The sequence below is a fragment of the Musca autumnalis genome, unplaced genomic scaffold, assembly GCF_047663935.1.
Source record: "Musca autumnalis isolate F117 unplaced genomic scaffold, ASM4766393v1 scaffold_5, whole genome shotgun sequence".
Taxonomy (NCBI): domain Eukaryota; kingdom Metazoa; phylum Arthropoda; class Insecta; order Diptera; family Muscidae; genus Musca; species Musca autumnalis.
Genome location: NW_027412088.1, coordinates 21,072,081 through 21,202,796, shown reverse-complemented (window position 1 = coordinate 21,202,796; position 130,716 = coordinate 21,072,081). Strand labels below are relative to the sequence as shown.

At 39.0% G+C, this 130,716-nt stretch overlaps 2 protein-coding genes across 2 annotated transcripts in view; both read left to right on the top strand.

Moving 5' to 3' along the window:
• The first annotated feature begins 9,043 nt into the window (after positions 1-9,043).
• LOC141406221 (uncharacterized) lies at positions 9,044-121,172 on the top strand. Its single transcript, XM_073991421.1, has 4 exons — positions 9,044-9,980; positions 109,422-109,610; positions 109,683-110,331; positions 120,875-121,172. Exons 1-4 carry the CDS (start codon positions 9,044-9,046, stop codon positions 121,170-121,172), a joined length of 2,073 nt encoding a protein of 690 aa, XP_073847522.1.
• A 6,214-nt stretch (positions 121,173-127,386) lies between these two features.
• Positions 127,387-130,716, top strand: part of LOC141406220 (uncharacterized) — a 4,491-nt gene continuing 1,161 nt past the window's right edge. Inside the window, exons 1-2 of the mRNA XM_073991420.1 lie at positions 127,387-127,477; positions 127,535-128,135. Coding sequence (XP_073847521.1) covers positions 127,387-127,477; positions 127,535-128,135 — 692 coding nt within the window. The remainder of the gene's footprint in view (positions 127,478-127,534; positions 128,136-130,716) is intronic.

Sequence of the window (130,716 nt, the reverse complement as noted above, 5' to 3'; positions counted from 1 at the left end):
TGTAACGCATTGAAATGATGTCCGTCATGTCCATCGAAACTTAAAGGTCGCAATTTTGAAAGAATCGTCACCAAAATTTTGGGGGTTGATGGGGGTCCTGAAGGGGAAGAAGCCTATTGATTTTGGTGATGGTCGGATAATGTTAAGGGGTTGGAATGGACAAAAAACTTATTGGGAGAAAAAATGAACGTCTTATTACAAAGCGAATATCGCTGCTCCTATAAGGGGTGTATATAGCAAAACCTGACAGTGAAAGTAGAATATATCACCTTTACAACGATGTACAGTAGGTTGTCGTAGGTGCTCAAACAAATGTGATATCGCAATAGTCACTAACCCAACCCAACTTTTCATTTTTACGATCTTAGTTGTAATGATGAATATCACAGCTTCGGTTGGGGGCCTTCCAAAAGCAAAGGCTGGCTATGAAAGAAGTTTGGCGTAGATGGTCAAACAACGAAGATATCGCAATAGTCCGTAATGCATCTAATTTTTCCAGTTTTTTTGTAATGAAGCTACAGGTCGGATCGTCACAAAATTTTAGTGGCTAATGGGGGTCCCAAAGAGGAAGAAGCATACTGAGTTTGGTGATAGTCGGATAATATTCCCTAAAATAAATGTTTACCTGTGAAAAACGTATGCACAGGGCTAGTGGTGTAGGTTATCACATAGTCGATCCCGTTCCGACTATAGCTCACATGTTTCCGAAGTATAATGGCCTTCCTGAGATAATGGGTCAAATCTCAGGAAAAATTGTGTGTGGCAGTTAACCGAAGGACGGGATCGAATGTCCATATTTCAAGCGGATACATGACTGGATGAAAAAATATGATGTGCAAAGTTTGGACCAATCAGAAATTTCCTGCGAGAGTTATCTTGCGGATGTGCCATTTTAGTTGGTGCCGTTAGGGTTTCTTGGACCACTATCTCAGGAAGTATGGATTTTCCCCAGAAAAAATTGTACTGTCCTAAAAAATCAAGGCGATCCGATAGGAGCCCTTATAGTTCACTTATTCCGAATATTGTGTGGGAGATTCCAGAAAAATTGGACCGATATAGTCCATATTTGACCCTAACTATATCAGGAAGGAATAATACAATGTACATAATTTTGACCAAATCTATCGCTCCCTTCGAGAGTTATCGTTGACACCATTTCACAAAAAAATGTTGAACTTTTGTGGGGGAGGTACCCGAAGGCATGGACCTATATGGCCCATCTTCGAACTTAAACTAAGTTTGGTCAAAATATTACGAAGTGCAAAATTTGGTTTAAATCGGTTGACCTGTTCGAGAGTTATCTAGCGCATCAACCAGATGACTAAATCGACTCCAAATTATTTCGATGAGATACATTTTGCCAGTATGAAAGTGTATATCACAAAAGTTGTCAAATATTTCATATTCCATTTCAAAAAAATGTTAATTTTTTTTCGCGTTACATCAAAAATTTTTGGTACACAGGTTAAGAAACAAATTCCCAGTACAAATCCGCTTGCAAGCCAGTTTTTTGTTGATGCGGGCAAAAGTTTTGGCGGTTTTATTTTCGTTTTAAAGAAAAAAATATTATAAAAACGCTAATTATTTTACCGCAAAACTTCACGGCGAATCAAATGAGACTAAAAGCATACAGATTGGTATTATATGTAGTTTCGATGTCACAGCCAAAATAAACACATATTTTGGTTAAAAAAAGAATTTTGTTTGAAAAAATATTGTAGTATAAAATTTGGGAAAAATCTATAGGAATACTTCCTTCATTTTGCTTAAATCTCTCATTAAAATATACGGATTTTGCTTTATAGACATTCATATAAAAGCTTTCCTATTGAGGAAGATAATTGGGTTGCTGAGGATATATCGACGCCTCCAAACAATAGTATGCTAAGTCGACTTAGCATGTTTTCAAGTTCTTTACATTTTTATATTTAACGTCCTTTAACTTAAATTCTGTCAAATTTTGGTAATGATCGGACAATCCGAACAGAAGTTATAAACAAATATTTACTTAGCATAGTACTGAAGGTCAAAGAAATTTCCAAACTTTTAGAGCTTGCCCTGCAAAACTCGCTTTTCAGAATTAGCAAACTATTATTTGGAGGTGTCGAACGTTCTTTAACTTAAATTCTGTCTAATTTTGGTAATGATCGGTAAATCCGAACAGAAGTTATAAACAAATATTGACTTAGCATAGTACTGAAGTTAAAAAAAATTTCCAAACTTTGAGAGCTTCTCCTGCAAAACTCACTTTTTAGACTTAGCATACTATTATTTGGAGGTGTCGATATCTCAAGGCTTCTGAAATGGAAATAGAGGTCTCATAACCCATATTAATTTATATGCATTTTAAAATACTTGTAAATCGCGTAATTAGCTAAATCATTTTGTCCGCATGTGATTTTCATGTAAGACCCTATCTTTTAAATTGTATATATTTTTCGAAATTTAATTTGGAGGCTAAGATGTAGCATCAGCTGCATCTTAGCACTAAAAACCCTATAAAATATAGCTAATTGGCGCAAAGTGTAGCTCCCTTATCTTTGAAATTTTCAAATCTCTGTTTCCGCTAAAACGAAGATGCGCGATATTTTCAAAAACATTTTTAGGTGATCTTTCTACTTTGGAATTTCTCGTAACTCGCGTTTTAGTAGATGGATTTTTACGGGGAATGATTTATTGGATCCGGAACGTAAAAAAACTAAAATGTGCAACCAAGTACGAAGAATTCGAATGACAATTGTAAAAATTAGGCCCGAAAAATATGATTTTTAGAAAAATGTTCGCACAAAATTTCCGTTTTTGGATGCAGATTTCTATGGAGCTGTGTAGACTACATTCACGGCACATATATCAACTACCTCAGAATCGCGAGTTCTACAATCCTATATATGATTTTTTGAAAAACCTGTTTGTAGAGTGAAATTAGAAGAAAATTTCAAAAAACACTGTAAATCTGGCTTCGAAATGTCAGCATCATTTAATGACAGAAGCAGTTCAAATTTTGAAAAGTAATACATTAGTGAGATGGTATTTATTTAGTTTGCTTCTACTTTTACTTTGACAGGAAAATCGAGTGAAGTGTGGTTTACTCACAAATCGAGAGACAACAAAAAAAGACATGTTGGCTTCAGCCCATTTTTACATATTTTTTAACATAAATATTGCCACAGCTTCCACGCAAATTATCTTTTAAGGCCAATATTTTTTGCCACGTCCAAAAACATTTCATTTTATCCAAAAATATTTAATTTGTATAATATAAAATCACAAGTCGCGCGTTCTAAAAGGGTAAACCTTGGCTTTAACTATGTTGAATTTTCAAAAATATTGGTGATATACACTTTCATACGGGCAAAATGTGCCTCATCGAATAATGGTTCAAACAATTTGGAGTTGATTTAGTCATGTCCGTCCGTCTGTCTGTCTGTGTGGGTAGCTGGAGCGCACGATAACTCTCACTCTCAACCGATTTGGTCCAAAATTTGACTTTCGTAATATTTTGTCCAAACATATTTTAAGTTCCAAGATGGGTTATATCGGTCCACTCCTTCCTTTATCTCCCCCACAAAACTTGATAAATGATCGGAAAAATTGTGCTCACGATATCTCCGAAAGATGTAAAAACCCCTATGGCACCGCAAGTAGTGGCTGGAGAGCACGATAACTCTTGAACGGGGCAAACAATTTGGTCCAAACTTTAGATTTCCTACTATTTTGTCCAAATTTTGTTTAACTTTTAAAAAGGTTCATGTAGGACCTCTCTTTAGGGTACCTCCCATGCTAAAGTTCAACATTTGTATCTAAGTGCAGTTTAGGGTCTGTTCGAAGATTCTTTGGATATGTAAACCGATGCTGTTCGTTATGGTCCTGTTTACAGCGAAATTATGTTTTCCGTGGACAAGTCCGTGCTTCTTAGCATGGCTGAAATGGCTAATGGGCGCAATATCTATCCAAAAGATATGACTCCCGAAATAAAGTCTACTTTCATAATGGACTATGTCGGTCCATTCTTTCAAGTCCTCCTCCGCAACACTATTTAGCTTTAATTCTAATCCACATTTTTGTCGGTAAGTTCAAATGTCTCAAAAGAACCACAAAATTCTGCGAAGACCTTAATTATATTCGATCTATCCGTAGATTAAATTCTCGATTCACGTTGGCTGAGGGTATATCTCAGTCGGAAAAGCCGACTGATTCCTTTTTACTTGTTATTCATAATGTTTCGTTTTAATGAATTGCGCTACAGGTATATAGCGAGCGGCTGCTGTAGTGATGATGTCCCGGAAAGGTATCCCAAATATCCAAGGATCTGGTCCAGGCAGAGGTTATGAAGTCGAGTGGTCTATTTACGGAGACTATGAAGTGGAGTTGGTCAGAACCAAAGGAAATGACGGGTTGCCAGGATACATCATATATCAGCTCTGGTGCAAGAACACTTCAAGTAGAACAATACTGAAATAATTTTGTCGAAATATCGGCATACTATTAAGTTATAGCTCCGCAAACATAGAAAATTTTTCGTAGATAACTTGTGTTGAAATTTATATAAAAAGGACCACATGTTCGAGGAACTGAATTTAAACAAGTTCTTGGAAATATTAAAACTTTTTAATTGGGAACTAAGGAGTGAACAATAGGCTTACTTCTTGTGATGAAACAAGTTTACATAAAATGTTTATACACAAAGTACCGCTATGTTGATTGAATCAGACTGATTGAATGGACTGTATCTAAAAATTGCAGCTACGGTCATTTGATACATGAAACAGACAACCCTTTCGAATAAAATTATGCAAAAACAGTCGGCTTTGCCGACAGAGAAATACCCTCAGGCTATGTAAATTAAATATTAATCTACGGACAGATCGAATATATTTCGGGTCTTTTCAGAATTTTGTGGCCATTTTGTACCTTTGAACTTGCCGACGATAATGTGGAATAGTATTAAAGTTTTGCGGAGGGGCTACTTAAAGGAATAGACGATAAACCAAGTGGATCTGATTTTGAGAGTCATATCTTTATACCCTCAGCATTTTGGCTAAAGAGGGTATTTACACTTTGATACGACCAAAAATGTGCCTCATCGAAATAATGGTTTTAGACCCCAAGTATGTTTGTACAATATCCATTTCAGACAATTTTGAGTAGATCTAGCAATGTCCGTCCGTCTGTCTGTCTGTCCGTCTGTATGTCCGTCTGTCTGGCTGGTGCGCACGATAACTCTCGAACGGATCAACCGATTCGGTTCAAATTTTGGGTATCGAAATATTTTGTCCAGATTCGATTTAAGTTTGAAGATGGGCCATATAGGTCCACTCCTTCAGGTACCTCCCCCACAAATGTTCAAACATTTTCGCACTATTTGTGCGGACGATAACTCTTGTAGGGAATAACCGATTTGGTCCATACTTTGCACATCGTGTAATTTCTACCAAACTTAGATGAGGTTCCAATATGAACTCAATCGGTCCACCCCTTCGCGAACCTCCCACTCGGAAAAGTTCAGTTTAGGAACTGGTCTCGAATCGCTTTGATTTTTGTTTACGAAAGTTGTATTCGCTGTCCTCTATACGACGCTGTAAGTTTCATTAGGGGCAAGTCCATACTTCCTGAGAAAATAGCCTGAAAGTTACAAAAAACCCTATGACACCGTGTGTAGTGGTTGGAGCACAAGATAACTCTGGAACGGATATGCCGATTTCGTCCAAAACTTGGTTTTCGTAATATTTTGTCCAAACTTAGTTCAAGTTCAAAGATGGATTATATCGGTCCACACCTTCAGGTACCTCCCCCACAAAAGTTCGAAAATGTTCGGAAAATTTGTGCGTACGATAACTCTTGAAGGGAATAACCGATTTGGTCCATACTTTGCACATTATGAAACTTCTACCAGACTTAGATGAGGTTCCAATATGTACTCAATCGGTAAACTCCTTCGAGTACCTCTCACACAAAATTTCGGAAAAGTTCAGTTTAGGATCTGCTCTCAAATCGCCTTGGTTTTTGTTGTAACATCTTGTATTCACTGTCCCCTATACGAAGGTACAAGTTTCCTCAGGGGCAAGTCCATACTTCCTGAAAAAATAGCCTGAAAGTTGAAAAATAAACCCTATGACACCATGTTTATGGGTGGAAGCGCAAGATAATTCTCGAACGGAAATGCCGATTCCGGCCAACATTTGGCCTTCGTAATATTGTTTCCAAACCTACCATGGTCTATGTCGGTCCATTCCTGTAAGTACCTTTTCCGCAAAATTTTTGAACTTTAAACCTAATCACCATTTTTGTCGCTTCATACGAACAAAATTTTGAAACCCCTAAATACATAAGGGGGTTTCTGAGTGAAATCGGACACTTTTTCAAGATGAGGTTTTTGATTTCCTTTTTGGGTTTTGTTGTTTTATTTAGGAATTTATCTTAAACATCTTAAAAAGTGCTTAATTTGTCTATTTTGAAAATGGATTAGCAATAAGTGTACCAGCCGGACAATAAGCTTAATAAATTGTTAATAAAATAACTACGGTTTGGGAATTACATGAATGGGCATCCGAGCAAATAATATACCAATTATTAAAGTAGGACTTTCCCAAGAAGATGTTTATTTAAATACGAAAGTGGAGTTGCATTTGAGATATGAAGTGGCTAAACTTGTCGCGGGCACAAAAAAACGCCACTCAATAATGCCCACTAATGCTGGTACACTAATTACAAAACCGTTCTTAAAATCGCAAATTGAAGGAGTTTTTAAGATGTTCAAGATAAATTTCTAAATAAAACAACAAAACCAATGCACAGTGGATCCACCCATTGGCCAAAAATAAAAAAATTAATGTCAAAATTTTGGTACAACATCTGGCAACTCTGACAGCTATGACATGGACATTTTTAAATATACATTAGTTTTTGTTTGGTTCGAACGCGATATTATTAAGAATAGCTTCAAAACACAGAACATGTGACTAATATTTTTTGTTGTGAGTACAACCTATATTTTAAGTGCAAGTAAATATATTGAAAATATCGCGAAACTAATACGTATAGCAAATTATAGTGGATTTTGAAGGAGGAGGTAATAGCTTAGTTTTCATTAAAAAATAGTGTTTTAGCGTGTTGTGGAATTCCAGTTAGCTGCATATTTTCTTAGCGTATTTTGTAATGCCAACTCGATCCTATATTTAAATTTGACCTAAGGTTTTAGTCATGATGCGCACCAGTGCCCACCTCGGGAATAATTTTCCAAAGTAGGTCATGGGTTTAAGAGTATTCAGTATTAAAATCAGCTGCAATCTAGTGCCAGACTATCAACGGTGGGTCGCTGACTAAAGCTGCCATATAATAGGGTTTCTACGGATATATTCGAGTATAACTCTGTTATCTGACCACGTACATTAACATAATTGGCATCAGTGGCAAGATGAAGAAATCTTCTTCCAAATAAGTCTTACGTTGGTGGTAAGTGCCTTCCAGGAAGAACGCTATATGATCTATATTAAACATTTTGCAAATTTTCAGACAAAAATATTGATTTTTTTAATCCGCTAAATCTTTCACACGGGTATTGGACAATTTTATAGAATTGTTTTTAATGGTGTCAGGTAGATTTTAGTCAACGCACCAATGTGCTATCTTTACACATAACAGATGTCGGCCATAAATAGAAAGGGTCGGTAATAAAATAGTGTATGTTTCTTATCACCCGCAACGCAGTGTGTGCGTGGTGTGCATGATGTATTTATGTACACAGCGTACATTACTAAATGTATTGTCTGTGTGTGTTAGTTTTAAGAGTTGTAAATATTTTGTAGAATAGTAAATAAAATTTGAGTTTCTTTCGAACCATCGAAGAAGATACATCACCCGCGTGTTTTCGTTCTTGGGTTTTTCCTTAGGTTTTCTTGGGCTGCATTGTAGTGATGAGGCTAGGAGTCGCCTCATCATTTGGTGACCCCAAAGTGATTGTTATATGTTTAGTAAAAACACGTAATAGATCCGCTATTTAAGTGACGTGGTAGGCTCGCAGTTCCAAAGGAGAACGTTGTGTAGTTTATACGTGTAGTGCAGTGCTGTAGAAAAAAGTGACTGTGTTAGGTTATTAAAAGACGCATACTCGAAGCAAAGAGTATGTTAGGTCAATTTTAATAACAAATAAAAAAAAAAAATAATAAAGTGACAAAAAATATAGCTCGCGAAAATGAATTTCGAAGAATTCATCCAACATCAAAGGATGTTGGGCGAGTATATAGTGTCCATTGATTTACAAATATACAAAATTGCTCAAACAAGTGTAGCCAAGGAAATTAGGGAAAAGTGTTCCAAAATAGTTAGTTCTTTCGCGGAAGCAAGAACGGACTTTTTAGGTAACGAAAGGGAGCTCCGACGTATGGAAAAAGTACCATACGATCATTGCATATTCGCTGTGGGAGTGCAATATGCCGTTAAAAGCATAGAGGAAAACATGGAAGCTATGGGTTTGTTTGTGCCTATAGAAGTGCCACGTTTACATAATGTAGATTTTATAGCTGAGGTGAACAGCTTAAGTTCATCGGAACAGTGTGGAAAGAAATCCGGACTGCTCCAAACAGGACCGCCAAATATTAGGGAAACAATTAATTTAGTAGATGCTTCTTTTGATTTTTGGGGGGAGATTAGAAAAGCTCTTTTCTCAAGAACAAAAGACTTCGAAAAGAGTTATCAGTCATTATTGTCACATTACGTGCGATATTTGGAGGTAATAGGGATAGAGGGTGACTACACAAGTCATTACCATTATCTGCAAATTTGTTACCAAATAGTAAGAAGTGGGAACATTTTAAGAGTAGCACCAAAAAAGGTGAACATAAATTATGAGGCACAGTTCTCAGGTAGTTTAGGGCCTACACAGGAAGTTGTTAGGAGCTCGAAAACTGAGAATGAAAAGGCGTGCGTGGATGTTTCGCGAAAATTAAAAAGTGAAACAAATCGATTACGAGAAGAAAATGAGCAATTTAAGTCCAAATTGGATCAACAAATCAAGGACTGCCGACTTGCTGAAGAAAAGGCTCGCATGTATGAGTCACAGGTCACTGACGTTACCGTCAAATACAATGCTGCTTATGCTGAAAAGGAAAAGGCTGTGGAAAATCTTTGTGAAGTGCAGAAAGAATCGGAGTGTCTACGACAACAATTGGACGAAGCTCGTAAATATTTAAACGCTGAATCCATGATCCGTACGGATTTGCAAAACCGCATTCAGAGACTACGCGAAGAACTCACGTTTAAGGAGCAAAGTCATTTGCGAGAAATTGATGAAATACATTCTCGCCACCAAGCTGAAATCAGTGCAGTGTTACAACAGTTGCGTGAACAACACGAAGAACAAATGCGCAAACTTGAAATGATGTACCCACAAGAGATTAATAGTCTTCAAGCAGAAGCCAATCATAGCTTGAATAGTCGCATTAATGAGTTGGAAGCTACAAATGCTGCATTGAATACCCGTAATCGTGATTTGGAGGAATTGATCCAACAGGAACGGACATGCCATGCTGCTGAGGTAGTAAATCTGGAAGATGAATTGCGACGTCTACGAAATGGAATGGCACAACAACAACTACAAGAAGAAAGTGCTATGTACAACAAATTACTGTGTGACGTAGAAGATATGAGTCAACCCAGCAGGGAGAAAGATCACATCGAAATTTCCCAAAGTGATTTTGAAGAAATGGTACTGAAGAAAGGTACTAAAGAAGTACATATCGGTGGTGTCCAATTTAAAACTAATGCCAATGACAAAGAGAATGACGTCAATTTCCATCGCTCAGGCACCATTGAGGGTGATATCAACAAATTGAGAGTTAGTGCAACAGATGAACCTCCGATCCACATGGTTATGAAGTCACAAGAAATACAAGGTGGCGCTAGCAAAAAGGCATCGATGTTTAATGCCAATGAAGAAGTTACCGGTTATCGCACAACCAGAGCTGACGCTAGCAATGTTTCAGGTTATCCTCTACGAAGAAAATGGATTTACCACGTAATTAAGCAATGGAAAAGAAGTCCCCGTCCGAGCTGGTTGCTGAAGGTGTTGGGTGCCATCACCTAGAATTAAGTTATAATAATTGTTGCATTCATATAATTAGTTTTAGAATATAAGTAATGCCTTCAGCAGTTACAAAATTAAATGTAATTGCAATATTACTAAAAAAAAATTTAGTTTGTAAAAGATAAGATACTAATACATACAATTGTTAAAAGATTAGGATCTTTTCACGGCGGGGAGTATGGACAATTTTATAGAATTGTTTTTAATGGTGTCAGGTAGATTTTAGTCAACGCACCAATGTGCTATCTTTACACATAACAGATGTCGGCCATAAATAGAAAGGGTCGGTAATAAAATAGTGTATGTTTCTTATCACCCGCAACGCAGTGTGTGCGTGGTGTGCATGATGTATTTATGTACACAGCGTACATTACTAAATGTATTGTCTGTGTGTGTTAGTTTTAAGAGTTGTAAATATTTTGTAGAATAGTAAATAAAATTTGAGTTTCTTTCGAACCATCGAAGAAGATACATCACCCGCGTGTTTTCGTTCTTGGGTTTTTCCTTAGGTTTTCTTGGGCTGCATTGTAGTGATGAGGCTAGGAGTCGCCTCATCAGGTATAAAGGAAAAATTGTATTGATAAATTTTAAAAAATTCAGAAGAAATAGTAATTGTCCGAATCCCATTACCACATAGGACTTAAAATTTTTGTAATTGAACGTAGTTTAATACAAAAATAATTAAAGAAAATCGAAGGGGTCGAACATCTTTAAAAATGGATTTTAAATATTAAATCGCAAAAAAAACATCCAAGCCCACTGTGCAATTTTTTTTTTTGCTATTTTTTATTAAATAGCTGATAAAACAACAAAACATACAAAAAATATATTTTCAAATTGGACCAATATTAAAGAATTTGACTTTTTCAAGGTGCAATATCTCTGGAACCGTTAGTCAAAAAAAAATCTGAAAATATACTAAAATGTTTTGCTAATGAGCAGCATCACCATAGCAAAAATTGAAGGAAATCAAAAACCTCATCTTGAAAAAGTGTCCGATTTCACTCAGAAACCCCCATAAGTTTTTTGTGAAAAAAAGTGTTTCAATTTGCACAGGCTGAGGGTATATCTCTGTTGGCAAAGCCGACTGATACTTTTTTACTTGTTCTCATGAAAATCTCTCCTGACGTGTCTGGGTGGGGGAAGCCTATCCCTTCAATAGTGACAGGAATGCTCAATGCAATAACACCCAAGGAGGTACTGCGTGCGTACATACATATATAGACATTTAACTTATCACATATGTCATCGACGATAGAACCCGACGCCAAGACCGTACAATCATCTGCATACATACATTACGGTCTCTATGCCGTATGAAGAGTGTGGGATTTCAGAAAGGTAGAGGTTAAACAGTTCCGGAGGGAACTCCCTGTTCCACTCTAGGGGTTTTCGACTTCTTGTTTCAAAATTCCACAAACGACCGGTGTGCACACATATAGTTGATTATCCAACCTTTCAAACACGGTTGGAGGGTGGTCTTCTCTATTTTCTCGAATAGTTTGGCATGGTTCACGGTATCGAAGGTTCATTCCTCTAGTGATATGTGTGGATATGGCGTGTAATGCTGTTGTAGTACTATGCATTTTCCAGAATCCATGATGATATTGGAAAACAGTTTCTCATGAGGAGGAGTAGTGCATCAGAATCTTTGCTACTACCTACAGGAGGGAATCGGCCTGTACGATTCACCTCTGCTAGCGTTCTTGCCTGGCTTCAGTAGTGGTACCACTCTGCCAACTTTGCAGGCTTCTGGTACAATAGCACGCTAGTTAACACTCGCCTCCGGGTCCATCAATCGAGATTCCATGTCTGCCTATCACTCTCGGGGTGCTATATAAACAACCGGTTACAAGACACGCGCACCTCTTTAACAGAATTCGAGAGTGCTTCAACCGTTGCCCACAATTCACTGGTCCAACCACTTTTTCTGCTTTTTTTCGGCTACTAGCCTGTTGACTTCAAGAGTATGTAATCCAACTCTTGGGTCTTCAGGTTTTGTACGACGAAGCTCCTCACGCTCATTTGCTTGTCCCGTCGCCCCTGTTGAGAAATTTGGTCTGATTTCGGATATTCGGACACAATGAGCAAGCGGTTGCTGTAGTGATAATGCCCCGAAAAGTTCTCTCAGCTACCCGAGGATCTCAGGAAATATGTATCACTCTGAAAAGGCGAATCGTAAATTCTCTGAACCCTCCGCTTTCCCATGGTTCAGAAAAGTACGCCGTTCAGAGGTTATGAAGTCGGTTGACCGAACCAAGTAAAATGACGGGTTACAGATCTGGTGCAGCAATGGTCATATCTGGCGAATTGTGGCAATCTTCTCTTATCCCCGTAGTAGCGTCGTGCTGCAAAACGTGGTGCTATCAATTTGCTTAGCCAGCGCTGTACCCCTCTGGTCATTGCCTAGGACGGAATGCCATAGCTCACAATGGGCATTGAAGTCACCTAGCGCCAGATGGTTTCTGCCCTCTAAGAGTAAACTAATATCGGACATATAGCCTGGGACACTGCTATTCGTCTGCGATATTTAATCAAGAAGCAGCTCTACCTCGGCAGTAACGCTCTTTACTGTTACCCCCATACATTTCGTGTACGGTTCACTAGTGGCAAGCTCAAGCGAGATAGGTCTGTAATGGACAGACTGGTGTATTGGCAAGCCAAGTCCTCCTCCTCCGCTTCTTGAGCGATAATTCAAACAAGCTACGGGCGACCATGAAGTTTTTCCGACTCATATAATCGACAATTTCGCTGACCTTATTGCGGAGACAGTTTAGGACGCGCAGCTGTCTTCCTGACAGCCACTTCACTCGGAGACCATGAAGTCCATTGTGATCGTCCTGACTATTGTTCGTTATGATGTTGTTGGAGGTTGTGTATGTTGATTGAGTTGATGGATGGTAAAGATGATACTGTCGTTGTAAAGACTGGATTGAGTGATGCTGTGTGGGTGGTTGACATGATGACATATGTGGCTACAGATGGTGATATGGAGCTATTGAGGGATGAGATGGTTGGATAGTTAGGAGAGCAGAGGGAGTGAGGGGTAGTGAAAAACAAGAGGGAAGGATGAAGAGAACAAATAAGTAGAGAGAAAGTATTTGGTAGTTTATAGGAAAGAGAAAGTTAGTCTAGAGAAAGATTTCTAGATTATTCAAGTCTATACTGACCCTCCCATAGCCATTTAAGGCTCTTACAAAATGTAACCAGAATGTAGTGTCAATAGAGGAGAAGTAAGAAAGAGAGTCAATCACATATACACCAAATAGTCTATGCCCTTTGACCATCAGTCTAGGGCATCGACAAAGAAGGTGCTCGATTGTCTCCGTTTCCTCTTCATCCTCACATAGCATACAATACTCAATGTAGTTTTCATCCCACTTACAAGTCATGGATCTAATGCTACAGTGGCAAGTTATAACCCCCGTAGCAACTCTGATTTCTGGCTTGCGCAGTGAGAGAAGGGACGCCGTTCTACGCCCTGAGATTGCCGGCCAGATTGACTTCGATACCTTACAACCAGGTATTTCCTGCCAATTTCTTACGGTTTTTTCTGTGTAGAACTGGCTGAGTTTGCTGAGGAAGAGGGTGGCTTGACATAGTCCTCTACCCTGAGGTAGGACTGAGAGCCTCGCCTTGCTAGTTCATCAACAATCTCATTCCCCTCAACATTGCAGAGTCCTGGTACCCAACAAAGGTTGACGCGTACGTTGCATGTTTTTAAGATGGATCTACACTTTTGAACAATCCTAGATTTAATAGTATAAGACCCTACCGCCTTAAGGGCAGCCTGACTATCCACATATACTGTGACTGTCCTGCCTGCGTTGTCCGTCAATCCTACCACTAATTCTAGGGCTTTCATTACTGCAAAGACCTCCGCCTGAAAAACACTGCAATTTGTACTAAGCTTAAACGAGCGTTTGATATTTAGCTCTTCGCAGTACACCCCCGCTCCAGTACCTTCACGCATCTTCGAACTATCAGTAAATATGGGAAGGCTATCGGGTAGTGGTCTGCCCTGCTCCCATTCACTCCGTCAGGGATTATTACATTCGCTACATCAAAGTCCAGTAAAGGCGAAATGTAGTCAGTTTCATTTCTCCCGTTGCTTAATCCGATCTGACTGCTTAACTTTTGTAAAATGCTAGCGTGTCCAGACCCCGAAGAACGCCAAAAGTTGAGATCCTTGAGCCTCAGGGTACTACGGGATGCTAGATATTGAACAGAGATATCAAGGGGTTGAATGTTCAATACCGCATTCAGTGCTGCCTGAGGGGTGCTCTTTACTGCTCCAGTGATAAGAAGTGAAGAAGATCTCTGCACAGAAGATAGCCTGGAAAAATTGGACCTATTGCTCAGGGCCTGCCACCAAACAAGACAACCATAGGTCAGAATGGGGCAGACAACTGTCTTATACAGCCAGTCTACCACATGAGGTCTCAGACCCCAACTTTTTTCTATGGAGTTCTTACATATTGTTGTGGATACTACAGGCGTCTCTAATTACGTCAACGACGTTAGAGGCAGTTTGGGAAATATTCTGGCGCAGCAAGCAGCAAAATACCCATCGCGATTAAGGCCCGGGGACCCCCCATACGCTCTGGCCCCTGGTCGAACATTCCTGCCAGTCAATCCGGTGCATAGTACCGCGCGCTGTGGGATTGATCCTCCATGGGGGGTGCCTCTGGTGATTGGCTTCCTCACAAAACTCTCACCAATATATAAAATTCGTTAGGATAGAGGAAACACCCATGTGTTCTAGAGCCAAGTAAATGGAATCGAATTTCACATTATTACATCAAGAAAGGCAGCTAAGGCATGATTTGAATACTCCATGTTCTTCTCTAACTTCATATAAAATTCAATCAACTGGAATTCAGCAAAAGTGTTCCTCTTCAATTACAAATTACAAAAACACCATTTGCGTTGGTTTTGGCAACTTTAGGGTCATTATCAAAAGGCAGACATGGACTTCCCCAATAAATTATATTAATTCTACAACGAACGCACCTTTGTTTGGTTGATGACGATAGGATTTCGGAGCTGGTATCTCGAGTGATATATCCAATCAGGACGATACGATACCCAATCAGGACGACACGAACCTTAAACTACAGTTGGGCGAACATTTTTGAAATTTTGTGGTGGAGCTATCGGAAGCCTCTGAAATCTTAACTTTTAAGGCTAATAAACATCCCACCTGATATCAATTACAAGCATTTACCACCCAAAACATTTTTAAATCAAAACCCGAATCTCTATCCTTCGTATCAGCCACAAAAAACTTGTAATCTTAAGGTGTCATTAAAGCACAGACACACCGAAAATTGGATGCCGTCCCCCACCCAAAATATTGGTGGGAGGATTCTAACATTATTACAAGGTTAAATAAAACAAAACAGACAAACAAAAATAAAAAATAATCACAAAACAAACAAAATCTTATGATGGTTTTAAAGTTTTATTTCAGCAAAGGTTGGTTGGTTGGTCGACAACTACAAACATTAGCCAAACAGTGACAGGGGTCGGGCAGGCAGGCGGGTTTTGATAAGATTTTTTCCAAGCGATAAAAGAACATTTTGTTGTATTTAGTTAAGGGGTCGGGGGGAGGGTTATGGCTGGCAAAGGAAATGTTTATATGAATTACACATGCCACAGTTACAACCACAACAACAAATACAAGCAAAACATGAGAGGGCCCGGCCCGGTCACACTTACAAAACGAGCAAAATGTAAATAGCTTTTCTTAATTTTAAGGCTTATTAATAATGCAACAGCATCAATTCAATGAATTTTTGACTTTTCTGCTGACTTTGAATACGTGCTGAAGCATTACCTGATGAGCTTTACCGTGAGTGTATGTGTGTGTGTGTGGAAAGTTGCTAACACAGCTCCGAACTATAACTCCATGCATACGTTGTATGCTGGCTTGTTTTTTCTCGTTCTCCATTTCATTTGATATCATTCACTTTCGGTATGAACCGTGAGCTGGCAGGGGGATGGAGAGAACACCAATGGTCTGAATGATAGCCATGCAAAAAAGGACTTCTTTGCTCGATATTCTTTTTCTCTTCACACAACAACACATCCACACAGATAGAGGAGATGGGCAGCCGAACGATTGGCATATCTGTTGCCTGTTTAAATTTGCACGTAAATGTGTAGAGGGAGGGGGGCGAAATGAAAGTAGACAACCCTTACGTGCGACAAATTTACGACTTTAAATGCGGACAGGAAAAGTGCTTACCGCAATTTGTCTGGGCATTTATGAGTTTCTCATGTGAATTACATTTTATAAGAATACACACACACATGGTAACGTGTGTGTGTTTGTTTATCCATGTTAACATTTATTCACATATGCTGCTTATATTGTCTGTCCGTCTGTCTGTCTGCCTGACAGTGTGTGGTTGGTATCACCACAATTTGTGTTTTTATATTAACAGCTTAAAAATGCACAACTACTTCGAAGCTAAGTGAAGTGGAGTAGAGTCGAGTGGATGTTGATGGCTAAGATCAGCATCAAAAAGTTAAGAAATCAAGTATTTTGTAAAGGATACTTTTCAATTGAGTCACATTGTAAGTCTGTCACGAGGTAAAGAAATACTCTATGTTCAAATATTAACATTCGTATATGGCCATCATTTACTCAACTTAACGGATGTTGCCAGAAAACAATTAGGCTACAAGTATTTCCAAACAAAACTTGGAGTTTTAAGAATTGAAGTGGGTTTAAGGGATATAAAGGAGGACACCTTGTGGACAATAAACTTGGGTTTTTGGGATATTTTAGAGGACACCTTGAGGACAATAAACGTGATTTTTTTGAAAGAATTTTAAGAGGCCACCTTGAGGACAATAAACGTGGATTTTTCTAAGATTTTTAAGAGGACACCTTGAGGACAATATACGCGGATTTTTTAAAGATTTTTAAGAGAACAGTTTGAGGACAGTATACGTTGATTTTTTAAAGATTTTTAAGAGGACACCTTGAGAACAATAAACGTGAATTTTTTAAAGACACCTTAAGGACAATAGACGTGGATTTTTTTGAAGATTTTTAGGAGGTAACCTTGAGGACAAAATACGTGGATTTTTTAAAGATTTTTAAGATTTTTAAGAGGACATCTTGAGGACAATAAACGTTTAATTTTTAAAGATTTTTAAGAGGACACCTTGAGGACAATAAACATAGAATTTTTTTGAAAAGTTTTAAGAGGACACCTTCAAGACAATAAACGGATTTTTAAAGATTTTTAAGAGGACACCTTGCGGACAATAAACGTGCATTTTTTAAAGATTTTTAAAAGGACGCCTTGAGGACAATAAACGTGGATTTTTTAAAGATTTTTAAAAGGACGACTTGAGGACAATAAACGTTGATTTTTAAGATTTTTAAGAGGACCCAAACAAGACAATACGCGTTGATTTTTTAAAGTTGTTTAAAAGGACGCCTTGAGGACAATATACGTGGATTTTTTAAAGATTTTTAAAAGGACGCCTTGAGGACAATAGACGTTGATTTTTTAAAGATTTTTAAGAGGACACGTTGAGGAAATGAACTTGGGTATTTAAAAAATTTTTTAGGGTACACCTTGAGGACAATAGAAGTGAATTTTTTATAGATTTTTAGGAGGACACTTTGAGGACAATAATCGTGGATTTTTTTTAAGATTTTTAGGAGGACACCTTGAGGAAATGAGGTTGGATTTTTTAAAGATTTATAAGGGGACACCTTGAGGACAGTAAACGTTGATTTTTAAAGATTTTTTAAAGAACACCTTGAGAACGTTGATTTTTTAAAGATTTTTAAGAGGACACCTTGAGGACAATAATAGTTATTTGTTTAAAGATTTTTAAAAGGACACCTTACGGACAAAAACTGTTTTAATAGAGATTTTTGGGAGGACCCCCTGTGGACAATAAACGCAGATTTTTTAAAGATTTTTAGGAGGACCCAAACAAGACAATAAACATGGGTTTTTTTAAAGATTTTTATGTGGAGCCAAAGACGACAATAAACGTGGATTTTTTAAAGATTTTTAGATGAACCCATTGAGGATAATAAACCTGGATTTTTCAAAGATTATAGGTGGTCACATCGAGGACAATAAGCGTATATTTTTTTAAGATTTTTAGGTGGACACATCGAGGACAATAAGCATGTATTTTTTAAAGATTTTTAGGTGAACCCATTGAGGTCAATAAACGTGGATTTTCAAAAGATTTTTAGGTGGACACATTAAGGACAATAAACGTATATATTTCAAAGATTTTTAGGTGGGCCTATTGAGGAAAATAAACGTGGATTTTCAAAAGATTTTTAGGTGGACCAATTGAGGACAATAAACGTGAATTTGAAAAAAATGGTGGACCCAAAGAAGAAAATAAACGTGGATTTAAAAAAAATGGATGAAACAAATTGGAAAATAAACATGGAATTAAAAAAATGGATGTCCTAAGGAGGAAAATAAACGTGGATTAAAAAAAATTTGGAGGACCCGAAGAGAGCAATAATCGAGGATTTTCAATAGAGTTTTAGGTGGACCCACTGACGAAAATAAACAATGATAACAATACAATAAATAAATAAAGACTTTTAAGAGGACACCTTGAGGACAATAAGCTTTATTTTCTTACAATTTTTTAATAGGACACAAAGACCTGAACCTGGATTTTCATAGATTTTGGGATGTCCCAAAGAAGACAATAAACGTGGGTTTTTTTAAAAATTTTTTCGAGGAACGAAAGAGGACAATAAACGTGGATTTTTTAAAGATTTTTGGAAGGTCCCAAAGAGGACAATACACGTGGATTTTTTAAAGATTTTTAGAGAGCCCAAAGAGGAAAATGGTCGTGGGTTTTTAAAGATTTTTAAGAGGGGCTAGAGATGACAAAAATCGCGGCTTTTTATAGAATTTTAAGAGAACGTAGAGATGACAAAAATCGCGGATTTTTAAAGATTTTTAAGAAGGCCTAAACAGGATATTATTTGTCGATCTTAAAAGATATGAAGAGGGCCTATAGTGGACAATATATCTGGATCTTTAAAACATTTTTAGAGGACCCAAAGATGACATAGACGAGGATTTTTTTAATGATTATTGAAGGATCCAAACAGATCAATAAACGTGGATTTTTTTAAAGAGTTTTAGAAGGACCCGCAGAAAACAATAAATTTGGATTTTTAATATTATTAAGAGGACCCAAAGAAGGCAATAAACGTGGATTCTTAAAGATTTTTGGCCTCAATAGCACTACGAGGGCGGTTCGGAAACTTCTTAGCCTATCAATGAAAGAGAATATTTAGTTTTTCAAAAATATTTTTATTTTTCAATATAATCTCCTGAAACTTCACTGTACTTAGTCCAACGCTTTTCTAGCAATTCTATCCCTTGATTAAAATAGTTTTCCTCAAGGTCTTCAAAATAGTGGTTTACAACTGTAATTGCATCTTCATTTGAGGTAAAACGCTTGCCAGCAAGGAATTTTTTTAGATTTGGGAACAAGTAAAAGTCACTGGGAGCTAAATCAGGAGAATAAGGTGGGTGGTCAAGCAACTCGTACTTTAATTCGTTGATTTTAGCCATTGTTAAAACACTCTTGTGCGCTGGTGCGTTGTCTTGATGATAAATTATTTTTTTGTGTTGTAAGCCAGGACGTTTTTCTCGAATTTGTACATTTAATTGACCCGAAAGGTTGCAACAGTACTCTGAATTTATTGTTTTACCCTTTTGCAGATAGTCAATCAATAAAATACCTTTGAAGTCCCAAAAAACCGTTGCCATAACCTTACCAGCCGATTGAATTGTTTTCGCCTTCTTTGGGGCACTTCCCCCAGCTTCAGTCCATTGTTTGGATTGTTCTTTTGTCTCTAGAGTATAGTGGTGGATCCATGTCTCATCAACAGTTATGAAACGACGCTTAAAATCCATTTTATTTCGCTTAAAACAATCCAAACAAGCTTGAGAAATGTTCATTCTTATGCGTTTTTGATCGACTGTTAACAAATGCGGCACCCATCTTGCAGAAAGCTTTTTCATCTGTAGTTATTCATGCAACATTAAATGGACTCGATCATTTGAGATGCCCATGATATTAGCAATTTCACGCACTTTTATTCGTCGATCATTTAATACCATATTCAATGCTTGTACGACCACGTTTAAATTCAGCAACCCAATTTTTTAATGTTGCATATGAAGGAGCACTTCCACTTAACACATTCACCATATCATTATGAATTTCTTGTCCCGATAAACCTTTTTTATGTAAATATTTAATCACAACACGCATTTCTAATTTTTCCATTGTAAAAAAATTGCGGATGTATCTGTTTTGAACACCTGTTTCTATATGAAGGAGTTGCCAGATCGAAACAAAATTTAACGTGTGTTCATAACGGAGATGGAAGATTCCAAAACACTTAACTTTTTTCTGTTTATACCGCGCTTTTTGTGCTAGGCTAAGAAGTTTCCGAACTGACCTCGTATGTTTCCCCTAAAAACGATTTCCCCCTCACATCTTCCAAGAAGATTTTTTCATATGAGTGCTGTCCCACTTCATTTGCAGCACATACGGCCTTATTCCAATGGTGTGCTAAGAAGCTAGAAAATGCGGCTAGTTTTTTATCCACCTTGTGATACAATGGGACGTATGACTGTTATCGATACTTATACGCCACAATTAGAATAAGATTTATGTTTACTCTTGATGTATAGATTGATCCTTACAATAAGCGTTTGTTTATCATTTACACAAAGCTAACATTATTGTCTGTAATATTAATCGTTAACTTACCATGTCTGCGTCTTAACGGGATTTTGTTATTTGTAAGCGGTTTTGTTTACTTGACGCACAATACAAAAGGAAAGAATAAACATATATGTTCTATGGAATTTTTGAGTAAAGGTTTGCGTATTGTCTTCACCTTAATGTATATTAGTGAGTTCCAGCAGTTAATAGGAGGGAGGAGGGATAAAGGCGAGACTAGCATTCATTTGATAACCTGCCTGCCCCAACTACAATTTAAAATGTAATGCATATAAATTACGGAATGAAAGGAGAATACCTCTGTAAGAAGCCCTATTTGTTGCCAACACATAGGGAGACTTCTCTCATATCATATTGGCTCAACTATACGGGACCTTCTTTTTATAACCGAGGCCGAAAGGCATTTCGTAAAACACTACTTGTGCAGAAGTTTTACATGGCTGAAATACTCACGTAAATGTGGCCTACATTAAGCTGAGGGTTATTTTTGGCACCATTGCACCGATGTGGCATTATTTGACTGTTTTGAGAAGAGCCTTTGATCGTCTATAAAAAATGGTTTTCCCTAAGAAGACCATTTGTAGAAGGCCTTTTGAGAAGACCATTCTTGATTCTATTAGAAGATCGTTGGGCTTTTATGAGAAGTCTATTTGATTTCCTATGAGATGACCATTTCCTATGAAGAACATTTGGAACATGAGAATATCATCTATAAGAATATCATTAGGACTCCTATGAGAAGACCAACTTCGGCTTTTACGAGAGGACTATTCGGGATTCTGAGGGAAGACTATTCGGGCTTCTATGAGAAAACCATTCGGGCAGCTATGAGATGGTCATTTGCCTTTCTATGAGAATATAAATGACGTTGATATTAGAAGATAATTGGGGCTGATTTGCGAACACAATTTGGGTTTCTTTGAGAAGATTAATTGAGCTTGTATGAAGAGACCATTTGGACTTCTATGAGAGGACTATTTTACTTTCTATGGTACGACAAAGAAGACCATTTGGTCATTTATGAGATTATTATTTGGGCTTCCGTGAGAAGAACGTCTGGCTTTTTATTAGAAAATCATTAATGCTTCTACGAGAAGATGATTCGGGTCTCTTTGAGAAAACCATTTGGGCTTCTGTGAGAAGACCATTCGACTTATATAAAAAGACTATTCGGACTTCTGCGAGAAGACATTTCCTTTTTATGTGAAGACAATACGAGCTTTTATGAGAAGATGATTTATGTTTCTTTGAGAAGATTTTTTGGACCTCTATGAGAAAACAATTCCGATTTTTATGATAAAACCCATTGGGTATCTATGAGAAGAACATTTGGTTTCCTATGAGATGACCATTTGACCTTTTAGGTGAAGACCATTTGGGACTTCTTTGAGAAGACTATTTGGGTTTTCTATGAGAACGCCTTTTAGGTATTCATGAGAAGATAATTTGGGCTTCCATGATAAGAAGACCGTCTGGGTTTTTGTGAGAAGATCATTGACGCTTCTATAAGAAGAAGAATTGGGTTCCTTTGAGAAGATAATTTAGGATTCTGTGAGAAAACCATTTGGGCTTCTATGAGAATACCTTTGGGACTTCTATGAGAAGACCATTCGGGCTTCTATTAGCCTTTTTTATGAGAAGACCATACGAGCTTCTATGAGAAGACAATTCCGGTCGTGTAGTCTCCTTTGGGAATACAAATTTGTCTTCCATGAGAAGTACACTGCTGATAAGGTGTATGCATCAGCTAGATAGCATCATCTGGCAGGAAGAAGATTGGAACCTGAGCATCCTGTGCTCTGTCCGCAAGAAAGGGGATAAGACTGTATGATCTAACTATAGTGGCATAAGTCTTCTCCCTATTACCTACAAGATAGTGTCAGGGATAATGTGCGAACGACTAAAGCCTATGGTCAATGAAATAATTGGGCCATACCAATGCGGCTTTAGACCTGGCAAATCCACCAGTGACCAGATATTTACCCTGCGGCAAATTCTGGAGAAGACCCAAGCGATGCAGATCGACACTTACCACCTTTTTGTTGATTACAAAGCAGTCTTTGACAGCCCCCTATGTTCTAAGGTATTCCAAGCCATGTCTGAATTTGGTATCCCTGTTAAGTTAATAGTGTCGTCGCGCAATGCGTCCATAGATATCGGGCCAACTTTTGACGTTGGTTCCTATAATTTTGAGGTAGTAAGTGACTTCGTCTACCTTGCCACCGCCGTAAACACAACCAACAACAGCAGTTGTGAAATACGAAGAAGAATTGTATTGGCCAACAGATGCTACTTTGGCTTAAGTAAGCACTTTAAAAACAAACCCACAACTCGTCAAACAAAAATAACGATTAACAAAACACTCATACTACCCGTGCTGATGTATGGTTCAGAAGCCTGGGTACCTGTGCAAGCAGACATGGCAGTGCTTGGTGTGTTTAAGAGAAAAATTCTTCGAAAGATCTATGGACCAATCTGCATTGACGGTGAATATCGACGTCGTATGAACAACGAGCTGTATCTGCTATACAACGACATCAGTATAGATAAACGTATCAAGATGCAACGATTGCGTTGGCTAGGACATATAATAAGAATGAGCGATGATGAACTCGCTAAAAAGGCGTATAAATTCGGGCCGCATGGCAGTGCACGCAGAATTGGCAGGCAAAAGAATAGATGACGCAAACAAGTGGATGAAGAGATGACAAGGCGCGGTATTCCAGAAAGCGAAGCACTAAACAGAGAGAGAGAGAGGTGGAGATCTTTTCTTAGTTCGGTTTATGAAACAAATGTTCTGTAATGGGCCAGCTAAGTAAGTAAGTATTTGACCTTCTTTAATCTTAAGATACCCAAAGCTGTTATACGATACAAACCTTCTTGCAACATGATGTACTTTTAAAAGAAATTTTATGATTTGCAAAATGTCGGCCAAATCGGATACTTAATTCATAAGTTATCTTGCTCATCACTTATTTTTATTGAAAATATGGATTTGAACACGAAAAAATTGCACCATCTTCATAGGGGCCTGCTGCAAAAAAGAAATTCCAAACTGAAGATCCAGCTTAAGGACATGTGTATGATGTCCTTAAACTGGATGTTCAGATGGACCGATATGATAGATTTCGAACTGAATTATTTTCGTAGAGCACTTCTACCTTCTAACTCGCTTCCTTAAATGAACGTTTTGGCCTCAATATTCCTTCGAAATGGCTGAAATTTGGTATTTAGACTTTGTTGGGGGTACTCAAACTTCCCCTTTAAATTTGTCCGTATAGGTCCAAGCCTTCATAAAGCCCCCATGGAAAGGTACCTCCCGATTTTCCGTATTTTGAAGGTTGTGGCTTTAATATTCCACCAAAATGGCTGAAATTTGGTATTTACTCGTAGTCTTCAATGTGATATAAAAGTGTTCGCCAGAATTTTTTTCTGTACAGGTTCACGACTAAAATTCATCGGTATAGGCCCACGTTTCGATATAGCCCCCTTAGAACGGTTCCTCCCGATTTTCGTAATACTGAAGATTGTGAAGTCAATAAATATCCCACAGAACTGGCTGAAATTCGTTATTTAGCCTTCCAAGAGTTATAAAATATTCCAGAAGAGTATTATCAGTATAGGTCCACATCTTCCTATATCCCCATAAAAGCGTACTTCATGATTTGCGGTATTTTTTAAGTTTTAGCCACATTCTCTTACCGAAATATAAGAAATTTGGTATTTAGTCTTCTTTGAATCTAAAAACTTTCCGTCAGAAATTTGTAGGTATAGATCGATGTTTTGAAATAGCCCCCATAGAAGGGTGCCTCACATTGTTTTACCGAAATTGCTGAAATTTAGTATTAAGTCTTCTTCATACAGGGAAACTAATTATTCCATTTTACTTCAATACAACTTGTGGTGGAGGGCATAACAAGTTCGGCCCGGCCGAACTTAACGCCGTTCTTACATGTTTTTTTTTAGAGTTAACCGAAGAAATGATCCATCTTCGAACTTGATTTAAGTTTGAAAAAAATATTACAAGATGAAAAGCATGGTTCATATGAAAAGCATGGTTCATACAGACATGGGACACGGCCAAAACGGCTCCAAATTTTTTGAAACGTATTTCGTCCCTTTTTTTGGGTTTGATTCAAGAAGTCCTCAACCAAATAATTTATAAAAATACAGCATTATACCCTACAATATCCTTCTTAAAGGGTTCTAAAAATTTCCCCAATTAAAGCAGAAAAAGTCCTTCTTTGAAGCAATTCTTAAAATCCCCACGATTATAGCTCAGAAAAAAACAGCCACCCTAATTTGCAACTACAAATATACGTAGAAATGGTTGTATGAGTAGCAGCGTAAAGTCGTAAATGCAAATGTAAACATGTGTTCACACGTGAACAACTACAACTACATTCAGTAATGTTGTTGTTTTCAGTGGTTGTCATTTACCTAGATTCTCTTCGGCGAATCTTCACAATACAGGCTTGCAAATAAATACAAAAAATGCCAACGAACAATAAGAAAAGGTATAACAGACAGCCTACAACGACGACTACGATGACTACTAACTCTGACAAACACAATCACATTTACATGCAAAGCCATCAGAATACAGGATAAAGATGCCAGAATAAACGTAACCACCACTTAAAGAAGAAGTCAAATGTATGTAAATATCCTACTCTCATGAATGAATGAATGTTACATGTGTATGTGATTGTTTTTTTTTTTTTTTTGGGGGGGTGGTGGTGGTGGTGGTGGATGAAGAAAGATGTAAACGATTTGGGGGGTATAGAGGATGGAGAAGAGGATTATAACCTAAAGAGGTTGTAAGTGTATCGTCGTCGTTTGGTCATTAAATTAATATTTTATTTCAATAAAACGTGAGTAGAGTTTATGAATATCTTATTTGTCCGCAAACAAGCCAACATACACAACCATACATACACAAATAAGTGTAAGTGTATAACACACGAACATGTTTACGTGTGAGTGTGTACATTGGCAATGCCAAACTGAAATTTGCATTTTTTTCAAAGTGAATTGAATTGAATCGAGTTCAAAGGTGTATCACACGAATGTTAAGGCAAAACAGACTATCCGACTGGCTGGATAGTCAGTGGCTGTGTGTATGCCTGTATGGGGTAGAAAATCAAAAGGATATTTCTTTACAGAAATACACACACACCCACAAACAGGCACACATTTATGGTTCAACAAACATTTTATGTTGTTGTAAAATTATATTGGTGTTGTATATGTGGCATAGACATGAATAACTTAAATGAAACATAATACTTTTTTATTTATACTGCACACCGTCGCACACACACACAAACCCCCGACCATAACTGGGAAACATATTCAGCCACTCAAATAGCTATGCATGCACCACATTCACTTTATTGTAATAAATTACATTATTGATTGCCACTAAACATATTGAATGTTATTAGAATAATAACCACTTACGGCTATTATCGTAGCTCAATGTACACGTGTGTGTATACACACACACCTACACTTACATTATACAAATTGTTATAGATTTGTGTATTCATAGATTTATATTTGATGTGTATGTGTGTATGTATGTTATTTATAATCTATGTAAAGAAATACTTTCTGAGAATAATGTGTATAGGTACGCATTAGGATTTTATGCAGAGAAAGAGGGAGAGTGGGGGAGAAGGAAATGATGTTCGGTCTACCTGGTATTATGAAGAATTGGTTATGACCTAAAAATTGGCCACAAATAAATCGATCAATGAAAGGTCAAAGGGTTGAATATATGGCAAAAAATATAGCACACTTCTATGGTCCAACTAAGCATGCTACAGAAACAGGAATAGGCTTTCAGAGAATAAATTGTTTGGAAGAAAAACAATAATTATTAATTAGTAGAATTAACAAAAAAGCTATCCCTTTTATTAGTAATGAAATCGAAACATATTATTAAATATAAACCATCCATCTATTACACACACTTTTAACTAAACATTTATAAACCAAAAATTTCCCATATTATATGCAAATTCATCTGTAGTAGCAACAACTTTGTATTCTGCCATACAAACATATATTTATCCTGTGTCCTGTATCTCTGTACATTCTAATTCTTGCTAATTTGTAAACACTCCAAATATGTGTAGCAATTCATTTTGTAATGCCCTATATTATGGCAGATTTAATAATAAGTAGCCATCGGCTTTTTACCCTTAATTTATGCAATATGATTTTAGTCCAACTGAAAATGGTGTGTGCAGAAATGTGTTGAATTTGCTTTGATAGGTTCCACCGAAAACCCCTAACTCTCTCAACTATATTCCGGAGATATTATCCATCCAATTATAATAACAATGATATGCACATTTAAGCAGCAGCAACAGCAGAAGGTTTTAAAATTGCTGCATTGGGATGTAATGAAGAAGATGTGGGTGAAATACATAGAGTGGATAGAACATTTTCATTTGAAGAAAAAGAGAAAGATTGAAGACAGGTATTTCATAGCCAGAAAACTCCCAAGAGATCTTTAGGAGATAGGACACTTGTAGAATGTCTTCATAGATAGCTGTATAAACAGTCGTTAAAACATAGAAAACCTTCAAGGACATATCAAAGATCTATAAATATAATATCTTCTAAGGACCTTCTATAAATAGAAGAACTCCCAACTATATTTGTATACCCTCTTTAGCAATTGAACTTTTTTCTCAAAAATGATTTCCTGTAGCGGGAATGAAGAACTTTTTGCCTATTGATGACTGAAACAAGTAAACAGGTATCAGTCGGCTTTGCCGACAGCCTATGTGAATTGAAACTTTCATCTACAGAAAGATCGAATGTGTTTAGGATCTTTTCAGCATTTTGAGGCCCACTTGCAACATTTGAATTAACAGACAAAAATGTGGATTAGGATTAAAGTTCAAAAATGTTGCGGAGGAGGTACTTAAAGGAAAGGAGCGACATAGCCCATTATGGAAGTTGATCTAATTTTGGGAGTCATATCTTTTCGATAGATATCACCCCCACTTGTCATTTCAGTTGGTCATCGTATAACATTTGGACCACTATGCCAGGTAGCATGAACTTGCCTACGGAAAACATAATATCGCTGTAAACAGGACCACAACGAATAGCATCAGTATACATTTCCAAAGGATCTTCGAACAGACCCTAAACTGCACTTAAACAAAAATGTTGAGCTTTTGCAGGGAAGGTATCTTAAGGAGAGGACCAATATGGGCCATTTTCGGAAGTTAAACTAAATTTGGACAAAATATTAGTTTGGACCAAGTTGGTTACCCCTTTCAAGAAAGTGTATCTTGCACACCATTTTAGTGACATGTTTTAAATCTTCGAACTGAAACTAAGTTTGGATAAAATATGTCGAAGGCCAAATTTCCGACCTATTTTCGGTCTATTTTCTCAGGAAATATTAACTTGCCCCTAAAAAAAACTTGTACCATCGTAAAGGGCGTCAGTGAATGCAAGTCGTTTCAACAAAAATCAAAGTGATTCGAGAGCAGGTCTTAAAGTAAACTTCTCCGAAATTTTGTGTGGGTGGTACCCGAAGGAGTGGTCCGTATTCGAACATATCTATGTGATATATTAGTATGTGTAAAGAATGGATCGAATCGGTCACTCCCTTCAAGAGTTATCGTGCGCTCCAATTTAGAGTCGAGCAATGTAGCAATGTACGTCCGTCTGTGTGTCTGTCTGTTGCGCACGATAACTCTCGAACGGATGAACAGATTTGCTCCAAAATGTGGCTTTCGCAATATTTTGTCCAAACTTAGATTAAGTTCGAAGATGGGTTATATCGGTCCACTCCTTCCGGTACCTCCACCACAAAAGTTCGGAAATGCTCTGAAAATTTGTGCGCACGAAGGGAGTAACAGATGTGGTCCATACTTTGCACATCGTGAAATTTCTACCAGACTTAGATGAGGTTCCAATATGGACTCAATCAGTCCACCCCTTCGGGTACCTCCCACACAAAATTTCGGAAAAGTTTAGTTTAGGACCTGTTGACGAATCGCTTTAATTTTTTTGTAGCAACATGTATTCACTGCCCCCCATGTAACGGTATAAGTTTCATCAGGGGCTAGTCCACGCCTCCTGAGAAAATAGCCTGAAAGGCGCAAAAAACCCCTTTGACACCGTGTGTAGTGGTTGAAGCGCTAGATAACTTTCGATAGGATCTGCCGATTCGGTCCAAAAATTGTCCTTCGCAATATTTTGTCCAAACTTAGTTTAAGTTCGAAGATAAGCAATATCCGTCCACTCCTTACCTCCCCCACAAATGTTAAAAAATGTTCGGATAAACTGTGCGCACGATAACTCTTGATGGGAGTGACCGATTTGGTCCATACTTTACACATCCTAAAATATCTACCAGATATATATCAGGTTCGAATATGGACTATATTTGTCCACTCCTTCGGGTACCTCCCACACAAAATTTTGGATAAATTCACTTTAAGACCTGCTCTTGAATCACTTTGATTTTTGTTGAAGCATCTTGCATTATTTGCCTCAATTACGACAGTAAAAGTTTTTTCAGTGGCTGTAGAGCTCGAACCGAATACGTCCACACTTTGAATATCATCATATTTCTTCGAATATTAGATGAAATTCGAAGGTCCACTGCTTCCGGTACCTCTCCCACAAAAGTTCGAAAATATTCGGTAAAATGGTAAGCGCAATATTTCACAAACGTAACAACCGTAGCAACTCAGATCGTTTTGAAATTTGTTCCAAAAAGTTCTTCTTGCGAGCCCTGTTACGACGGCGCAATTTTTTTAGGGGCATGTCCGATTTGGTCCAAACGTTGCACATCGTATTATTTCTTACAGCCTCGAATTATGTGATTATAGGTCCACTGCTTCCGGTACCTCTCCCACAAAAGTTCGAAAATATTCGGTAAAATGGTAAGCGCAATATTTCACAAACGTAGCAACCGTAGCAACTCAGATCGTTTTGAAATTTGTTCCAAAAAGTTCTTCTTGCGAGCCCTGTTACGACGGCGCAATTTTTTTAGGGGCACGTCCGATTTGGTCCAAACGTTGCACATCGTATTATTTCTTACAGCCTCGAATTATGTCCGAATATCGACTACATCGGACCACTCTTTCGGATATTTCTAACACAAACTTTGGAAAAACTGCAGTTTAAGAACTCCTCTGGAATCGTTTATAAAATTTTGTCAACATGTTTTGTATGCAGCCCTCGTAAAAACGGTACAATTTTTTTATGGGCGCAAGAGAAGTTCCTGAGAAGTTGACCAAAAAAAATCAAAAACAAAAAAATCCTATACAAGTCAGAAGTGTTGTGTTTGCTTCTTTTCTTTAGGTCCGAGTCTGAGGGTGTACATCTGTCTGCACAGCTGACTGATACTTCTCTTAACGGTCTTCTTTGAATGAAACGTCTCCAAAAGGTATTCTTTTGATAGAAGAACGCATTAAGGTCGCCTATATATAGAGGACCTCCTCAAGGTTTTTTATAAAGAGAAAACCTCTTAACGATCTTCTATGTATAGAAGACTTCTTAATCTATAGAGAAGACCTCCAAAAGAGCGAAGGTCTCCTATAGATCATCTATAGACAGAGGACCTCCAAAACGTTTTCTATATATATCACCTCCTCAAGGTCTTCTATTGTTTGAAGGCATACTAATGATCTTCTATGGATAGGATACCTAATAAGGCTTTTATAGAGAGAAGACATTTTAATTATCTTATATACATAGATTACTTCATCAAGGGTCTTCATTCATATAAGTCTTTCGTATATATAATAACTTTCTATCATCAAAAAGAACCCATAAGGTCTTCTATTGATAGAAGATCACATAAAAGGCGTATTTATATAGAGGATCTCCTCTATGTCTTCTGCAGTCAAATGAGCTCCTAAATGTGTACTGTAGAAAGAAGACATTTTAAAGGTCTTCTATGGAGACAACGTAAAGTTCTTCTATTGATAGAAGAACATAAAAGTCGTCTATATACAGAGGACCTTTTCAATGTATTTTTCATTCAGAAGATCTAATAAGAGTGTTCTATAGAAAGAAGACCTCAGAAAGGTTTCCAAAGAGAGAAGACCTCCAAAAGGTCTTCTATAGAGAGAAGTCTTATTAATGATTGGAGATCTCCTAAAGGTATTCTATAGATAGACCTTTTTAAAATACCTGCTAAAGGTTTTCTATAGATATCTATACATATAAAAGAGTTTGGTGATGAGTGAGTGACTGAGTGACTGACAGATCATCGCCCAGACGAAACGACTGAAGCTAGAAGCTTGAAATTTTGAGTGTGGGTTGCTGTTGGTGTGTAGGGGTGAGATAAGGCTGGGTTTTTGGAAATTCGAACTGGAAGGGTACGAAAAGTACTAAAAGGTACTAAATATGGTACCCTTTGTATTAGCCAAACGGGAAGAGCTAATTTGGAATGAGGTTCACTGATGGAGAATTAGAAAGGTGTACCAAAGGGTTTTTGGAAATTCGAACTATAAGTGTACGAAAAGTACTAAAAGTTACTACATTTAGTTCCATTTGGTATTACGTGAACGGATAGAGCTAAAATCTTGAAATTTGGAATGAACATCAAGGTTTAGAAGATGAGTTGATATAAGGAGGTGGTTTTGAAAATGTGTACTCATGTGTACGAATAGTACTAAATGGTACTAAATTTGGTACAATTTGAATTTGGGCGAACCGAAGAAGTTGGAATTCTGAAATTTGGAATTACAATTACTGTTGGAGTGTAGGTTTGGGATATGGAGGTAGTTTTCGAAATTTGTACATATGGGTACGAAAGGTACTAAATAGTACCAAATAAGGTACAATTTGGATTTGGTGGAACGGATGGAGCTGGAATCCTGAAATTTAGAATTAGGATTACTAACGGAGTGTAGGAATTAAAAAACCTGTTGAATTGTAGGAATGCGGTAGTTTTGGAAATTTTTGGTTATGGGTGCAAAAAGTACTAAATGGTACCAAATTTGGTACAATTTGGATTTGAGCGAACGCTTAGAGCTGCAATCTTGAAATTTGGAATTGAGATTACTGTTGGAGTTTGTTTTGGAAATTCGTACTTATGTTTACAAAAAGTACTAAATTTGGTACAATTAGGATTTGGTAGTCTTAGGGATACGAAGATGGTTCAATGCATGGTACAATTTTGTATTGGACTAACGAATAGACCTGGATTCGTGAGATTTAGAATTAAGATGACTGTTGTTATTTGGTAATAACGTCAGATTTAGGAAATATGTACCATAAATATACGAATTGTACTATATGGTACAGGATTTGGTACAATTTGTTATTGTGTAAAGGGAATTTTGATATATTAGGAGGAGGTTCGTATTTATATGTAAAGTACTAAATACTACTATAAATGGTTTTGGGGGAACAGACAGACAATTAAAATATCTCAACAATTATGGCTGGCTCTTGATGTGTAGGGGTGAGGAAAATTGGACTTATGTGGTACAAATAGTACTTACATGAAAATAAATATCAATTAAAAAAGGTATTAGTACAAAAATTTTTCCATGTTCACCGTTCTATATTATATATTTTTTATTTGTTTTGTATATCCCTTCCGCATACGACGTAGCGGGTACTTTGCTAGTAAGATTATAAAAGTCGTCTTTATACAGAGTAACTTTTCAAAGTATTTTACATTCAGAATATCTCCTAAAGATCTTCAATTGATAGAAGAGCATAAAAGCCGTCTATATACAGAGGACCTTCTAAAGGTCTTCTATAGTCAGGTTTTTCTATAGGTGGAAACCTTCATAGTCTTCCTAATAGTATTTAATATGTAGAAGACCTCCAAAAGGTTTTCTATAGACAGAAAATCTCCAAACAGTCAGATAACAAACAATCACTGAAAGCTCCATCAATCTTACCAATCTATTTAGTCCTTGTAATATATGTAAAAAAGCTATTTATATCCTAAGCCATTAGGATACAGTCAGAAGTGTTTAATATCGAAGCAATTTTTTGGACACCAATTATACGTTCCTGACAAATTGGGGTCGATTTAGCCTTGTCCACGCCTTTATATAGCCCCCATAGAACAGTAGCTCCCGATTTTCGTAATTCTAAAGGTTGTGACGTCAATATCCCACCGAAGTGACTGAATTTTGTTATTTAGTCTTCCAGGGGGTTATAAAGTATCCCTGAAAAGAATTATTAGTATATGTCCATGTCTTCCTTCATCACCCATAGAAGCATACCTCTTAATTTTGTCATGTTTTAGGTTTTAGCGACATTATCTTACCGAAATTCGCAAATTTGTAGTTAGTCTTCTTTGAGTCTAAAAACATTCCGCATGAATTTGTCGGTATAAATCGACGAAATTTGGTAATTAGTCTTCTTCATAAACGAAAGGAAACTAATTGTTATATCGGTCCAGTCCTGTAATTAAGAACAGCTCTCAGATAACTTCGTTTGGTTTTTTTTTTTTTTTTTTTTTGAGAATGTTGTCTTTGTTTTTCCTATTTCGACGGTACAATTTTTTCGGGTGAAAGTCCATACTTCCTGCGAAAATGGTCCAGAAACACCTTCGGTTATCTTTCTCGCAAATGTTAAAAATTGTCCTCTAAGCGCGGTAATTTTTCGTGGACATATCCAGGCTCCCTGACATAATTAACCAAAAACTCGAAAGAATGCTACGCTGATCAACTAAAATGACTGGTTGGCAAATAACTATCGGAAGTAGGGGCAGACGTAGGTCCCACTTTTGTATGTCGAAATATTTCCCTCAAACTTAAATAAAGTACAGTCCTCCAAAAAATTATAAAGTTTTGCTTAAGTGACATGACCCAACAAGTAAAAAAGTATCAGTCGGCTTTGCCGACAGAGATATACCCTCAGCCTGTGCAAATTGAAACACTTTTTTCACAAAAAACTTATGTATTTAGGGGGTTTCAAAATTTTTATCGTATGAACCGACAAAAATGTTGATTAGGATTAAAGTTAAAAAATTTTGCGGAAAAGGTACTTAAAGGAATGGACTGGCATAGACCATGGGGTTGCCATAGGGGATTTTTACACCCTTCGGGCTGTTTTCTCAAGAAGTATGGAGTTGTCCCTGAAACAAATTTTACCATCGTAATTGAAGCAGCGAATGTAAGTTGCTTCAACAAAAATCAAAGTGATTCAATAGCAGGTCTTAAAGTGAACTTATCCAAAATTTTGTGTGGGAGGTACGGGATGGAGTGGACAAATATAGTTCATATTCGAACCTCTATATCTGGTAGATATTATGAGAATGTGCAAAGTATGTACCAAATCGGTCACTCCCATCAAGAGTTATCGTGCGCACAATTTTTCCGAATATTTGTGAACTTTTGTGGGGCAGGTACCTGAAGGAGTGGACCGATATGGCTTATCTACGAACCTAAACTAAGTTTGGAAACAAAATTACGAAGGCCAAATTTTGGCCGGAATCGGCATATCCGTTCGAGATTTATCTTGCGCTTCCAACCATAAACATGGTGTCATAGGGTTTGTTTTTCAACTTTCAGGCTATTTTTTTCAGGGAGTATGGACTGGCCCCTAAGGAAACATGAACCTTCGTATAGGGGACAGTGAATACAAGATGTTACAACAAAAACCAAGGCGATTCGAGAGCAGGTCCTAAACCGAACATTCCGAAATTTTGTGTGGGAGGTACCCGAAGGAGTGGACCGATTGAGTCCATATTGAAACCTCATCTAAGTTTGGTAGAAATTACACGATGTGCAAAGTATGGACCAAATCGGTTACTCCCTCCAAGAGTTATCGTACGCACAAATTTTCCGAACATTTTCGAACTTTTGTGGGGGAGGTACCGGAAGGAGTGGACCTATATAATCCATATTTGAACTTGAACTAAGTTTGGACAAAATACTACGGAATCCATATTTGAACTTGAACTAAGTTTGGACAAAATACTACGGAAGCCAAATTTTGGACCGAATCGGCAGATCCGTTCGACAGTTATCTTGCGCTCCAACCACCGCACACGGTATCATAGGGTATTTTCTCAGGAAGTATGGACACGCCCCTGACAAATCTTACAGCGTCGTATAGAGGACAGCGAATACAACTTGCGTAAACAAAAATCAAAGCGATTCGAGACCAGGTCCCAAACTGAACTTTTCCGAAATTTTGTGTGGGAGGTACCCGAAGGAGTGGACCGATTGAGTCCATATTGAAACCTCATCTAAGTTTGGTAGAAATTTCATAATGTGCAAAGTATGGACCAAATCGGTTACTCCCTCCAAGAGTTATCGTACGCACAAATTTTCCGAACATTTTCGAACTTTTGTGGGGGAGGTACCGGAAGGAGCGGACCGATATAATCCATATTTGAACTTGAACTAAGTTTGGACAAAATACTACGGAATCCATATTTGAACTAGAACTAAGTTTGGACAAAATACTACGGAAGCCAAATTTTGGACCGAATCGGCAGATCCGTTCGAGAGTTATCTTGCGCTCCAACCACCGCACACGGTATCATAGGGTATTTTCTCAGGAAGTATGGACACGCCCCTAACAAAACTTACAGCGTCGTATAGAGGACAGCGAATACAACTTGCGTAAACAAAAATCAAAGCGATTCGAGACCAGGTCCCAAACTGAACTTTTCCGAAATTTTGTGTGGGAGGTACCCGAAGGAGTGGACCGATTGAGTCCATATTGAAACCTCATCTAAGTTTGGTAGAAATTACACGATGTGCAAAGTATGGACCAAATCGGTTACTCCCTCCAAGAGTTATCGTACGCACAAATTTTCCGAACATTTTCGAACTTTTGTGGGGGAGGTACCGCAAGGAGTGGACCGATATAATCCATATTTGAACTTGAACCAAGTTTGGACAAAATACTACGGAAGTCAAATTTTGGACCGAATCGGCAGATCCGTTCGAGAGTTATCTTGCGCACCAACCAATGCACACGGTATCACAGGGTTTTTTGTAACTTTCAGGCTATTTTCTCAGGAAGTATGGACATGCCCCTAATAAAACTTACAGCGTCGTATAGAGGATAGCGAATACAACTTGTGTAAACAAAAATCAAAGCTATTCGAGACCAGGTCCTAAACTGAACTTTTCCTAAATTTTGTGTGGAAGGTACCCGAAGGAGTGGACCGATTGAGTCCATATTGAAACCTCATCTATGTTTGGTAGAAATTGCACGATGTGCAAAGTATGGACCAAATCGGTTATTCCCTACAAGAGTTATCGTGCGCACAAGTTTTGCGACAATTTTTGAACATTTGTGGGAGAGGTACCCTATATGGCCCAACTTCGAACTTAAATCGAATCTAGACAAAATATTTCGATACCCAACATTTGAACCGAATCGATTGATCCGTTCGAGAGTTATCGTGCGCACCAGCCAGCCAGACAGACAGACGGACGGACATTGCTAGATCTACTCAAAATTGTCTGAACCGGATATCGTACAAACATACTTGGGGTCTAAAACCATTATTTCGATGAGGCACATTTTTGGTCGTATCAAAGTGTAAATACCCTCTTTAGCCTAAAAACTGAGGGTATAATTATCCAATATTTAAGGTGACAACTCTATACACCTCTCCCACTCAAGTTTTAGTAGTCTTTTTTTCACTCTCCATTCTTCTATCGATAATGACCTCAATGCTCAAAAAAACCCCGCCCTAGTGTAGGACTATAGAAAATTCTTTACGTTCGAAGGTAAAGCTCGTAAAGCTCACACGGCTGTGCAAGATTAAATTAACTCACACGCGACCCTCAGTTAACCTACCCGCACAGAATTTCATTATTCTACTTTCATTATTCTAAAGGATGGTGGTCAAAGATTTCAAAAAAAGCTTAGTATTTAAAAACACAAAGTAAAATATCGGAGGGGTTTGTAATCTATACTACGTTGAACTCATGGGACAAATACATGTATCCGGACATCTAAGTACATTTTGGAATTTTTCGAGTATTTATTCACATATTTTTTGTGTTAACACCCTAATATTTAATTCCAATCAACCGGCAACCATTCGATGTTATTGAAATTGAATTAAATGATTTTCATTTTCTTTTGCAACGGTTTCGGCATGTCATTTTATCAAACACCATTTCGAAATTTGAATATTTTTCGAAACTTGTGGTCTGGTTGGCCAACTTGTGGCCGACACAAAAACTTGTAAAAGATGTTTAAATGTGAATGTGTGAATATTGTTGTTGTGTTGATGCTGTTGCCTTGCCACTGCTGTCGACGAGGTTGTTGTTATTCCAGTTACGCTCGATATGTGCAAATAGCATGAAAATCGAAAACAAATTTGCCAATACAATGAATAAATGATTCGTATAAATAATGACAGTGGGACAATGTTATGAAAAGGGAATAGTAGGTCTATTTTGTGATTTGTTAAAAATATGAAAAAAAACTTAACTGATTTTTTTCCCATGACTATGTTGATTTCAACATTTTATTTCCGAATAACGAGCAGACTCGTCATAATCCTGTCGCACCGTATTTATATTATAATACTTCTCAATTTATTCATTTGTTATCCATACGATAATAATGGTCGTTGACCACCCCATCCACCATCCATGGTTATGGAGCATTGACATTGGTTTAGTGTCGTTGAGGAAATTGTTATAATTGCAGAACTTCTCTTCGACACTAGAAAACATTTCCTCTCTGGCCTGCCTACACATCGTTTGTTGTGGAATATCAATGGTGCGGCAACAGAACACAAAACACATCCTGTTATGACTGACTGAAATGTAATGCAACTAATGAAGTGTGTAATCGCGTTGACAATGTTTGCTTTTGAGGAGAGTTAGTTGAATAAATGCATCCAAAAACTTTTGGTTGTACACATTATTTGATTTATTTTGTTGGCCGCAGTTAATTATCCTGGAAACCATGCCATAACAATAGTTGCAAATGGATATTGCTGTATGAGAATTTTTTTTTTTAATTTTTACTTTGAAAGTTCCAGTAAAGTAGAATTTTGTCATAACAACACAAAAAATGTAACACTGTATTGAGGCACATTACAAGAGTTTGCCCCTAAATTACCTTTAGAAGGTATAGAATATAGGATCTTTTCTATAAAATACCTTTTATAGGCGGTCCTTTCTCTATAGAATACCGTTGAAAAGTTTCATTCTATAAGAGACATTTAGGTATATATATAGAAGATCTTTAAGATATATTGGAGATCGGGAAATCTTAACTCATCTCATACAGCCACAGATTTTTATGAGAATTGTATAGAGACCACAAAGAACTGCAATTTTGTGCGGAGTTTATGAAAGAGTGTCACCAAATATTACAATATTTTGGGTCCTAGAACACGTATATTGTAATGATGATGCCGCTATTAAAATTCCTTTATTATCCCCGATTACAAATTGGCCCGCTTCTATAGACCCTTTCTGAAAGAAACGGTGCTTCTATAGACCCTTTCTAAGAGAAAGTATGCTTCTAAAGACCCTTTCTGAGAGAAAGGGTGCTTCTATAGACCCTTTCTGAGAGAAAGGGTGCTTCTATAGACTCTTTCTGAAAGACAGGATACTTCTATAGACCCTTTCTGAAAGACAGGATACATCTATAGACCCTTTCTGAGAGAAAGGGTGCTTCTATAGACCCTTTCTGAGAGAAAGGCTGCTTCTATAGACCCTTTCTGAGAGAAAGGCTGCTTCTATAGACCCTTTCTGAGAGAAAGGGTGCTTCTATAGACCCTTTCTGAGAGAAAGGGTGCTTCTATAGACCCTTTCTGAGAGAAAGGGTGCTTCTATAGACCCTTTCTGAGAGAAAAGGTGCTTCTATAGACCCTTTCTGAGAGAAAGGGTGCTTCTATAGACTCTTTCTGAAAGACAGGATACTTCTATAGACCCTTTCTGAAAGACAGGATACATCTATAGACCCTTTCTGAGAGAAAGGGTGCTTCTATAGACCCTTTCTGAGAGAAAGGCTGCTTCTATAGACCCTTTCTGAGAGAAAGGCTGCTTCTATAGACCCTTTCTGAGAGAAAGGGTGCTTCTATAGACCCTTTCTGAGAGAAAGGGTGCTTCTATAGACCCTTTCTGAGAGAAAGGGTGCTTCTATAGACCCTTTCTGAGAGAAGGGGTGCTTCTATAGACCCTTTCTGAGAGAAAGGGTGCTTCTATAGACCCTTTCTGAGAGAAAGGGTGCTTTTATAGACCCTTTCTGAGAGAAAGGGTGCTTCTATAGACCCTTTCTGAGAGAAAGGTTCCTTTTATAGACTCTTTCTGAAAGAAAGGGTCCTTTTATAGACTCTTTCTGAAAGAAAGGGTCCTTTTATAGACTCTTTCTGAGAGAAAGGGTCCTTTTATAGACTCTTTCTGAAAGAAAGGGTCCTTTTATAGACTCTTTCTGAAAGCAAGGGTCCTTTTATAGACTCTTTCTGAAAGAAAGGGTCCTTTTATAGACTCTTTCTGAAAGAAAGGGTCCTTTTATAGACTCTTTCTGAAAGAAAGGGTGCCTCTATAGACTCATTGCGTTGCAACCCCTTCCACAAAAAACTGTGATCCAGGCTATAGGGCGTATGGACCCTTTCTGAAAGACAGGGTACTTCAATAGACCCTTTCTGAAAGAAATTGTGCTTCTATAGAACATATTTGCGTTCCAAGAACAACAACAGCAATTGAGGCTCACGGCGTTATGATGCTTATAACGTACAGAGGAAGGATCAACACCAGAAGTAGAGGTTTCCTCTTGCTTGAGCCTGGCTGTAATGTCCGTATATGAAATGTATGGGGGTATCAGTCAGGTATTAAACTGCCTAGGTAGAGTTGCTTAACATTTATACCCCTTCAACAAAAAAGTGTGCTACAGGCTATAGAAGGTCATAACCGACTAGTATTAGGAGACTTTCCGGATCATAACGAGTTGTAGCATTCACTTCTAGGTATATCCCAAACTGAGCAAATTGATAGATCTACGTTTTGCAGGATCAAGGAGGGCGGCTATGCCAAAATTAGCGAAAAGTGCTATAATTCGCCAGATATTACCATCCTTTATCCTGACAAATGTCGTCAACTGGCATCCCGTCGTTTCTCTTGGTTCAGCCCATTTCCCTATCTTTGTCTCCATCGGCAGACAGTCCGACATGGGAAATTTAATTGGTCTATGTTGGGAGAGTTCTCCAACAGCCCAACCCTTCTGCTGTCTGGGTAGCAGAAAGGACGTTCCGGAACATCACCACAACTGCAGCCTGTCGCTATATACCTCACGGTGCTCTTGAATCAAATTTAAATGGAAGGTGCTTACACCAGGGAAGTTTTTGCGGATTCTGAAACTACAATGTTCATAGTTGAGAAAAAACCAAAAAAAAATCGCCGGAGCGCTTTTTAAATAAATCGCGATTCAAGTTGACATTTTTGGGTTGTTAAGGTTTTCACGATTTTGCTTAGAAACCGCAAGTCCGATCAAAATGAGACTGAATAAAATGTTGTAGCTATGAAAATTCTCTACAAGATTGTCCTTTACGGTATTTTCGTAGGTTTTACCATTTATATTGAAGTTCAAATTGGGACAATGCACTGACTGTGCGGCTTTTAATGAAAACCGCTTATACAGGGGAAATTTTTGTGAATTCGGAAACAGCAATGTTCATAGATGAGAAAAATCCAAAAACAAGAAAATATTGCTGCAGGGATTTTTAAATAAATCGAGGTCAAAATTCACATTTTTAGGTGTTTTTTAGGTTTTAACGATTTTGCTTGGAAACCCCAAGTCCAATCGAAATGGAGCTAAAGAAAATGTTGCTGTGAAAATTCTCTACAGGATTGAAGTTTATGATTTGTTCTCAGGCTGTACCATTTTTGAGATAAAGAAGCTCAGTTTACATTTTTAGGTTTTTTGTTAGGGTTTCCCGATTTTGCTTGAATACGGCAAGTCTTATCGGCTGTAACACCACTGCACACCATCTTCACACATATTAAATCCCATGGAAGATGGTGTGCAGTGCTGTTACAGTGCTGCTACTAACGGAACCCATGCTGATGATCGGCAACTGGACGCTTGTACGATTCACCTTTGATGGCATCCTTGCCTGGCTTCAGTAGCGGGACCACCCTGTCCATTTTTTAGACCACAGACACGATATGGTAACTATGGTGATATACTAAACCTCCGGCTAATCGAGCTGTTTCAGGATTGCCATTAAGATTCTGTCAGTACTCAACGCTTTGGGTGATTTAACGTTCCTTATGGTATTTGGTGGAAAGAGACGTAACGTCGCCAAACATCATATCTTCCTTGTTCTCTGGACAAGAGAGTGACTTAACTGTTGCCCACAATTCACTAATTCCGGCGCTACTGTTGCAATTCTTCAGTAAATCTAGCCACTTGTTCCGCTTTTGCTCGCCTATTAACTCCCATTGTCCGCCCCCTAACTCTGGAGGCACTGGGTTTTGGCTTATTTTAGCGTTCATCATGCGTATTTGTTAGTCCCATCGCCTCTGGTGGGAAATTTGGTTACAATTCGGATATTTGACTAGCAGGTATATAGCGACAGACTGCAGTTATGGTGATGTTCGGGAACGTCCTTTCTGCTACCCAGAAGGCAGTTGGTGATTGGTGAACTCTCCGAACATCGGCCAATTAAATTTCCCATGTCGGGCGGTCTGCCGATGGGGAGATAGGGAGATGGGTTGACCCAAGAGAAATGACAGGGTGCCAGTTGACGACATTTGTCATGATAAACGATGGTAATATCTGGCGAATTATAGCACTTTTCGCTAATTGTGGCATAGCCGTCCTCCTTGATCCTGCAAAACGTAGATCTATCAATTTGCTCAGTTTGGGATATGCCCGTCTGTTCATTACCTAGAAGTGAATGCCACAACTCGCTATGATCCGGAAAGTCTCCTAATACTAGTCGGTTATGACCTTCTATAGCCTGTAGCACACTTTTTTGTTGAAGGGGTATAAATGTTAAGCAACTCTACCTAGGCAGTTTTATATATCACCGATACATCCATACATTCCATATACGGACATTACAGACAGGCTCAAGCGAGATAAGTCTGTATTGAACAGACTGGTGCAACAGGAAACCTCTACTTCTGGTGTTGGTCATTCATCTGCAAGTTGTAAGCATTATAACGCTGTAAGCATCAGTTGTTTTTGTTGTTGCAACGCAAATATGTTCTATAGAAGCGCCCTTTCATTGACAAAGGGTCTATAGAAGCGCCCTTTCATTGACAAAGGGTCTATAGAAGCGCCCTTTTATTGACAAAGGGTCTATAGAAGCACCCTTTCTTTCAGAAAGATCTAAACAAGCACTCTTTCTCTCAGAAAGGGTCTATAGAAACACCCTTTTTCTCAGAAAGGTCTACAGTGCTGATACTAACGGAACCCATGCTGATGATCGACAATTGGACGCTGGTACGATTCACCTTTGATGGCATCCTTGCCTGGCTTCAGGAGCGGGACCCCCCTGTCCATTTTTTAGACCACAGGCACGATATGTTCTTTGTGCCGGATTGACCTGTAACCAATAACGTTTCGGCCAGCTGCTGGCAACCCAGAATGTGCCGCTACCACTTCTCCACACATATTTGTTGAGGACACAACCACAATAAGCACAGCGAATAGGACAGTGTTGGTGGCCTTCGACTTATATCAAAAGCTTCTGGTACTGTCAAGCTCTCCACTCTTTTTTCAAACATCGACAAGTTTGAAGCGATGGATAGTCGATTATATGTGTGGACGCCAGGCGTACGCGGAACAAAAACAGTAACAAAAGTTGAAACCCTTTAGAGTGAAACAGGGCGTTCCCAAAAGTGGGTGTTATTTCCTGTTAAACCTCTACCTTTTCTGAATTCTACCCCCTCCTGATGGAATTGTGAACGTTACCTATGCAGATTATTGTACATTCTTGGCGTCGAGTGCCTTCCCTAATGTCATTTGTGAAAACCTGCCCAGCAAAAATTCGGATCCATTAGTCATTACGTAACCCATTACCAAGTAATGTAAACAAGCTTCTTTTCCCATTACAAGAAATCTGAAAAGTAATGGGATACTTCTTAAAAAAATTACAAGGCAAACCCACTTACTTTGCTCCTCACTAAGTAATGAGGACGGTGGCACAGTGAATGTGTGTCCGACTATAAATCCTAGGGTTGTGTGTTCAACGCTCACTGTCGTGTTGCACATGTGCACTGCACATTTAAGTTCTTAAGCAACCCTTAATGTTCGTGTGCGTGGCGTAGTATGTAGTGTCTTTGGCTAGAAATCAGAGGGTTCGTGTGTTCAAGTCGCACAACGAGCGAAATAAAACAAAGTAAAATAAAAGTAAGAAGTGTGATGAAATTAAAAAAAAATCTACCTCAACTGTTCTAAAAATAGAATTTTTTTCAACTTACTTTTCAACTTCTAGTGGCCATAGAATAACTACAAACTTAGTGCGACATGCCCTTGTAAAAATAATGGGGAAGAAAGGGGGTTTGCGAGTAGTTACGGCTGCCAAAAATCCCTTACAAACCCATGATTTTGGGAGGACTTTTTTTGCTGGGTGAGCTTCTAGGTGATCGATCTTAGCACCTTTTTCCGTGCGTGTAATATACTAATACCCCACGCTAAGTTTGAAGCGATGGATAATCGATTATATGTGAGGACGCCAGCTGTACGCGGAATTCAGTAACAAAAAGTCGAAACCCTTTAGTGTGAAACAGGGCGTTCCGCAAAGTGGCTGTTATCTCCGGAACTGTCAAACCTCTACCTTTTTCCGAATTCTACACCCTCCAGATGGAATTGTAAACGTTACGTATGCAGATTATTGTACGTTCTTGGCGTCGAGTACCTTCCCTAATGTCATTTGTGAAAACCTGAGCTTCTAGGCGATCGATATTAGCACCTTTTTTCGCGCCTGTAATATACTAATATCTGACAGTCATTCTGTTCACTACATGGACTGCGGATATGAGCATTTGCTGAATGTCCTGGCCTATGGAAGCAGAAGTCTGGTCACTAACTACCCAAGGGCTGTTTTATGGCAGCGAGCAGACTAACCTCCCGCCAAGTTTGAAACGTTAGATAATCAATTATATGTTTGGACGCCAGTCGTAAGTGGAATTCCGTAAAACAAGGAGTTCCCCAAGGTGGGGTGATGTCTTGGGAAATGTTTAACCTCTACCTTTCCTGTATTCCACGCCCTCTATATGGCACTGAAATTGTTATGTATGCAAATGATTGTACGATCTTGGCGTCGAGTACCTTCCCTTATGATATTTCTGAACTCCTAATTCTAACTCCTATAAGATCGATTATAACAACGTTTTTCCGCGCGAGGAATAACAAATATGCGACACTAAATCTACAGTCACTGCGTTCACCAAATATATTGCGGATATAGAAGCAATGAGCTGAATGTCCTGGTCGCTGGTAACATAATTCCGACCACAATGTTACCCCGATATTCTAGGGTCACATTCGACAGTATATATTTTTAACTTATTATAGGAACAAGAACCTCATGTCCTTAGCCGGAAGCACATGGGACTCAGATAAATAAACGCAATAGGTCGGTCTGTGGAGACCTATGCGACGCTAGGCTTAAAACAAAAAAAAAACGCTTACAATCCCATACTCAGTGTCCAATGAAAACAGAAATTGCAATACGTGTTTTTTTATAAAATGTAACCAAAATGGAAATAACGCTAATGAGGATATTTAAAATATATTGCTATGACAATGATTCGAAAACAAAATTCTGTGGTAAAGGAAAAAAAAATTGAATAGTGACTCCATTTCCAAAGGACAAATGAAACTTTCCTCCTCATTTTTGCCTTGCTTTTTTTTGTAATTTTTCAATATGAAAAAATTGTTTGTGTGCGCATATTTAGCAAAGTCAAAAGTATTGAAGGGGTGGATGGAAGAATGTACATTCAAGTATTTGTTTTGCAAGAGAACGTGGACCTTATAACCAATGTCGGAGTTACAAATGTACGTAATGCGAAGTGGAAGTGTGTGGCGTTCCAAATGTTGATTGCAAGAAAAATAAAGTGGAAAAAATTTAATTTAAATTTGTTCATTCACACACATACACACCCACCTACCTGCACCAACATATCCCAGTAGGAAATTGAATCTGCTATGGCCATTTCATCAACGAAAAATTTCAAAATTGTCTTTAAACAAGACGGTGTCACCGAATTTGTCACTCTTCTATGTGCGATGTGTGACATTCTGAACGAAAATATCTTGCAATGTGCCTCGGTACAAGTCAATGTTCATTCTATCGTCCATGAAGACAACTTCGCTTACCTTGTCGCTCAACTTATCGTGCACGAGTTTTGCGACATTTGTGTGAAAATGTCGTCGATGATCGGAAAGGGCTGTCGTCGAGCCGTCTTCAATGGATTGGAGACAACTTTGAAGACACGTAGCAGACAACTTCCAACTGGGATGTGTATAAGTGTATAAGTGCCAAAGGGAAAGACGGCAGAGCCAGTGGTGACCAAGCGAGAGTTCGTTCCAACAACAAATACAACTGAAAACCAGATACAAAATTACTTTTACTATGACTACTCGACTGACTAGTGAGTGTTGATAGCTATCAGCAAGCCCCTCCGCCACTACAACTACAACAGCAGCAGTGGTAGGCGCATCCCACATTCCTAGCTCAAATGTTGTACTTTTGAAATGTTCTTGTTGCTGTTGCAGTTGGGTTCTTCAATGGTTCTGGTTTGATGGAGGAGAATTGTGTATGAAGTGTTTTGTGAATTGTAACGCTCGAAGCGAGAGTAATAAACACTTTCAAAAAGCCGAAAAGTATGCAATATGCTTACAATCATTATCATGAGTCCGTTATACGAAAAACAAATGCAATGCATAGAAGCAATGGGAACATGCAGGGTAGCCAGGTCCATAATTGAAAATAGTTGTCGGGGAATTTTTGACAATGTTGGGGACAATACAACATTTTAGAGGATGGATGGATTTGTTTCGAACTTCCAATTCAATATGAGACACAATGACAAAACCTCCTGTGAATAATATACAAATTAAGAAAATAACCGAAACATGACAAACTTCGATGTGGAGCAATATTGGAAACCAAAAAAAAAGTAAAAACAAAAAATCAGTCAGCTGTACAGTCAACCCCGGATCTAAATAAGCCAACACAATACTTCTGACGTTTATAGGTTTTTTAGCTTTTGCCGTCCGATGTTTGGTACCGTCTGAGTTTTTTAGAGCATTTAGGCCATCATCTCAGGAAGTATGGACTGCCCCCGAAAAAATTGCACCGTCGTTAAGGGTGCCGCAAGGACAACCTGATGAGCAAATTTCCAGACGATCTGAGAGGAGCTCTTCAAATTCATTTTCCCAAATTTTGTGTGAGAGGTGACCGAAGGTATGCACCAATATATTCCATAGTCGAACCCGAATCCCGAGGGTGCTTGTCGGTGACATAAAGGCACCGGCCGGGAGATATTATTCTATTTTGTTCTAAACTAGCGAAATCATTTGTAATAAGACCTTCAAATGCTTCGGACAAAACGCGTCAAGAACCACGCACACAGACGTAGCCCGGTCATTTTTTGAATTTTGTTTTATATTTTTTATTTCAAATATTAATTATAATAAATAATTACAATATAATTATTAATATCGGCTATGAATTTTGCTTTTTATTTTCCTCACAAAAGTTGAATTTTTGACCAGTTTTGTTGAGATGCATTTCTGGCAATGTCCTTGAACACGCAGAGGAGAATATCCCGAGAATTCATTGGCAGAGGGCGACAAAGTGAGCTCGAACATGAAGAAGGTGTGTCCGACCTCAGAATCGACTGGAAGAGATTCTGAGGAGACCAGCAGGGAGCCACCATCCTAGATATCCAAAAAAAAAAAACCATAGGGACAAACCCTGCTATGATGTGATCGATACGAATAGAGGTTCTTAAAATCTACCTAAAGAATATCTTGAAACGATTCAATGGGGCAAAGGGGATATGATGGTATTCAATTTTGGCCAGACTAGAAGATTTTGCAAAGAAATCGGGGAGCCACCGTCTAACGCCAAGGTATTCAAGAAACACTATAGGAACGAACTCTGCTATTCTGTGATTATAGTATCCATCACAGAAAAGAAGAGTTCATCCCTTCCGGCCAGCTACACAAAGATATTCTTCAAGCGATTGAGCGGGGTCAAATGGGATATGACGGCCATGGCCAGTCTGACAAAGACTACGGGGCATCTTCTTCTTTGTCTCAAGCGGTGTCTGCGGGAAAGGCGAGGATCGTGGACGGATGAAGCCAAAATAAACGGCGAGGAGGTATTCCATCACTGAACAAACAGTAAGCATTTGAAATCATCAGCGACTCTCAAGAAGCCCTGGAACACCTATATTGAGATCATCAAAATAAATCTCCATCAGAGTGAAACGGCAAATATTGCTTTGATCCAATAACCTTGCACTATAAGGAACGGGGAATCTGAACTAAAGCATATAATATAATTGTTCCACAAACATTCCAGAAGGGACAAGGGAGACTTCTCTCATATCAATGAGTGCACCCCGATTCAGATTAGCTCAGTGATATGGGACCTACTGTTTATCGCCGAGTCCGAACGCCGTGTTTTAAGACACTACTTGTAGAGAAGTTGTACATGGCTGAAAAACTCAGGAAATGTCGCCAACATTACTGAGGGGTATTGTGGCACCGTGGAAAATTTGATGTTGCCTGGTCAGGCAATCGAACCAACGACCTTCAGCGTGCAAGGCGGTTGTGCATACCATTGCACCACGGTGACACCCTAACTAAAGCATATAAATTATCATTTTTACGCTAGTACAGGGAATCGAACTATAACCTGTATAATATGCCACAAAACGTATGGTTTCTCTTGTGTCCAGCGTTGTCAACATTGGGCGCCACTGTACAGAAACAAGGAAATGGAAATATATACTTATATATCTGATATCAGTATATCTGCCGTTTGACTTGCCGACACCTTCATCGGAAAAGCAGTGACTGGTGAGAAGGAAAAAGAAACGGTTAATGGCGTAGTTGTTGTTGTGGCATCGCAAATATGTTAATTTTTATACATTTTTCAATTATCTGGTTTTTATGTGTCCGGATTCAAAAATTCTGCAAACTGGACTGGATGCTCCATTGTGATCCAGGTAATTGCCTCGGCAGCTGTCGTTCTTCTGCTAGTCCACAAATACGGCATTCACACTGAACCTTTGTCCTGCATGCGCAACTTATATTCAGGCCTGCCTGGTAGACTCTCGCTTGTAGCTTGGATCCCTCTTTCTAGATCAAGAAGTTCTTGTCTGACGTGCCTAGGTGAGGGAAGCCTATCCATTATATTGTGGCAACATCTTGTTTTACAGATATAACTGTAAAATATTCGTCTCTTCGTGAAGACTGGTGTCATGCGGTCCTAAAGTCGGCATTCTGGAAGGTTTAAATTTCGATTCCCAGACCAGACAACATCAAAATTTCAACGATTTAAAAAATACCCCACAGCATAATGTTGGCGACATTTACTTAGTATCTTAGCCATGTAAAACTTCCGTACTAGTAGCGTTTTAAGACACGCCTTTCGGACTCGGCGATAAACAGCAGGTCCCATATCATTGAGCTAAAATGAAATCTACCTTCTCCCTTCAAGGATCATGGACAAACTGTGGAATGTTACCCCTAGAATCTTGGGTTAGTTAGTTGTAAGAATTTTGTTACCATCGACCAGGACATTCAACTTTGTACTCATCTCCGCACTCCATGTGGTGAACGGAACAGCCGCAGACTTAGTGTAGGATATTTGCATATTCTTCGCGTGGAAAAATGTATTATAATCAGTCAAATAGGAGTTAAGCCTTTCACTAATGCCATCAGGGAAGGTACCCAAAGCCAATATCGTACAATCATCCGCATACTTAACGATCTCAATGCCTACTATATGAGATGGAATACCGGAAAGGTAGAAAGATAAACAGTTTCGGAGATATCACCCCACTTTGGAGAAATGGTCTTCGAATTTTTTTCCTTAATTCCACGTACTACTGATATTTACACTTATAATTGATTATCCAAAGATTCAAACTTGGCCGGAGGGTAGTCTGTTCGATATCTCGAACAGCGTGAAGTGCTTGACAGGATAAAATGCTTTTGCCACAAACACTGTCCTATCGCACGGCTTGTTATATTTGAGTAATCGACTAAATGTATGGAGACGGCGTGCTGTGCTGCTTACGGAACTCATGCCGATGATCGGTAACTTGATAGCAATTCCCTCAAGAGTTTTTAGTACGGGCGACAAAAGCAAAATCGTTTTATACGATTGACCTATGCTTGCTACAGTAGCGGGACCACCATGTTCATTTCCCAGACTTTGGGCAGGATCAGGGTGGATAGTGATAGTATGAGAACATTTGTAAGATACTCAACTCCCGACTCATCCAGCTGTTTCAGCATTACCAAGGATATACCGTTAGGGCCTACTGCTTGGGATAATTTAATGTTCCTACTGACGTTCACAACATCATCCATTGTAAATTGTGGTGGTTCCCCCTCGGCGACAAGAAATCTAATGCGACGTAAATTTCCCTTCAGTTAACTTCGGATCAGTTAGCCTAACGTCGCCAAATGGAACTTATGTCCTATCTTCCTTTTTCCCATGGTTCGAGAGAGACTAATAGTATGGTCTAACTAGAGTTTTTTGCCGGGTTAACCCACTTCCTAAGGATTTATTTGACGTTTGCGCTATGGAATTGACATTTGAAACCTAAACCCACTGGGTTAATCCGGTTAAGTGTAACCGGGTTATAAGGCGTCGCCCATAATTCACTTATTCCTGCTACAATATTGCAACTCTTCAGATAATTTGTTCGATTATGAACACCGCCCAAACTTCAACATCAAGTGTCAGTCCCCTGACTTTGGGGTCACTGGGGTTGGGTCTATGAAACTCATCATGCTCATTTGCTAATCCCGTCGTCTCTGAGGGGAATTTTGGTCTGACTTCGTTTATTAGACCAACAGGTATATAGCGAGCGGCGACAGCGGAAATTTTGTCCTGGAACATTCCTTCTACTAACCGACATCAACAGGGTTCTCTCAAGCTTTCATTGGTGAACTGTCTGGAACTTGGCCATGATTGGTGAAAGTGTGGCGTTCAGAGGTGATGAATTGGATGGTCTGCTGATGGAGACAATCATGGGGAGATAGTCTGATCGAAGAGAAACGACGGATTGCCAGGTGACGTCATTTGTCAGACCAGGTGACCCTCTCCACTAATTATGTTGTAATAAGAAAGCTAACCCCTACCTCCACTTCTGCTGCGATCCTTCCTCATTACGTTGTATCCATCACAACGCCGTCGCGACCTTGATATTCCTTCGACTCATAAAATCCACTATTCCCTCGATTTTATCTCAGACTCATTTTCTGGGATTGAAACAGAAACGACCGATGTTAAGTGCTGCGTGTGCAGCTGCTGTGGGGAAGTCTCGTATTTTGATGACGAGGGCGACTCACTGGGACTCACATGGACGAGTCCAAAGCAACTCCTGAGATGCATCCACCCCTGGCACTATTGCATCTTAGGGAAGTTTGAATGAGGTTGTGTAACGAGGTTTTCTCGTCGGCTGTGGTAACTTCAGTCGCGTTCAGGGTCTCCATAAGGACCCACTAACCTTACGAAATGAAAAGACTAGTATTCTCCCCTTCCTAGGGGCTAAATCGGTGATTTATTGATTAAATACTAATTTAAAATCTACTTGTGTTTAAATGCGATAAGAATGGATTCAATGGGTATATATTTGGCGTAAGTATTATCAGACTCGCTGGGGTTTGGCAGCTGAGGAGCTCGTGTTGAATTAGCGGGTTCTTCTTCGGACGATCGGGAAGACGATGTATTTGGTGTTCGGCTGCAGGTGTTCGGAAACACGATGGGTTCGGCGGTCGGCTGTTGATGTTCGGGAACACGGCTTCGGGTGTTGGTGCCCGGGTATCGGTGTTCGGAAAGACGATATGTACGGCGTTTGGATATGGACGCGATAAATTCGTCGCTCGGGTGTTAGTCTAGGACTACGGTCTAGTTTCTACAATGTACTACTGTTACTCAAACAGTGGAACAGATTACCCGAAGGCCCTGTAGAACAGAAAAACCCGAAAGTCCAGTACCGAATGGAACAGATGACCCGAAGGCCCTGTAGAACTGAAAAACCCGAAGTTCCAGTGCGAATGGAACAGATGACCAGAAGGCCCTGTAAAACTGAAAAGCCCGAAGTTCCAGTGCAATTTATTAGCCACCACAATTTAATGGGTAGCTTCCAAAAAGTATTCCCAACTCGGTAACACCAAGGTGTACGTTGGCGGATTTAGAACAACCTTTAGTTCCAACCCGTGTAGCTAACTCCCTGCAGCAGCGATCTCGCCATCAGCAACCAAATCTGAAATATATGAGTGACTCGAGGCATGAAGTGAATGCGAATCATTCGCCCAAAGCACTAACTACTATGGTTGCAAAAATACACTGGAGTTAAATTTACCAGTGTGTGGTCTGTTATTCCACTAGTGTCAGGTAGAGGCAATGTATGGGGGAGTGCTGCCAAAGCGCTGTTTACTCGTGACTGTAAGGGGTTTCTTGGTAGTAGTTGTTGTGTTATGTGCGTCATCATATTGACACGTTACAGTTGCGCTTACTGATCGGAATAGGTGCTGAAGTTAGTTTAATCGAACATTTGTCGAGAACCCCTGGAGTGACAGGTCGAATAGAAGAGTATTATTTCACATTAGACCTCTTTCAGTCGAAATTTACAATGGATTATGCGGATGTGACAAACCGAGCACATCCATATTGGTCCTGGATTTTCCTCCGTTCCGGTACGAAGCCAATGAATTAGGAGCAGGCATTCCGCCATATGCTGCACTCAACACAGACAACCGATACAAATACAACTATATGTACGCTGAAGTGGCAGCCACTGGCCAGAACTCGGGTGTTGTGTGGTTCCGAATCTATCCTGCATCAAAGAGCCCGCCGCCTTGAGATACTTGATGTCGGAAGGGTCTTTTTGGCGCTTTTGGGTCCTTATCTTACGAAATATGGTAAAATATCGTTGAAAACAGCTCTGAAAATGATCTTAAGTGAAAATAGTGAAATTTGGTGAGAAAGGTATCGAAGTTTCAGCGGAAACAGATTCTTAATGCGTGAATTATCTTACTCATCAGTTGATACCGGAAGGGTTTTTGAGGTTACGGGCCATTATGTCAGGATGCGTGGATTGGCTCACGAAAAAAACCACGGGACCTCCGGAATTTAGGTAGTTTGAGGATTTTAGCTAAATTTTTGTTCGAACTAGCCATAATATCCCATTGAAGTTCTTAGTGCCAGCAAAACTTCTCCCCCAAAAATTGTCTACCTGGGTCCATGTGTTGGTATAGCACCCACAAAACGGTACCTCCCGATTTTAGTTTTTTTTTAAGATATTATATATATTTTTTTACTGAACTACCTGTAAGTTGACATTCCCAATCGCCACAAAATTGTTCTACCAAAAATTGCCAACATAGGTCCACGTTTTTGTTAAAACCTGCCGATTTTCGGTATTTAGATAATCTCAGCTACATTTTTTATCAAATTATCTGTAATATCACATTTGAAGTCCTTAGTGCTAGCAAAACTTCTCCCACAAACATTTTCAACATGGGTCAATGTTTTAATGTAGACCTCATATAACAGTACCTCCAGATTTTAGGTATTTTGAGGATTTTAGCTACATTTATTGTTCGAACTACCTGTAATTCGACTTTGTGGTTCCCAGTGGTCCAAAACTTTGCCACCAAAACTTGCCTACCTAGGTCCATGCGTTGGTATAGCCCCATATAAATTTACTTCCCAATTTTAGGAATTTTGAGGGTTTCAATTACAGATACATAGGTAATTTGTAATTTGAGGATTCCTGTGGTTACATAAATATCCAAAATTTTGCTTCAATAACATTCTTCATTCATGATTTTTCGACTCGACAAAGATAGGCAACACTATGCGGCAATTGTTGCAAAAAGGACTTTACTGTTCATTTTGCAACATTAACGTCATCATCAGCCTTCGTCATGAGTTACATTTACAGATGGCTGACACATACATACAACCGTTGTAGAGTAGCAGTAGCACATTGCCTCTACTACCTTGGCCGTGGGAGGCCCCCAAAGGACAAAGCTGTGAGGAAGGCAGAGAGGTAGGAAGAGAAAAACATCAACAATCAACATTTGAACACAAACCAATGATGCACCACAAGATGGGCGAAATTGTTTGAATGATAAGAGGCAAGTCGAGCCGTGGGCAGAGAAATGGAGGAGAACAGCAGGGAAAAAGAGAATGTCGGAAAAAAATTGGAACAAAACTCATTTCATTACACAAAAAGCTTACAAGTCTATGGTAATGTTAGTTTCACAAAATATGACGACGATGCTACAATGCAAAGCTCACTAATTTTTTGGCCATACACACACACAATAGCACATACATACATATAACTATGGATGTTGTGTATGATGTCCTGCTAACGTTGCAGCTGATGGTTCTGCTGCTACCGATAACTGCCAACACCGCTCAACCTGCCTCCCACTAATCAACCAGAGAGAAATTGCTAAAATGTTACAAGTAGTTATATGTGTATGTGTGTGTTTATAAATATTTTTTTCTAGCTGAGAGTTTGAATATTTTTTTTACTATTTGCTAAAAACTGTAGCACACACACACACATACAAATACTTACATACCTATTCCGGACATCCAGAGAATCAGCAGAAATGGTAAAAAGAAAAAAATAGAAACTGTTTGTTGTAAAAAAACGTACATTTAATTGCGGCATTGTGCAATGACACGATAGCACAGAACGAGGATCATTAAAATGAAACCTCGCACATACTACTACTCATCAGCAAAAGTACATTTGTGCCAGTGAAGCGCCGCTGAAAGCCAAAATACATACCCCGTCTCATTTAATGCTTAGTGGGAAATTAGAAAAATCAAACAAACGCACGCCCAAAAAAATCATACCAACGTATCTTCAAAATAAAGGCCATGTAAAAAATGGAGCAGCAGGAACAAAAAATCGAAGTGGTGGAATGTTGAAACACTGTGGCATTTAAAGGGGTTTTATTATTATTGGCGAAGGCATAAATTCAAGACTGCATTGAAATATGTATAAGAAATTAGCTAAATACCCGGTCTATAGCTAAATACCCTCAGCCTATGACTGTACAAACAAAAAATAATAGGAGCGGTGGATCTAAGCGAACTATGAACTATGATATGCCCTTGTTAAAGTAATTAGAAAGTAGGTCAATTTGTAATGACTATTTTTGCTGGGTAGGACTATGAAGATCCCTAATTTTGAAAATAATTACAATTTTGGTAAAACGACACATTAAGTTTCGGTAGTTTCCAGTGTACATTTTTAGGCGTTTATGGAGTAGGTACCATAAAAAGTGGTGCTAGTTATTCCAAAAAAAATCCAATGTTCAATCACACGGCGGCCTGTTCTCTGCACCGGATTGGCTCGGAGGAATTTTCGATCAGGGGCCGTCACCTCAACAGTTCTATGTTTGTGTTCGTGTTTTGGTTAGTTATGTTGCACTGGCAGTTACTGTCCGGGTAGCCTAAACATCTGCCAGCGTATCCCAAACTTCGCCATTGGAATCATCGTCATCTTCAGAATACGAAATACCAGCGAAGTATCCCCAACAGCAACAAACGCAGCATCTTGCACTCCATTTTGTTGTTTAGTGCCCCAAAATACATCATTCGTGTAATTCAATTGAACCGGCAATCAAAACAATGCCATCGAGGTTGTAGACATTATGAGTCGGAGAAACATCATGGTCGCCGGAATCCAGGAAACAAAGCTCACCGTATCTAACTCGTATCTATGTATGATAACGTGTATCTATGTATGATAATGTTTGTATGATGTCCAGGTAACGTTGATAATGTATCTATGATGTCCAGATGATGTCGATATTTTTTCTTCGAAGTCCAGATAACGTGGATAGTGTATCTATTAAGTCCAGATAACGTGGATAATATATCTATTAAGTCCAGATAACGTGGATAATTTATCTATGATATCCAGATGATGTGGATATGGTATCTATTAAGTCCAGATAACGTGGATAATGTATCTAAGAAGTTCAGATAACATGGATAATGTATCTAAGAAGTTCAGATAACACGAATAATGTATCTAAGAAGTGCAGATAACACGGATAATGTATCTAAGAAGTTCAGATAACATGGATAATGTATCTATGATATCCAGATATTGTGCATATTGTATCTATGAAGTGCAGATAGCTTGTATAATGTATCTAAGAAGTCCTGATAACGTGGATAATGTATCTATGATGTACAGGTAATGTGGATATTGTATCTATGAAATCCAGAAAACATGGATTATGTATCTATGAAGTCCAGAGAACGTGGATAATGTATCTAAGAAGTCCAGATAACGTGGGTAATGTATCTATGAAGTCCAGATGACTTGGATAATGCATCTGTGAAGTACAGATAATGTTAATATTGTTTATATAAAGTTCAAATAAGCGGATAGTGTATCTATGAACTCCAGATAATGTGGATATTGTATCTATGAAATCCAGATAACGTGGATAATGTTTTTATGAAGTCCAGATAATGTGGATATTGTATCTATGAAGTCCAGATAACGTGGATAATGTATCTATGAAGTCCAGATAATGTGGATAATGTAGCTATGAAGTCTAGGTAAAGTGGATAATGTAGACATGATGTCCAGATAACGTGGATAATGTATCTAGGAAGTCCAGAAAACGTGGATAATGTGTCTATGAAGTCCAGATAACTTGGAAAATGTATTTATGAAGCCCAGATAAAGTGGATAATGTATCTACGAAGTCCACATAACGTGTCTATGAAGTCCAGATAATGAAGATATTGTATCGGTGAAGTCCAGATAACGTAGATAATGTATCTATGATGTCCGAATAATGTGGATATTGTATCTCGGAAATCCACATAACGTGGATAATGTATCTATGAAGTCCAGATAATGTTAATATTGTTTATATAAAGTCCAGATAAAGCGGATAGTGTAGCAATGAAGTCCAGATAATGTATATATTGTAGCTATGAAGTCCAGAAGATGTGGATTATGTATCTATGAAGTCCAGAGAACGTGGATAATGTATATATGAAGTCCAGATAAAGTGGATAATGTATTTATGAAGTCCAGCAAATGTGGATATTGTTTCTCTGAAGTCCAGATAACGTGGAAAATGTATCTATGAAGTTCAGATAACTTGGATAATGTATCTATGAAGTCCAGATAGTGTTAATATTGCTTATATAAAGTCCAGATATGCGGATAGTGTATCTATGAAGTCCAGATAATGTGTATATTGTATCTATGAAGTCCAGAAAACGTGGATAACGTATCTATGAAGTGCAGATAATGTTAATATTGTATCTGTGAAGTCCAGATAACGTGGATAATGTATCTATGAAGTCCAGATTATTTATCTATGAAGTCCAGATAATGTTAATATTGTATCTGTGAAGTCCAGATAACGTGGATAATGTATCTATGAAGTCCAGATAATGTGGATATTGTATCTATGAAGTTCAGATAACTTGGATAATGTATCTATGAAGTTTAGATAATGTTAATATTGTTTATATAAAGTTCAGATATGCGGATAATGTATCTATGAAGTCCAGAAAACGTGGATAACGTATCTATGAAGTCCAGATAATGTTAATATTGTATCTGTGAAGTCAAGATAACGTGGATAATGTATCTATGAAGTCCAGATTATGTATCTATGTATGATAACGTGGATAATGTTTGTATGATGTCCAGGTAACGTTGATAATGTATCTATGATGTCCAGATGATGTCGATATTTTTTCTTTGAAGTCCAGATAACGTGGATAATGCATCTATTAAGTCAAGATAACGTGGATAATATATCTATTAAGTCCAGATAACGTGGATAATTTATCTATGATATCCAGATGATGTGGATATGGTATCTATTAAGTCCAGATAACGTGGATACTGTATCTAAGAAGTTCAGATAACATGGATAATGTATCTAAGAAGTTCAGATAACATGGATAATGTATCTAAGAAGTTCAGATAACACGGATAATGTATCTAAGAAGTTCAGATAACATGGATAATGTATCTATGATTTCCATATATTGTGCATATTGTATCTATGAAGTGCAGATAGCTTGTATAATATATCTAAGAAGTCCTGATAACGTGGATAATGTATCTATGATGTACAGGTAATGTGGATATTGTATCTATGAAATCCAGAAAACATGGATTATGTATCTATGAAGTCCAGAGAACGTGGATAATGTATCTAAGAAGTCCAGATAACGTGGGTAATGTATCTATGAAGTCCAGATGACTTGAATAATGTTTTTATGAAGTCCAGATAAAGTGGATAATGTATCTATGAAGTCCAGAAAAGGATATTGTTTCTCTGAAGTCCAGATAACGTGGATAATGTATCTATTAAGTTCAGATAACGTGGATAATGCATCTGTGAAGTACAGATAATGTTAATATTGTTTATATAAAGTTCAAATAATAACGGATAGTGTATCTATGAACTCCAGATAATGTGGATATTGTATCTATGAAATCCAGATAACGTGGATAATGTTTTTATGAAGTCCAGATAATGTGGATATTGTATCTATGAAGTCCAGATAACGTGGATAACTATCTATGTAGTCCAGATAATGTGGATAATGTAGTTATGAAGTCTAGGTAAAGTGGATAATGTAGCCATGATGTCCAGATAACGTGGATAATGTATCTATTAAGTCCAGAAAACGTGGATAATGTGTCTATGAAGTCCAGATAAAGTGGATAATGTATCTATGAAGTCCAGAAAACGTGGATAATGTGTCTATAGAGTCCAGAGAACGTGGATAATGTATCTATGAAGTCCAGATAACTTGGAAAATGTATTTATGAAGTCCAGATAAAGTGGATAATGTATCTATGATGTTCATATAACGTGTCTATGAAGTCCAGATAATGAAGATATTGTATCGGTGAAGTCCAGATGACGTAGATAATGTATCTATGATGTCCGGATAATGTGGATATTGTATCTCGGAAATCCACATAACGTGGATAATGTATCTATGAAGTCCAGATAATGTTAATATTGTTTATATAAAGTCCAGATAAAGCGGATAGTGTAGTAATGAAGTCCAGATAATGTATATATTGTAGCTATGAAGTCCAGACGATGTGGATTATGTATCTATGAAGTCCAGAGAACGTGGATAATGTATATATGAAGTCCAGATAAAGTGGATAATGTATTTATGAAGTCCAGCAAATGTGGATAATGTATCTATGAAGTCCAGATGAGTTGGATAATGTATTTATGAAGTCCAGATAAAGTGGATAATGTATCTATGAAGTCCAGCATATGTGGATATTGTTTATATAAAGTCCAGATATGCGGATAGTGTATCTATGAAGTCCAGAAAACGTGGATAACGTATCTATGAAGTCCATATAATGTTAATATTGTATCTGTGAAGTCCAGATAACGTGGATAATGTACCTATGAAGTCCAGATAACGTGGATAATGTACCTATGAAGTCCAGATTATGTATTTATGTATGATAACGTGGATAATGTTTGTATGATGCCCAGGTAACTTAGATAATGTATCTATGATGTCCAGGTGATGCCGATATTTTTTCTTTGAAGTCCAGATAACGTGGATAATGTATCTATTAAGTCCAGATAACGTGGATAATATATCTATTAAGTCTAGATAACGTGGATAATTTATCTGTGATATGCAGATGATGTGGATATGGTATCTATTAAGTCCAGATAACGTGGATAATGTATCTAAGAAGTTCAGATAACATGGATAATGTATCTAAGAAGTTCAGATAACATGGATAATGTATCTAAGAAGTTCAGATAACACGGATAATGTATCTAAGAAGTTCAGATAACATGGATAATGTATCTATGATATCCAGATATTGTGCATATTGTATCTATGAAGTGCAGATAGCTTGTATAATGTATCTAAGAAGTCCTGATAACGTGGATAATGTATCTATGATGTACAGGTAATGTGGATATTGTATCTATGAAATCCAGAAAACATGGATTATGTATCTATGAAGTCCAGAGAATGTGGATAATGTATCTAAGAAGACCAGATAACGTGGGTAATGTATCTATGAAGTCCAGATAACGTGGGTAATGTATCTATGAAGTCCAGATGACTTGGATAATGTTTTTATGAAGTCCAGATAAAGTGGATAATGTATCTATGAAGTCCAGCAAATGTGGATATTGTTTCTCTGAAGTCCAGATAACGTGAATAATGTATCTATGAAGTTCAGATAACTTAGATAATGCATCTGTGAAGTACAGATAATGTTAATATTGTTTATATAAAGTTCAAATAAGCGGATAGTGTATGTATGAACTCCAGATAATGTGGATATTGTATCTATGAAATCCAGATAACGTGGATAATGTTTTTGTGAAGTCCAGATAATGTGGATATTATATCTATGAAGTCCAGATAACGTGGATAATGTATCTATGAAGTCCAGATAATGTGGATAATGTATCTATGAAGTCTAGGTAAAGTGGATAATGTAGCCATAATGTAGCCAGATGATGTGGATATGGTATCTATTAAGTCCAGATAACTTGGATAATGTATCTATGAAGTCCAGGTAGTGTGGATATTGTATCTATGAAGTCCAAATAACGTGGATACTGTATCTTTGATGTCCAAATAATGGATATTGTATGTATGGAGTTCAGATAACTTCGATAATGTATCTATGATGTTAAGATAATGTGGATATTGTATCTATGAAGTCCAGATAATGTGAATGACGTACCTTTGAAGTCCAGATAATGGGGATATTGTATTTCTGAAGTCCAGATAACGTGTATAATGTGTCTATGAAGTCCAGATAATGTGTATATTGTATCTATAAATCCAGATAACTTGGATGATAATGTGGTTAATATTTATATGAAGTCCAGATAAATTGGATAATGTATCTATGAAGTCCAGATAAAGTGGATAATGTATCTATGAAATACGGATAACATGGATAATGTATCTATGAAGTCCAGATAATGTGGATATTATTTATATGAAGTCCAGAAAAAGTGGATAATGTATCTGAGATGTCCAGATAATGTGGATAATGTCTCTATTAAGTCCAGATAAAGTGTATATTTTATATAAGATATCCAGATGCTAGAGATAACGTATTTATGATGTCCAGATAATTTGGATAATGTATTTATGGAGTGGATAATGAATCTATGACATCTAGTAAACAGGGATAATGTATCTAAGAATTCCTGATGCTGGAGATAACGTATTTAGAGTGTCCAGATAAACTGGATAATGTAATTATGGATTATATAATTAATCTTTGGAGTCCAGATAACGTGGACAATATATCTTTGAAGTCCAGATGTCCAGGTGCTGGATAATGTATCTAGGGAGTCCAGATAAGGGAGATAATATATGTATGTTTTAAATGATTTTATTACCTAATCACCATATGGTGGATGGACCCCAATTTAAATGCGTCCCAAGAAGGATGTCCATTATTTAAAGACGTAAATACATTCAGTAGACAGCATTCGCATAGAACCAGTCGCCAGTTAGGTATAAAAAATCTTTCATTTTTAAAATAATCTATACATCTTATATAACTCATTTGTTAACTTCTTCATTCTCCATTGTATCACTGTGCAACATGGAGCAATTTGCAAAAATTTTGATGTGAAAAGTTTTTCTTTTCAAAAAAAAAAAAAACTAAAAAAAGATTCTCACAAACATTTTTTCAAATACACCACAGACCACCAAACATAAAATACTCTAAAAAGGCAACAACTTTGGATGTCGCGCTACAAATACCATAGCTGGAAATTCAAGAAACTTTTGCCTGTGTGGGCAGCACTATTGCGTATGAGTGTGGTGGTGGTGTGGAAGGGCAATGTATTATGCAACGGAAATTGCTTTTGCCAAAAATTTGTGTGAAGGTGGGTAGGTAGAGGTAGGTAGGTGGTAGCTGTTTCAAGTATCCACAAAATTATAACAAATTATGGTAAGGAAAACGCAGCCTGGGCAAAGTTTCATTAACATTACACTACTTTACTCTCTTAACATGACCCATAAAACGAGCTGCTGCTGCCACTGCTAAAGTGAATGTTCATCAACAAAGTGTCCCTCCATCAAACAATCATCCATCCAGTCGAGTATAAGGGATGCTTGTACATTTTGTTGCCATTGTTGTTGTTGGTGTTATTGTTGTTGTCATCAAATATCAGCATCATAATTTCTGGCGTTCGTTGTCATTTAGCTTGACATACATTTCATGTAATTATAAAACAAAAACAACAACAGAAATTATAAATAATTAACACGCTTTGTTTAGATAGCAACAGGGAAGGGGGGATAAATTGAAGAATAACATCCTCATCATAACAACTGTTCATCATCATCGCTGCCATTGTCGTCTTCGTCAAACGCACAAACATTGAAGTGAGTTACGAAGCAAACAATGAAAAAAGTGGCCACCGCCAGCCAGTATGTCAACAGATATAATGACTAACCTAAAATAAACCTTGATTCGGTAAAATTTCACTTAACACCAACCCTTCCTCTTCTCAAAACTTGTTATTTTAAAATAAAATAAACACTCCAACAGCAGCATCTGAAGGAGCAAAAATCAGCAGTGGAAATTTAAATTTGCACTTTAAAAGTTAAAAGCCATTCGCAGGTAGTTTCATTATTTATTTGCGTAATTCCTTCTTGTTTTTCTTTCTCATTTCGAAACTACAAGATTTTTCACACCTTCACACTTCGCACTACAACAACAAAAAAGAAAAACTAAACATAAAATGTGCACACGACCACCCCAACACCTGCTTTTCAACTTTAGCCGTACTGACGTAGTTTTAATTGTGTGAATGTTTAAGCGCATTTGTATTACAGGCTGCCGAAGTGCCTTTCTGCTGGCTCTACACGCACTTTGTGTAAACATTTTGTTCGAAGTTGTAGAAGCGAATGGGTGCAGAAAATGTGTTAGGTTTCAAAATAATAGGACATAGGTACAAGCCCAAAGGAGGAAAATAAAAGTTACATTTTAAATAAAATTTCACATTTGTATAGCCGATGCAGGTCGTGTTTCATACGACGTCGAAAGATTTTTCTCTCAAATGCGCAGAGGGCCTGACTTATCTGCTTGCGCAAGTACCCAGGTTTCGGGATGAAACATTAGTGCGGGTAGATCATGAGTAGGTTGTTTTGATTTTAAATTGCTTACACCATTGAAAATTTGATGTTGCAGCGTGCAAGACGAGTGTGTAACGTGGACGGCCTTCATCAATAAATAATCAGGGGGAAGTTGAGAGGGTGTAGATGGCCAGTTAAACACAGCGCACCGTATCGTGCGATCCAACTTCACAAGCATGGTATCACGTCATCAACTCGGTCCCAGTAAGAGTATAGGCGGCAGTTCATGCATATCTTAATTTGCCTAAAACCACCGTTTGTTGCCTTGGCAGCTGACGTTCTTCTGTTGCAATGGATGGAGGGTGGTCTTTGCATCCGCCGTTCATCTTGTACTTTTGTACTACCTACGAAACTGCATCGGTGTGAATGCTAGTCAAGTCTGCCCCATAGCCTATCGTTTGTACCTTTGCACCTCTCTCTCTCTAGATCATGAAGATCTCTCCTGACGTGCCTGGGTGAGGGAAGCCTATTTACTAGATTCACATCGTACTGTATAGACAACAACTTGTTGTGCTGTTGCACCGGTAAAATCTTCGTCTACTCATGATGGTTATCAACTGGAGGTGGCACCCTAAGTCGCCATTATGGCCGGTTTGAATATTCTTCCACTAACATTTGCATAGCATTCTGGCACCGCAAAGCTTAGGAGGTCAACAAGATTTCTTTGTCAGCACCCCAAATGAGGCCGGTCATCGACGTGAGAACCTTCTTGCTACTTCTGAGAACCTTCTTCCTACTTCTGAGAACTTTCTTCCTACTGCTTATCTTGTTTCAAATAGCTGTGACTTGCGCGGACGACTTAAACATGCTGTCGAACATTACATCCAATATCTTCAATATCAGGGCACGCACCACCGACCAATATGTTCAGGGGGCCGCAATTCAGGCGCCGAGGTGGTGAACAACGCGGCAGTAAATTTAGAGGCAAATATTTTCATAATCCTCAGATGGAAGAACCGCACTAAGCTAGATGTGTAGATATTTAGCCTATCATTGACTGTAGGACCCGACCCCAATATCGTATAACGAGTGGTTTTATCTAGGGCTGCGGTAGGCTCAGTCGGTGCCATAGTCGGCCACAAACCTTAAGTAAAACACGAGTGTTTACAAGTTTAATCTTTATTGTGAACTCTTGGTGTTTGATAAACGAATAATATATGTGTGTGGAAAGTGGATGCAATAGTAGTTATTATTATCGGCAGTGGCTCGGTAATCGTCTGGTTTGGCTCGGCTCTACAGGACTCGGGTTACTGTCGGCTCTGGGCAATTGGGCGGCTGTCATCTCGGCAGTTGTCGGTTGTGGTTCGGTAATGCCTTCGGGTGGTTGTCGGCTCGGCGGTCGTCGGGTGTATGACTCGACTCGATGGCATTCGGGTTGCTGTGGGGGAAAGAGGTCGGTAAATATTTAGGAGCTGGCTATGAGCATAGAGCTGGCTTTGAGCGTCGAGCTGGCTATGACCGTTGAGCTTGCTAAGAGCTTGGAGCTTACTAAGAGACTTGGAGCTGACTATGAGCTTGGAGCTTGCTAAGGTACTTGGAGCTTGCTAAGAGACTTGGAGCTTACTAAGAGCATGGAGCTTGCTAAGAGACTTGGAGTAACGAGACTGCGGACGAGCCACACGTCTTGTCGTACTTTGTCGGCTGGTGATCGACGACTTCGGTGAATAAAACCAGAATACATGAATAAAAACACTTTACACCGAAGTTAAATGTATCGACTATGCTAACTGTGCAGTTGTAGTTAATGAAAATGAAAGCGTGTAGGAGTATATGAAACGGTCACGTTACAATCGTACGATCATCCGCATACATTACGATCTCTATGTCATCTGAAGGGTGTGGAATTTCAGAAAGGTAGAGGTTAACAGTTCTGGAGATATCACCCCGCCATGAGGAGCTCCATGTTTCACTCGACGGGTCTTTGACTTCTTATTTCGGAAGTCCACAAACGACTGGTGTCCACGCAATATAGCCGATTATGCAACGTTTCAAACAAGGCTGGTAAATAGCTTCTCATCATGGGGAGGAGTAGTGCATCTAGAATCAACCTGCTAACTTTCCAGGTTTCTGAAAATTGAAGGCATTTCTCAAATAATCCACTCCGGCTACATCCCGTTGCTAAAGCATTGTCATTGAGATATCGTGTGGCCGAACGCTTTGGATGATTTCAAGTTTCGGATGACATCTGCAACATCGCTCATCGTTAACTGTGGCGGTACCTCATTGGCTGTGACTGCTCTTGTACATGCCATATCACTCTCAGGGTGCCCTATAAAATGCCGATAATAATAACACGACGTTAAATCATCCGTAGTATCATCCTTCTTTCACGGATTTGAAAGTGACTTAGCCGTTGTCCACAATTCTAGCCACTTTTCCTCTTATGCTCTCCTACTAGCTTGTTGACTTCAAGAGTAAGCTCTCAAACTCCTGGGTCTTCAGGGTTCGTATAATTAAGATCATCACGCTCATTTTCTAAACCCGTTGGCTGGTCTATTTACGGAGACAATCATAGGGAAGTGGTCTGAGCCAAGGGAAATGACGGGTTACCAAAGATACGTCATTTATCAGATCTGGTGCCACAATGGTGATCTCTTCTTGTCCTCGTAGGAGCGTCTTAATTCAAGGTGTAAAATGTGGAGCTAAAAATTTGCACCACCAGCGCTGTACCGCTCTAGTAATTGCCTAGAACGGAATGCCAGACTATGTACTATGTACACAATAAGCAATCGGCATCTAAAGACCCACACTTCACTGTTCTTCCGACCCATAAAGTCTACAATTTCGCTGACGGTGTTGCGAAGACCGATGCAATTCAATTGGAAGAAAGAAGCATTTCCGAGATTCTGAACAACAACATGTGGTGTTAGATACTGTGTTTGTTGTTGGGGAGACTGCGGGGGTGTCCGGTATTTCGTCAACAACGATTATTTGGAGATACGCTGGCAGAAGTTTTGACTCAGCAAGCAGCAGCTGCAGTCCTTAAGGTGGCTAAGACCAGAGCACCCTCGGAAGTGCACCCATTCCCTATATCCATTGCATATCACCGTTATGGACATGTGGTGGATGCAGGTACGTATCTTTGCTGTGACAAGGTGATAATCTGAGTCGATGTTTGTTTTTTGTTTTCCTCTATCAAAACGTGATCAATTTTGTTTCTTGTTTTTTTTTTCTATCTGATGCTCACCAACATTTTTTTGAAGCTACAAAGTCTATTAGCATCTTTCCATTGTCAGATGCTTCATTGTGGATACTGAACACCCGGGTATTGGACCAAAGATATTCTGCTTTCAAATTTTGACATTAAAAACGCTTAGAATAATTTTAATGTCATGGTCATTATACTGGTCAAATGTTTTTTTCCAAGCTCTGGTATAATATACTCGTATCTTTGATCTGTTCGTCCTTGCCTTCAGACCACAGATAAAAATAATTAAGCTTTTAACCGATTTGTGGCTTGTCTTTCCTCCACCAGGGTGAACCCGGATGCCAAAGATATCGACCTTGTACTTTGCAAGTACATCCACCAGTGCACAAACTGCACCTTCTCTATAACGAGTCCGAATACTCCAGGTGAAGAGTATAGATCATGGTTCTTCAAACATTCTTCGACTTTAGAGGATTTAATTATTTTCGGTAGTTTTTTTGCATAGTAGAATCTTCGAGATAATCATCTTTTCCACCCTTATCTCACTAACAAGCGTCTGTAGAGACAATAAGTTCAGATAAAAGCGTCCTCACCCACACTTATCGCAGATATAACGAGTTTGAATATTCCTGGTGCCGATTCGCAGATCATGGTCATTAAAACGTTCGTCGACCTTAGATAGGTAGGAACTAACCCTTCCTTCGTTTTTGCAGAGTGGAATGTTTTTTTCTATGTGGGAGGGTTACTATCTCGACGCCGAACCCAAGTTATTATCGTCCTTGTGAGCGAACCCGCAACACATGTTAGCTCTTTACCTTTAACAGGTATTATAGTCGGCTCCCCAGCTTGTCTTGCTATCTTTCATACCCTAGTCTACCGAGATAGTGACCAACTGACTCTTATTTTAGAGAAAAATATAATTTCGACCCTTGTCTTCGAGGTTAGCGTATTTAACACCCTTATCTCACTTACAAGCGCCTATTGCGAAAATTACCTCAGGTATAATCGTCGCTAACCACAATTATCTCTGATGTGGGCGTCCTTACTGACCTGACCTCTGCCTTTAACAGATATTAAAGTCAGTTCCCCAGGTGACACCTCGGGTAGGTCAGTTCCCACCAGAGGTGGGGGGGGGGGGCGGTCGCGAACTCTCCTTGATATCTTTCATAGCCTATGTCACCCGAGATAGTGACTAAGTGACTCTTATTTCAGAGAAAGTTGTCTATATCGAAAACTTCTTCGCAAAAAGCATCCTATCTCACTAACAATCCCCTACCAGAATTATAGGAGCGTGTCACAGTTCGCCAGACATAACCATCGTGTCACCTGGTCCTACAAATTACGTCACATGGCAACCCGTCATTTCCCTTGGATCAGTCCATCTCCCCATAATTGTCTCCATCAATAGACCAACCGATTTCATCACCTCTGAACGCCGCACATTCGTCAATCATGGGAAAGCTGATTGGCCGAGTTTCAGAGAGTTCACTAATCACCGCTTGAGAGAATTGCCCAATCCTTCTGATGATCGGTTAGAGGAAAGGACGTTCCGAGACATCATCAATGCTGCAGCCGCTCGCCATTTACCTTCTGGTCAAATATCCGAAGTAAGACCAAACATCCCAGCAGAGGCGACGGGATTAGCAAATGAGCGTGAGCTGACACTGGAAGTTAACAGGCTGGTCGGCGAACATAAACGGATCAATTGGTTAAATCATCTGAAGAGTTTGCAACATTGGAGCCGGTATAAGTAAATTGTGGGTTAAGTCAAATTGTCGGTTAAGTCACTCTCGAACCCCGGAAGGAGGGATGACAGGACCTCAGTCACGTTTGGCGACGTAACGTCGACTGACCCGAAGAGGTGTGCAAGTTAGTTCAATCGACAGTTTGTCGAGCATCCCGAGAGTGACAGGGCGAAGAGATGAGCGTTACGTCGCATTAGATCTCTTCCTGCCGATGATGAACCACCGCAGCTTACAATGGATGATGTTGCGAATGCCATCAGGAACGCTAAATCATCCAAAGCGTTGGGCCCCGACGGAATTTCCATGGTAATGTTGAAACAGCTGGATGAGCCGGGAGTGGAGTATCTCACTAAACTCCTCAACTTGTCCCTAGTCACCCTTATTGTTCTCGAAGTCTGGAAAATGGACAGGGTGGTCCAGCTGCTGAAGCCAGGCAAGGATGCCAGCAAAGGTGAATCGTACAGGCCGATTACGCTTTTGTCACCTGTAGCGAAGACCCTTGAGGCCTTAGTCCTCCCCAGCATTAAAAATAACTATCATGTTGCCGATCATCAGCATGAATTCCGTAAGCAGCACAGCACGACAACAGCGCTGCACGCCATTTCCACACATATTTGTCGAGGACTCAACCAGGAGCGGCCGTGTGATAGAACAATGATGGTGGTGCTTGACTTATGAAAAGCCTTTGATACTGTCAAGCACTCCAAGCTATTCGAGGACATCGAGCAGACAACCCTCTGGCCAAGTCTGAAACGTTGAATAATCAACTGTATGTGTGGTCGCCAGCCGTATGTGGAATTCAGGAACAAGAAATCCAAGCCCCGTGGAGTGAAACAGAGAGTTCCCCAAGGAGGGGTGATATCTCCGGAACTGTTTATCCTCTACTTTTCCTGTATTCCGCCCCCCTCCAGAGGGCATTGAGATCGTAACGTATGCGGATGATTCTACGATCCTGGCGTCCGGTACCTACCCTGATGACATCTGTGAGATAATGAACTCCTATTTAACTGATCTTACCAACTTTTTCCACGCGAGGAATATGCAGCTACTCGCCACTAAATCGACGGTTCAACACATGGACGGCGCAGTATAGAAGAGAGTTGAATATCAGGCTCGATGGTAGCAGAATTCCGACCACAAACTGCCCCAAAATTTTAGGGGTTACATTCGACACCACTTTCACATCGTGCTCGCACGCCACAGCTATCTGCGATAAACTGAAATGTAGGAACAAGGTTCTCAAGTCCCTAGCCTGCAGCACTTGGGGTGCAGATAAAGAAACCTTGTTGACCACGTATAAAGCGTAAGGTCGGTCTGTGGTAAGCTATGCGGTGCCAGTTTGGTTCCCGAATTTATGTGACACGCAGTGGGATAAGATTCAAATTTGTCAGAACGCCGCCCTGAGAACAGGAACAGGGTGACTCCTCAAATCTACAGTGCACCATCTGCATGAGGAGGCAAACATTCTTTCAGTACGGCAACATAATGAGATGCTATCGTTGCAGTACTTGGTCGGGTGTTACCGTGAGAGCCATCCCAATCACCATCTGCTGGCCACCGATAAACCAAGACATATTAGGAAGGATATTCATGCTCTAGAGACGGAGGTCCAACAATATAGGAGAGAACCTCTAGATCAACAGGCATATCAGGCAGGTTTGAACAGCATTCACACGGACACAGTTGCTAAGGCCATAAGCAATTATTGTTTGAATGCAGTCATCGGTGTACATCCCCCATCTATCGCAGCTGAAGAGCGTCAGCTGCCACGACAAACCAGAGTAGTTTTGGCTCAATTATGCTCGTGATATTGCAGTCGCGTAAAGTCCTATTGTGCGGGAATCGATCGCACCGTGCAACACATCTGCCAAGTATTCGACATGGGCCCGCACGATACTAAGCACCTATTCAACTGCCCCGCCAAACCTACTTATCTGACTCCAGTGGGTCTGTGGTTACATCCCATCGAAGTAGCCACTTTCCTGGAACTGGGGAAAGACCCAGTGCCAGATTGAACAGGGGAACGAACATACAAACATAATAATAAAACACTGTTACAACAACAACAACTAACAAGCGTCTTTAGACACAATTATCTCAGGTATTAGCCTCCTTACTGACCTTATGTCCGAGATAAGTGCCTTATCAACCTTCATTTTGGTGATATTTCCCTCAGCAGTGTTACTTACTTACTAAGAACTAAGAAAATATCTCCATTCCTCTCTATTTCTTGCTTCGCACTCTGGAATACCGCGCCTTTTCATCTCATCATCCACTTGTTTGCGCCATCTATTCCTTGGCCTGCCAATTCTGCGTGCACCGCCAAGCGGTTCGTATTTATACGCCTTTTTAGCGGGTTAATCATCGCTCATTCTTATTATATGGCCTAGCCAAAGCAATCGCTGCATCTCGATACGTTAATATATACTGATGTCGTTGTATAGCAGATACAGCTCGTGGTTCATGCGACGTCGATATTCGCTGTCAACGCAGATTGGTCCGTAGATCTTTCGTAGAATTTTTCTCTCAAACACACCAAACATTGCCATGTCTGCTTGCTCAAGTACCCAGGCTTCGGAGCCATACATCAGCACGGGTAGTATCAGTGTTTTGTAGAGCGTTACTTTTGTTTGACGAGATGTGGCTTTGTTTTTAAACTGCATACTTAAACCAAAGTAGCATCTGTTAGCCAATACAATTCTTCTTTTTATTTCACAACTGATGTCGTTTATTGTGTTTACGGAGGTGCCGAGGTAGACGAAGTCTTTTACTACCTCAATATTATAGGAACCAACTTCCACAGTCGGTCCGAGCTCAATGGACGCATTGCGCGTCGACACCATCAACATGGTCTTCTCACCGTTTACCGCCAGACCCACTTTAGCAGATTCTCCTTCGACCTTTATAAAGGTATCAGTTACTTCTTTTACTGATCGGCCCATGATGTCTATATCATCAGCATAAGCAAGTAACATGTGGCTATTGGTGTAGATTGTGCCACTTCTTTTGACGTTTGCCTCTCGTATAACCTTTTCCAGCAGGATGTTGAAGAGATCACACGAAAGGCTGTCTCCTTGTCTGAAACCTCTTTTGGTACCAAACTCTTCGGAGAGGTTCTTTCCTATTTTAACTGAGGACCTCGTGTCAGTTAAAGTCATTTTACAAAGCCGGATGAGCTTTGCGGGGATACCAAATTCAGACATGGCTTGGAATACATTTGAACGCAGCGGGCTGCCGAAAGCTGCTTTATAATCGACAAAAAGGTGGTAGGTGTCGATCTGCATCTATTGGGTCTTCTCCAGGATTTGCCGCAGGGTAAATATCTGGTCAATGGTGGACTTGCCACGTCTAAAGCCGCATTGGTATGGTCCAATTATCTCGTTGACCATAGGCTTTAGTCGTTCGCACAATATCCCTGACACGTTCTTGTAGGCAATAGGGAGTAGACTTATGCCCAGCCATGAACAGCTCGGCTGGTAAGCCATCGGCTCCTGCTTCCTTATTATTCTTCAGCCGATTTATTGCTGTCTTTACCTCATCTTGGCTGGGCCGTATATATTCAATACCATCTTCTGGGATTGGGAATGTGGTATCTTCGTCGTCTTCGCTGCTATTGGATTCCAACAGTTTTGAAAAATATTATTTCCATATCCTGAGTACACTATCTGTATCAGTTACCAAATTACCTTGCTGGTCTCTACAGGAGGATGTGCCTGTACCAAAGCCATCAGTGTGATGCTTGACTCTTTGGTAGAATTTTCGGACTTTATTCTGGCTCCTGTACATCTCGTGTTTTTCACACTCCCGCTTTTCCATCTCTCTCTCTCTCTTTTCCTGAGGAAAAGACGCTTTTCCTCTTCTCCCTGTATCTCTCTCGTGCGCTTCGCGTTGCTACGGATTGTAAAGTAGCCCTATATGCCGCATTTTATTCTTCGGTGGCAGCACGACACTCATGATCATACCATGGATTCCTTGGTGGAAGTCTCTGGTATCCAAGTATGGATTTTGCGGCTGTTTGCATGGAGTTTGCAATGCTTTGCCATTGCGCTGATATGTTATCGGGATGAGAAGTGCTTTGATTAAGCAATTGGGCTAGTTGAGTGGAATATGTTGTGGCTATTTGTTGTGATTGCAGCCTACCGATGTCTAAATTTCTTGTTGTGTCTGTTCGTACTTTGTTTGCTACGTTTAAGGTAGTGGTCAATCAATGTTTGCGTCTCGGAACGATCGTACATCCAACACGCTCGATGATTGTCTTCCATCTATCACAACATGATCAATTTGATTTCTTGTTTTCTGATCTGGAGACTGCCAGGTGCCCTTATGAATATCGAGATGATTAAACCTGGTACTGCTAACTACCATGTTTTTTGCAGCTGCAAAGTCTATCAGCCTCATACCATTGTCAGATATTTCACTGTGGAGACTGACTTTCCCGACTGTTGGGCCAAAGATATTTTCCTTTCCAATTTTGGCATTAAAACCGTCTAGTATAAGTTTAATATCATGAGCTGGGCAACGGTCATAAGTTGCATCTAAGCGCTCGTAATATATATCGTCCTTTTCTTCAGTGGGAGCATCAGCGCAAATAAAGCTGATGTTGAACAATTCAGTTTTTATTCGAATTGCAGCAAGTCTTTCATTCACTGGGGTGAAGCTGGAGACTAGATGTTTTAGCCTCCGACTAACTACGAATCCGCAACCAAACTCATGCTTTACGTCATGGCAGCTATAATACAGTGCGTCACCTTTAGGTGTTGTTGTGACGCCTTTCCCAGTCCATCGTATTTCCTGTATGACAGTAATATCGGCCTTGTACTTTTCAAGTACGTCTGCCAATGCGAAGACTGTACCTTCTCTATAAAGAGTGCGAACATTCCAGGTGCAGATTCTCAGATCATGGTCCTTAAAACGTTTGCGGAGTTCGTCAACTTTAGAGGGGTTTGTTTTTCTGTTCTTTCGTTTTTTCATAGTAGGCTGTTTTTTCTAGGGGAGGGTTACTAACCCAACGCCCAAACCCAAGTTTTTAACGTTCTTATGGGTGAACGTGCTGCACATGTTAGCTCACTACCTTTAACGGGTGTTAAAGGCAGTTCCCCAGGTGACACCACGGGGAGGTCAGTGTCCACTTGAGATGAAAGAGGGACCAAGATAAATCCTGGGCTTTGCCATGTTAAATCCGGTCAGGACCGTTCCTTGGTATCTTCCATCCCCTACGTCACCCTCTGCTAATATTCACTCAATTCAATTTAACATTTTACAAAATATGTACATACCTACCTAACCAGGACAGGACATACATAAAAGCTATAATATGAACTGTTCTGCTACAACTACAATAAAAACAGAAACTAGAATGCCCCCTAACATAGAATAAAAAATACAATTTCATTCATTCAGTCAGTCGTTGTGTTATTTAACATTACAACAATTGCAACTACATATAAACAAAAAACAACAACAACAGCATACAGGCAGACAAATAAACAAAAGCAAAAACTCATTTGTATTGCGTTTTTATTTCCGGTTAACACGAACAACATGGAAGTTAAGTTTGTTCCTCTCAGTCTCCCTTCACCACAACAAACAACATTGGTATTAACTCTGGCCAATGTCAGTTAAATCTACAACAAAAAATATCTATGAACAAGAACAAATTGTTGTGCAACAACAACCAACTCAGATCGCCCACTTGTGTGTGTGTGAAAAAAGTTACGAGGTTTGAATTCAAACATCACAGACACACACACACACACCCACATACACTCATGTGCAAATAATCCGGGTAAACTTGAAACTCTTTAACAGCAACCAACAAATAAATACCCGGTCTCACTTACGCTCAAACATCACGCTTTGGCAAACTCAAACAAATAAGTGTAGGTAAAAAAAAAACACGGGGAGAAAAACTTGCCATCAATGCAAATAATTACACTCACACGTATTGTTGCACTTAAAACAGCATTTGTTGGAGGATTTCAATTTTTGATTAGGTATCAGACATCAAATGGGAATGCAATTCCTTCTTGCAGTTTTTATTATTTTTTTCTTTTTTTGTTATTTTAGCATTAATCAGCTAGTTTTTTTTTTTTTTTTTTTTTTTTTTTTTGAAGCCATAAAATGTATTTTTCCTTTCCGGAAAAGCCTCCCAAAACTTCGGTGTCTTTATGTTTCTTGTTACATATTGCTTTTGGTTATTAAGGTCATACATCTTATTAAACCACATTTTATGCTATGACTCCCCCGACAGAAATTATGCTTAACTCTGGGATTAACTCTTAAAATCCACAAAAATTTACTATTTATGCAAATTTAAGCTCTTCAGCAGCATCTCTTCAACAATAACTTGTACAAATATTTTACACGCAGTAAATCCCTTTTTAATTCATTTCACACAAAAATCTGAATGGTTTTGTAGTTTCTTTAAAAGGCAAATACACGCACATAGTTACGTACAACACACATACACACATACTCAAACACATGAAAATATTTTACTTGCACACACACACTATGATGACATTTTGTTACTGCTCATTTCCTGCAATATGGCCATGTTCTCATCAAAATTTTATGCTGAAATTAACAAATCTGTTTACAAATTTATTAAAACGTTGTGTCCTGGAATCCACCTCCGGCCTCTTGCTTTTCTTATCACCATCTACCGCATACACATCTGCAGCAGCATTTCCATAGCCATCACCATTATGCCAAGGCAAGGATGAAAAAAACGCAAACCTACGTTGTAGTTGTCTCATCATTACACACTTCTTGAATGGTCCGAAACAGTAGCAGGAAGCACAACCACCATTACACCACATAAATGGGTAGCCAGGGTTGCCATTTAAAATTCTAAGTTTTACAACAAAATATTTTTATATCCTCCACCATAATGTAACATATCGAACTAATCATTTGCGACCATATAAAACATACAGTTAGACAACAAATGTATTGCAAAGACCAACATTGTAAACAATTTCATATTAATTGTTCTTTTATGGCAACAAATTATGTAAAAATTATAGGTTTTTATGCAAATCTCTTGTTATTGGTCCTCAGAACAATATTCCGTCAAAATAAGTAAAGATTATTTCTGATTTGTAATAAAATCATAAAATCAAAAAAATATGAGTCACCTACTATATGGGGGTGACAAAAAATGTATTGCAAAAATTGCCAGATCTATGGCTTCATATAGATTTACCAAAGTTGTGTTCCTTATTGAGTTGTCTATCCACTTTGGACATTCATTGGAGCTTTCATGAGCTTAGTTAACCCAAAATTAAGGCTCGACATGTTATACTCTAAGGGTACTGGCTCCCAATTTTTAGTAAATCTTGATCCTTCATTAGAGGACCTTTTCGAGTTGTTTTTCTTAAAGTGGACCCAACATTTTTATAAGGGTTGATATCAGGATTTTGGACCGAGTTATTTATAAGATTAGTGTTGTTATATTACGTCAGCAATTTACACAAATAAGATTAATATGCCATTATCTGGCCTTTGGAATGGTGGTATTTGAACTTGATTAAGATTTCTGGAACCCTTTTACTGACTTTCAGAATAATTATTATTAAATACTTCCTAATTATGTCAGTTAAGATGCCTTCCCAATAATTATTATGTCCGTGAACCCGATTTCGTATACTTTTTTGCTTTTACCCAAAAATTCGGTATTCCAGCTTTTCGAGAAGCGGTTCAATTTCCATATTTGATGGGTTTTACTAGATTTGGCACACTTTTTGTGATTTATTATGATAGTAGAGGATAAGATCTATCTATTTTGTAAAAATGAAGTTTTCCAAATACTATTGAGAGAGTAGATAGAGCTCTGTTTTTGGTCGTTTCAAAATACTGCATTGAGGGTCAATTTTTTCCCTATATTTTCCAGAGGTATATTGATGTTTTCAAAGCCAAAATCGGACAGTTATGCATTGGTCCATTATATTGAGTCAAATATTTACTCTTTGCATAGTTGTATGTGGCCGATTCGCCAATGTTTACTGGTAATATGGTCTCAAGCGTTTTTTACCTGTATGAAGACCCTTCATGACGGCTTTTTTATCACTGAACTTTCTCACATTCAATACTGTTAGTCCATTATTAGCCGCAAAAGTCATAAAAATGCATAATAACTACAAAAATTTGCGAAAATGATTAGTTTTATATTATTGTTTTTCCATTTGCAATACATTTACTTACTTCCTTACTTAGCTGGCCCCTTACAGAACATTTGTTCCATAGACCGAACTAAGAAAAAATCTCCATTCCCTCTCTGGTTCGTGCTTGCTTTATGGAATACCGCGCCTTGTCATCTCTTTATCCACTTGTTTGCGCCATCTATTCTTTGGCCTGCCAATTCTGCGTGCACCGCCATGTGGCTCGAATTTATACGCCTTTTTAGCGGGTTCATCATCGCTCATTCTTATTATATGGCCTAGCCAACGCAATCGCTGCATCTCTATACGTTTAGCAATATTGATGTCGTTGTATAGCAGATACAGCTCGTGGTTCATACGACGTCGATATTCACCGTCAACGCAGATCGGTCCGTAGATCTTTCGAAGAATTTTTCTCTCAAACACGCCAAGCACTGCCTTATCTGCTTTCGCAAGTACCCAGGCTTCGGAACCATACATCAGCACGGGTAATATCAGTGTTTTGTAAAGCGTTATTTTTGTTTGACGAGTTGTGGCTTTGTTTTTAAAGTGCTTACTTAAGCCAACGTAGCATCTGTTGGCCAATACAATTCTTCTTTTTATTTCACAACTGATGTCGTTTGTTGTGTTTATGGCGGTGCCAAGGTATACGAAGTCTTTTACTACCTCAAAGTTATAGGAACCAACTTCAACAGTTGGTCCTATCTCAATGGACGCATTGCGCGTCGACACCATCAGCTTGGTCTTCTCGCCGTTTACCGCCAGACCCATTTTAGCAGATTCTCCTTCAACCTTCATAAAGGTATCGGTTACTTCTTTTACTGATCGACCCATGATGTCTATATCATTAGCATAAGCAAGTAACATGTGGCTATTGGTGTAGATTGTGCCACTTCTTTTGACGTTTGCCTCTCGAATAACCTTTTCCAGCAGGATGTTGAAGAGATCACACGAGAGGCTGTCTCCTTGCCTGAAACCTCTTTTGGTAAAAAATTCTTTGGAGAGGTTCTTTCCTATTTTAACTGAGGATCTCGTGTCAGTTAAAGAAATTTTACAAAGCCGAATGAGCTTTGCGGGGATACCAAATTCAGACATGGCCTGGAATACATTTGAACGTAGTGGGCTGTCGAAGGCTGCTTTATAATCTACAAAAAGGTGGTAGGTGTCGATCTGCATCTCTTGGGTCTTCTCCAGGATTTGCCGCTGGGTAAATATCTGGTCAATGGTGGACTTGCCAGGTCTAAAGCCACATTGGTATGGCCCAATTATCTCGTTGACCATAGGCTTTAGTCGTTCGCACAATATCCCTGACACGATCTTGTAGGCAATCGGGAGTAGGGTTATGCCCCTATAGTTAGAGCATACAGTCTTATCTCCATTCTTATCGACGGGGCACAGGATACTCAGGTTCCAATCGTCGGGTACTCGTTCTTCCTGCCAGATGGTGCTAACTAGCTGATGAATACACTTTATCAGCGTGTCGCCTCCGGTTTTGAAGAGCTCGGCTGGTAAACCATCGGCTTCTGCTGCCTTATTATTCTTCAGCGGGTTTATTGCTGTGTTTACCTCATTTTGGCTGGGCGGTATACATTCAATACCATCTTCTGGGATTGGATCTGCGGTATCTTCGTCGTCTTCGCTGGATACCAACAGTTTGGAAAAATGCTCCTTACATATCCTGAGCACACTATCTGTATCAGTTACCAGATTACCTTGCTGGTCTCTACAGGAGGATGTGCCCGTACCAAAGCCATCAGTTTGATGCTTCACTTTTTGGTAGAATTTTCGAACTTCATTCTGGCCCCTGTACATCTCGATTTTTTCACACTCCCGCTTTTCCATCTCTCTCTTTTTCCTGCGGAAAAGACGTTTCTCTTCTCTCCTTTTCTCCCGATACCTCTCTAGGTCTCTGGTATCCAAGTACTGGTTTTGCGGCAGTTTGCATGGAGTGTGCAATGTTTTGCCATTGTCCTGGTATGTTATCGGGACGAGGAGTGCTTTGATTAAGCAGTTAGGCCAGTTGAGTGGAATATGCTGTGGCTATCTGTTGTGATTTCAGCTTACCGATGTCTAACTTTCGTGTTGTGTCTGTTCGTACTTTGTTTGCTACGTTTAACCGGGTGCATACCTTTGCTGCAACTAGGTAATGGTCCGAGTCTATGGAACGGAACGAGCGCACATCCAACATGCTCGATGAATGTCTTCCATCTATCACAACGTGATCAATTTGATTTCTTGTTTTCTGATCTGGAGGCAACCAGGTGCCCTTATGGATGTCGAGATGTTTAAATCTGGTGCTGCTAACTACCATGTTTTTTGCCGCTGCAAAGTCTATCAGCCTCATGCCATTATCAGATGTTTCATTGTGGAGACTGAATTTTCCGACTGTTGGGCCAAAGATATTTTCCTTTCCAATTTTGGCATTAAAATCGCTTAGAATAATTTTAATGTCATGGGCAGGACAACGGTCATATGTTTCTTCTAAGCGCTCATAAAATATATCTTTGCTCTGTTCGTAATTGTCTTCAGTGGGAGCATAAGCGCAAATAAAGCTGATGTTGAAGAATTTTGCTTTTATTCGAATTGTAACAAGTCTTTCATTCACAAGGTTGAAGGTGAAGACCAGGTGTTTTAACCTCCGACCAACTACAAATCCGAAACCAAACTCATGCTTTATGTCATGGCAGCTATAATACAGAGCGTCAACTTTAGGTGTTGTTGTGACGCCTTTCCCAATCCATCGTATTTCCTGTATGGCAGTAATGTCGGCCTTGTATTTTTCAAGTACATCTACCAATGCGTAAACTGCACCTTCTCTATAAAGAGTGCGAACATTCCAGGTGCAGAGGGATTTGTTATACCCTACACCACTATGTGGGGAGGGTATTATAAGTTGGTTTTGGCCAACAAGTTTGTAACGCATCGAAATATTGGTCGTAGACCCATACTTATATATACCAAAATGAATGTCTCGACGAGCTGAGTCGATCTGGCTATGTGTGTCCGTCCGTCAGTCCGTCCGTCCGTCCGTCTGTCCATCTAAACCTTGTAATCACGCTACAGGTCGCAATTTTGATCGGATCGTCACGAAATTTCGGATGTTGATGGGGGTCCCGGAGGGGAAGAAGCCTATTGATTTTGGTGATGGTCGGATAATATTTAGGGATCGGAATGGGCAAAAAACTTATGTGGATAAAAAGACAACGTTTTTTCCAAAGCAAATATCTCAGCTTCTATACGGGGTATACCAAAAGCAAAACCTGACAATAAAAGTAGAAAGTATCACCTTTCTAATTATGTAAAGTAGGTTCTCGTAGGTGATCAAACAACGAAGATATCACAATAGTCGCAAATAAAACCCCAATTTTAATTTTTGCGATTTTAATTATAATGACGATTATCACAGCTTTGGTTGGGGACTTTCCAAAAGCAAAGCCTGGCTGTGAAAGTAGAAGATTCCATCTTTACAACGATGTAAACTAGGTCGGCGTAGGTGACCAAATAACGGAGATTTCGCAATAGTCGGTAATACATCCCATTTTTCCACTTTTTTGGAAATCACGCAACAGGTCGCAATTTTGATCGGATCGTCACGAAATTTTGAGGGTTAATGGGGGTCACACAGATGAAGAAGCCTATTTTGGTGATGGTCGGATAATATTTAGGGGTGCTAATGGGCAAAAAACTTATTTGGAGAAAAAGACAACGTTTTTTTCCTAAGCGAATATCTCAGCTTCAGTATGGGGTATTCCAAAAGCAGAACCTGGCCATGAAAGTAGAAAATATCGCCTTTCTAATGATGTAAAGTATGTTCTCGTAGGTGATCAAACAACGAATATATCGCAATAGCCGCTAATAGAACCCAACTTTTTATTTTTGCGATTTTAATAATAATGACGAATATCACAGCTTCGGTTGGGGATCTTCCAAAAACAAAGTCCGACTATGATAGTAGAAAATCCCATCTTTACAGTGATGCAAAGTAGGTTGGCGTAGGTGGCCACAGAACGGAGATATCACAATAGTCGGCAATACATCCCATTTTTTCATTTTTTTTTTTTGTAATCACGCTACAGGTCGCAATTTTGATCGGATCGTCACAAAATTTTTGGGGTTAATGGGGATCCTACAGAGAAAGAAGATTTTGGTGATGGTCGGATAATATTCAGGGATCGGAATGGGAAAAAACTTATTTGGAGAAAAAGTCAACGTTTTATTTCAAAGCGAATATCTCCGCTTCTAAAAGGGGTATATCAAACGCAAAACCTGCTAATGAAAGTAGAAAATATCACCTTTGCAACGTAGGTTGTCGTAGGTGGTCAAACAACGAAGATATCGCAATAGCTGCTAATAGAACACAACTTTTCATTTTTGCGGTTTTAATAATAATGACGAATATCACAGCTTTGGTTCGAGACCTTCCAAAAGCAAAGTCTGACAATGAAAGTAAAAAATCCCATCATTACAATGATGTAAAGTAGGTTGGCGTAGGTATCCAAATAACGGAGATATCGCAATAGTCGGTAATACATCCATTTTTCCACTTTCCACAGGTCGCAATTTTAATTGGATCGTCACGAAATTTTGGGTGTTATTGGGGGTCCAACAGAGGAAAAAACCCTTTGATTTTTGATAATGGGCGGATATTATTCAGGGGTCGGAATGTGAATAAAATATTTGGAAAAAAGACCAACGTTTTATTTCAAAGTTAATATCTCCCTTCTGTAGGAGGTATATCGAAAGCAAAACCTGGCAAGGAAAGTAGAAAATATCACCTTTAGAACGATGTGAAGTAGGTTGTCATAGGTGGTCAAACAACGGAGATATCGCAATAGTCGGTAATGCATCCCTTTTTCCATTTTTGTGCAATCACACTACGAAATTTTGATCGGATCCTCACGAAATGTTGGGGGTTGATGGGGGTCTAACAGAGAAAGAAGCCTATTGATGGTTGGCATACATCCCACTTTTCCATTTTTTTATTTGGGTTGTACTGTCGATGCACTTAAATGCGTTTCAAAAAAATTGACCTGTGTTAATGAAGACATTCAGAGCAAAGGCGCTAAGCTATCCCAATTTTAATATTTTGAATTTTATTAGTCAAAACCTTATGAACGGGGGTAGTGGTGTAGGGTATTACATAGCCGGCCCCGACCCGACTATAGCCTTGGCTCACTTGTTTTTCTATTCTTTTGTTTTTCATAGTAGGCTGCTTTTTCTAGAGGAGGGTTACTAACCCGGCGCCCAAACCCAATGGGCGGTAAGGGCAGTTATCTCGGACATATAGTGTCCTAGCCGACCTTATTTATCTGAGGTAGTTGTCAATAAGGACGTTTATCAGTAAGATAAGGTTGCTAAGAAATATTATCTTTGAGATAAGGGTTGGTAAATATAAATAAAATGATAGCAGAAAAAAATCTTCGGTAAGAACGTGCATCGCTTAGGCTACTGTCGGCAAGGTCGATTTTCTGTGAGATAATGAAGAATAAGGACACTTATATCTAAGATTATGATCGGCCACAACTGTTACCTCTGAAGTAAGAGGATGCTTAAATGTCGGTAAGGCCGTTAACTTGTATTAAACGGTCGATTAGGAGGTTATCTCTACAATATTGGTCAGTAAGGACCCATAAAACTGGCTAAGGATATTTGTATAGGATTAGGGTCGACAATGATAAGCGCCCGAGGTAAGGGGCGACATGGAAAGTTATCTCTACAATAGTGAATCGGTAATGAATATTTATACGGACGGTTATATCTGAGATAATGGTCAGTGAAAACGTTATCTATTATATAAGGACGCTTGTGTCGGTATCTCTAAGATAAGGGTGGTGTATGACAGTAATCTCTAACACTAGTGTCGGTAAGGACTTTTATCTGTAAGATAAGGGTCTATAAGATGGCTCATGTATTAGATAAGGACGCTTAACACAGATGCCAGGCCATTTTATTGAGGTAATGATCGGAAAGCACGTATATCTCGCAGGTTTTCTATAAAATAAGGGTCGTAATGGGTAGTTTTCTACGACATAAGGCGCTTGTATAAGGGTCGGCGAGGACGCTTTTAATGAAGTGATGGTCGATAAGGATGGTCATATCGGAGATAATGGTATTCGTATCTACCATTATCTCACTAATTTCCGAAAAAATCTATTGGAACAGGAAGCTTATAACTAACGTATTGGTCGGAAAGGTGATAAAGATCGATTCGGGCAATTACTTCTGAAAAAGGGGCGTTAAGAGCATTTATCTGGAACATTAGGGTCTCTGACGATACTTATATCAGAAATAAGGGGTCGGTAAAGACGGTTATATCTTATATAAGGATTGTTGGGGGTGCTTATAACTGAGATAATGGTCGGTAAGGATGGTTATATTGAAGGTAAGGATCGATAAGAACACTTATCTCTTAAACAGGAATCGGTAAGGTTTGTAATCTGTGAAATAGGGGACCGTAAGGAGGTCATACTTTATATAGGGGTGGGTAAGGTCGCTAATATCTGAGATAAAAGTTGGAAAGACGGCTAATCTATAAGATAAGAACACTTATCACTGAGGTAAGAGCTAATTATTGGGGTAAAGGTCGGCAGGGTTGCTGATATCTGATAAGACATTCGGCGACAAAGCCACGGTTAAGATCGGAGAACAAAATAGTATCTGCTAAGAAAACTAATCTCTAAGATAAAGCTATCACTGACACTTCTTGTGAGAATGACAGGTGTGTAATATGGATTGCTAGGTACGGTTATCTCTGAATAATTTTTAACAAGATCCTTACAGCTTGAATAAGGTTTATTGAGCTACACAGAGAGTGAGGTCCTTTTACGCAGAGTAGAGATATTGTGGGAGCAAAATGGGGTATTTTAAAAATCTTAAAATACAGTTTGTTGATGCAACAATATTTTCTGTATCATTATGTTGCGTGACAAAAATATATGGTTGAAGAAAAAAATGTATTTTCAGTTTTTTAAAATACCTCCAACAACATCCCTTCTCAGCGTGTATGAACCTTAACTCTTAACGTTCTATTAACCTTATCTGAGCTAATGAAGATTTAACAAGAATCTAGAACTTTCCGGAATAAACACAGAGAGGGACTTCTCTCTCAGTTATCGAATCGTGTAAGATTTGTTTTCCTAGCCTTCTAGACTAGAAATATCCTTTCAACCGACCAAAAGTTAAATTTATTTAAAGCTCTACAGCTCCAATTTTAGTTTCAGAAATGTCCAAAAACTCAAAACACTTGTTTTCCCAATTTTCACTCGCACGTACTACTTACTGAAAGGGACTTCTTTCCAGCAGTTTTCATTACGAGTATATAGCGTGTGGATGTGTGTGTGTGTTTGTTAAGTTATTTCATATTTCATTAAATATCCAGTCTTATAGACACAGATGACACACACTCACACATACATACACAAACAAAGTAAAGAAATGATATTTAGCTTACCCACCTAACCGGTTGGTCATGTTTTCAGTAGGAATTTCAATGACGAAAAGGCAACAACATGAACAACGGCATTACACGTCGATCCACAAAAACACTAAAGAAGTGAATTGTATGAATGAAATAATAAATGAGTCTGTTTGTGTGAGTGTGTCTTTTCGTATTGCAGGAAGTTGAACAGGGTTGTGTGCTTTCAACTTGCAACAGCCAGCATACCAACGATGATGCTGTCAATGGCCAATACCAATGACTATAGAACTTTGTGTAACTTTGGTATCATGACTGTTACAAAAATGAGTGTGTTGTTATTGTGACTTGAAAGCGGGAAAGGACTATAGTAGAGAAAGGGATAAATGTTGTGGCTTGATGTCATCAATGTTGTAAAATAACAGCAACAACAACATCAACAAAACTACATCGCCAAGTAGACTGATAAACTCTCTTGTGCACCTACACACACACATAAACTCAAAAGTTTACACGCTCCAAATCAATCTTCAATCCGCACTTAACAACAGCAGATAGATGGCTGAGTGAGGAGTGACTTGATGAGGTTTAATTACATTCTATATATAAAATATAAAAAATCTAAAAGTAAAATATAATATTGACTTTTGCATGAATATTGGCAAAGCCCAGGATTTATCTTGGTCCCTCTTGGTCAAGTGGACACTGACCTCCCCGTGGTGTCACCTGGCGAACTGCTTTTAACACCAGTTAAAGGTAGTGAGCTAACATGTGCCGTTCGCCCATAAGAACGTTAAAAACTTCGGTTTGGCCGTCGGCTTAGTAACCCTACCCTAGAAAAAGCAGCCTACTATGAAAAAACGAAAGAAAAGAAAAACAAACCCCTCTGAAGTTGACGAACCCCGCAAACGTTTTAAGGACCATGATCTGCGAATCTGCACCTGGAATGTTCGCACTCTTTATAGAGAAGGTGCAGTCTTCGCATTGGCAGACGTACATGAAAAGTACAAGGCCGATATTACTGCCATACAGGAAATACGATGGAACGGGAAAGGCGTTACAACAACACCTAAAGGTGAAGCACTGTATTATAGCTGCCATGACGTAAAGCATGAGTTTGGTTGCGGATTCGTAGTTAGTCAGAGGTTAAAACATCTAGTATCAAGCTTCACCCCAGTGAATGAAAGACTTGCTGCAATTCGAATAAAAGCTAAATTCTTCAACACCAGCTTTATTTGCGCTCATGCTCCCACAGAAGAAAAGGATGAACAGACTAAAGATATATTTTACGAGCGCTTAGAAGAAACATATGACCGCTGCCCTGCCTATGACATTAAAATCATTCTAGGCGATTTTAATGCCAAAATTGGAAAGGAGAATATCTTTGGCCCAACAGTCGGGAAATTCATTCTAGACAGTGAAACATCTGACAATGGTATGAGGCTGATAGACTTCGCAGCGGCAAAAAACATGGTAGTTAGCAGCACCAGATTTCACCATCTCGACATCCATAAGGGCTGTCTCCAGATCAGAAAACAAGAAATCAAATTGTTCACGTTGTGATAGATGGAAGACATTCCTCGAGCGTGTTGGATGTTCCGAGGTGCAAACATAGACTCGGACCAATACCTTGTTGCAGCAAAGGTACGCACTCGGTTAAACGTAGCAAACAAAGTACGAACAGACACAACACGAAAGTTAGACATCGGTAAGCTGCAATCACAACAGATAACCACAGCATATTCCACTCAACTAGCCCAATTGCTTAATCAAAGCAATCCTCATCCCGATAACATATCAGCGCAATGGCAAAGTTTTGCCCACTCCATGCAAACATCCGCAATATCCATACTTGGATACCAGAGACTTCCACCAAGGAATCCATGATATAATCAGGAGTGTCGTGCTGCTACCGAAGAGAAAAATGCGGCATATAGAGCTACTTTACAATCCGTAGCAACGCGCAGCGCACAAGAGAGATATCGGGAGAAAAGGAAAGAGGAGAAAGTCTTTTCCGCCGAAAAAGAGAGAGATGGAAAAGCGGGAGTGTGAACAAATCGAGATGTACAGGAGACATCATGAAGTCCGAAAATTCTACCAAAGAGTCAAGCATCAAACTGATGGCTTTGGTACAGACACATCCTCCTGTAAAGACCAGCAAGGTAATTTGGTAACTGATACAGATAGTGTACTCAGGATATGGAAAGAACATTTTTCAAAACTGTTGGTATCCAATAGCAGCGAAGACGACGAAGATACCACAGTCCCAATCCCAGAAGATGGTATTAAATGTATACCGCCCAGCCAAGATGAGGTAAAGACAGCAATAAATCGTCTGAAGAATAATAAGGCCGCAGGAGCTGATGGCTTACCAGCCGAGCTGTTCTAAGCCGGAGGCGACACGCTGATAAGGTGTATTCATCAGCTAGTTAGCACCATCTGGCAGGAAGAACGTGTACCCGACGATTGGAACCTGAGTATTCTGTGCCCCGTCCACAAGAAGGGAGATAAGACTGTATGCTCTAACTATAGGGGCATAAGTCTACTCCCTATTGTCTACAAGATCGTGTCAGGGATATTGTGCGAACGACTAAAGCCTATGGTCAACGAGATAATTGGACCATACCAATGCGGCTTTAGACCTGGCAAGTCCACCATTGACCAGATATTTACCCTGCGGCAAATCCTGGAGAAAACCCAAGAGATGCAGATCGACAGCTACCACATTTTTGTCGATTATAAAGCAGCATTCGACAGCCCGCTGCGTTCAAAGGTATTCCAAGCCATGTCTGAATTTGGTATCCACGCAAAGCTCATCCGGCTTTGTAAAATGACTTTAACTGACACGAGGTCCTCAGTTAAAATAGGAAAGAACCTCTCCGAAGAGTTTTGTGCCAAAAGAGGTTTCAGACAAGGAGACAGCCTTTCGTGTGATCTCTTCAACATCCTGCTGGAAAAGGTTATAAGAGAGGTAAACGTCAAAAGAAGTGGCACGATCTACACCAATAGTCACATGTTATTTGCTTATGCTGATGATATATACATCATGGGACGATCAGTAAAAGAAGTAACTGATACCTTCAGAAAGGTCGAAGGAGAATCTGCGAAAGTGGGTCTGGCGGTAAACGGCGAAAAGACCAAATTGATGGTGTCGACGCGCAAAACGTCCATAGAGCTCGGACCAACTGTGGAAGTTGGTACCTATAATTTTGAGGTAGTTAAAGACTTCGTCAACCTCGGCACTGCCATAAACCCAACAAACAACATCAGTTGTGAAATAAGAAGATGGCCAAAAGATGCTACTACGGTTTAAGTAAGCAATTTAAAAACAAAGCCACATCTCGTCAAACAAAAATAACACTATACAAAACGCTGATACTACCCGTGCTAATGTATGGCTCCGAAGCATGGGTACTTGCGCAAGCAGATAAGGCAGTGCTTGGTGTGTTTGAAAGGAAAATTCTTCGAAAGATCTACAGGCCGATTTGCGTTGACGGTGAATATCGACGTCGCATGAACCACGAGCTGTATCTGCTATACAACGACATCAATATTGTTAAACTTATCAAGATGCAGCGATTGCGTTGGCTAGGCCTTATCATAAGAATGAGCGAAGATGTACCCGCAAAAAAGGCGTATAAATACGAACCGCTTGGTGGTGCACGCAGAATTGGCAGGCCGAGGAATAGATGGCGCAAACAAGTGGATGATGAGATGAAATGGCGCGGTATTCCAGAGTGCGAAGCAACAAATAGAGAGAAATGGAGATCTTTTCTTAGTTCGGGCTATGGAACAAATGTTCTGTAATGGGCCAGCTAAGTAAGTAAGTAAGAGGTTGAAGGAAGAAGCTATTAGAACACTAAAATAAGAAAAACAGCAATATAAAATTTATTGTTAAATTTTTATAAAATGCATTATTTGTTTTTAAAGATAACAGATGATAAATATCGAAGATCGTTGAAATATCGGAAAAATAAACCACAAAAAAGGAAAATATGTATGTTTTTTATTCATCACCTCAAGCCAAACAAATAGAAGAAGAAGATACTGATCAAAGGTCAACAATAATTATATGAATACAAAATATAAAGTATGAAATAAAAACCATAAAATATAGAATATAAAAAATAAAATATAAAACATAAAATATATGTATAATATATAGTACAAAATATAAAATATAACATATAAGATAAAAAATATGAAATCTAAAATACTAATAAATATGCATAAAATTTAAAATATAACATAAAAGAAAAAATATATAAAATAAAATAAAAATATAAAACATAAAATATATCTAATTATAATATATGTAAAGGGTGTTTTTTTAAGCCCGATAGAACTTGAAATTGTAAAAAATAACACAAAAAATTAAATTGTAATCAAAATTTTTTTTATTCGAAAGATCAATACGTGACATTAACATTTGAAAATGATTTCGGGCATATGGGCTCCGCGGCTGTTCTTGACGAAGTGCATTCTGGACGTCCAATTTTTGGCCACTGTTTCGAGCACTGCTGGCCGTATGTCACGAATAACACGAACAATGCTGGCCTCCAAGGCATCAATTGTTGCTGGTTTATCAGCATAAATCAGTGACTTCACGTAGCCCCACAGGAAATAATCGAGAGGTGTCAAATCGCACGACCTTGGAGGCCAATTGACAGGTCCACTTCTCGAAATCAACTTATCGCCAAATTTTGATTTCAATAAGTCGATGGTTGCGTTCGCCGTATGGCACGTAGCGCCATCCTGTTGAAACCACATCTCCTCCGGATCAATGTCATCCATATTTTCAAACAAAAAATCATTGATCATGGTGCGGTAACGATCTCCATTGACCGTAACGCGAGCTCCGGCCTCATTTTTGAAGAAATAAGGTCCGATAATGCCACCAGCGTGAAAACCGCACCATACGGTGCATTTTTCTGGATGTAATGGAGTTTGTAGGGTCTCTTGTGGATTGGTCTCACTCCATATGTGGCAATTTTGCTTATTAACAAACCCGTTAAGCCAAAAATGCGCCTCATCGCTGAACACAATTTTGCGATAAAACAACGGGTCATTTGCCAACTGCGTTGCGCGAATAGACGACTGATTTTCAAAGTAAATTTGGATAATTTCGTAGCGTTGTTCAAGCGTGAGTCTATTCACGATGATTTGTCAGAGTATACTGAAACAAATAAAAAACAAGTAAAAAAGTATCAGTCGACTTTGCCGACAGAGATATACCCTCAGCATGTGCAAATTGAAACACTTTTTTCACAAAAAAATTATGTATGTATTTAGGGGGTTTCAAAATGTTGGTCGTATGAACCGACAAAAATGTTGATTAGGATTAAAGTTCAAAAATTTTGCGGAAAAGGTACTTAAAGGAATGGACCGACATAGACCATGGGGGTGTCATAGGGGGTTTTTACACCCTTCGGGCTGTTTTCTCAAGAAGTATGGACTTGCCCCTGAAACAACTTTTACCATCGTAATTGAGGCAGCGAATGTAAGTTGCTTCAACAAAAATCAAAGTGATTCAATAGCAGGTCTTAAAATGAACTTATCCAAAAATTTTGTGTGGGAGGTACGGGATGGAGTAGACAAATATAGTCCATATTCGAACCTGTTCTATATCTGGTAGATATTATGAGAATGTGTAAAGTATGGACCAAATCGGTCACTCCCATCAAGATTTGTCGTGCGCATAATTTTTCTGAATATTTTTGAACTTTTGTGGGGTAGGTACCTGAAGGAGTAGACCGATATGGCTTATCTACGAACTTAAACTAAGTTAGGAAACAACATTACGAAGGCCAAATTTTGGCCGGAATCGGCATATCCGTTCGAGAATTATCTTGCGCTTCCACCCATAAACATGGTGTCATAGGGTTTGTTTTCCCACTATCAGGCTATTTTTTCAGGAAGTATGGACTTGCTCCTGAGGAAACTTGTACCTTCGTATAGGGGACAGTGAATACAAGATGTTACAACAAAAACCAAGGCGGTTCGAGAGCAGGTCCTAAACTGAACTTTTCCGAAAATTTGTGTGGGAGGTACTTGATTCCAGCTGTTTCCGTTCACCCAAATATAAATTGTACCAAATTTAGTAAGTACCATTTAGTACTTACCGTACCCATAAGTACGAGTTTCCAAAACTACCTCAATCCTACACTCCATAAGTAATCTTAATTATAAATTTCAGGATTCCAGCTCTATCTGTTCACCCAAATCCAAAATGTACCAAACTTAGTACCATTTAGTACTTTCCGTACGCATAAGTACGAATTTCCGAAACTACGTCAATCCTACACTCCATAAGTAATCTTAATTCCAGATCTCGGGATTACATCTCAATCCGTCCAGCTAAATTTAAATTGTACCAAATTTAGTACTTTCCGTACCCATAAGTACGAATTTCCAAGACTAAGTCAATCCTACAGTCCAACAATAATCTTAATTCCAAATTTCAGGATCCCAGCTCTATTCGTTCCCCCAAATCCAAATTGTACCAAATTTAGTACTTTTCGTACCCATAAGTACGAATTTCCAAACCTTCCTCAATCCTACACTCCAAAAGTAACCTTAATTAGAAATTTGAGGATTCCAACTCTATCCGTTCACCCAAATATAAATTGTACCAAATATAGTACATTTAGTACTTTCCGTACTCATAAGTATTAATTTCCAAAACTACTTTAATCCTACACTCCAGCAGTAATCTTAATTCCAAATTTCAGGATTTAAACTCTATCCGTTCACACAAATACAAATTGTACCAAATTTAGAACCATTTAGTACTTTCCGTACCCATAAGTACAAATTTCCAAGACTAACTCAATCTTATACTCCAAAAGTAATTAAATTCCAAATTTCAGGATTCCAGCTCTATCCGTTCACCCTAATCCAATTTGTACCAAATTTAGTACCGTTTACTACTTTTCGTACCCATAAGCAAGAATTTCCAAAACTACCTCAATCCTTCACTTCATCCGTAATATTAATTCCAAATTTCAGGTTTCCATGTCTATCTAAATCCAAATTGTACCAAATTTGGTACCATTTAGTACTTTTCGTCCACATAAGTATGGATTTCCAAAAGTACACCCATATCTCAATCGTACGCTTCAACGGTAATCTAAATTCCAAATTTCAGGTTTTCAGCTCTATCCGTTCACCCAGATCCAAATTGTACCAAATTTAGTACTTCTCGTACACATAAGTACGAACTTCCAAAATCATTTCCTTATATCAACTCCACTTCCCAACCTTGATTCCCACACCAAATATGAAGATTGTAGCTATATCTGCTCAAAATATGCAATTGTTACCAAATTTAGTAACTTTTCGTACATTTATAGGTCGAATTTCCAAAAACCCTTTGGTACATCTTTCTAACTCTCCATCAGTTACCCTCATTCCAAATTTCAGAATTCTAGCTCTTCCCGTTTGCCTAATACAAAGGGTACCATATTTAGTACCTTTTAGTACTTTTCGTACCCTTCTAGGTCGAATTTCCAAAAACCCAGCCTTATCTCACCCCTACACACCGACAGCAACCCACAGTCAAAATTTCAGCTTTCTAGCTTCAGCGGTTTCGTCTGGGCGATGATATGTCAGTCACTCACTCAGTCACTCACTAAGCTCTTTTATATATATAGATGTAGTTAATTAAAAGTTCCAGATTTAAAACATACTGGATCACTTTTGTAATAGAGAAAAAATGTGCTAAGTACAAGTTCAAAATCTTGTAATCCATAAGTGTGTATTTTGGTGCATTCGTTTTCATTATGAGTACAAATCTCGCTTAGCAGATAAATAGTAAGTCAAGCATGATAGATCTCCGATCGTCTCTGCACAAACATATAGCCATCGATCGATTCACGCACTTCTGTTAAAGTAAACATGACATCGATTGTTGTTGGTGTTAATTAATTTCTTTAACATTTTCAAGCATGCATAGAGTGGAACTCCCGACAATACTTTTAACTCAAGCATGTGACGGGCTTTACATCTTGACCAAATCTTTCGGCTTATGACAAATTTACTTCAAACAGTAGTTCGAGTATTTATACGATTCAGTGAAACCAATCAGTAGTGGCCACTATCGATGATGATAGCAATGATGACGGTAATTCATCACAAAGCTAGATGAAGCAGCCGCGAGTTTATGGCGATACGCATGCTCTCAGTGATGCATGGCTGTATCAATGTTGTGTGTGATGCACTAGTGCACCTTCAAAAAAAAACTATTATTTTTTAATTACTTATTCATTAATCATGGCATTTTAAATTCAATGCGTTGAAGCTAGGAGAGTAAATGTATCAGCCAAAATTATTTTAATGTTGTTCAAAAGAAAATGCCTCGAGATGAGGGAAGAAATGGAAAGTAAACACTTTGCCCGTGGGGTGATATTTTTGACCCATATTTTCAGTAATTAGGCCGGTTTTTAAGAAAATTAGGCGGCATACAAATAGCGCTGTATTTATTCAAGATCATTATGATGGAAGAACATTTGCAACTGTAAGAATGTGGTCTTTGTTATTCAAAAAAAAAATGTGTGCAATGTGGACAAATAAGTCGCTCACAATTCATGTGTTATGGGGGCTTGTATGTAAAAACCCATTTTTATTTTTGTTTGATCTTTCACTAAAAAGGTCAATAATCGATTACCATTTGCTTGTCCGAACGCTTTATTGGAAATAAATATTTATTTTCCCAAAGAAGAGCAAGGGTTACCTACCCGCCGATAATGATTTGTTATTACCAATGTAAGTGTTGGAGCATTTAGTTGTTTTGTTTACGTTTCAATTCGTCAACAAGAAAGGAAAATAAAAAAATATATGAAACCAAAATCTTAAAATCTCAGCTTAAAGTAAATATTGTTCCGTTGTGTTGGTGGTTATGGTTTTTTTTTTTCTTAAAAGCTTTGGTAGAAAATTAATTGAAATATTTGGTGAAAGACAAATAAAATCGTTGTATTTTATATGTGATATGCAAAAATATTTTAAGCATATCCACAACTTGTGAGTGGAGTTAGGCTTCAGTTTTAAATTAAGACATGTATTTTTAAATGGTCCGTTAACTAAATAGTGAAATTTGCTTTTGGCATTTACATGGCATTAAGCATATTTTGTAATATTGGCAGACTTTCTAAAAAAATTGGTTCAGTGGAACAGAACATATCACTTTCTAGTGATATGAAAGCCAACAAAAACAGGTAAAAAAGTATCAGTCGGCTTTGCCGACAGAGATATACCCTCAGCCTGTGTGGATACTATTTTCCAAAAAAAAAACTTATGTATTTAGGAGGGTTTTCAAAATTTTGGGCGTATGAACCGACAAAAGTATTGATAGGATTAAAGCTCAAAAATTTGCGGGGATATCGCTAGATAGAGCTATTTTTATCACACTAGCCTACGAAACACATAATATCGCTGTAAACAGGGCCAATAGGAAAAACTTCGGTAACAATGTCCAAAGGATCCTCGAACAAGCCATTAACCCACCGACGTAGCCAGGGGGGTGGGCCCGGACCGTAAGGCGTTGTTTAAGCGTTTAATTGTAATTTTAGGCTGACTGTGAGTGTTACTGAGGTCGGAACAATACCTTCATTTGTATTTATTGAACGTTTGTTGCATATTACGCCCAATATTTTGGCTCATAAACAACATCTAGAAAAAATTCTTGCGATCTTTTGTTTTTAAAATTTTTGATAAGAGCAATTCAACAATAAAATATAAAATCGTTGCATAATCTTTTTGGTTTTCAATTTTTGTATATAGTCTCTAACACGTTTTTGTAATGAACTATTTTGAACATCATTACAATTAAAAATTCACGCAAAAAAAAACTTTGTCAACCATTTTTTATGATATAATTTCTGTTCCACCGCAGTGTGGTTATTTGAAACTGGTGTCTTGCTACAAATTAGTAAATGTCTATTGGACAAAAAATCTGTCGTATTTTTATGTTTTGCTCAACCTTTTCGAATGTTAATAAAATTAAGATTATTGAGGTCAATTGCGTATTATTTCCAATATTTCCAAATTACATTGAATTTCATCTTCAAGGATTTTTCTCGCGATTACTCTTTGAATTTTATTTTACGAAGTACTTTCAAATTTTTAAAATTATCATCTTTCCTTCTTCGGCAAAGGACTTTGTGACGACAAACGAAATCAAAAAAACTGATCGGAAACAGATTCTTCTTCGTCAAAATCTCAACAAGTATCAGTCGGCTTTGCGGACAAGAACTGAAACTTTCATCTATGGACAGATCGAATAGCGGCTACACAACCAAAATACTTCAACCCAAATCTATGTATTAGGAGATTTTCAGAAGCCATTTTCGGACGTATACAAAATATGGATTTTATCATTGATCAGAAGTGTTGCGGAGGAGGTACCTGAAGAAATTTACCGACCGACATAGTTCATTTTGGAAGTGAATCTTAATTTGGGAGTCATTCCTTTTAAAAGATGTTGCGCCCACCAGTCATTTCAGTTCGTCACAGTATAATTTTCAGTTTTTTTCAACATATATCGACTTGCCCACTGAAAAAATAATACCGCTCTAAACACAAGGAATACCTCGAACAGACCTTAAACTCCATTAAACAACTATTTTGAAGGTTTGTGTGGGAGGTACCTCGGTATGGTCCATTTTTTGAGCTAAAACTAAGTTTGGACAAAATATTACTAAATCCAAAGTTTGGACCAAATCTGTTGCTCCGTTCAAGAAAATCGCGCATACCACTTTAGGTAAAATTGAAATTTTGGAGAAAATACCAGAAGGATTTTTATTTATTAATTAATTTATTTCATATTTTTACTTTTAACTAAATTATTATAATAAAGGAAGTGAAGCCATGACTACTGAGGTCTTAAGCTTATACAGGTAAATTTACTAATTATCAAGAGAGGCCTTAAACTACACTTCTCCGAAAATTTTGGAAATACTCAGTGGAAGGTTACCGAAAGAGTTGATCTATATGGTCCATCTTCGAAGTTGATCTAAATTTGGACAAAATGTTACGAAGGCCAAATTTTGGGCCGAATCGGTTGATCTGTTCGAGAATTGTCGTGCTCTCCAGGCAGCCATCCAGACCGACGAATATAGCTAAGTCGACTGCAAGTTTTCTGAAAGACATTTTGGCCCTGAAATAACACTATGCAACACTGAAAATGCAAACAACTTCTAGTATGGATTTTTTGAAAGTACATATTTAGACTACAAAAACCCTAGTAGGGTTTTGTCCTGTCAGATCCAGTTCGGATTTGATGGCCTCATCTAAACCGGGCTAAATCTACACTTTTTGCGTTTATCAGGCCTTTATCTCAGAAACGAATAGGAATTTGGCCTTGCTGTCTTTAGCAATATTGTAGCCCTAAACTAGTAGAACTTATCTTTTGAAAAAAAAAACCACATAAGAAAAACTCAATCTGGGGGATCAAAATCTATAAAAATAATAAATTTTACATAATTCCTGAAATTCTGGTCAGTATCGGCTAAACTATTGGGAGTTGAATCAAGTAACATATTTGCAAAAATCTTCCAATTAAAGTTCTCAACAATTCTTTAGAACATTCTGAAACTCTAAAATGCTTACTTCGTGTTATTTCAGCGGTATTTTGCATCATATCTTTTACAACACGTATTTCAAACACAGTTCACACCAACAGTTTATTCTCGCATTTCGGATTTCACTACATTATTGACATTTTAATTAAATCGTCGATGAAAAATGTACTGAAAACAACGGCATAGAGGCATTTTACAACAATAACATGTTCTGAAGAGTTGTGTATTACATTCCAGGGAATATTTTCCAAAAGAAAATATTCAGAAAAAATTAACAGTTTTGGAGATACGGTGCGAAATGTATAAAAATTGTGGACTTTTTGCATATATTTTGAAATTTGAGGCAATAAATGTAGTTTTTCGAGTTCATTATTTCTCCAAATATTGTATTCTTGTCCTTATCTACAAATTTGCTTCAGAGGTCAGAAGACGATTCGCATTGGTTTCAGAGATATAGCCCCGAATTTCTTTAAAAACTCAATATTTAACCATGTTAAGATGGGGCCATAAAATCCGAGCTCGATCTTACACAACAAAACCCAATTTCAAAAAATCTTCAGTTCAAATTGTTTGCACAAGATCACCTTAAAAATGTTGCACAGTGTAATTATTTCGATGAGAAAAAATTTAAATTGGGAAAATTTGTGTTTATGGATTTTTACTAAAATAATGTATGCCTATGAATACATTGGATTGGACGTCTGAATTTCATTTCCTTGTTCCTGATCAATTTATGAGCAGATTTACTATAGGAAACCAGAATTTCTATGAGTGAAGTTCGACGATTGGACGCCATAATTAGTCCATTGATGCACGATTGGGCGACAGAATTTGTCATTTAAATACCCTCTAGAATTAAATGATGGATATACTCACTATTGCTTAGTAGTAGTTCTCTATCATGAAAACCACTATTTGACTTCAGAAATTCCTTGTGATAAGATCTACGATTGGACACCAAAATATGTTTAGGCAAATAACGGCAATTGGCTTCTGTATGACAAAAAACGATTGGACACCTGAATTTTCGAAATTGAAAAATTGACCATATTCTGACACCGCAGCGTGATGAAAGACTAAAAAACAGAAGACACGTGTTTTTGGAGTTTTTTGTTAAGATATTTCTAAGGGTTTCCGATTGTATACTCTTTCGTTGGTCTTACCGAAGTGATATCACTGAATTACATAACATTCACTGTGGTTGTGAGTTATTTGATAAATGGTACACCCAAAAATATGTATATGCGATTATTAATATATCCATTGTTTTGAACATATATTAACTCTGATAAATTGTCAAAAAAGTTCTGAAAACAAGGGGAAATTGGCCAATAAGTCTTACGTCATTTTAATTAAAAATAGTCCAAAATAAGGTTTACATCATTGCTAAATAAAAAAATTTCGCTAACATGAACTTTCAAAATTTTGGTCAGGTGGGCCCCCCCGAAATGAAATCCTGGCTACGTCCCTGCATTAACCACACAAAAATGTTGAACATTTGTGTGGGTGGTACCACAAGGATTGGACAGATAGGGCCCAAATTTGAACATAAGCTAAGTTTCGACAATATTTAGAGATCCAAAGTTTGGGCCAAATCGGTTGCTACGTCTATGAGAAATCGCGCGTACCATTTTAGCGAATATTTTCGAAATTTTGTGGGAGAAGTACCGGCAGGAGTGGACCTATAAGCACAGTATTCGGTTCGAGCTCTCCAGCCACTACATATGGTGCCATAGGGGTTTTTTACGATTTTCGGGCTGTTTTCTCAAGAAGTATGGACTTGCCCCTTAAAAAACTTTTACTAACGTAATTAAGGCAGCGAATGCAAGTTCCTTCAACAAAAATCAAAGTGATTCGAGAGCAGGTCTTAAAGTGACTATCCAAAATTTTGTGTGGGAAGTACCCGTATGAGTGGACAAATATAGTCCATATTCGAACCTGATCTATATCTGGTAGATATATTAGGATGTGTAAAGTATGGATCACATCGGTCACTCCCTTCAAGAGTTACCGTGCGCACAATTTTCTCCGAACATTTTAGATTTTTTATGGGGGAGGTATCTGAAGGAGGGGACTAATATGGCTTATCTTCGAACTTAAACTAAGTTGGAACAAAATATTACGAAGGCCACATTTTGGACCGAATCGGCGGATCCGTTCGAAAGTTACATTGCGCTCCAACCACTACACACGGTGTCATAGGGATTTTTTGTAACTTTCAGGCTATTTTCTCAGGAAGTATGGGCTTGCCCCTGATGCCACTTATACCGTCGTATGTGGGGCAGTGAATACAAGCTGCTACAACAAAAATCAAAGCGATTCGAAAGCAGGTCCTATACTGAACTTTTCCGAAATTTTGTGTGGAAGGTACCCGAAAGAGTGGACCGATTGAGTCCATATTGGAACATCAACTATGTCTGACAGAAATTTCACTATGTGCAAAGTATGGGCCAAATCGGTTAATTCCTTCAAGAGTTATCGTGCGCACAAATTTTCCGAACATTTCCGAACTTTTGTGGAGGAGGTAGCGGAAGGAGTGGACCGATATAACCCATCTTCGAACTTAAACTAAGTTTGGAGAAGATAATAGGAAATCCAAATTTTCGACCGAATCGGTTGATCCGTTCGAGAGTTATCGTGCGCTCCAGCCAGACAGACAGACGGACGGACATGGCTACTTACTTACTTACTTACTTAGCTGGCCCATTACAGAACATTTGTTCCATAGGCCGAACTAAGAAAAGATCTCTATTTCTCTCTATTTTGTTGCTTCGCACTCTGGAATACAGCGCCTTTTCATCTCTTCATCCACTTTTTTGCGCCATCTATTCATTGGCTTGCCAATCTTGCGTGCACCGCCAAGGGGTCCGTATTTATACGCCTTTTTTGCGGGTTCATCTTCGCTCATTCTTATGATATGGCCTAGCCAACGCAATCGCTGCATCTCGATACGTTTATCTGTACTGATGTCGTTGTATAGCAGATACAGCTCGTGGTTCATGCGACGTCGATATTCACCGTCAACGCAGATTGGTCCGTAGATCTATCGATCAGTGTTTTGTAGAGCGTTATTTTTGTTTGACGAGATGTGGCTTTCTTTTTAAACTGCTTACTTAAACCAAAGTAGCATCTGTTGGCCAATACAATTCTCTTCTTTTTATTTCACAACTGATGTCGTTTATTGTGTATACGAAGGTGCCGAGGTAGACGAAGTCTTTTACTACCTCAATATTATAGGAACCAACTTCCACAGTTGGTCCAAGCTCAATGAACGCATTGCGCGTCGACACCATCAACTTAGCCTTCTCACCGTTTACCGCCAGACCCACTTTAGCAGATTCTCCTTCGACCTTCATAAAGGTATCAGTTACTTCTTTTACTAATCGGCCCATGATGTCTATATCATCAGCATAAGCAAGTAACATCTGGCTATTGGTGTAGATTGTGCCACTTCTTTTGACGTTTGCCTCTCGTATAACCTTTTCCAGCAGGATGTTGAAGAGATCACACGAAAGGCGGTCTCCTTGTTTGAAACCTCTTTTGGTACTAAACTCTTCGGATAGGTTCTTTCCTATTTTAACTGAGGATATCGTGTCAGTTAAAGTCGTTTTACAAAGCCGGATGAGCTTTGCAGGGATACAGAATTCAGACATGGCTTGGAATACCTTTGAACGCAGCAGGCTGTCGAAGGCTGCTTTATAATCGACAAAAAGGTGGTAGGTGTCGATCTGCATCTCTTGGGTCTTCTCCAGGATTTGCCGCAGGGTAATTATCTGGTCAATGGTCGACTTGCCAGGTCTAAAGCCGCATTGGTATGGTCCAATTATCTCGTTGACCATAGGCTTTAGTCGTTCGCACAATATTCCTGACACGATGCTGTAGGCAATAGGGAGTAGACTTATGCCCCTATAGTTAGAGCATACAGTCTTATCTCCCTTCTTGTGGACTGGGCACAGGATACTCAGGTTCCAATCGTCGGGTACTCGTTCTTCCTGCCAGATGGTGCTAACTGGCTGATGAATACACCTTATCAGCTTGTCGCCTCCGGTTTTGAACAGCTCGGCTGGTAAGTCATCAGCTTTTTCTGCCTTATTATTCTTCAGCCGATTTATTGCTGTCTTTACCTCATCTTGGCTGGGCGGTATATATTTAATACCATCTTCTGGGATTGGGTCTGTGGTATATTCGTCGTCTTCGCTGCTATTGGATACCAAAAGTTTTGAAAAATGTTCCTTCCATATCCTGAGCGCACTGTCTGTATCTGTTACTAAATTACCTTGCTGGTCTCTACAGCAGGATGTGCCTGTACCAAAGCCATCAGTTTGATGCTTGACTCTTTGGTAGAATTTTCGGACTTCATGCTGGTTCCGGTACATTTCGATTTTTTCTCACTCCCGCTTTTCCATCTCTCTCTTTTTCCTGCGGAAAAGACGTTTCTCCACTCTCCCTTTCTTCCGAAATCTCTCTCGTGCGCTACGCTTTGCTACGTATTGTAAAGTAGCCTTATATGCCGCATTTTTTTCTTCGGTAGCAGCACGACACTCTTGATCATACCATGGATTCCTTGGTGGAGGCCTCTGGTATCCAAGTATGGATTTTACGGCTGTTTGCATGGAGTGGGCAATACTTTGCCATTGCGCTATGTTATCGGGATGAGGATTGCTTTGATTAAGCAATTGGGCTAGTTGAGTGGAATATGTTGTGGCTATCTGTTGTGATTGCAGCTTACCGTTGTCTAACTTTCTTGTTGTGTCTATTCGCACTTTGTTTGCTACGTTTAACCGGGTGCGTACCTTTGCTGCAACAAGGTAGTGGTCCGAGTCTATGTTTGCTCCTCGGAACGAACGCACATCCAACACGCTCGATGAATGTCTTCCATCTATCACAACGTGAACAATTTTATTTCTTGTTTTCTGATCTGGAGACAGTCAGGTGCCCTTATGAATATCGAAATGATTAAATCTGGTACTGCTAACTACCATGATTTTTGCAGCTGCAAAGTCTATCAGCCTCATACCATTGTCAGATGTTTCACTGTGGAGACTGAATTTCCCGACTGTTGGGCCAAAGATATTCTCCTTTCCAATTTTGGCATTAAAATCGCCTAGAATGATTTTAATGTCATGGGCAGGACAACGGTCATAAGTTTCTTCTAAGCGCTCATAAAATATATTTTTGGTCAGTTCGTCCTTGTCTTCAGTTCGTCCTTGTCTTGAGCGCAAATAAAGCTGATGTTGAAGAATTTTGCTTTTATTCGAATTGTAGCAAGTCTTTCATTCACTGGTGTGAAGCTGGAGACCAGGTGTTTTAACCTCCGACCAACTACAAATCCGCAACCAAACTCATGCTTTAAGTCATGGCAGCTATAATACAGTGCGTCACCTTTAGGTGTTGTTATGACGCCTTTCCCATTCCATCGTATTTCCTGTATGGCAGTAATGTCGGCCTTGTACTTTTCCAGTACATCTACCAATGCGTAAACTGCACCTTCTCTATAAAGAGTGCGAACATTCCATGTGCAGATTCGCAGATCATGGTCCTTAAAACGTTTGCGGGGGTCGTCAACTTTAGAGGGATTTGTTTTTCTTTTCTTTTGTTTTTTCATAGTAGGCTGCTTTTTCTAGGGGAGGGTTACGAACCCTGCTCCCAAACCCAAGTTTTTAACGTTCTTATGGGTGAACGCGCGGCACATTTTAGCTCACTATCTTTAACGGGTGTTAAAGGCAGCTCCCTAGGTGACACCACGGGGAGGTCAATGTCCACTTGTGATGAAAGAGGTACCAAGATAAATCCTGGACTTTGGCATATCAGGACCGTTCCTTAGTATCTTTCATCCCCTTCGTCAACCATATTAAATATTTTGCTATTTTAAATTTAAAATCTCTGTAAAATCTCCCTTTGTATTAAATAGAACTGGCGACATCACTTCAAATACTTCATCATCGCTTTGAATTAAAAAAAAATAATTGTTTTCATTTTAGACACCTGCCAAAAACGCTCATTAAACTAACAAATGTCAACATATTTTTCCAAATAAAATATCCTTGGGAATACTTTAAATATAACTTGTACGCAAAAGAAAGGTTGTTTTTTCCTCAAGTTTGTTACGACAATATGATTTTTTTTGACTAATAAGTTACCACCTAAAAGGGTGAGGTCCTGATATGACCCTGTCATTGTTAAGAGTTACAATGCCTTACATATTCATGTTGTCATTTGTTATTCTGTCTCTCCCCAGTTTCTTAGTGTGTCATAAAAAATTAACTTTATTCTCATTTAAGCAAGTCAGCCAAGTAGTTAAACCATAACCACCCACCAAAACAATGTTAACCCATTCCAAATTCATTGACAAGGACAAACTCTTTCCAAGACCACAGACACAAGCCAGCAGACTGCCGTAGTATATCCCACATCTAATTATGGCACATCATAACTGATGATATTTTATGGCAGTTGTCAAAACAATTATGTATGCATGTGTGTGTGACATTATCTAAACATTTGTTAATACCTACATATGCATCCTTATGTACATATATACATACATATATTGCTGGGTAAGTGAGTGCGTCTGTATCTAATATCTTTTAAATATTGTATGTAAAACCCAAAAAAAGAACAACAGCAACATTAGCATCAAAATTTGATAACTTCTTAAATGCTGAAATGACAAGTTTTCTAATGAAACAACTTTAAAACAACATCTTAAATATTACCATTAACTTTTGGCCATACACACAAATATGTGTAAACATGTTTAAATATCCTTTGTGGTCCGGTCGGTTACAAAGCAACTCCATTCAACACACTTTTATGGGGTTGTTACCGTGGCGTAGTTGAAAGAAACCGAAAGCATGTGAGTAAAACTTAACTTGAGCCAACCTCAAAGATTATTTGAAGAACTGTTTACTCGAAGTTTTAAATTTAAAATTTTATATATAACTAGCAGACCGGGGGTGACGTAGGGAATGGAAGATACCAAGGAACGGTCCTGACCGGCTTTAACATGGCAAAGCCCAGGATTTATCTTGGTCCCTCTTTCATCTCAAGTGGACACTGACCTCCCCGTGGTGTCATCTGGGGAACTGCCTTTAACACCCGTTAAAGGTAGTGAGCTAACATGTGCCGCGCGTTATCCCATAACAACATTAAAAACTTAGGTTTGGGCGTCGGGTTAGTAACCCTCCCCTAGAAAAAGCAGCCTACTATGAAAAAACGAAAGAAAAGAAAAACAAACCCCTCTAAAGTTGACGAACCCCGCAAACGTTTTAAGGATCATGATCTGCGAATCTGCACCTGGAATGTTCGCACTCTTTATGGAGAAGGTGCAATTTACGCATTGGCAGATGTACTTGAAAAGTACAAGGCCGACATTACCGCCATACAGAAAATACGATGGATTGGGAAAGGCGTCACAACAACACCTAAAGGTGACGCACTGTATTATAGCTGCCATGACACAAAGCATGAGTTTGGTTGCGGATTTGTAGTTGGTCGGAGGTATAAACATCTGGTCTCCAGCTTCACCCCAGTGAATGAAAGACTTGCTGCAATTCAAATAAAAGCTAATTTCTTCAACATCAGCTTTATTTGCGCTCATGCTCCCACTGAAGACAAGGACGAACAGACCAAAGATATATTTTACGAGCGCTTAGAAGAAACATATGCCCGTTGCCCTGTCCATGACATTAAAATTATTATAGGCGATTTTAATGCCAAAATTGGAAAGGAAAATATCTTTGGCCCAACAGTCGGGAAATTCAGTCTCCGCAGTGAAACATCAGACAATGGAATGAGGCTGATAGACTTTGCAGCGGCAAAAAACATGGTAGTTAGCAGTACCAGATTTAAGCATCTAGATATTCATAAGGGCATCTGGCTGTCGCCAGATCAAAGAACAAGAAATCAAATTGATCACGTTGTGATAGATTGAAAACATGCATCAAACGTGTTGGATGTACGATCGTTCCGAGGTGCAAACATAGACTCGGATCACTACCTTGTTGCAGCAAAGGTACGTACCAGATTAAACGTAGCAAACAAAGTGCGAACAGACACAACACAGAAGTTGGACATCAGTAAGATGCAATCACAACAGATAGCCACAGCATATTCCACTCAACTGGCCCAACTGCTTAATCAGAGCACTCCTCGTCCCGATAACATATCAGCGCAACGGCAAAGCATTGCCCACTCCATGCAAATAGCCGCAAAATTAGTACTTGGATACCAGAGACCTCCACCAAGGAATCCATTGTATGACCAGGAGTGTCGTGCTGCTACCGAAGAGAAAAATGCGGCATATAGGGCTACTCAACAATCAGTAGCAATGCGTAGCGCACGAGAGAGATATCGGGAGAAAAGGAGAGAGGAGTAACGTATTTTCCGCAGGAAAAAGAGAGAGATGGAAAAGCGGGAGTGTGAAAAAATCGAGATGTACAGGAACCAGAATGAAGTCCGAATATTCTACCAAAGAGTCAAGCATCAAACTGATGCCTTTGGAACTGGCACATACTCCTGTAGAGACCAGCAAGGTAATCTGGTAACTGATACAGATAGTGTGCTAAGGATATGGAAAGAGCATTTTTCAAAACTGTTGGTATCCAATAGCAGCGAAGACGACGAAGATACCACAGATCCAATCCCAGAAGATGGTATTGAATGTATACCACCCGGCCAAGATGAGGTAAAGACAGCAATAAACCGGCTAAAGAATAATAAGGCAGCAGGAACTGATGGCCTACCAGCCGAGTTGTTTAAAATCGGAGGTGACACGCTGATAAGGTGTATTCATCAGCTAGTTAGCACCATTTGGCAGGAAGAACGTGTACCCGACGATTGGAACCTGAGTATCCTTTGCTCAGTCCACAAGAAGGGAGATAAGACTGTATGCTCTAACTATAGGGGCATAAGTCTACTCCTTATTGCCTACAGGATCGTGTCAGGGATATTGTGCGAACGACTAAAGCCAATGGTCAACGAGATTATTGGACCATACCAATGCGGCTTTAGACCTGGCAAGTCTACCATTGACAAGATGTTTACCCTGCGGCAAGTCCTGGAGAAGACCCAAGAGACGCAGATCGACACCTACCACCTTTTTGTCGATTATAAAGCAGCCTTCGACAGCCCGCTACGTTCAAAGGTATTCCAAGCAATGTCTGAATTTGGTATCCCCGCAAAGCTTATTCGGCTTTGTAAAATGACTCTAACTGACACAATATCTTCAGTTAAAATAGGAAAGAACCTATCCAAAGAGTTTTGTACCAAAAGAGGTTTCAGGCAAGGAGACAGCCTTTCGTGTGATCTCTTCAACATCCTGCTGGAAAAGGTTATACGAGAGGCAAACGTCAAAAGAAGTGGCACAATCTACACCAATGGCCACATGTTACTTGCTTATGCTGATGATATAGACATCATGGGACGATCAGTAAAAGAAGTAACCAATACCTTTATGAAGGTCGAAGGAGAATCTGCTAAAGTGGGTCTGGCGGTAAACGGTGAGAAGACCAAGTTGATGGTGTCGACGCACAATGCGTGCATTGAGCTCGGACCAACTGTGGAAGTTGGTTCCTATAATATTGAGGTAGTAAAAGACTTCGTCTACCTCGGCACCTCCGTAAACACAACAAACGATATCAGTTGTGAAATAAAAAGAAGAATTGTATTGGCCAACAGATGCTACTTTGGTTTAAGTAAGCAATTTAAAAACAAAGCCCCATCTCGTTAAACAAAAATAACGCTCTACAAAACCCGTGTTGATGTATGGTTCCGAAGCCTGGGTACTTGCGCAAGCAGACATGGCAGTGCTTGGTGTGTTTGAGAGAAAAATTCTTCGAAAGATCTACGGACCAATCTGCGTTGACGGTGAATATCGACGTCGCATGAACCACGAGCTGTATCTGCTATACAAAGACGTCAGTATAGTTAAACGTATCGAGATGCAGCGGTTGCGTTGGCTAGGTGATATAAGAATGGGCGATGATGAACCCGCCAAAAAGGCGTATAAATTCGAGCCAAATGGCGGTGCACGCAGAATTGGCAGACCAAAGAATAGATGGCGCAAGTGGATGAAGAGATGACAAGGCGCGGTATTCCATAAAGCGAAGCACTAAACCGAGAGAATTGGAGATCTGTTCTTAGTTCGGTCTATGGAACAAATATTCTGTAATGGGCCAGCTAAGTAAGTAAGCAGACCCGGGTCCGGTCATAAGTTTAGCAAATATAGCGATAATAAAACCATAGGCCCCGAAATTCGTCTAAAAATATATACATAGCATTTTGGACCACGGGACATTCCTGAATATTTTCTGTCAATTAGGTTCAGGAGTTTTAGAAAAATAATGTGAAAATAGTGGGCGTGGTCATCAGTTTTCAAGATATAACATATTAAAAAAAGTTGGCGTGGTCCGGTATTTTGTCTCCAAATATATACCTAGGGTGCACACAACTTCATTGCTACCAAAATATATGCTGAAACTGATATAATCATAAGTTTGGCTTATACATATAGCGTTTAAAAGAAAGGCGTGGGGAAGGTACCCCACCTCTTCCGAAATTCATTAAATATACATATCGACGGCAAACATTGAGCTTTTGCTGGAAATTTTATGGAAATCCCTTCAGTAGTATTGGAGATGTAACATATTTAAAAAACAGATGTGGTCGGGTCTTTAGGCCCCAATGAAGTGCCTAAATTCTATATTAATTCGTAAATTCGATACGTATGTAATTTTTGCAAATATAGTTTTTTTTTACATATCGCATAGGAGAGGTACCCCGCCCCCTCTGGAATTCAATAAAATATGTAGCCTGTTTTCGGGAGTCATCCCTGTACATTCTCTGACAATTTCAGGAAAATCGGTTTAGTAGTTTTATCAGAAAAAAATTAAATTGAAAAAAGTGGGCGTGATAAAATTTTCAAGAAAACTCATCCTATTTTCGCCAGAGGCCTATTTTCGGTTCAGTAGTTTTGTAGATGTAACATATTTTAAAAAGTAGGTGTGGTCAAGTCTTTGGGTCCTAAAAAAATAGGTATGGTCAGAGACACAACCACATTTGTCTCGCAAATTAATTTCCAAACTGATACTTTAGTAATTATTGTAAATATAGAATAGACTATAGGGCATAGGGGAAGTACCCCGCCCACTCAGAAATTCAACAAAATTTGTAGCCCATTTTGACCAGGGGCCATCCCTCAACATTCCCTGACAATTTCAGAAAAATCGCTTCAGTAAATTTGGTAGAAAAGAGACATCATCAATGCTGTTCCGAGATATCATCAATGCTGCAGTCGCTCGCCATATACCTGCTGGTCGAATACCCGAAGTAAGACCAAATTTCCCAGCAGAGGCGACGGGATTAGCAAATGAGCGTGATGAGCTTCGTCGAACCAACCCCGACGACCCCAGAGTTAGGGAGCTGACACTGGATGTTAACAGACTGGGCGGCGAACATAAGTGGAACAAGTGGTTAAATCACCTGAAGAGTTGCAACATTGGAGCCGGTATAAGTAAATTGTGGGCAACGGTTAAGTCACTCTCGAACCCCGAAAGGAGGGATGACAGGACCTCAGTTACGTTTGGCGACGTTACGTTAACTGACCCGAAAAGGTGTGCAAGTTACTTCAATCGACTGTTTGTCGAGCACCCCGAGAGTGACAGGGCGAAGAGAAGAGTGTTACGTCGCATTAGATCTCTTCCTGCCGAGGATGAACCAATACAGTTTGCAATGGATGATGTTGCGAATGCCATCAGGAACGCTAAATCATCCAAAGCGTTGGGCCCTGACGGAATTTCCATTGTAATGTTGAGACAGCTGGATGAGCCGGGAGTGGAGTATCTCAATAAAGTTCCCGAAGTCTGGAAAATGGGCAGCAAAGGTGAATCGTACAGGCCGATTACGCTTTCGTCACCTGTAGCGAAGACCCTTGAGGCCTTAGACCTCCCCAGCATTAGAAATAGTTATCAAGTTGCCGATCATCAGCATGGATGCCGTAAACAGCACAGCACGACAACAGCCAGGATCGGCCGTGTGATAGAACAGTGATGGCGGCGCTTGACTTATCAAAAGCCTTTGACACTGTCAAGCACTCCACGCTATTCGAGGACATCGAGCAGACAACCCTCCGGCTAAGTCTGAAACGTTGGATAATCAAATATATGTGTGGTCGCCAGTCGTATGTGGAATTCAGGAACAAGAAATCCAAGCCCCGTAGGGTGAAACAGGGAGTTCCCCAAGGAGGGGTGATATCTCCGGAACTGTTTAACCTCTACCTTTCCTGTATTCCGCCCCCTCTGGACGGCATTGAGATTGTAACGTATGCGTATGATTGTACGTCAGGTACCTACCCGGATGACATCTGTGAAAGACTGAACTCCTATTTAACCGATCTTACCACCTTTTTTCAACGCGAGGAATATGCAGATATCCGCCACTAAATCGACGGCCACTCTGTTCACCACATGGACGGCGCAGTACAGAAGAGAGTTGAATATCAGGGTCGATGGTAGCAGAATTCCGACCACAAATTGCCCCAAAATTCGACACCACTTTCACCTCGTCCGCGCATGCCACAGCTATCTGCGATAAACTGAAATGTAGGAACAAGGTCCTCAAGTCCCTAGCCGGCAGCACTTGGGGTGCAGATAAAGAAACCTTGTTGACCACGTATAAAGCGATAGGTCGGTCTGTGGTATGCTATGCGGCGCCAGTTTGGTCCCTGAATTTATGTGACACGCAGTGGGATAAGATTCAAATTTGTCAGAACACCGTCCTGAGAACGGCAACAGGGTGCCTTCTCAAATCTACAGTGGACCATCTACATGAGGAGGCAAAGATTCTTCCAGTAAGACAACATAATGAGATGCTATCGTTGCAGTACTTGCTCGGGTGTTACCGTGAGAGCCATCCCAATCACCATCTGCTGGCCACCGATACACCCAGGCATATCAAGAAGGATATTCACGCTCTAGAGACGACAGTCCAACAATATAAGAGAGAACCGCTAGATCAACAGGCATATCAGGTAGGTTTGAACAGCATTCACACGGACACAGTTGTTAAGACCATAAGCAATTATTGTGTGAATGCAGTCATCTATCGCAGCTGAAGAGCGTCAGCTGCCACGACAAACCAGAGTAGTTTTGGCTCAATTACGCTCAGGATATTGCAGTCGCCTAAATTCCTATAGAGCGGGAATCGATCGCACCGTGCAAGACATCTGCCCAGTATGCGGCATGGGCCCGCACGGTACTAAGCACCTATTCAACTGCCCCGCCAAGCCTACTCATCTGACTCCAGTGGATCTGTGGTTACATCCCATCGAAGTAGCCAACTTCCTGGAACTGGAGATAGACCCAGAGCCAGATTGAACAGGAGAACGAACATACAAACATAATAATAAGACACTGTTTAACACAACAACAACAACCAACAAAAAGGATCAAAACGATGCGAGAGAAGCTCTTAAACGTCACTTTTTTCCGAATTTTGTGTGGGAGGTACCCGAAGGAGTGGACCGATATAGTCCATATTCTAAAATGATACATGACTGGATGAAATAATAAGATGCGTAAAGTATGTACTAATCAGAAACTCCCTGCGAGAATTATCTTGCGGATTTGTCATTTTGGTTGGTGCTGTCAGGGTTCCATTTAGCTGTTTGGCTAATATCTCAAGAAGTGTGGACTTGCGCAAGACAAATAATGTACCGTCGTAAAAGGAGCAGCAAAGGACAACCTACTGAAAAAAAATCAACATGATCCGATAGGTGCTCTTAAAGTCCACTTTATCCGAATTTTGTGTGGGAGGTACCCGAAGAAGTGGAGACATATAGTCCATATTCGAGTCCTATATCGGACTATCGGAAAGGAATAATACGCAAAGTTTGAGCCAAATCGATTGCTGCCTTCAAGAGTTATCGTTGACACAATTTTAGAAAAAAATTTTAGCTTTTGTCTGGGAGATACCCCAAGGAGTGGAACGATGTGGCCCATCTTCGAACTTAAACTAAGTTTGGACACCCAAAATTTGGTTCGAATCGTTTGAGAGTTTTTGTGCGCACCAGCCAGACAGACAGACGGACAGACGCCTGAAACCAATTTCGTCCAAACATACTTAGGTCCTATAACAGTTATTTATATGAGGCGAATTTATGGTCGTATCAAAGAGTGTATACCCTATGCAAAAAATTATTTACAGTTGCTGACAATAAAAATTTGTTTTAGTTTAACATGTCTTAAATTTAGATATTTAGTGAAAAGTTCGTCACCACTCCACCCCCTTACTCTTTTCCAAGCACTATTTGCATAAAAAGTTTACAAATAATTGTCGAACAACACTAATAATGAATAATAATTAGGCGATAAGTAGCAAAAGTACATAACGTTTATTTGGTTCGGATACAATGAATAGTTTGAAGATACAGCAGTTGAATATAAAGAGTATTCGGCTGATGACTTTTGGTCCATGCGGATACCTACCTGGAATTTTCTGAAAAAGGAGGAAAAAAGAATTTAAAAAAAAATATTTTAGTTTAGAAATTATATCAAAATTTTCAAAAGTTTAATCATCAACAAAAAAATAGAAAAAAAGTTCGAGGAATTCCGTCATCAGAGAGAGAGCCCATTTCCCCAAAAAAAAAAAAAAAATAAAAACATCATTGGCTTGTACAAATATTTACTCAATTTCAGAATGCTACATGAAAAAACAATTTCTTGGTCAACTAGCCAGCAGCCGCATTGGCAGCAGAGGAGGGTGGCTGGCTGGCTGGCTGGCTTACTAACAGAGTAAAGATTCAAACGAAGAATCAATGAATGAATGAGAGAGAAAGTTAGTTGTGTGGCGACGATCCCGCCATGGTTAATTGGTAAGAAGTAACAACATGACAATTGAGTGCCTATCTACTTGTCTTAGTTGGCTTTCTTATTATGATGCTGCTATTGGTGGTATATAAGCCATAGTTGGTATCTAGACCAACATCAGTTGTTCAATAGAAAGAAACGTAAATAAAGCTCTGCAACAACAGTGGATATATCAATATTTTGTGCGGATTTTTAAATCAGAAATCAAGGAATCAAAAAAGAAATGCTACGAATTATGAGAGCAGTGGTGGTGTTGGTGATGTGGACCTTTTTGATCCCCTCGATTTTTTGTTTGGATACAGTGGAAAATGATAACAAGAATAATCAGACCCTGGATATATCATTTCGTGAAGCTAGACGCAGTAACATTGCCGAGAGTTGTTTGACCACAGATGATGCCAGTGGCACATGTATGACGCGATTCAGGTGCCTTAGTTCTGGTGGCACTCCCCGGGGCTACTGCAGTGGCTCCTATGGAGTTTGTTGTGAAAGTAAGACAATTTAATCTCTTCTTAATTTATTAATTTTATTACAAAATGTTCTTCTTTTTGTGCCACTTTCAGCAAATCTCCAATGCAATGCCGTATCGAAACTGAAACGTACCATCATTAAAAATCCCGCCCTCTTTACCCAGGATCCCTGTGAATATCACATACAAGCCTTTAGTTCAAATGTATGTCAACTGTTAATCGAATTTCAACGTTTCGAGCTCCAGCCACCCACCTATAATCCCGGTACCCACACTTTGGAATGTGGTGATAATCTAATGATTGGTGATTTTACTTTGTGTGGCGATAACACCGGCCAACATCTTTACATACCCTTCAATGTGGCCAATGGTATTCAGGAAATCACATTGACATTTAACTTACCTAATCGTTGGTCGTTCAATACTTGGCGTATGGTTATAACACAATTGGAATGTCCGGCACCAAAAAAACGTTCACAGTCGCACCACCAGCAGCAAACGTTCCAGCAAAGTTTTATGCCATTTGTAAATGGTAATAATTTACCAAATTTGAGAACAATATTTTCCTCACATCATAATAATGATTTTGAGCTGCTCGCACCATCGGGTTGTCATCAATATTTTACCCAACCAATGGGTACCATAAGAACTTTTAATTTCAAAGATGACGGCAGCACATATTATTTGCCCAATTTCAATTATGTCATCTGCATTAAGCCGACACCGGGAGCGTCCATGATTGAGTAAGTACCGTAAATGTTTTTTAAGCATTTTTTTTGCTTTTTTTTCTTTGTGTATATTGTCGGGATTTTAAGAACAAATTCTAGAAAACTTATAACTAATTCTTTTTGCGAAAAAGCCAACTTAATTTGGGTGGTCAATAATCAGGGATAGACATCACCTTTCTTTTGCATACTTTTGAGAGCTGTCATTGTGTGAGTGCAACATTTTTCCATTAGAGAAATTATAGCTTTGTTCCTTTAATTTTTTAATGGTAAAAGTGGTAAAAGAGAAAACTGTCAAAATTGCTCTTTCATGAACAGTTTTACCAGAAAAGAAAGGGAGCGAAAAAATGGTAGATCTGGTAGCAATGTCAAAAAGAAACATAAAAATTCAATTTTCTTCTTTTATTTCCCAGTTTTTAATTTTGTTTTGTCAGCGTTCGCCTTTTTCTTCCGTTTTTTTTCTTCATTGTCAAATAATCGTCAAACAAATGTCGAAAAATCAGTTCTACCCTTTTTTACCTGAAGAAATTTGTCTGGTAGCCTGTGGTAGAAGAGAAGGCATTTCTGCTCTCTCTCCTCTCTCACTCACTTAAATATTGCTTCCAGTTTTACCACTTTTTGGGGTTAAGGAAAGCTTTGCAAGTTAAAAATGGTAACAAATGGTAACCTCAGGTATGTAAAGGAACACAACTTGTGTGTGGAGAGAGCAACGTTCTCTGAGAGCACGTAGGCGTTCCTTTGCTTATGGCTTTCAAGCACCTCAGTTTTTTTGTGCTACTCCAACTGAAAACAATTTTCGCTCTTCTTTATCGGAACTTTATCCATTGAAGTTTGGCGCTTCCAGTTCTCAACCATCCATCCTATCCCATCACCGTTTATATCTCCTAAGAAAATGGCCCAAAAGCTCCTAAAATCCTGCCGTCAATACTAAAATGAACTTAAGGAATGAGTATCCGATTTGCACATTTTAAAATTCCAATCGTACATCAAGTTCCAATAAGGTCTTTATCGGACTATTCCTTCGGCTACCTTTCTCATAAAAGTAAGTTAAATTTAAAGATAACTTTGAAATTTTTGTCAAATGGTTCTTGTGGGTAAGTCCATTCTACATGGCATAATGCTCCAAAACCCCCATAAATCAAGTTTTAAAAATGCATATATTGGACAACACATTCAGGTACGTCCACCACAAATGTTCAAAATTTTCACATAAATTCTTTTGAAATGTTTACCGATGGTAGTCCTTGGGGTCCTGATTATAGCGCTATAATGTTTTTCATGGACAATTCCATGCTTCCTGATATAAAATACTATGATAGCAAACCAAAATAGCTCCTGGGAACGATAACTATCGAAAGAAATAGCTCCTCAAGGTAGATCCAGACACTCTAGTGCTTTATTCCAATTTAAGGCCATTTCTCAGATCGTGTTGACATTTAAATCCCGGATAGTGGTTGTGATCAAGACTACAACTTTAATTTGTTTCCCACCAAATATGGGCCCGGAAATGTTCCAATATTTAGGGACACCCATTCATACACATCTCTTTAATTTCCATCTTGTTGAATGAAACCATAGTGTGGAGGGAATATTAGGCTTGTTTTTTCTCTTTGTAACACATCGAACTAATCATATATTAGCTCCACTTTAACTCGAAAAGCGTTCCTTTACTTCAGGCACCATACAATTCAAATGGGAGTAGTTTACAACTTTTACTACTTTTGCCGGTTTTGCCTTTTTCAAAAGTAAAGGAACAGACCAATTGTTGATCAGGATAAAATTCTATGACGATGTAACCATGTCCGTCGGTCCGTCCGTCTGTCCGTCTTTTGTAATCACTCTAGCGTCCGCAATAATTGATCGAATATGGGTTATATAGGTCCACGGTACCACCCGATTTATGGTATTTTGAGGATTTTAGCTACATTTTTAGACCGAGCTAGCTGAAATCTATGGCCAAATGGCCAAAAAATTTTTCCGCTAAAAATGATCAATATAGGTCCACGTTTTGGTATAGCCCACATATAAGGGTACCTCTCGATTAAAGGTATTTTGGGAATTTTAGATAATTTTTTTTTACCGAAGTAGCTGTAATTTGACATTTGAGGTTCTCAGTGGTCACGAAACTTTTCCACTACAAATCGTCAACATATTTCCATGTTGTGGTATTGCCCCCATATAACGGTACCCCCGATTTTCGGTATTTTGGGGATTTTAACTAATTGTTTTATAGGTGTAGCTGTAATTTGACATTTGAGGTTCTCAGTGGTCACGAAACATCTCCACCAAAAATCGTCAACATAGGTCATTGTTGTGGTATTGTCCCCATATAATGGTACCCCCCGATTTTCGGTATTATGAGGATTGTAGCTACAATTTTTAACCGAACTACCTGATATTTGACATCCGTCATCCCGAACTTCTGCACCAACAAATTATCTACATAGGTCCATTTTTTGGTATAGCCCCTATAGAAAGGTACCTCGCAATTTTCGGTATTCTGAGGATTTTAGCTACTATATTTAACCGAACTAGTTGTAATTTGACATTTGAAGTGTTCAGAGCTCCCGAAACTCTTCCATCAAAAAATCGTCCACATAGGTCCTTTTTTTGGTATAGCCCCCATACAACAGTACCACCCATTTTTCGGTATTTTGAGGATTTTAACTAAAATGTTTAACCGAAATAGTTGAAATTGGAGATTTGAAGTTCTCAGCGGTCCCGAAACTCCTCCACCAAAAATCCCCATATAAAGATACCAACAGATTAAAGAAATGCTTAGATACATTTTTATACCCTCAGCATTTATGCTAACGAGGGTATATACACTTTCATACGGGCAAAATGTGCCTCATCCAAATAATGGTCCAAGTATGTTTGGACGAAATCTGTTTTAGACAATTTGGATTTGATTTAGCCATGTCCGTCCGTCTGTCTGTCTGGCTGGAGCGCACGATAACTCTCGAACGGATTAACCGATTCGGTCCAAAATTTGACTTTTGTAATCTTTTGTCCAAACTTAGTTTACTTAGTTTGTCCAGACTTAGATGGGGTTCCAATATGGACTCAATCGGTCAACTCCTTTGGGTACCTCCCACACAAAAGTTCGGAAAAGTTCAGTTTAGGACCTGCTCCCGATTCGCTTTGATTTTTGTTGTAGCAACTTTTATTTACCGCAAAAAGCCTGAAAGTTGCAAAAAAAATATTAACTATATTTGTCCACTCCTTCGGGTACCTCCCACCCAAAATTTCGGATAAGTTCACTTTAAGACCTGCTCTCGAATCACTTTGATTGCCTCAATTCCAACGGTAAATGCTCTTTCAGGGGCAAGTCCATACTTCTTGACAAAACAGCCCTAAGGCGTCCAGACTTAGTTTAATTAATTTCTAAAATGGCCGATATCGATCTTCTCCTTATGGTACCTCCCCCACAAAAGTTCAACAATTGTGTCGATTTGTCCGTAGATAAAAGTTTCAATTCACATAGGGTGGGGGTATATCTCTGTCGGCACAGTCGACTGATACTTTTTTACTTGTTTGACCTAATTTTTGGCATTTGGGTATCCGTGGTCGAATAGTTTTTGCACCTAACAGGAAACTAATTACTTTATTTTAAGTTCAGAATATTTTATAGTGGAGGGTTTTAGTTGTAGCGATAGGTTGTAGCCACAGGAGTTAGTTGAGAAGGTTTGGTAGAGCAGTTGAAAAGGGAACAGTGTGTAGTGCAAGCCTGAACCACATGCTGGGCAGTTGTTTTACAGGGTGTCACCAATCATTCGTCTTTGACCCAAAATTACTCTGGTTTGTTATGGCAGCTAACATTCTTCAGCTGCGATAGAGAGGGGGTGCACTCCGAAGACTGTAGTTCTTTATGGCATTTGCAACTTCATCAGTGTGACTACTAATCGAACCTGTTTGATAGTCTTGCTGCGACTGCGACTGGGTGCCTCCTCTTGCAGTTCTTTCTCTAGATCATGAAAATCCCTCCTGACATGCCTGCGTGGGAGGGGTCCTATCCATCATGACATGGGATTTGAAGACCTTGTTGCTACATCTCAGCTTGTGGCAGATATTTCAAATGTGACTACTAGAATCTTGGGGTAGTTAGTGGTCGGATTTATGTTACAATCCACCAGGTTAACAGTTTTTGCGAAGGTTTCCGACGCTAAAATCGTAAAATCATCGAGATACGTAAATTTTTTCTTAATGTCGTCTGGAGGAACTTGGAATACAGGAAAGATAGAGATTAAACAGTTCCGGAGGTATGATCCTACCTTGGGGTACTCACCGGGCTCCGAGCTTTGAATTCAGGGGCAGAAAGTCCCCTGAATTTAACGTACAACTTGGAGGGTAATCTGAACGATGTCCTTAAACAATGTGGAGTGCTTGACAATATCAAAAGCTCCCGATAAATTGAGCACCACCAATACAGTTCTATCCCACGTTTTGTTCTGGTTGAGACCGCGACTAATACACATATGTGTAGAGATGGAACTGATGATTGCAATTTGGAAACTCGCAAGGGTTTTTACTATGGGCGACAAAAGCGAAATCAATAACCTTTGCTGGCACCATTGTCTTCCTATAGTAGCAGGACCACCCTGTCTATTTTTTAAACTTCGGGCACGACTGTGTCAGTTGGATCTGTCAGTGCAATAATTAGACCCATTGCAGATAGATATCATAACTTCACATACCCCCCAAAAATGTTCCCTGAAGATTTCTAATACTTCTTTTCTCACCTACGAAAATCCTATATTTTTTATACCCTCAGTCATTAGACTAACGAGGGTCGATTTAACAATGTCCGTCCCTATGTCCGATGGAGCGCACGATAACTCTCGAACGGATAAACCGATTTGGGCCAAAACTTAGACTTCGTAACATTTTGTACAAACTTACTTTAAGTTCGAAGATAAGCCATATCGGTCCACTGCTGGTACCATGGCACCATGTATAGTGGTTGGAGCACACGATAACTCCAGAACGGATCTGCCGATTCGGTCCAGTATTTAGTCATCGTAATATTCTCTTCAAAGATGAGCCATATCGACCCACTCCTTTAGGTACCTATCCCAAAAAAGTTCAAAAATGTGCGCACGATAACTCTCGAAGGCAGTTACCGATTTGATCCATACTTTACACATCGTGATGTTCCATAGATGGGGTTCCCCACAAAAAATTTCGGAAAAATTCAGTTTACTGCCTGCTCTCAAATCTCTCTGTTTTAACAACTTGTATTCGCTGCCTCCATTGCAACGGTACAAGTTTTTTCAGAGTCAAGTCCATACTTCCTGAGAAATAGCCCGAAAGCTTTACAAAACCCTGTTTCACCATGTGTAGTGGCTGGAGCGCACGATAACTCTCGAAGCGATCAGCCGATCCGATCCAAAATTAATATTAATATTTTGTCCGAACTTCGTTTAAGTTCGAAGATGGGCACTATCGGTGCGCACATTCCGGTACCTCATCCCCAAAATGTCACTAAAATGGTACGCGCTCTATCTGTTGAACGAAGCAACCGTCCAAACATTCGATCTCCAAATATTTTGTCCAAATGTGGTTTTTCTTCAGAAATAGTCTATATCGGTCTTCTCCTTAGTGTACGGGAGGTATAAGAGTTCAACATTTTTACAGTGTTTTATTATTTCAATGCGGTTAAGGATCTGTTCGAAATGTTTTCAAAATTATACCGATGCTACTCTTGTGGACTTGTTTAATGTTTTGCCCACAAGACCCTGCTTCCTGACATAGTGGTTCAAAAGCTCTAAGTTATATATACGCTGACCAACTGAAATGACTGGTGGGCACAATATCTATCTTAGGAAATGACTCCCAAACTAAGATCCACTTCCAAAATGGAATATGTCGGTCCATTTCTTCAAGTACATCCTCCGCAACCAAGCATATTTTGAACACCTTACTGGGCTCTTCGCGTTTCTGATTCCTGGGATTGTACAGTACAGGGGCGATTTGAACACCTTATTGGGCCCTTCGCGTTTCTGATTCCTGGGATTGTAATGTACAATATAGATATTGTGCCCACCAGTCAAAATACCGAAAATCGGGGGTACCGTTATATTGACCTATGTGGACGTTTTTTTAGTGGAGGAGTTTCTGCACCTCTGATACTTGAAATGTCAAATTACAGCTAGTTCGGTTAAAAATTGTAGCTATACCAAAAATGGACATATGTGGACAATTTTTTGTTGCAGAAGTTCGGCACCACGGAGAACCTCGAATGTCAAATATCAGGTAGTTCGGTCAAAAATTGTAGCTAAAATCTTCAAAATACCGAAAATCTTGGGTACCGTTATATGGGGGCACTACCACAACATGAACATATGTTGACGATTTTTAGTGGAAAAGTTTCGTGACAACTGAGAACCTCAAATGTCAAATTACAGCCACTTCGGTAAAAAAATTACCTAAAATATCCAAAATACCGAAAATCGGGGGCACCGCAATACTACAACATAGACCTATGTTGACGATTTTTAGTGGAGAAGTTTCGTGACCACTGAGAACCTCAAACGTCAAATTACAGCTACTTCGGTAAAAAAATTAGCTAAAATCCCCAAAATACCTTAAATCGGGAGGTACGGTTATATGATGGCTATACCAAAACGTAGACCTACTTCCAAAATGGAATATGGCGGTCCATTCCTTCAAGTACATCCTCCGCAGCACTTTTGAGCTTCAAACCAAGCATATTTTTTGTCGGCATGTGCATTAGGGTGGGGCGATTTGAACACTTATTGGGCACTTCGTCTTTCTGATTCAATAAGGTGCTTTCCTTCCATACAAAAAGCACCGCCCTAATGTTCATACTTCCAAAAAGGGCCACAAAATCTGCGTAGCCGGTATTAGATTCGATATTGTCAATAGATGAAAGTTTCAATTCACACAGGCTAGGGGTATATCGCTGATACTTTTTTAATTGTTAAAATTAAAAATTTAAATCCATCATCATAACTGAGGTTAGCCTTCGGGTAAGCCGACTGATTCTGTTTTTAATTATATCGTCTGCTCCGTCGGAAAAGGTCGTAAGTCCCTCTCAATAAATGTTTCAGGAGGAAGAAAAAACATTCCAGCGCTTTATGTATTAAAGATTTTATTATAGTGGTAAAGGCAATATTTTTCGTTTATTTATTCCGCTTCAATACCTGTACTTTGTTTGATAAAATTCCGTCGCGTTTGGGAGATAATTGGATGTCTTTGGACTTACGACCTTTTCCTTGTACAGTTTTGTATTTTTGTAGGGACTTACGACCTTTTCTTACAATTTACGGTCGTTTTTAAAATAAAATGTTTATAAGTTACAAAACAATGTGGGAAGGGTATTATAAGTTTGTTTTGTTCAATATTCGTGTAACATCGCGAAGTATTCGTCGTAGACCCCCTCCCCTTGCCATATTTTCATATATTGACGAGATAAAGCGATTTAGCTATGTGTCTCCGTCCATCCATTAACAATTGTAATAAAACTCAAGACCTCAATGTTGGACCGACCATCACGAAATTTTGTGGAGCGTTCGGGTTCCGACCAGAAGTGACCCCATTAGATGTTAGTTATGATCGAAAGGTGTGAAATGGAATAAACCCACAATTTTTACCCGACTTTGTAGCTGTCCTGTAGATCGCAGTAATATTCCGATCGACGCGAAATTTTAAGATTGAATTGAGTTTAAGACAAAGAATAAGCTTGCAATTTAACATGGTGATGAGATAATTATTAGCGGGTTTAATGGACCAAAACTTTTGAGTGAAATCTAATATATAAAAGACAATGTGTGTATGTTTTTATGTTCCGCATAGACTCAAAAACGGCTAGACCGATGTTTTTTGAAAATTTCAGAGAATATACAAGGAACAACCGAGGTGAAAATAGGCTTTATATTTTTTGAATTGCGGAGGGGGTGGGGGCAGGCCCTATTTTTTAAAAAAATGTTTTTTTGCAAATGTTATGAAAGTATCGGTCAGAAAATTAATTTGCGAGGCAACGGTTGTTGAATCTCCGACCCTAAGTACTTATTTCATGTAATTTTCAGATTATGCACAGGGATGTCTCTTGGTGGAAGTAGGCTATATATTTTGTTGAGCGGGTTACACCTGTGCCCTATTTTTTAAATGCGCTCTATATAAAACTTACGAACGATTCCTTTTCCCCAATCCTGATTACATATTTTAGCAATAAGGCCCGACTAGAGTAAAATTCTAAGTCGGCATAACCATGACCGTCTGTCCGTCTTTTGAAATTAAGATACAGCTCGCAATTTTTAAGACAGATCTTCGTGATTCGGTTTAGAAGTTTCTATTACTTCAAGGATGTTTGGTATTGACGCCTTCATATAGCCCCCATAGAACGGTACCTACCGATTTCCGGTATTTTTAAGGTGTGGCCTCAATATTCCTCCGAACTGGCTGAAATTGGGTATTTATTCTTCGTTTGGGGTGTAAAATTTTCTCCCATAAATTTGTCTATATAGGCTTACGCCTTCATATAGCCCTATAGAATGGTGCCTCCCGAAATTGCTGAAATTTGGTATTAAGTCTTCTTCATAAACGAAAGGAAACTAACTGAAGTAAAATTCAATACAACTCATGGTTGAGTTGTTGGATATTCCAACTAATTTGCGATGCAAAAAAAATATAATTGACATACGAAAACGTAACATAAACTGTTTCAAGGGCCAGCAACGTGGACCGGTTGGGCTAATATTTAATATAAAACATGACACGTTGTACTTACGACCTGGTATTTTTGCCTTACGACCTTTTCGTTCACTTAAATTTCATGATTAATTTCGTTAATGTACGTGGTTTCTTAGCTACATTGTAATCACAAATAGTGTCCTTTTTTGTCTTCCCAAGTATTTCTGCCCCAACTCACTGCATCTTTTGTTTTTGTCTGCAAACCATGTATAATCTTCAGCATGTAATGTCTCCCTGCGTTTAGAAAGTTTATCATCAGAGCTTTCAGAATCACCGTGAAAACCATAGGGAACTAGACCCATGGCACCATCGCCTAATTCCATTCCAAATTCATACTGCTCTTTGTTAACAAAAACCATGATGTCTTCTTAGTTTAATAACATTTCAATCAATTATTATTTCAGAATCATTTAATAATATAAACATTGCATTTACCCGTCCGTTAGAAGGGATTACTTTATTAAATTCAGAATACAAACTAATCTCGTTATGTGAATAAATGTCCCTAGAGAAACAACAAATTACTAGTTGATAAAGTTAAGTAAGATATACGACAGAAAAAACAGTAAAAATTTCATTTTTTTTTACAAATTTTTCAATACGTGAGGTATTTGAACACACACAGCATCCCAATTTGTATCAATGAAAAGGCCAGAAGTCCATCTTTCATAATCAGTTCGCTTATAGGGGAAAATAGATTTCAAATGTAAATTTTCGTTGCAATATAGAAATTGTCACATTTTTGTTCAAATTTTGGTCCACAGGTTCCGCCAAATATCATCCGATTATCATCCAAAGGTGTAGGCTAGTTCTTTACATTGTACCCCAACCATGGATGACGCTAAACATTATATCTGAACTACATAAGCTGTAGTATTCTTTTAAAGTATACATTTTCCTGTGGACTTACGACCTTTTCGTACTCAAATTTGTACGTTTTATGGACTTACGACCTTTTCCGACAAGGGCAAAACGTAAAGAAAAACGCGACATACTACCATTTTCTTTGTATCATACGACGTGTTTTGACTTGTACTATCATCCTGTAACAAAAACGCGATTTCCAAAAAAAGTGGACTTACGACCTTTTCCGACGGAGCAGACGATATTTTGTTCTATAACTTTTTTCACACGGTTCATAAAGATATCTTCAATTTCTAAACCGTGAAAACTTCTAAAAATAATTCTGCTTAGGGGCTCATTATTTTTTTCCCTATAAACTTGCTATCCAGCTGTATTAGCTAAAAGCCTGAAGGTTCGAAAGAACGTTTAAACTCTGTTTTCTAAAAAAAGCAATAGAAAATAAATCTTCTTTTTCCCCCATTTGTTATAGTTGGGAAAATCGTTTATTTCAAAATTAATGCATCAGTCAATAATTGTTTGGCGCATTCGAATACTAATTACTTTCCTAATGATGCTGCAGGTCAGAACATTTCACTTCACATTTTCCCAGACTTTTACACTCTCACTTTCAAAAAAGAAAATCCATTCCATTGTGGAAGAAGATCGTTAATCATGGACCAGTTTCAAAAATTCTCCCAAAGGCAAAATAAGTTTAAGTTGTTGGATACTACATATCTAAGTATGAACATTGTCGTAAACAGAACTGAGAGCAGCAATAATTTGAAGAGGTTTTGAGTATTGAAATAATTGTTGTTCATTTCATCGTTCAGCTGGTCAATTAGAAGTTTTTTGTCAGTTTCTTTGTTCGTCATCATTGCAAATGTCATCTGTTTTCAGTTCAAATCAGCTGAGAAACACAAATTGCTTTCAATTTTAATTTTATTATATATTTAATACTATATTTTCTTTTTAATATATATATTTATTTAATATATCTTTCCAGATATCAAGCCACAAAGTTCTCCCTGTCCAATGAAGTGGCCAATGCTGCCGGCTATGACAGCGATTGTCACAGTACCATACAAACGGACGGACGTCGTGAGGATTATCTAATGATACCACAATCATTTGTGGCAAATAGTTTGAATATTTTGCCCACCTATTATTGTGGCACATCGCTGCAGTCGCGCCCTTCCCTTATCGCCTCGGCACCATTTATTTTGTACTTTACCAGTGATGGGTTTACCGATGAAACCGAAACGGGTTTTAGTATTAATTATCGCGTTCGTACCGCTTACTAATTGTAGAATTTAGAATTAAGTAAATTATATACACAAAAAAAAACAAGAAAAAATCAAGTATTATTACATTTCTATAGATTTAATATTTATAAAATACAAAATAATTATTTAGAAATAAATTCTAAAGTTAAAGCTTTTATTTAATTCTAATATGGGGAGGTTGTTTTGCGGATAGTTTTCTTGTGGCATATGTATATCAAAGCCAAACTTGTTATGGGTGTAAGAAAAATTCCATCCGATGTGGATGCTCATCAATACCCAGCAAAATTTGAAGGAAGGGGTTCCATGCGATGACGTGATTTCATGGCATCTTTTGCATTGCTTCAAACGAAGTCGTGAAAGATCAGATCTTTTCATTAGCATTTGAACCCATTCCATCGATCCAATAGAGATACATTTTTTGTTTTTATTTATACATTTTTTCTAAATATATAAGATTAATTATTTACAATAGGCTTGATGTTGTCGGAGACTGGAAATCACAACCAACGTTGTTAAAACTCTCGTCGTAATAATAATGTCATTGCAAAGGGTTGGTGAAAATGACATGCCAAAGCTTTGGTGGAAATGACATGTCAAAGCATTGGTGTAAATTACATGATTTGGATCCAAAAATGAATAGCATCTTTTGGGGTCCACGCTCACATAAAATTCATGGATTAAGATGCTAAAAAGATGACATGCCAGATCACTTGCACCCATGATTGAATGGCATCTTTGGCATTGAACATTTTGCTGGGTAACTTTAGTTAAGCCCGGCAGAGTTTTCTAGAGCTTTTGGGCCATTATCAGAAGAAGTATCGACTTGCCCCGGGAAAAAAACGCACCGTAGTAATGGGGACCACGAGGCCAAACTGCTGCAAACAATTTTTAACCGATTAAATTACACTTGTTCGAACATTTTTACAATTGAATCCAAAGATGTGCTGAGCTTCAATCAAATCGGTTACTCACTTCGAGAGTTATTGTACGCAACATTTTAGCGAACATTTTTGAACATTTGTGAGAAGAGAGAACCTAATACGAAAGATAGGTCCAAATTTTGGTCCAGATATTACGAGCCGCAAAATTTGGAATAAATCGGTTGGTTCGTTTGTATGGTAGAAATTTCAAAATACTTCGAGAACCAACCTTAATCTCGATTTAAGAACAGATTTATTGGCACCAGAAGGGGTGGACTTAAATTTTTGACTGAAAGATCCAATAACGGCTTCGTAACCGGTTTTCTTTTGAGAAAGGGTCCATGGAAGCTCCCTTTCATTGAGAAAGGGTCTATAGAAGCAACCTTTATTTAAGAGGGGTTCTACTGAAGAACCCTCTATTAGAGAAAGAGTCTACTGAAGCACCTTTATTTGAGAAAGGTCCTACAGAAGCAGCCTTACTTTTATAAAGAGTCTACAGAAGCACCCGTTCTTTGAGAAAGGGTCTATAGAAGCACGGTTCCTTCAAGGAAGGGTCTATACAAGCAACCTTTCTTTGAGAAATGGTCTATAGAATAACCTTTTCTTTGAGAGAGGGTCTAAAGAAACACCCTTTCTTTGGAAAAGTGTCTATAGAAGCACCCTTTTTTGAGAAAGGGTCTATAGAAGCACCCTTTCTTTGAGAAAGGGTCTATAGGGTCACACTTTTTTTGAGAAAGGGTGTACAGAAGCACACTTTCTTTGAGAAAGGATCTATACAAGCAACCTTTCTTTGAGAAAGGGTATATTGAAGCAACCTTTCTTTGAGAAAAGGTCTATAGAAGAACTCTTTCTTTGAGAAAGGGTCTATAAAAGCACCCTTTCTGTGAGAAATGGTCTATAGAATAACCTTTTCTTTGAGAGAGGGTCTAAAGAAACACCCTTTCTTTGGAAAAGTGTCTATAGAAGCACCCTTTTCTTTGAGAAAGAGTCTACAGAAGCACCCTTTCTTTGAGAAAAAGTCTACAGAAGCACCCTTTCTTTGAGAAAAAGTCTACAGAAGCACCCTTTCTCTGAGAAAGAGTCTACAGAAGCTCCCTTTCTCTGAGAAAGAGTCCACAGAAGCACCCTTTCTTTGAGAAAGAGTCTACTGAAGTAAACTTTCTTTGAGAAAGGGTCTATAGAAGCACCCTTTCTTTGAGAAAGAGTCTACTGAAGTAAACTTTCTTTGAGAAAGGGTCTATAGAAGCACCCTTTCTCTGAGAAAGAGAATACAGAAGCACCCTTTCTCTGAGAAAGAGAATACTAAAGTACACTTTCTTTGAGAAAGGGTCTATAGAAGCACCCTTTGTTTGATAAAGGGTATATAGGAGCAAACTTTCTTTGAGAAAGTGTCTATAGAAGCACCATTTCTTTGTTAGAGGGTATATAAGAGCAACCTTTCTTTGAGAAAGGGTCTACAAAAGCACCCTCTCTTTAAGAAAGAGTCTACAAGAGCACCCTTTCTTTGAGAAAGAGACTACAGAAGCTCTCTTTCTCTGAGAAAGAATCTACAGAAGCACCCCTTCTTTGCGAAAGAGTCTACAAAAGCACCCTTTCTTTGAGAAAGAGTCTACAGAAGCACCCTTTCTCTGATAAAGAGTCTACAGAAGCACCCCTTCTTTGCGAAAGAGTCTACAAAAGCACCCTTTCTTTGAGAAAGAGTCTACAGAAGCACCCTTTCTCTGATAAAGAGTCTACAGAAGCACCCTTTCTTTGAAAAAGGGTCTATAGAAGCACCTTTTCTTTGAGAAAGGGTCTATAGAAGCACCCTTTCTTTGAGAAAGGGTCTATAGAAGCACCCTTTCTGTGAGAAAGGGTCTATAGAAGCACCTTTTCTTTGAGAAAGGGTCTATAGAAGCACCCTTTCTTTGAGAAAGGGTCTATAGAAGCCCCCTTTCTTTAAGAAAGGGTCTATAGAAGCACCATTTCTTTGAGAAAGGGTCTATAGAAGCACCATTTCTTTGAGAAAGGGTCTATAGAAGCACCCTTTCTTTGATAAAGGGTCTATAGAAGCACCCTTTCTTTGATAAAGGGTCTATAGAAGCACCCTTTCTTTGATAAAGGGTCTATAGGAGCACCCTTTCTTTGATAAAGGGTCTATAGAAGCACCCTTTCTTTGATAAAGGGTCTATAGAAGCACCCTTTCTTTGATAAAGGGCTTATAGAACCACCCTTTCTTTGATAAAGGGTCTATAGAAGCACCCTTTCTTAGATAAAGGGTCTATAGAAGCACCCTTTCTTTGATAAAGGGCCTATAGAAGCACCTTTCTCTTATAAAGGGGGTATAGAAGCACCCTTTCATTGATAAGGGGTCTAAAAAAGAACCCTTTCTTTGATAAAGGGTCTAAAAAAGAACCCTTTCTTTAGGAAAGGGTCTACAGAAGCACCCTTTCTATGAGATAGAGTATACAGAAGCACCCTTTCTTTGAGAAAGAGTCTACAGAAGCACCCTTTCTCTGAGAAAGAGTCAACAGAAGCACTCTTTCTTTGAGAAAGAGTCTACAGAAGCACCCTTTCTTTGAGAAAGAGTCTACAAGAGCACCTTTTCTTTAAAAAGGGTCTATAGAAGCACCTTTTCGTTGAGAAAGAGTCTACACAAGCACCCTTTCTTTGAGAAAGAGTCTACAGAAGAACCCATTCTTTGAGAAAGAGTCTACGAAAGCACCTTTTCTTTAAAAAAGGGTCTACAAAAGCACCCTTTCTTTGAAAAAGGGTCTATAGAAGCACCCTTTCTTTGAAAAAGGGTCTACAGAAGCACCCTTTCTTTGAAAAAGGGTCTATAGAAGCACCCTTTCTTTGAGAAAGTGTCTATAGAATCACCCTTTCTTTGATAAAGGGTCTATAGAAGCACCCTTTCTTTGATTAAGGAGTCTATAGAAGCAACCTTTCTTTGAGAAAGGGTCTATAGAAGCACCCTTTCTCTGAGAAAGAGTCTACAGAAGCACCATTTCTCTGAGAAAGAGTCTACAGAAGCACCGTTTCTCTAAGAAAGAGTCCACAGAAGCACACTTTCTTTGAGAAAGAGTCTACAGAAGCACCCTTTCTCTAAGAAAGAGTCTACAGAATCACCCTTTCTGTGAGAAAGAGTCTGCATAAGAACACTTTCTTTGAGAAAGAGTCTACAGAAGCACCCTTTCTTTAAGAAAAAAGTCTACAGAAGCACCATTTCTCTCAGAAAGAATCTACAGAAGCACCCTTTCTTTGAGAAAGAGTCTACAGAATCACCCCTTCTTTGAGAAAAAGTCTACAGAAGCACCATTTCTCTGAGAAAGAGAATACAGAAGTACTCTTTCTTTGAGAAATAGACTACAGAAGCTCCTTTTCTCTGAGAAAGAGTCTACAGAAGCTCATTTTCTCTAAGAAAGAGTCTAGAGAAGCACCCCCTCTTTGAGGAAGAGTCTACAGAAGCACCCTTTCTCTGAGAAAGAGTCTACAGAAGCACCCTTTCTCTGAGAAAGAGTCTACAGAAGCACCCTTTCTCTGAGAAAGAATCTACAGAAGCACCCTTTCTCTGAGAAAGAGTCTACAGAAGCACCCTTTCTCTGCGAAAGAGTTTACAGAAGCACCCTTTCTCTGAGAAAGAGTCTACAGAAGCACCCTTACTCTGAGAAAGAGTCTACAGAAGCACCCTTTCTCTGAGAAAGAGTCTACAGAAGCACCCTTTCTTTGAGAAAGAGTATACAGAAACACCCTTTCTTTAAGAAAGAGTCTACAGAAGCACACTATCTCTGAGAAAGAGTCTACAGAAGCACCCCTTCTTTGAGAAAAAGTCTACAGAAGCACCCTTTATTTCAGAAAGAGTCTACAGAAGCAAGCTTTCTTCCAGAAAGAGTCTAAAGAAGAACCCTTTCTTTCAGAAAAACTCTACAGAAGAACCCTTTCTTTCAGATAAAGTCTAAAGAAGCACCCTATCTTTCTTTAAGAAAGAGTCTACAGAAACACACTTTCTTCCACAGAGGGTCTACAGATGCACCCTTTCATTCAAAAAAAGTCTACAGAAGAACCCATTCATTCAGAGAGAGTCTACAGAAGCACCCTTTCATCCAGAAAGAGTCCACAGAATCACCCTTTCTTTCAGAAGGACTCTTCAGAATCACCCTTTCTTTCAAAAAGACTCTACAGAACCACCCTTTCCTTCAGCAATAGTCTACAGAAGCACCTTTTCTTCCAGAAAGAGTTTACGAAAGAACATTTTCTTCCAGAAAGAGTCTACAGATGCACCCTTTCTTGCAGAAGGACTCTACAGAAGCACTCTTGGTTGCATAAGTACTCTACAGAAGCACCCTTTCTTTCAAAAAGACTCTACAGAAGCACCCTTTCCTTCAGAAATAGTCTACAGAAGCATCTTTTCTTCCAGAAAGAGTTTACGAAAGCATATTTTCTTGCAGAAAGAACCCTTTCTTTTAGAAAGAGCCTACAGAAGCACGTTTTCTTCCAGAAAGAGTATACAGAAGCACCATTTCTTTCTGAAAGAGTCTACAGAAGCACCTTTCCTGCAAAAAAGGTCACCCTTTCTTGCAGAAACGTGAACAATAAAAAATTTCAATTTTAAAAATTAATATTCCTACCAATATTTACAAAATACGAATTATGTGATCTGCATTAAGGCCAACAGTAGAGCTGCAATGATTAAGGATGTAGAAATTACAATAAATTTAAGGCAAGGAGTACCTCATTCACGCTTCTTATCCAGGCATTCAACTTGTTGAACTAGTCACCTAGCGTCAGTGCTCGGAAGTCCGCAAATTGCGCAACTGCCTCGCTAACACAGTTAACATAATGGTCCCAGTACAAGTTTCGCTTTCTCACACCACTGAAACGCTCATTACCCTTAGTCCGTCCACGCGACGTGAGCAGTTCTACAAGATGCCTTTTATTAGAAGACGTTGTGACCTCGTGGTGCCACCGTGGTGCAATGGTATGCAACCCGCCTAAGTACATTTAGTTAATGTTCCCAAGGTCATGGCACAGAACAACCGACACTCCTTATTAGATCGCATCATACATTGTTGATTTTACATTCTTACAAATAGATAACCGATTTCCCAAAAATACAGAAACACTCCTCGCTTTCTACAAAAAATAATCAATAAACTCCCAAAAAAATATCTGATTGTTGGGATGGTGCAGTCGCCATCACCTTATCACTCCATATAAAAGCTGATGACAAACACTTCAATGGAAATTAGTCAATCAATAGAATAGCAAGAGAAATCAATTGGAGGTACAGCGGAAACGGGGCGAATATTCGAGTAACAAAATACAAAAAAACAATGATAACTTATTTGTTCGTTGTTGGCCTTCTAGGGCTATGGCAAGTTGAGGCAACTTTGGATATTTTACTACCAAAGCAGGGAAGGCAAGGTAAAAAACTTTAAAAGTAAACCATTTGCATTTAATGTTTTTCTTGTAACCTTCCAGAGACATCAAGGTGCAATGGTGTATCCAAATCTAAGCAAACCATTATCAAAAATCCCTCGACTCTCACGGGCGATTCTTGTGTCTATCGCATACAGCCGTACAGCTCAAATGTGTGTCAACTGCATGTTGAATTCAAAGAATTCGAGTTACAACAACCACAATTGGTTGCCAATAGACTAGAATGTGTTGATCATTTGTTGGTGGGAGATTTTTCGCTTTGTGGTGATAATACCGGACAACATCTCTATCTACCCTTCAACGTTGAGAATGGCGTCAAAGAAATACCGCTGACATTCAATTTGGTAAATCGTTGGCCATTATCAAAATGGCATTTGGTTGTAACACAATTGGAGTGTCCGCAACAAACACAACTAGGGAAGCGATTGATCAATGGAGGATTAGGCGCCTTGTTTTTGGATAGAGCAACAAATGATGGGAATGATTGGGAATTATTAGCTCCCACGGGTTGTAGTCAGTATTTTACTCAGCCCACGGGAACCATAAAAAGTTTCAACTATAGAAGTGATGGCTCATCGCATTATTTACCCAATATGAATTATGTGATCTGCATTAAGGCCGACATTGGAGCTACAATAATTGAGTAAGTGGAGATTACATTCAAAATAATTAGATTATTAGGAGTATAAATTATGTACCCCCGTTATAAAGAAGGAGGAGGATGTACGTCTGGGGCTTTCTTTAGGAAGATCTCAAGGTCTACCATTACAAGATCGTGTTGCTTTCTTTTAGAAGCCCTTATGGGCTTCTACTAGAAGACCTAGTGGTACTCTTGTTTTCTTCTTTAAAAAACACCGAAAACCTTGAGAAGAATACCATTTGGCCTTTTAAAAAGAAGACTTGTGGCGGTATATAAAAAATTCCATGTGGCTTCTATGCATAATGGGTCTTAAAGAAGCACCCTTTGTTGCAGAAGTGGTCTTATGGAATCACCCTTTCTTGCAGAAGGGGTCTTAAAGAAGCACACTTTCTTGCAGAAGGGGTCATACAGAAGCACCTTTTTTTTAGAAATGGTCCACAGAAGCACCCTTCCTGGCAGAAAGGGTCTATAGATGTACTATTTCTTATATAGAGGATCTATAGAAACACCCTTTTTTGAAGACAAGTTCTAAAGAAGCAACCTTTCTTATCAGAAAGGGTCTATAGAAGCACCCTTTTTTGCAAAAGGGTCTAGAGAAGCACCCTTTCTTTAGATTAAAGGGTCAAAAGATGCATCCTTTCTTCCAAAAATAGTCTAGAAAAGCATCCTCTCTTCCTAAAATAGTCTAGAAAAGCATCCTCTCTTCCTAAAATAGTCTAGGGTATAGAGAAGCACCCTTTCTTTCAAAAAGGGTCTAGAGAAGTACCCTTTCTTTCAAAAAGGGTCTAGAGAAGCACCTCTCCTTTCAAAAGGTGTCTAGAAAAGCACCCTTTCTTTGAAAAAGGGTATAGAGAAGCACCCTTTCTTCCTAAAAAGTCAAAAGAAGCACCCATTCTTCCTAAAAGGTCAAAAGAAGCACCCTTTCTTCCTAAAAGCGTCAAAAGAAGCACCCATTCTTCCTAAAAAGTCAAAAGAAGTACCCTTTCTTCCTAAAAGCGTCAAAAGAAGCACCATATATTTCAAAAATGGTGAAGAGAAGCACCATGTCTTTCAAAAATGGTGAAGAGAAGCACCCTTTCTTTGAGAAAGGGTCTATAGAAGCACCCTTTCTTTGAGAAAGGGTCTATAGAAGCACCCTTTCTTTGAGAAAGGGTCTATAGAAGCACCCTTTCTTTGAGAAAGGGTCTATAGAAGCACCCTTTCTTTGAGAAAGGGTCTATAGAAGCACCCTTTCTTTGAGAAAGGGTCTATAGAAGCACCCTTTCTTTGAGAAAGGGTCTATAGAAGCACCCTTTCTTTGAGAAAGGGTCTATAGAAGCACCCTTTCTTTGAGAAAGGGTCTATAGAAGCACCCTTTCTTTGAGAAAGGGTCTATAGAAGCACCCTTTCTTTGAGAAAGGGTCTATAGAAGCACCCTTTCTTTGAGAAAGGGTCTATAGAAGCACCCTTTCTTTGAGAAAGGGTCTATAGAAGCACCCTTTCTTTGAGAAAGGGTCTATAGAAGCACCCTTTCTTTGAGAAAGGGTCTATAGAAGCACCCTTTCTTTGAGAAAGGGTCTATAGAAGCACCCTTTCTTTGAGAAAGGGTCTATAGAAGCACCCTTTCTTTGAGAAAGGGTCTATAGAAGCACCCTTTCTTTGAGAAAGGGTCTATAGAAGCACCCTTTCTTTGAGAAAGGGTCTATAGAAGCACCCTTTCTTTGAGAAAGGGTCTATAGAAGCACCCTTTCTTTGAGAAAGGGTCTATAGAAGCACCCTTTCTTTGAGAAAGGGTCTATAGAAGCACCCTTTCTTTGAGAAAGGGTCTATAGAAGCACCCTTTCTTTGAGAAAGGGTCTATAGAAGCACCCTTTCTTTGAGAAAGGGTCTATAGAAGCACCCTTTCTTTGAGAAAGGGTCTATAGAAGCACCCTTTCTTTGAGAAAGGGTCTATAGAAGCAACCTTTCTTTGAGAAAGGGTTTATAGAAGCACCTTTTCTTTGAGAAAGGGTCTATAGAAGCAACCTTTCTTTGAGAAAGGGTCTATAGAAGCACCCTTTCTTTGAGAAAGGGTCTATAGAAGCACCCTTTCTTTAAGAAAGGGTCTATTTAAGCACCCTTTCTTTAATAAAGGGTCTATTTAAGCACCCTTTCTTTGATAAAGGGTCTATAGAAGCACCATTTCTTTGATAAAGGGTCTATTTAAGCAACCTTTCTTTGATAAAGGGTCTATAGAAGCACCCTTTCTTTGATAAAGGGTCTATTTAAACAACCTTTCTTTGATAAAGGGTCTATAGAAGCACCCTTTCTTTGAGAAAGGGTCTATAGAAGCACCCTTTCTTTGAGAAAGGGTCTATAGAAGCACCCTTTCTTTGATAAAGGGTCTATAGAGCACCCTTTCTTTGATAAAGGGTCTATAGAGCACCCTTTCTTTCAAAAAGGGTCTAGAGAAGCACCCTTTCTTTCAAAAAGGGTCTAGAGAAGCACCCTTTCTTTCAAAAAGGGTCTAGAGAAGCACCCTTTCTTTCAAAAAGGGTCTAGAGAAGCACCCTTTCTTTCAAAAAGGGTCTGGAGAAGCCTCCTTTTCTTTTGAAAGGTTCTAAAG

Coding starts and splice junctions, on each gene's coding strand:
- LOC141406221 (XM_073991421.1), top strand. CDS start 9,044: ATGTATGAGTCACAGGTCACTGACGTTACCGTCAAATACAATGCTGCT. Junction 9,981..109,421: donor TGACGCTAGCAATGTTTCAG/GTTATCCTCTAC, acceptor GTTTGGATACAG/TGGAAAATGATAACAAGAAT. Junction 110,332..120,874: donor CCGGGAGCGTCCATGATTGA/GTAAGTACCGTA, acceptor ATATCTTTCCAG/ATATCAAGCCACAAAGTTCT.